General features: G+C 42.5%; 3 protein-coding genes across 3 annotated transcripts in view; 2 read left to right on the top strand and 1 right to left on the bottom strand.

Annotated features, from left to right (window-relative positions):
* LOC116510355 (putative N-acetylated-alpha-linked acidic dipeptidase) overlaps positions 1-23,368 on the top strand; it is a 42,015-nt gene extending 18,647 nt beyond the window's left edge. Inside the window, exons 10-19 of the mRNA XM_032219873.1 lie at positions 1,043-1,162; positions 3,341-3,423; positions 4,502-4,565; positions 6,272-6,339; positions 12,021-12,112; positions 12,188-12,278; positions 16,392-16,656; positions 19,018-19,099; positions 19,312-19,404; positions 22,920-23,368. Of these exons, the coding sequence (XP_032075764.1) occupies positions 1,043-1,162; positions 3,341-3,423; positions 4,502-4,565; positions 6,272-6,339; positions 12,021-12,112; positions 12,188-12,278; positions 16,392-16,656; positions 19,018-19,099; positions 19,312-19,404; positions 22,920-23,109 (1,148 nt within the window). The 3' untranslated portion in view covers positions 23,110-23,368. The remainder of the gene's footprint in view (positions 1-1,042; positions 1,163-3,340; positions 3,424-4,501; positions 4,566-6,271; positions 6,340-12,020; positions 12,113-12,187; positions 12,279-16,391; positions 16,657-19,017; positions 19,100-19,311; positions 19,405-22,919) is intronic.
* A 17,755-nt stretch (positions 23,369-41,123) lies between these two features.
* LOC116509889 (N-acetylated-alpha-linked acidic dipeptidase 2-like) lies at positions 41,124-80,377 on the top strand. Its single transcript, XM_032219179.1, is given in 20 exon segments — positions 41,124-41,176; positions 43,012-43,198; positions 43,853-43,954; positions 46,246-46,295; positions 46,297-46,349; positions 46,352-46,368; positions 48,939-49,125; positions 51,670-51,763; positions 54,845-54,943; positions 60,579-60,664; positions 61,687-61,806; positions 62,763-62,845; positions 64,036-64,099; positions 68,509-68,576; positions 71,048-71,139; positions 73,927-74,017; positions 75,928-76,192; positions 77,632-77,713; positions 78,416-78,508; positions 79,663-80,377. Coding segments are annotated over 20 exon segments (2,055 nt in total). The 5' UTR covers positions 41,124-41,144; the 3' UTR covers positions 79,853-80,377.
* A 2,118-nt stretch (positions 80,378-82,495) lies between these two features.
* On the bottom strand, positions 82,496-97,936 carry CHORDC1 (cysteine and histidine rich domain containing 1). Its single transcript, XM_032219473.1, has 11 exons — positions 97,740-97,936; positions 93,356-93,405; positions 92,562-92,618; positions 91,981-92,141; positions 91,561-91,661; positions 91,250-91,308; positions 90,414-90,484; positions 90,182-90,287; positions 89,923-90,042; positions 87,743-87,805; positions 82,496-86,180 (listed from the first exon to the last, which is right to left on the bottom strand). Exons 1-11 carry the CDS (start codon positions 97,801-97,803, stop codon positions 86,028-86,030), a joined length of 1,005 nt encoding a protein of 334 aa, XP_032075364.1. The 5' UTR covers positions 97,804-97,936; the 3' UTR covers positions 82,496-86,027.
* Positions 97,937-132,500: the final 34,564 nt, after the last annotated feature.

A 132,500-nucleotide genomic window follows, 5' to 3' on the forward strand; every position in this document is an offset into this window, starting at 1 on the left:
ATCTGGTTTTGCGTTATAACACATTTTCAAAGAATGAAATTCCAGGAATTGGTGTGTCTAATCCAGGGGTGGGTTCCGGATCCCGTTGCAACCAGTATGGTGCAATGGGGTTGGGTGTCCATCACATGAATGTACTCATAGCATGCGCGTGTGTACTTACTACCCATGACACTCCGCAACACCTCCGCGACGCTCCAGCTGCTCAGCGGAGCATCACACGGGCGCCGTATGCTTCATGTGCACATGCAGAAGCCCAGAAAACTTCAAATATTTGGTTTTCTATTTGTATTGGTATTTTATTATTTGTATGCCGCCCTTCTCCGGGAGGACTCAGGGCGGCGAACAATTCAAAGGAGAAGAAAAGGGGGAACATAAAAGACAAAATACAAATAATAAAAGTGGACAACAGTCGCACAACCATACATGTCGAGAGGGGAGGGAACTCATCAACCCCAGGCCTGCTGGCAAAGCCAGGTTTTGATGGCTTTTCGGAAGGCCTGGAGAGAGGTGAGGGTCCGAATCCTTGCGGGGAGTTCATTCCAGAGGGCCGGAGCTGCCACAGAGAAGGCCCTCCCCCAGGTAATAGCCAGGTGGCATTGGCTGGTAGATGGCACCCGGAGGAGGCCAACCCTGTGAGATCTAATGGGTCTTTGGGAGGTAATTGGCAGCAGGCGGTCTCTCAAGTACCCAGATCCAATACCATGAAGGGCTTTATAAGTTACGACTAGCACCTTGAAGCGTATCCGGAGACTGATCGGTAACCAGTGCAGCTCGCGGAGGATAGGTGTAACGTGGGTTGCAACCGGTAAATACCGGTAAGGAACGCGGGGGGGCCTTCCGGAGCTGTCTGCCAGGAATATAAATCCTTCCATTCCCCACTATCCTGCCAGAGCTGAAGAAGCTTCTTGGATGAGAAGCAAAACGTCTTCACATGAAAAAAAAACAAACTCCAAGGCAAACCAGTTGCCTCCTGAAAAAGCATCTTTGGGATTTACCAACTTCATTATCACAATGTGAAGCTTTTTCATCCCTTTTGATCCAGATAGATACGTCATTCTGGGTGGTCACCGTGATTCATGGGTGTTTGGTGGGATTGATCCCCAGAGTGGAGCTGCGGTTGTTCATGAGATCGTCCGAAGTTTTGGGAAGTTGAAGCAGGAAGGTAAGGCCAAACATCTTAAAGCTACTGAAGTTGAGAAAGGCCGAGAGGAAAGTGGGAAGGTGTTGCGTGGTTGTCTGTAAGCACAGGCCTTGCCTTCTGTCAAATGTTTTAAGTTATTTCAAACAATGCATCTAAAGAGCCATAGTGCTGATGAAAGAAATGTCCTTCTGGGTTCAGCTCCAAGTGGGGAAAAAGACACTGGAGACACGGAGGCTGCTTGGAAAGATGGTTTATTGTTGGACAGGGCCACATGGCTTGAGCCCTGAACAGAAAAGGTGATCACATGCTTCAATGTTGGTGGAGAAGAAGAGAAGGGCCGAGGGAGGGGCTTGCTAGGCTTTTTATACCCTGTTTAGTCCCACCTCTCTGTTTCCTGTTCCTGTGTAGGAAATGTATTTTGATTGGTTGTCAGACTCCCCTAGGGCCATGCAGGGGCAACTCTCTGGGCTGTGTTTTGAATCCAGGTTTAGTTGAGTTCTCAGATGCCATGTGGTCAGTTGAGTAAAGGGGCAATATTATCATGCTTTTAATCCCATCCCCCCCTGCAGCTGCAGTGGAGAAGTCTTTATTATGTAAGTGGACTAGCTTGGCCTTCTTAATGGCCCATTAACAGTGGGGATGGGCAGGAAGCTACAGGCAACTATTCTGTCTTTTAAAACATGTTTCTTTCTTTTCATATCCAGAGGAATATTCTGCCTTTTCAATATTTCCTTGGATATTTCATTTTTCTGGGAGAGGGCTGGATGATAACTTCCCACAGTGGGCACAGTAATTAGGATGCAGTACTGCTGATTCTCACCAGGCTCAAGGTGGACTCAAACTAATCCTGGGAACAATTGAGGGCAAAAGAAGAAAGGGACGACGGAGAATGAGGTGGCTGGATGGAGTCCCCGAAATAGCTTAAATGGACTCCAGAGGATGGTAGGGGACAGGAAGGCCCGGAGGAACATTGCCCATGAGGTTGCGATGGGTCTGATATGACTTTGCAACTAACAACAACAAAAATGGGACTATCCCACTGCACCCATTTTTAAGTGCCTGCTTGTTATTCATAAACTGCTGAAAAACAAATGAGAATTCAAACCAGAGGAAGCGGGGAACAGAATATTGTCATTTGGGCTGGCTTGACTCTCAGATTAATAATTTTTTACTATTAAACTAACGGTGCTCTAAATATTATAAATATTACAAAATACATAGACATAAACAAGGGCAAAAACGAGAAGAATTGGAAGAGGAAATTAAAAGAAAAATTTGAAATGTATCCAAATTGTGTTATAGAGGGACGGAGGTGTTTCAACAGGAGGAGATTTAAAAGGCATTCCGGGAATTTTTTTTACAGAATTGTACAAAGGGACAAAATTAAGGGTTTAGATAGAGACAAATACTTAGATAAAGAGAAAATACCCCTAGTTAGAGAAGAATACAGGCAAAAGTTGAACCAACCAATAACCTCTGGGGAAATCCTGCAGATAATCAAACAACTAAGATTAGGAATAATGTAAACTGCTTAAAGTTTGTGTAAGGGCAAGAAGCTGAGTTCAACGCAGAGATCTTATTGACTTTTTTCTTTTTTTTTTAAATTTCCTTGGTTTTAATATATTTTAGACTGTGTTTGATAAAAAGCTATACCGTGTACGGGCTCTGGGAAGTCGGGGGGGGGGGAAAGGGAGGTGGGGTCCTAGGGGGGAGGGGGGAGGGGGGAAATATAGTATGTGCTAGATTTTAAAGTAACATGATTGCACTTGTATACTGTTGCTTTTTTAATTCTAGTGTAAAAATAGGAAGCTGAATATACTAATAGATAGCAGAAATACACCGAAGGGAGGAGCAGAGGGAAAGAAGAAAGAGGGGTAGAGAGGGTGGGAGAGAGGATTGGAGGGAGGGTGAGATGGAAGGGAGGGAGTGTATTGGGAGAGAGGAGTGATAGAGGGGGAGGGGAAGTAGGGTAGAGGGGAATGTTGGAGGGAAGAAGGAAAGTTGGAGGGGGGTGAAAGAAAGGGTGTACGGAGGGTCGAAGTGGTATATTGGGTTTGTATTTTGGGGGGTATTGTTGACAAGAGGGATGGCTGTGTTTATTGTTCAATGTTATATGGCCCCGGTTATGCACAGTATATATGTGACTGTATGAAATAAAAATGAAAATAAAACATATTTACATGAATATTATAAATATAGGTTGGCGACCCAGGAGGACAATAATTTTTGCTAGTTGGGATGCTGAGGAGTTTGGCTTAATGGGATCAACAGAGTGGGCAGAGGTAAGTCAACAGGGTTGACTACGGTATGTGTATTAATGTAAATTATTTTTCAGGGAAAAAATCTGTACTTTCTGAAACAAGTGTCATTGCTTTTAATTATTGCACAAATATCTTCAATATCTTGCAAATAATTTTGATTTTGAGGACCCTCGAGAGTGTTATAACTAACAAAAATGATAAACATGAATTATAACTAATAAAAATGTGAACAACTACAAACTGTAAAATTCAGGATACCGTATTTTTCGGAGTATAAGACACACCTTTTTCCCTCAAAAAAGAGGCTGAAAATCTGGATGCGTCTTATACACTGAATACAGCATTTTTTGCCTCCCGAAACCCCATCCCTTCACCAAAATGGCCGTGCATAGCCTTTAGGAGGCTTTTAGAGAGCTCCTGGGGGCTAGGGAGGGCAGAAATGAGTGAAAAACGGGCCGTTTTTGGGAGGTTTACAGAGTGCAAAAAGTTTTTTTAAAAAATGTGCCTCTTCAAAACCTTGGTGCGTCTTAAACTCCCAAAAATACGTTAATAATGGAGACTTGTAGAGATTGAGTGTCACCTGAGGGTGTTAGATTTGTGATGGATCATTTAAAATAAAAAAGCTATTCAGATAGTCCTTCAACTTACAATCACAATTGAGCCCAAAATTTCGGTTGCTAAGTGAGACAGCTGTTAAGTGAGCTTTGCCCCGCCTTTTGACTTTTCTTGCCACAGTTGTTAAGTGAATCTGGAGTTGTTAATTTAGTAACACTGTTGTTAAGTGAATCGGGCTTTCTCATTGACTTTGCTTGTCAGAAGATGGTGAAAAGTGATCCCAATAACCCCAGAATGCTATAACCGTCATAAATATGAGACAGTTGCAAGCATATGAATTTTGATCACATGTCCCTTGGAATGATGCAATGTTTGTAGGTGTGAAAAATGGTTACAACTTACTTTCTCCATGCCATCATAATTATAAATGATCACTAAATGAACTGTTATAAATTGAGGACAACCTTTATGTTAAAAATAGTCCATACAGAAATATTTGTGTCTGTAATCTGAATTAGTTTTCAATTCCTCTTTTCCGTTGTAGGAAAATGTCAAAATACTGCAAGAGAGGGCTGTGGCCTACATCAATGCTGACTCCTCTATAGAAGGTAAAACAAACTTGTGTGATTGGTCATTTCTGAGCTGCATTGATAATTGACAATTGACAAAGTGATTTAAAAGTTCTGAACTTGCCAAACCTTCCTTCCCAGGGAGTTAAGATCAGATTTCAGTTGGTATTGTCTTACAAAGTTTAGATAAGAAATATGAGATTAGTGAAGTTTGCTCAAACCTGAGCTTTCGCCCAGCTCTGTAAACGTAACTCGAAATAACTAAATAACAAAGATAGAAGGGACTTTAGAGGTTTTGTAGTCTAGTCCCCTGCTCAAGCAGGAAACTCTGTCCAATTTCAGACAAATCCAAGAAGAAATTTCCTGACAGAACAGTTATAACTATACAAGGAATGGTTGTTGGAACTGGATATGCCTATTCTAATGAAGAGAAGGATTAAGAGTGGCATGATAGCAGCCTTCCAATATTTGAGGGGCTGCCACAAAGAAGGGGGGGGAGGTCCGTGACCGGTCAAATGTGCGCTCGACAAAAGCGCGCCGAGAAAACCGCTGCGAGAAAACCGTGACGTCAAAAGCGCTCCCACAAAAGAGTGCCGACAAAACCGCGCCCACAAAAGCGGGATTAGGGTTAAGGTAAGGGTTAGGGTTAGGGTTAGGGTTAGGTTTAGGCTTAGGTTTAGGCTTAGGCTTAGGCTTAGGCTTAGGCTTAGGCTTAGGCTTAGGTTTAGGCTTAGGCTTAGGCTTAGGCTTAGGCTTATTACGTTTTTTTCGCGTTGTTTGTTGATGGCGCGCTTTTGTTGGCACGCATTTGTCGGCGCCCTTCTGTGGGCGCAATTTCGACCTCGCGGTTTTCTCGCCACGCTTTTGTCGAGCGCGCATTTGTCGGTGAACTGGGGAGGTCAACCTACTGTAATCTCCAAAGCACCTGAGAGCAGGACAAGAAGTGATGTATGGAAACTAATCAAGGAGAGAAGCAACCTAGAAAGCAGAAATTTCTTGACAGTTAGAATAATTAATCAGTAGAACGACTTGCCTCCAGAAGTTGTGGGTGCCCCAACAACGGGAAGTTTTTAAGAAGACGTTGGATAACCATTTGTCTGAAATGGTATAGGGTTTCCTGCTTGAGCAAGGAATTGGATTAGAAGATCTCCAATCTTACCAGCTTTGCTGTTGTGGGTCACTCATCTGAAATCCAGCTGCCCCACTGTAATTTTTACCAAAAATGTTCCAAACATTCATTTGTTTGTTTGCTTGTTCATTCATTCATTAATTTGTCAGATTTTTATCTTGTCTTTATTACTTTATAAGTAATTCAACATGGTGAACATGCCTACAATATTCTCCCTTCTATTTTCTCCACAACAACCCTGTAAATGTAAATTGGGCTGAGAAAGAGTGGCCAGCCCAAAATCACCCAGAAAGACTAGAATTCACTGTCTCCTGGTTTCTAGGCCAAGTTGTGGACTCTCCAACTCTTGAATGTTTAAAGAAGAAATTAGACAGTCATTTCTCTGAAATGCTATAGGGTCTCCTGATTGGACAGGAGGTTGGGCGAGAAGACCTCCACAGTCTCTTCCAACTCTATTATCCCCAAAAATCCAAAAGCATTAAAAAAAAACCAGAAACATGAAAACAATAAAAATCCACATTCAAACTAGGTTGGTTGGGTTTCCCCCAAATAAAATTTATTTATTTAAAAAAGATTCCTCCTAAAATAGAGTAAAGATACCGTCCTTTTCTTTCAGGTAACTACACTCTTCGAGTTGACTGTACTCCATCGATGCATAGCCTGGTATATAATCTAACTAAAAAGGTAAAATATGGTCAGATCAGGGGTGGGTTCCTGCCAGTTCTAACCTCTTCTATAGAAGAGGTTCCACAAATCTACAGTGCCGTTTAGAACCGGTTCCAGCTCCCTCCCTCCCCCTGCCCGTCTGCACATCATCAAGATGAAGAACGAGAGGAGGAATTCTGGGAATTGAAGTCCACAAGTCTTAAAGCTGTCAAGTTTGAACACCCCTGGAGCTTTTTTCCTAAAGGGTTAGGGGGTGCAAGGGTCTTGTAACTTGACAGCTTTAAGACTTGCATGCTTCAAATGCCAGAGTTTCTGAGCTAACATTTTGGTTGCTAAGCAAGAGTGTTGTTAAGTGAGTTTCACCACATTTTACAAAGTCACATGGCTGGCAAGCTACACCCACCCAGACACATGACCACCAAGCCATTCCCACAAAGCAGGCCACACCTACAGAAGAGGTTCTAAGAAATTTTGAAACCCACCACTGGGTCAGATGTACGGTGAAGTCACATATCTTATAGTTTCGGAGAAGAATTCAGAACAATTCTTCGTAAGGTTCTAGCAAGCTTCCGATCTTCCAGATCTAACTGGGTTCATCCTGGTTTCTTTCTCTACCCCAAAGATGGGTATCTCTGCTATATCAGGTGTTTTGGATCCCACTTGCCCATTCTTTTATTGGTACACTGCTGAAAATGTCAACCTCCCTTTTAAAAAAAAGAGATCTCAAAGAGCTCTTTAGAAATAAATGCATTACCTTGCAACCAGCATTTCTTTACTGATAAGACTCTATTTCTCTAGCTTGTTAAACTACAAGTTGCCGCGTGCAATAGCATGTGAAAATAATCTTGGGCGGGGATGGGCTTCAAAAATTTCAGCAATGGGTTCTCTTCCCATTCTCTTCTGGGTGGATGTGGCCATAGTGGGCGTGGCCTAGTCAACCTCCTGCACGGTGGGTGGGGGGGTTCGCCTTCCTCAGGCTCCGGAGACTTTCCTTGAGCCTTTGGGAGGGCGAAAACTGCCTCCCCTGCGCTCCAGAGGCTGGAAACAGGCCCGATCTTCTGGAAGTTCCAGGAGGCCTGTTTTCCCCCCTCCCTGAGCCTCCGCATCAGTGGGGGGGGGGTTACGATCGGTACGCCCCGGTACGGGCATACCGGTGACTGCCGGGAGCATCAGGTACCATTCCGGTATGGTTTCCAGAGGGGCCACCCGGGGTAGGTGGGGCCAGCCACGGGTGGGATTTGGAAGTTCTCCAAATCGGTCATAACATTAGCTACGGGTTCTCCCGAACCTGCCCAAACCCGTAGCAGCCCACCCCTTACCTTGGGAGATGGAGGAGGAAGTTCTGCAATAAAGTAGGATTATTGGTAATTCACCAAGGTATGTCTCTTTTCTGAACTACCTTGCAAATCTGACATCAATCTTGTAAGACTGAGAGTATTCCTCCTCTCCTCTCTATTCAGTCTTTTCCAGAGGGAGGGTCTTTTCCCAAACTCTTCCCATGCTGTGGAGTCCTAGGATTTGGTTGTTTTCTTGCAGACATCTCATGACCCAGCTAGATAACATCATCAGTGCGGGAGGGAGTAGGTTTTGCTCTCTTTTTATATACTAGTAGTTTTCCCTGTCAGTGGGAGTGTTTTTGGTATACCTATCATGAATGCCTGATAGGTACACAAAAAACTGAGTTTTTAAGTCCCATCCTCTGGATATCTCTAGTTGTAGTGATTATGGCATTATCTAGAGCCAGAAATCTAGTCACTCTCTCTTTCAGCTCAATGCAGCTCACAGATTGCTACTGTAGAGATAAAAAAAAAAGGGGGGACATCCCCTTGGAAGTCACCTTAGAGAATTCAGAACTGAAGTGGTGCAGTGGTTAGGGTGCAGTACTGCAGGCCACTTCAGCTGACTGTTATCTGCAGTTCAGCGGTTCAAATCTCACCAGTTCAAGGTTGACTCAGCCTTCCATCCTTCCGAGGTGGGTGAAATGAGGACCCAGACTGTGGGGGCAATATGCTGACTCTGTAAACCGCTTAGAGAGGGCTGAAAGCCCTATGAAGCGGTATATAAGTCTAACTGCTATTGCTATTCAGATAAGAAATCTAGCAAATTAAACAGCCATAAATTCTATGAATGCAAGACGTCCACTCACTGTTTGAGGGTGATCAGGTTCGCAGGCTATGCCTGGTCCAGCGTCCACATGAGAAACTGCCCTACCTTTGCAGTCCTGGAACTCACCGTGTTGAAGACAACATTTGAATTGTGAGGATCTTAATTGCTTTCCTTCTGCCAACCCAGCAGTTCGAAAGCAACGTACAAAATGCAAGTAGAAAAATAGGAACCACCTTTGGTGGAGAAAGTAAAAGCGTTCCGTGCACCTTTGGCGTTGAGTCATGCCGGCCACATGACCATGGAGACGTCTTCAGACAGCGCTGGCTCTTCGGCTTAGAAGCGGAGATGAGCACCGCTCCCTAGAGTCGGGAACAACTAGCACATATGTGCGAGGGGAACTGTTATTGTTAGTTGCCTTCTCTGTACAATTTTAATCTCAAGATCTCAATGTGGGAAATCTACGGAGATTCTCAGTCCTTCAGGTCATGGTTGTCCCAAAGGGTCTGCTTTTTTAAAATTTTTCAAGAGGCCACTGGGCGTTCTTTGTTTTTCCTTGAAAACGTTTTGTTTCTCATCCAAGAAGCTTCTTCAGTTCTTGGATGAGAAGCGAACTGTTTTCCAGGAAAAACAAAGAAAGTCCAGTTAAAAAAAGGAGGAAAAACACTTTTGGATATCAACATGAGAAGATTAAAAACTCAAAGGGGAGAATTGATATCTGCAGCTTGATTGATCCAGAACAGAGTTTTTCAACCTCAATGACTTTTATGGATTTTAACCTGCTGACTGAGAAATTTTGACAGCAGAAATCCACACATCTTAAACTTGCTGACGTTGAGAAACACTGGACTGGACGGAATGTCCTTGTAGACCGGACAATATTAGTTGAGTTGAGTTGAGTTTATTGTCATTGCAAATGGCACAACGAAATTAAATGCCGTCTTCAGTGTACATTACAATCATAAAAAATAAAAACACAAACATGCATCCTTTATATTCTATATAATTGAAATTGAAAACCCTAATATTGCACTATATGGTAGAATTCAATATAGTTACTGCCCTGGGATAGAAGTTGTTTTTTAGTCTGTTTGTCCTTGTTTTTATTATCCTGTACCGTCTGCCAGATGGTAATAGTTAAAAAAAATGCCCAGGATGAGAGGGATCTTTGAGAATGTTTTGAACTTTCTTAAAGCAGCGGGAACTATAAAGCTCTTCCAAAGAGGGGAAAGGGCAACCAATGATCCTCTGGGCAATGATGTTGACCCTCTGGAGTGCTGTCCTATTTGCCACTGTGCAACTAGCAAACCATACACAGATGCAGTAAGTTAGAATATTCTCCATGGTGCAGTGATAGAAGATCAACAGCAGTTTTTCATTCAGTTGTTGTTTCCTGAGATGTCCCAGGTAATATATTGTGGGGTTGTGTGTGATTTTCCATTGAGCTCATACTTGTCTGAGAAACGAAGGCCTCCCAGAATAACAATAATTAAAAACAGGCACTTTTCTGTTAGGTATGGAAATAGTACGTACGTTGAAAAATAAGGGTTATGTGGTTTGAATAATGAGAGTGCACCGAAGCGTAGCTTAGGAATGCCAGTATCAGCACGTCGAATTTCGTAGAGGGTTGCCCTCATGATTAAGTAGGCAAGGTAGCTTGTAACCCACAATCTATGATTTTACAAAAGCATGTTATGTCAGATACCAGCCTCTTTCAGTGTGGTGTTGTCCAGATATGCCGGATTCCAAAATAACCCCCCTGGACATTAAGGGCGTTGTATAATATAACTGGAGCAAACCAGTTGAGAAAGTCTATATTACATATTTCCCATTTAGACCATTGCAACATTGAATTCATACAACACTTCAGATTCAATCTCCAAAGGTTGCTTTGGAGCACACAGAAATGCAAATAGAATCCTAAAAAACTGGCCTCTATGTATCCGAATTTACAACCTAAATGCTGGAGATGTGATTGTCTCGATGCTACATACTATCATATATAGTGGACTTGTAAAAAGGTAAAAGCATTTTGGATAAAAATATAGTGGATTATGCAAAATGTTCTTTAAAAAAGGATAAAGTTTACCCCTCAGTTATTCTTGTTAGGTATAATTACTGATTGTACAGTTATAGAGACTAACTTGATTTTGCATTTAATAACCGCAGCAAGACTGTTGGTGGCACAATACTGGAAGAAGGAAGATTTGCCTACTATTCGAGAATGGACATTAAAAGTAACAAACCTTACACAGATGGCTAAAATATCAGCATATCTCAAGGATCACTCAAATGAGAGATATAAACTGTAGTGGAGAAGATGGATTGACTATACTCAAAATAAATATGGGACTAAGAAATTCCAGATAGTTTATGACTGAAGAAACAAGGAATGATATAATCTGTTTAGAGCTAGCCTAGCAAGGAGGAGTTAAAGCTCAAATCAAAGATGATATTAACTTTTTTAAAGTTTTTTTTAGAATATCTTTGTTAAAGATTTATACCCTGTATTGGTTCTGGGAAGTCGGAGGTGGGGGTGAAGGTTGGGGGGGGGGGTGTTGGGGGGGAGGGTAGGGGGAGGGAGGTAAATATTTGTAAAAGTTTTTTTTTAATTAAAAAAAAAAGAAATGCAAATAGAACAGCTATTTGTAACATCTTAAAGCAACAGCACCTTTTCCTGGAATCATGGCTCCAGACCAGTGGTGGGTTTCTAATTTTTTTACTACCTGTTCGTTCGTTCATGTGTTCATGCTCGTGCAGGCACGCGACGCTTCTGTGCATGCACAGGTGGGCAGGTGGGTGAAGCCTCCTGCCACCACTACTACCGGTTCATCCAATCCAGGCCGAACCAGGAGCAACTCATCTCTGCTCCAGACAGGTGCTATATTGTATTCATTTCCCAATTTTCCCCTTGAAAAAGGTTAGCAATCGCAATACCTCTTCACAGTGCTTTACAGCCCCTCTCTAAGTGGTTTACAGAATCAGCATATTTCCCCTAACAATCTGGGTCCTAATTTGACCAAGCTTGAAGTCTTGGAAGGCTGAATCAACCATGAGCCAGTCAGGATTGAACTGCTGTCAGTCAGCAGAGTTAGCCTGCAATATTGCATTCTAACCACTGCGCCACCATGACTCTTGGTAACAATAGTATTTTGCTTTTGTTCTATAGTTTATTTTTTAAAATTTTAATTTGTTGAACAATTTTCTTCATTTTGTAATGCAATTTCAATCAATTTCAAATGTTCTGGTATATCTAATATGTACATACAAGTTATTTACATTATTTTTCCTTTTCTTTTATGCGCGTATCTATTTTATACGGTATACAATTATTATAATTACATCACTATATATATATATTACATTTTTGTCATCTCTTAATTTACTTTAACCTTCTTGATCTTTACTTCTATTCTCCAACCAATTATACCATGTGTCCCGAATTAAATAGCATTCCGTTTCTCCTCTTCCTTTTGTTTCTATCGTTAGCCTATCCATCTCCACACATTCTAACAGTATTTTTTTTATCACTATTCCATCAGAGGGGATGCTGTGGTTTTTCTATAGTTTCATTAACACAACTCATGTCTTCGTAGATACCAAGCCCTGATGAAAGATTTGAAGGCAGATCTCTTTTTGAAAGTTGGTATGAGAAAAACCCGTCAAGGGAACAGAAAGGCTTCCCAAGGTATCTCACGTTAAAATAATTTATAATTTCTTACATCACTTGTTCCCCTACCCTTACCTATTTTCTTTCCAACAGGGTAAACAAGCTGGGTTCCGGCAATGATTTTGAAGTCTTTTTCCAGAGGTTAGGAATTGCTTCTGGTAGAGCCCGTTACACTAAAAACTTTGTAAGTGTGTTCAAATAATTTTTTTTGGGGGGGGGGAGGGTGGTGCTTTCAAGTCAGTGTTGACACTTGGTGCCTGCCTGGATCAATCCCTGCAGGTTTCTTGGGAAGATTTTGAAAGTGGTTTGCCATTGCCTCCTTCTTAGGGATGACAAAGAGCAACTGGCTCAAGGCTTCCCATCTGGCTTTGTACGCAAAGCAGGACTAGAACGAAGGACCTTCTGATTTCTAGTCTGGTTCCTTAACCACCAAACCTGCTCTCTCTTGAAAAAATAGTCTGAAGAAATCTAATTGAAACTGCCTTCCGTACAGGGGTGGGATCAGGGGTGAAATCCAGCAGGTTCTGGCAGGTTCTGGGGAACCGACACTGGAAATTTTGAGCAGCTTGGAGAACTGGCAAATGCCACCTCTGGCTGGCCCAAGAGTGGTGTGGGAATGGAGATTTTGCAGTATCCTTCCCTTGGAGCAGGGTGGGAATGGAGATTTTGCAGTATCCTTCCCCTGGAGTGGGGTGGGAATGGAAATTTTGCAGTATCCTTCCCTTGGAGCAGGGTGGGAATGGGGATTTTGCAGTATCCTTCCCCTGGAGTGGGGAGGGAATGGAGATTTTGCAGTATCCTTCCCCTGGAGTGGGGTGAGAATGAAGATTTTGCAGTATCCTTACTCTGGAGTGGGGAGGGAATGGGGATTTTGCAGTATCCTTCCCTTGGAGTGGGGTGAGAATGGAGATTTTGCAGTATCCTTCCCTTGGAGTGGGGTGAGAATGGAGATTTTGCAGTATCCTTCCCTTGGAGTGGGGTGGGAATGGAGATTTTGCATTATCCTTCCCTTGGAGTGTGGAAGGAATGGGGATTTTGCAGTATCCTTCCCCTGGAGTGGGGAGGGAATGGGGATTTTGCAATATCCTTCCCCTGGAGTGGGGTGAGAATGAAGTTTTTGCAGTATCCTTCCCCTGGAGTGGGGAGGGAATGGAGATTTTCCAGTATCCTTCCCCTGGAGTGGTGTGGGAATGGAGATTTTGCAATATCCTTCCCTTGGAGTTGGGAGGGAATGGAGATTTTGCAGTATCCTTCCCCTGGAGTGGGGTGGGAATGGAGATTTTGCAATATCCTTCCCTTGGAGTGGGGAGGGAATGGGGATTTTGCAGTATCCTTCCCCTTCCACGCCCACCAAGCCACTGCCACAGAACCAGTAATAAAAAAAATTGAATTTCACCACGGGGTGGGATCCTATCGGTTTACCAACTGGTTCACTGTGGGCTTGCTTCGCTTGTGCATGTTTGCTTCGCTCACTTGCGTGCCTGATGTGCGCTGCATGCACATGCACAGTTCAAAGGAAAACAGCGGAGGCGTGCCAATCCACTCTGCTGGGCTAAAAAACAAGGAAATATAAGCAGGTATAGCCCAGAGGTGGGCAGGCAAGGCTGCCTGAAGGTCAGAGTGAACCGGTTCACTCTCAGCTGATCTCCAGAACTGCCAGTTTGTCCGAACTGGATTAAAGCAGAAGAATCCCATCCCGTCTTCTTCAACCTAAAACTCTCCAGATGTTGGCTGTGGATTGTGGGAACTGCAATTCAGGACTTCTGAAAAATGTCCAAAGAAAGAAAGCCGCAAGCATTCCATCTGGAGAATCTGAAATCTTTCCACTTCAAAGATAAGAATTACCTGGGAAAGTCCATTTTTCTTATCTCAAGCATTTCCCAATAGTTCAGAAGAGGTAAATTATCCAAAAATTTAATTCCAGTGGAAACAGATGGCATTTCCCTTGTCAAGCTGTACAATCCACAATTGCACAGATCTGATTGAAAGCCCAAGGCAATACTATACTAAGTACAATATAATTTGGGCCTCACCTTATGCCGTCTAGATATAAAAGGAGATATTAAAGATCTTCAAAGCTTTATTAAATCACTTTTCTTATTTAGTTTATCGGTTTACAGTCAAAGGCCCAAGGGAATAACAAACAAAATAAATAAATTAAATAGTTGAACATGACAATATAATGCAGAGTAAAAAAAGCAACATAACAAAGGAAGTTTGGAGAAAATGACCTAGTTTATATAACCCTAAAGGCCCCGACTCTAGGGGGCGATGCTTATCTCCGTTTCAAAGCCGAAGAGCCAGCGCTGTCCAGAGACGTCTCCATGGTCGTGTGGCCGGCATGATAAAATGCCAATGGCGCATAGAACGCTGTTACCTTCCCACCAAAGGTCCCTCTTTTTCTACGTGCACTTTTTACATGCTTTCGAACTGCTAGGTTGACAGAAGCTGGGACAAGTAATGGGAGCTCACTCCGTTAAGCGACGCTAGGGATTCGAACCTCCAAACTGCCGATCTTTCTGTTTGACAAGCTCAGCATCTTAGCAGCTGAGCCACCTATGTATATATAACCCTAGAGTTTCTCAAATTTGGCAACTTTAAGATGTGTGGACTTCAGCTCCCAGAATTCCCCAGGTGGCAAGATTTGTAAGTCCGAGTCCTGCTTTAGCCATGAAAGCCAGTTGTGTGACTTTAGGCCAGTCATCCCCTATCAGTCCAAAGTATCTCAGAAGGATCTTGTGAGGGCAAGAAGGAGCATTAGGTTTGTTCACTGCCTTGAACTATTTATAAAATTAAAAAGGACGGGGTTTAAAAAAATGTTTTAAAAAGGACTCGTATTCAAATGAGCAACCATTTATCATTTGCAAGGAGCAAATTATCAAATCCTGGGAAAGTCTGTACAGATTCTCAGTCATCCCGGGTGCTTTTTTAAGGAAGGAACTGGACTTCCTTGTTTTTTTTTTTTCTTTTGAAGTTGTTTCACTTCTCATCCAAGAAGCTTCTTCGGCTCTGTAGGACCTTTAGCTATCCAAATTGGGATGAACGCCCTTTGAATGGTGTGGATTTTCAGAGGAAAAAAATTGAAGGCCACAGGAATTAGGAGCACCACTCAGATGTGCCTGAGGACACAGATAAACCTCCAAATGCTTCGACAACCCTATAAAAGGATACAAATGACCATCTGTCTGCAAGGAATAGAAATCCTTCCATTCCCCTCTATCCTGTCAGAGCTGAAGAAGCTTCTTGGGTGAGAAGCAAAACATCTTTAAAAGAAAAAAAACAAGAAAGTCCAGTTGCCTCCTGAAAAAAACACCTCTGGGAAAACCCTGGGAAATAATTAATGCAATGCAAGTGAAATCTAAATTGAAATCATAGCGCATCTGATTACGCATCTGATAATCCATTTTAGCACATTTGCAATCCAGACCATCAAGTTCAGCCACAATGTATTTATTAGCTCTTAGGACAGATCTGTGAACATTTGTTAGTTGCGAAGTCGTGTCCGACCCATCGCAACCCCATGGACAACGTTCTTCCAGGCCTTCCTGTCATCTACCATACTCTGGAGTCCATTTAAGCTCACTCCAACTGCTTCGGTGACTCCATCCAGCCACCTCCTTCTCTGTCGTCCCCTTCTTCTTTTGCCCTCCATCTTTCCCAGCATGAGGCTCTTCTCCAGGGAGTCCTTCCTTCTCATTAGGTGGCCAAAGTATTTGAGTTTCCTCTTCAGGATCTGGCCTTCTAAAGAGCAGTCAGGATTGATCTCCTCTAGGACTGACCGGTGGGATCACCTTGCAGTCCAAGGGACTCGCAGGAGTCTTCTCCAGCACCAGAGTTCAAAGGCCTCCATTCTTTGGCGCTCAGCCTTTCTTATGGTCCAACCTTCACAGCCATCCATTGCAACTGGGAAAACCATAGCCTTGACTATGCACACTTTTGTTGGCAGGGTGATGTCTCTGCTTTTTAGTATGCTGTCTAGATTTGCCATAACTTTCCTCCCCAGGAGCAAGCCTCTTTTAATTTCTTGGCTGCAGTCCCCATCAGCGGTGATCTTGGAGCCCAGGAAATTAAAATCTGTCACTACCTCCCTTTCTTCCCCATCTATTTGCCAGGAATCGAGAGGGCCGGATGCCATGATCTTAGTTTTCTTAATGTTGAGTTTCAAGCTAACGTTTGCACTCTTCTTCTTTACCGGCATCGGTGTTGGATATGTTGTGCAAGCCCCACTTTTTTTGTGTAAGAGTGTTGTTCAATCACCAAAATGAAGCCCACTTAGGCTGACGTCTTTTTTTTCCAGAAAGTGGACAGGTTCAGCAGCTACCCGGTTTATCACAGCGTCTATGACACTTATGAGATGGTGGAAAAGTTTTACGACCCAACTTTCAAGAATCACTTGGCTGTAGCCCAAGTGCGAGGCGGGCTGGTTTTCGAGCTGGCGGATGCGGTCCTCCTCCCCTTTGACTGTCGAGATTATGCCAAGGCACTTAATGGCTATGTTGATATCATTTACAACATAACCATGAAACATCAGGCAGCAATGGAAACACACAATGTATCATTAGGTAAGTGGAAAATCTCCAACATCAAGGCAGGATCTTCAATAACGCACAGCATCCCTTCCCGATTCCTTTGATCTACTTGTTGTGAAAGTGATTTCTCGGGCAGCCAGTGAAAAACAAATCCTAACTATTGCAAAACGACAGAGTTGGAAGGGGCCTTGGAGGTCCCTTCAGGCAAATGGCTGTCCACTCTCTTCTTAAAAGCCTCCAGTGATGGAGCACCTACCACTTTTGGACACAAACTTTCTCACTGTCAGCAGCCGCAGCCAAAACAAGCCAACACAATCTGAAGTTGCATTAACAGAGGGATACAATCAAGATCAAGACAGGTACTAATACCACTGTATCAGTGGTGGATTTCAATTTTTTTCAGAACCTCTTCTGTAGGTGTGGCCTGCTTTGTGGGAGTGGCTTGCTGACCATGTGACCGGGTGGGAGTGGCTTGCTGGCCATGTGGCCGAGTGGTAGGAGCTTGGCAGCCATGTGACTGGGTGGGCGTGGCCAACTTGAAAAATGTGGTGGAACTCACTTAACAACACTCTTGCTTAGCAACCAATATGTTGGCTCAGGAACTCTGGCATTTGAAGCATGCAAGTCTTAAAGCTGTCAAGTTACAAGACCCTTGCACCCCTTACCCTTTAGGGGGAAAAAAGCCTAGGGGGTGTTCAAACTTGACAGCTTTAAGACTTGTGGACTTCAACTCCCAGAATTCCTCCTTTTGCTCTTCATCTTGATGATGGGCTGGGGGAGGGAGATGGAACTGGTTCTAAATGGCACTGTAGATTTGTGGAACCTCTTCTATAGAAGAGGTTAGAACTGGCAGGAACCCATCCCTGCACTGTATAAAGCCTTAGTAATACCACACCTAGAATACTGAATCCAGTTTTGGTGACCACACTATTAAAAAGATATTGAGAAGAACAAGCAGGATGATTAGGGGACAAGAAGCTAAAACATAAAATGAACTGTTGCAGGAACTGGGCATGGCTAGTCTAGTGAAGAGAAGGAGCAGTCTTCCAATATTTGAGGGGCTGCCACGGAGAGGAGGAGTCGGAGTATTATAAAGTATGGAGTAGATGGTATAAATGGTTGGATGATAGATGCAAAAATACTGCATAAGAATTAAGTATTATCTACAACAAATATGACAACATTGTATATATATTTGTAAATATTATATTCTAAGTCAGTGTTTCCCAACCTTGGCAACTTGAAGATGTCTGGACTTCAACTCCCAGAATTCCCCAGCCAGCATTTGCTGGCTGGGGAATTCTGGGAGTTGAAGTCCAGACATCTTCAAGTTGCCAAGGTTGAGAAACACTGTTCTAAGTGACTATATAATATACCAGTAGATTACATTAGAGAATATAGAAATAGAGCTTATGTAAATATGAATGATATTAATGATACTGATACGGAAACGCTGTATTGAGTAGAAATTATTGTTTTGTTTTTGATGTTTAAATAAGTTCAATAATTTTTTAAAAAGACATTTTGGGCTCAGTTACAGTCATAAGTCGAGAATTACCTGTATTATCTTTACAAACATAGACAGCCATATATGTCCTGCTTCTAATAAAAGGGTACCACCATCTCCCTTCCCAATTCCATGTATATAAAACATGAGCAAAACTGCAGATGACTCATATTTCAAGTGCAGCCACTGCACACAAAGGCAAGAGATTTAACAATTAACAGAGTTGGAAGGACCTTGTGGGTCATCTAGTCCAACCCTCTTCCCAAGCAGGAGACCCTACACTATTTCTGACAGATGGCAGTCCAGTCTCCTCTTGAAAGCCTCCAGTGATGAAGCTCCCACAACTTCTGAAGGCAACTTCTATCGTTGATTGCTCTCACTGTCAGAAAATGTCTCCTTATTTCCAGGTTGAATTTTTCCTTGATCAGTTTCCATCCATTGTTCCCTGTCTGGCCTTCGGGAGATTAACTAACAGGTCCTGAAAAAACCATGTCATGCAGTTTTCATCTTTTTCCATCTCATCAGCATCTGCTGACCTAGTCACCTTGGTTTGCCAAAGTAGATAATCCTTTGTTTTTTCAGTTAACTGCTGTGAAACAAAGACTACCTTAGAGTGAATAATTGTTGACCTCTTCCTACTGTTTGTTTACATGGACTTCCTGCCATAATACAATTACTTGCTCAGTTCAGACACTGCTGAAAATTTCATTTCAGAAAATTCTGAACTACAATTCTCGTACCTCTAAACTGCATGGGGAATAAGGGATGTCAGAGCTGCCATTTTAACCTCTGAAGAGCCACAGGTTCTCCACATGTGAGCTAATTTTATGGAAACAATAAAAGTTAGAGTCACAGAATTTAGCATTTTCTCTTTTGCTTTATTCCAGCTTTGCTTCGGGATTCTGTAACAGCATTTTCAGAAGTTGCAGATGACTTTCACCGCAGACTTGAATTAGTAGACATCCATAAGTAAGTCTCCTAATTTTCTGACCTTTCAGATAATACCCTCCAATCTCCTGATGTTAATTGAAGTTTAAGGGATTCTTGCAAGCTCCAGTCTAAAAAATATTCCAGTTAAAATATTCCTGTCTCTAAACTTGGCTTGGTTTTCAAACGTTTGTGCATCCTGATCAGAGGTCATGTTCCCTCTAACACTGTTATTTCAATTCTTTAATTTCCAGCCCAATTGAAGTAAGATCTTGGAATGATCAATTGATGTTCTTGGAAAGAGCGTTTATTGATCCTCTTGGATTACCTGGAAGACCATTTTATAGGTAAGGAGAAAAAATATGTATTTATTTCTTCAATTTCTATAGCCACCCAACTCAGCCCAGTGATTCAAGATGGCTTGTCAACCATCTTTCCATTCTCCCAGTATTAAAAGTCCATTTATGTATGTATGTATGTATGTATGTCTGTATGTCTGTATGTCTGTATGTCTGTATCTATATCTATATCTATATCTATATCTATATCTATATCTATATCTATATCTATATCTATATCTATATCTATATCTATACCTATATACCTATATACCTATATACCTATATACCTATATACCTATATACCTATATACCTATATACCTATATACCTATATACCTATATACCTATATACCTATATACCTATATACCTATACCTACCTACCTACCTACCTCCCTACATACATACATACATATATAATTTATATTTATATTTATATTATTTATATTATTTATATTTATATTTATATTTATATTTATATTTATATTTATATTTATATTTATATTTATATTTATATTTATATTTATATTTATATTTATATTTATATTTATATTTATATTTATATTTATATTTATATTTATATTTATATTTATATTTATATTTATATTATTTATATTTATATTTATATTTATATTTATATTATTTATATTTATATTCATATTCATACTCATACTCATACTCATACTATTTATATTTATATTATATTTATATTTATATTTATATTTATATTTATATTTATATTTATATTTATATTTATATTTATATTTATATTTATATTTATATTTATATTTATATTTATATTTATATTTATATTTATATTTATATTTATATTTATATTTATATTTATATTTATATTATATTATTATATTTATATTTATATTTATATTTATATTTATATTTATATTTATTTATATTTATATTTATATTTATATATATTTATATTTATATTTATATTTATATTTATATTTATATTTATATTTATATTTATATTTATATTTATATTTATATTTATATTTATATTTATATTTATATTTATATTTATATTTATATTTATATTTATATTTATATTTATATTTATATTTATATTTATATTTATATTTATATTATTTATATTTATATTTATATTTATATTTATATATATTTAAAGTCACAACCCCTGGTATGTCCAAATATGGGAGGACGGTCACTACTTCCATTCTTTGTCCATTGGCTCGTCATAAGAGACAAACACACCACACACCACACACACACACACACACACACACACACACACACATATATAGTGTCACAACCCCTGGTATGCCCCAATTATGGGAGGAAGCTAACTGCTTCCATTCTCTGTCCATCGGCTCGTCACAAGAGACCATCCAGACAGAAAGCCCAATATTTTACTGTTGCCAAATACAACACACACACACACACACACACACATATCTTAAGAACATAAGCAGTGACCTTTTGGACTAGACTTCTGGCCCATCTAGTCCATAATGTTGGAATAGAATAGAATAACAGAGTTGGAAGGGACCTTGGAGGTCTTCTAGTTCAACCCCCTGCTTAGGCAGGAAACCCTACACCACTACAGACAAATGGCTATCCAACACCTTATTAAAAACCTCCAGTGTTGGAGCATTCACAACTTCCACTGGCAAGTTGTTCCACTGATTAATTGTTCTCAATGTCAGGAAATTCCTCCTTAGTTCTAGGTTGCTTCTCTCTTTGATTAGTTTCCACCCATTGCTTCTTTTTCTGCCCTCAGGTGCTTTGAAGAATAGCTTGACTCCCTCTTCTTTGTGGCAGCCCCTGAGATATTGGATCACTGCTATCGTGTCTCCCCTAGTCCTTCTTTTCATTAAAGTAGACATACCCAGTTCCTACAACCGTTCTTCTTATGTTTTAGTCTCCAGTTCCCTAATCATCTTTGTTGCTCTTCTCTGCACTCTTTCTAGAGTCTCCACGCCTTTTCTACATCGTGGTTACCAAAACTGAATGCCGTATTCCAAGTGTGGCCTTACCAAGGCCTTATAAAGTGGTATTAACATGAGTTCTCATAGTGACTGTTCTGACCCAGCCTTAGCAGAACCAAGAAACAGACTCCTAGTCCTGAAAAAAAAAACCTCTTTATTTAGCTACTGTTAATTCATGGCATTCACACACAGAAAAATCCAGGCAATAATCCTGCGAAGGGTTAATTGCAGTAACAGACCTTGTCAGTTCCTTGGATAATTGCCAGGCTGAGAGCTTCCAGTCGCAAAACTGTAAATTAATTCCTGGCAAGCAATCTCTGCTACCATAAGCAAATCTTCCGAAAGATTGCTTCTATTTATGCCCCAGCCAGGAAGGGGCCATTCAGCGCCCACATGTGCCTTTCTTCCAAATTGGCTCCTATTCCTCAGTTGTTCTCCTGACAGCTCTGAACAGACCCCAGATGTTCTTCTTCCCCACTTATCCCCTACTTCGAAGGCCCACAGGAAATGTCGGATGGCCCTGGAGCATCCCCAGACTCCAGGACAGGCCCAAGCCCCCCCCCTCATCAGTCTTTAAGCCACAACAATGGCAGACCACAACAGTGACCAACCAATGGCTTAAAGAAGCCCCCGGGTCTCCCAGCTGATGGCCTTCAAAGTTTTTAACAATAAATCTGACTTGTCCATCCTGTCATGATGGATCTGGGTGGAAAAAAACTTCCAGAGATTTGCCCGAAAGATAATGAGGTCCAAATAAACCATGGAGGCCATTCTATCAGGTATAAAGATGGTCCGTTGAGATATGGAAACTAAACAATGGAGAAGAGGACTTAGTGTCTCCTAATCTTTGAATTGCTTCTTAAAACCCAATCTTAAGATCTTCTTCGTAAGAGATTTTCAGCCTACCAATCTAATCCCGTTGGCTTCCAGAATGCCCCTCGTTGTTGATTATGTGGCATTGAATGTAGACTAGGTCAGGGGTCTCCAACCTTGGAAACTTTAAGACTTGTGGACTTCAACTCCCAGAGTTCCTCAGCCAGCAAAGCTAGATTGATTTTCAGCCTACCAATCTAATCCTGTTGGCTTCCAGAATGCATCTGGTTGTTGATTATGTGACATTGAATGTAGACTAGGTCAGGGGTCCCCAACCTTGGCAACTTTAAGACTTGTGGACTTCAACTCCCAGAGTTCCTCAGCCAGCAAAGCTAGATTGATTTTCAGCCTACCAATCTAATCCCGTTGGCTTCCAGAATGCACCTGGTTGTTGATTATGTGACATTGAATGTAGACTAGGTCAGGGGTCTCCAACCTTGGCAACTTTAAGACTTGTGGACTTCAACTCCCAGAGTTCCTCAGCCAGCTGACGTCCATAAGTCTTAAAAGTTGCCAAGGTTGGAGACCCCTGGACTAGGTTTGTTTTGGGCTTGATTCAGTTGAGTTCTTCTTAATGTTTTGAAGGCAGCAGGTTAGAGGATGCTGATTTATTTCAAACCTCAGTAACTTCTGTCCTAAATAATGTGATTCCAATAGCCAATTGACCTCTTTGCCTTTTTCTAGACACATCATCTTTGCTCCGAACAGTCACAACAAATACGCCGGCGTGTCCTTCCCTGGGATCTACGATGCCCTCTTTGACATTGATCACGAAGCAGACCAAGAGAAAGCCTGGGAAGAAGTGAGGAAGCAGATCTTCGTTGCTGCTTTCACCGTGACAGCTGCAGCTGGGACTCTCAAAGGAACACCATGATTTGCTAACCACCATGATTGAATAAGGTCTCAGGTCAATCCTACTTCAATTGGATCGTGGCGACATCATGATTAACTTGGTATATGTTGTGCTTCTAGCGCAGTGATGGCTAACCTTTTTCCCCTCGCGTGCCAAAATCATATATTTCCACACCCAAAATGCAATGTGCCCCATCCCTACGCATGCATGCTTCCAGTGGTGGTTTTCAAAAATTGTTTGAACCTACTCTGTGGGTGTGGCCTCCTTTGTGGGAGTGGCTTGCCACCCATGTGACCGGATGGGAGTGGCTTGCTGCTCATGTGACCGGATATGTAGAAGCCGACGACACTTGTCAGAACCACCTTAAATTACCTCACACACAGCACTGGCATGCATAAGAATATGATGTAAACTTGGTTTTTAAAAGGCATCTTTGGTTTGCGTTAAAACAACTTCAACACATGCAATGTTCTGATTGCACCACAAACGAAGTAGTCATCCTTACCTTTCACAGAGGCACTGAGTTTTATAAATATGAGCATGATTGTGTAGAATAATCATAACCAAGGACCAGTGGTGGGTTTCAAAAAATTTTTGGAACATCTTCTGTAGGTGTGGCCTGCTTTCCGGGTCCACTGGTGGAACCTCTTCTAACCGGTTCAGAATTCGAATTAATCTTCATTTATTGTGATTTTAAATAACCTTCAATTATGAAAAATTGCTCTCATTCATTCATTCAATGTGTATAGATGCCCATCCCACATTTGTGACTCTGAACAGCTCATACAATTAAAATAAAAACCAGTAAACAAAATACAGAATTCAATAACAAACATAACTCCTCTTTAACAGCCAATTAAAACCCTATATTATTTTCTTTTTCATCACTTTATTTTGCACCATGCTGGAGTCTTCCTGGATCTAATTGAGATATAGTGGAACAAGGGCCTCTATGGGGTTGAAACTCCATTATCTTTTTTGTATGCATTGAACATGTAACATCCCATGGTTGCTTAAGTTGCATACACAATGCATGCAAAAAGAGGTGGGGCTTCAATTGGATGATCACAGCTGCCATCTTGACTTTTTTCCCCAGCCCAACCTGAGAGGGGACCTGTTCTATATGTGCCAGTTAAATACGGGATTTTACTGACCCCGGAAGGACGGAAAGCTGAGTCAACTTGGAGCCCCATCAGGATCGAACTCCAGGCTGTGGGCAGAGTATGCTTGCAATAGTGCACTTCAAGCACTGTACCATCAGGGAGTATACATCATAGTGTACATTAAACACAGCATTCTGTTGACTACCTCAACAGTGCTCTGATAAGCATGCATTTAAGGGTCAATGTGTTCTATGAAGAATTGAAATACGAGGCCAGGAACGTATCTAGGAAATGTATGTGGAATCAACACCAATTGATGCCACAAGTCAATCCATCCATCCATCCATCAACAAAAAGTTTTCCATGATCACAGCTTCCTTGGAAATTCAACAGGAAGGTAGAAAGAAAGACCCAGCCTCCACATCATAACTCAAAAATTAAAAGAACTGATGAAGAAGAAGCCAACTTGATTTGACCTTCCCTGCCTCCAAGGATGCCTTTCTTAATGGCATTCATTCTAGTTAAGCTTCATTTATTGTGATTTTAAATAACCTTCAGGTATTACGAAAAAATTGCTCTCATTCATTCATTCATTCATTCATTCGTTGGTTTGTTGATTGATTCATTGATTCATTCATTCAATATTTATAGATACCCATCTGTTCTGACCACCTCCTTCGTCCAGTAATGAATGCCGAGACAATCTTAACTGGAATGTCCTTTAATAGCAAGACACCAAAACCTCGGTGGCTGAAAGCCAAGCAAAATAAACAGATAAGGACCTTGGCAGCAACTCAGACAAACTCAGGCAGCAATAAACACAGATAAGCCTTGGCAGCAATCCAGCCTGCTAAGCTCCCACTACTGTCCTCCGACATTCAATCCTGGGTTGACTTCTGCAAAGAGGGCCGTGTGCACAAGTAGCTTTTTATAGTCTGGAGAGGAGACTAATGACCACCAGCTGAGTACAATCACCTCCTGTAATTGCGTAATTGTTCCTGACGCCTAGTAGCTCTTCGATGGCGTGCATCCAGGAACAACTCACTACTGGCCTCCGGCTCACTCTCCCTTGTCTCCTCCCCACTGGTCCAAGGCTCAGGTGCTTCCTGGTGGCCAACCAGCCTCTCTGCGCCCTGCTCGGAGTCGGAACCCTGTCCAGGGTCCTCCACATCCTCCAGAGCCGACTCAGAGGGCCCCTCGCTGTCAGAGTCTGGTGGCAGCTCCAACGGCACCTGCTGGGCCACAACACCCATCCCACATTTGTATAACCACATCAGTAGGACGACATTGCAGATTTGCCACCTGCTGAACTTAAAAGCTATTCTGATGAAGAAGAGTGGGTGGAGAATGGAGATTAATAATAGAATCATAGTGCTGAAAGAGACCTTGGATGTCTTCTAATCCAACCCCCTGCCCAAGGGAGAAGACCTTACCAGACAAATGACCGTCCAATCTTTTCTTGAATATCTCCAGCAGAGGTGAGTTCCTACCAGTTCGGCCAAGTAAGTAGTAACTCAGCCTGCCACGCCCCCGAACCGGTTCTATCGGCGGCGGCTTCTTCTTGATTTTCTGTTCTGTGCATGCAAGCGCAGTTGCCCAAAATTTTAACTAATGCCGACAGCAACCCACCCCTGATCTCCAGCAATAGAGCACCTCACAATTCTAGCAGAAAATTCCCTTTTGAATGATTATAACCTGTACATATCTGTATTTGACTCCACCCCAAACAGCTGGCTGAGAATGGAGAACAGAAGAATCAGGGAGAAGACAGACTTCCAGCAATTGTCAAAAAGATAAATAAGGTCCAGAAATTTACAGCTGGCATACCTTTTTCAGGCTGTACGAACTAACTGTCCCGCCCTTCAACTCTGCCTTTTATTGCACTTGAAACACCTGATTGCTTCACGCTGAGAAGAGAGCTGGTTCTTCCAGCTGTAATATCAGTTGGGAAGAAAGGAAGACAGGATTCACACATGTCAGATATTGTCTACCTACTCGTGGCTGAAGGAGCTATTTAGATCAGGGGTGTCAAACTCAATTTCATTGAGAGGTTGTGTTTGATAAGAGTGGGCATGGCCAGAGTGGGCATGGCCAGCTCGACGTCACTTGTGTCGGGGGGGCACCTGTGGTGGCTCGAGTGCTCTGCCAGCTAAAATGGGCTCCCGAGTTCTGTTTTCGGCTGCGATGGCCTCCTGCAACCCACTGCCAGCAAAAATGGAGCGTGGGAGGCCGAATGCAGCCCAGTAGTGCATTCCTACCGGTTCAGACTTCAAACTTTGTTTGTTAGAAGGTCACAGAAGGGGATCACGTGACCCAGGGACACTGCAATTGTCATAAATATGAGTCAGGTGTCAAGCTGAACCTTGACCCTGTGACCATGGGAATGTTGCAATGGTCATAAGTGTGAAAAAGAGTCACAAGTCACTTTTTTCAGACCCGTTGTAACTTTGACCAGCCACTAAATGAACTATTGTAAATCGAGGACTCCCTGTATATATTCCACCCATCCCACTCTGCAGAGTGACTTCGGGCAGCTTACCATACAATAAAAATATAACATGTCTACTTTTAATAGTAAAGCAATTTTAAAATTTTACAAAAATGAAAGGATTCTTATTAAAGAATGCAAGAGTTGCTGGATAGCGAGATTTAATTAATAAATAATTAATAAAACATAAACAGAGGGATAGAATCAAGATCGCATGAAGTGTTAATACCCCTTTATAATGCCTTGGTAAGGCCACACTTGGAATCCTGCATCCAGTTTTGGTCACCACGATGTAGAAAAGACGTGGAGACTCTAGAAAGAGTGCAGAGAAGAGCAACAAAGAGGATTAAGTGACTGGAGACTAAAACATATGAATAATGGTTGCAGGAACTGGGTAAGTCTAGTTTAATGAAAAGAAGGACCAGGGGAGACATGATAGCAGTCTTCCAATATCTCAGGGGCTGCCACAAAGAAGAGGGAGTCAACCTATTCTCCAAAGCACCTGAGGGCAGGACAAGAAGCAATGGGTGGAAACTGATCAAGGAGAGAAGCAACTTAGAACTGAGGAGAAATTTCCTGACAGTGAGAACAATTAATCAGTGGAACAGCTTGCCCCCAGAAGTTGTGAATGCCCCAACAGAGGACATTTTTAAGAAGATGTTGGATATCTATTTGTCTGAAGTGGCAGGGGGTTGGACTAGAAGACCTCCAAGGTCCCTTCCAACTCTGCTATTGTATTGTATTAAGATGGACTCCAAGGGTTACTGGATATACACCGTGTTTCCCTGAAAATAAGATAGGATCTTATTTTCTTTTGACCCCCAAAATAAGCATTTGGCCTCATTTTCAGGGAGGTCTTATTATTTTTAAGGTGCAGAGGGCGGCGAGCATGGTCACCTCATGGCTGCTGCTGTGTTGCAATACTTTCGGGGAGGGCTTATTTTGGGGGAAACCGGGTAGATATCAGAGGCCTTCCCATACTTACTCCAACAAAATAGGTCCTGCCTTCATGGTTACATGTCTGGACTACTGCAATGCACTCGACACGGGGCTGCCTTTGAAGACTGTATGTTGGTGAATGTTTGCCAGCACCCTCTCAGTCAGAATGAAGATTAAGTATCCTAGATTCACAGCTTCCTCTTGGGAATGTCTTTGCAGAAAGAAAGAAAGAAAGAGAGAGAGAGAGAGAGAGAGAGAGAGAGAGAGAAAGAAAGAAAGAAATGTATATATACAGACCCCTCCCCAGATGAGTAAATAGATCTAAAAGATGGAGGGGTCCATGGCTAACTAAGTGACCACTCAGATAAGGCTTTCTCACTCTCATCCAAATGCACAGCTCATCAGGAATCAAGAATTGGTTTTTTCCCCTGTAATGAAATATTAACTGGTCCTCATTAGATTGCTAAGCAATAATCTAATCAAGGTGATAGAGCACCAACTGTAATCGTAAACAGCCTTGTAAAACAAATCCTTGAGCTTCTAGGTAAGGATAATGGTTCTGGATGTTTTGGAACAGCAGGGAGAATATTTACAAGGTCCAGAGAGCAAAGGTCATTGTTCCTTCTCTGCCGGGAAAATGAACTCACGAGGTGGGGTAAGCAGTTTCTGTGTGGTTTTTATAAAGAAATTCTTGGAATCCAGAGTTTGGGTTGTATCCATCTTGACTCAAGGATTAAAACTGTTCTGACCTCTCCTTCATTGGAATAACAAAATAGCAGAGTTGGAAGGGACCTTGGGGGGGGGGGGTCTTCGAGTCCAAACTCTATACTATATTGGCAAATGGTTTGTCCAATCTCTTCTTTAAAACTTCCAGTGTTGGGGCATTCCCAACTTCTGGAGCGAAGTTGTTTCACTGATTAATTGTTCTAACTGTTAGGAAATATCTCCTTACTTCTTAGTTCTCAACCAATTTCGCTGTATTTAGTACAATGACAATAAAGATTATACTTAGTTGCTTCTCTCCTTGATTAGTTTCCACCCATTGCTTCTTGTCCTGCCCTCAGGTGCCTTGGAGAATAGCTTGACTCCCTCTTCTTTGTGGCAACCCCTGAGATATTGGGACACTGCTATTATGTCACCATTGTCCCATTCTTATATATCATTTGTTTTATTTAAAAAATCCTGCTTCTGGCTGGGGAATTTTAGAAGAAATCCACACTTCTCCACGCTGCTGAGGTTATAACAAACACTGTTCTAATCTAAACTAGAGGGTCATCTGAGGGCGGTACCCTCAAAAATGGTACAGAGAACTATTTTTGCTGCTTCTACTGGTTGATTAGTGAACTGCAACACAGGTAAGGCAGCTTCTTTCCAAAGTCCATCTTTTCGTGCAGGTAATCCTTGACCTCCGGAAAAGGCCACCGTCTCTGCGTAGGAATCAGTTGCACGTGTTCAGCTGCCATAAAGTAAAATAAAATGAAATAAAATAATAAATGAAACAGTAAAATAAAAGTAAAAATAAAATAAAAAACAGTAAAGTAAAAATAAAATGAAATAAAATGAAATAAAATGAATAAAATAAAATAATAAATAAAATAAAATAATAAATAAATAAATAAAATAAATAAAATGAAATAAATGAATAAAATAAATAAAATAAATAAAATAAATAAAATAAATAAATAAATAAATAAAATAGTAAAGTAAAAGTAAAGTAAAATAAAATAGTAAAGTAAAAATAAAATAAATAAACCAATAAAGTAAAATTAAAGTAAAAAATAAAGTAAACTAAAATAAATAAAATAGTAAAATAAAGTAAAGTAAAAAGTAAACTAAATAAACTAAACTAAATAAACTAAATAAGCTAAATCAAATAACTAAATAAACTAAATAAACTAAATAACTAAATAAACTAAATAAACTAATAAACTAAATAACTAAATAAACTAAATAAACTAAATAAACTAAATAAACTAAATAAACTAAATAAAATAGTAAAGTAGAAGGTAAAACAAAATAAAATAGTAAAGAAAAAGTAAAGTAAAATAAAATAAATAAAACAGTAAAGTAAAAGTTAAAGTAAAGTAAAGTAAAAAGTAAAGTAAAATAAAATAAATAAAATAGTAAAGTTAAAGTAAAGTAAAAAGTTAAGTAAAATAAAGTAAAATAAAATAAATAAAATTTTGATTAGCATTAACCTTAATTCTTGGACCGGTGCTTCCTGGGTGTTGATTTGCCATGGGGCAAAACCAAAACAGGGAACCCTTCAAAGACTTCAGGGTGCAAAATGAACACAATCTTGACAGGATAGCAGTCTTCCAATATCTCAGCAGCTGCCACAAAGAAGAGGGAGTCAAGCTATTCTCCATGGCACCTGAGGGCAGGACAAGAAGCAATGGGTGGAAACTAACCAAGGAAAGAAGCAACCTAGACTTAAAGGAGAAATTGCCTGACAGTCAGAACAATCCACCAATTCAATTTATTGCAGCCCTAGACCAAAGACGCTGACAGTGAGAACAGATTCATCGGTGGAACGGCTTGCCTCCAGAACTTGTGCAAACTCCAACAGTGGGACGCTTTTAAGAAGAGATGGTACAGCCATTGGCCTGGAATGGCATAGCGTTTCCTGCCTGAGCAGGGGGTTGGACTAGAACAGTGTTTCTCAACCTTGGCCACTTGAAGATGTCTGGACTTCAACTCCCAGAATTCCCCAGCCAGCGAATGCTGGCTGGGGAATTCTGGGAGTTGAAGTCCAAACATCTTCAAGTAGCCAAGGTTGAGAAACACTGGACTAGAAGACCTCCAAGGTTACTTTCCAACTCTTCCGTCCTTTTGTCACACCGCGTGGTGTTTCCTCCTTTCCAACTTCCCGACACTATTCCGATAGAGGGCAGTGTGTTGTGTTGTGTTGTGTTGTACTTATGCGTGTTTTAGAGGGAGCTGGAAGTAGGTGTCCTATGTCCCGAGTGGGACTAAACCCCCCCCCCCCCTTCCGCCTCCCGCAATCCCAGTTCACCGTCCCAGCTGGCTTTCGGAGTGTGCGCGGGGGGAGAGATGTCCCAGTGGGCGGGGAGATGGGTGTGGGCTCCCCAGCCGGGACGGGAACCTTCCCCGTCCCTCGTCCCGCGCCAGCCGTCTGGAAAGCCGACATGGGCAGGTGGAAGTGGTGCTTTGCAGCTGGCTGGGCGTCGCGGCGCTCCTGGCGCTGTTCCTGCTGGGTTTCTTAGTGGGTAAGAAACGCGGCGCTTTTACTTCCACCGGGCGCTTATGGGGGGGAGCGGGAGGCGAGGACCGGAGCGCAGGGAGGGTCTGGATCGGAGCGCAGCTGCGCCGATCCAGGACGCGTCGCGCGCCGTACGGGACCTCCGACTTCGGCGTTGGCGCGCCAGCCTGCTTAGGTTTGCCCGAGCTGGATTTCCACCGGCCCTTTCCCCGGCTGCTGCCCCCCAAAGGGGGTGTCCAGCTTGGGGAAAGAATAGGATCGGGGTGTGATGGGTGGTGTGTTTGCGTTGGTGTTTCTTGCAGAGACGCAGGTTTTTACACTTTTTACAGATTAACAGAGTTGGAAGGGACCTTGGAGGTCATCTAGTCCAACCCCCTTCCCAAGCAGTGGGCCATACACCTTTTTTCTGACAAATGACAGTCCGGTCTCTTCTTGAAAGCCTCCAGGGAGGAAGCTCCCACAACTTTTGCGACCTTCTGACAAGCAGAGTCAATGGGGAAGCCAGATGCACAGATAGATTAAAAGTGTTGGAAGGGAATCTTGGAGGTCATCTAGTCCAACCCCCTGCCAAGCAGTGGGCCATTACACCTTTTTCTGACAAATGACAGGTCCGGTCTCTTCTTGAAGCTTCCAGGGATGAAGCTCCCACAACTTTTGCAACCCTTCTGACAAGCAGAGTCAATGGGGGGAAGCCAGATGCACAGATAGATTTAAAAGGGTTGGAAGGGATCTTGTAGGTCATCTAGTCCAACCCCCCCAAACAGGAGGACCTCCACCATTTATGACAGAGGGCAGTCCAGTCTCTTCTTGAAAGCTTCCAGAAATGAAGCTCCCAAAACTTCTGAAAGTAACTTCTGTTCCATTGGTTGGTTGCTCCCACTGTCAGAAAATTCTCCTTATTTCTAAATTGAATCTCTCCTTGGTCAGTTTCCATCTATTATTCCTTGTCTGGCCTTCGGGTGCCTCGGAAAATAGCTTGACCCCTTCTTCTTTGTGGCAGCCCCTCAAATATTGGAAGATTGCTATCATGTCTCCCCTGGTCCTTCTCTTCACTAGACTAGCCATGCCCAGTTCCTGCAACCCGTTCGTATGTTTTAGGTTCAAAGTCCCCACTCAGCCAGAATAACTAGTTGCTTTTCTTCAGCCTAATTTATGCTCCAGTAATCAACCATCACCAGTGTTGGTGCTGAAGGATTTTAAGAAGAAATTGGACAAACAATGGAATTGGACAACTAAATAGTGTAGGAGTCTCCTGCTTGAGCAGGGGGTTGGACTAGAAGACCTCTAAGGTCTCTTCCAACCGCTATTCTGTTATCTCCCACAGCCACTGCTCTTAAATGTCCTTACAGGCAGGGCGACAGCACAATTTAAGCCTCCAAGTTAAAGCAGGAAGTCCATAGGCTCAGAGGCCCTTTGCACATGCTCATTTGCACTCTTTCCTAAGGCTCAGGCCTTGCTTGATTCTGGCCTTGCTTCAACTTCTGGCAGATGCTACATAGTCTTTAAATCAGTGGTGGGATTCAATTTTTTTTTACTACTGGTTCTGTGGGCGTGGCTTAGTGGGTGTGGTATGGCTTGATGGGCGTGGCTTGGTGGGCGTGGCAGGGGAAGGATACTGCAAAATCCTCATTCCCTCCGATCAGCTGGGACTCGGGAGGCAGAGAATAAATGGGTCAGAGATGGTATTTACCGGTTCTCCGAACATCAACTACTCAAAATTTCCACAACTGGTCAGAACCTGCTGAATACACCTCTGCTTTAAAGGCAATTCCATATACCCCAGAATTTTACCAGTCATTCCCCCCACCCCACCCAAATCTCCCCCACCCCCTTCATGGATTCAGCATCGATGAGTTCATATGAAAAATTCTGGGCAAAGTTGTTGAACAGTGTGTAACCAGATTGTTCAATGATTGTTCATTGTTTTATGCTCCCCCAGTTTCCTGTAATGTAATGCTAATGGTTTTTATCCCATGATCAGCTCTTAAACATAGTTCCCGGATAATAATCAAATCCAGATTGCTTCTTGTAATCCACACCCGTGGCTTGGTTCCGAGGTTTTGCGCCTGAATGTTTTTGTTTTTAAGACTTGGTTACCATGAAGAAAATTCAAAGAGCTGTTGTTGGTGGTTTTTGTGTGTGTGTGTGTGTGTATATGTATGTGTGTGTGTGTGTGTATATATATATATATTATATATATGTATAAATAAATAAATAAATAAATAAATAAATAAATAAATAAATAAATAAAAGGATGGCTTTCACTGACGACCAAAAGGTTTAAGTGTAATTTTTTTTTATCTGAATTTCTTCCTAGAACGATAACAATTAATGTTTAAATGCAAGCAGAACATTTATTCTGATTTGTTTTCTTTCCCAGCTGTCATTGCACAAAAGTCAGGTGTGCAAATCCTAACGTCCCCCTAACTTAACCAAATTTAAAATTTCCTAAACTTGCCATTGTTGTGGACAAGAACCCCTGACGAACCAAGTTGTTCCTTTCCTCATCCTTTCCCCCATTCCCCATGGGGAGGGATGTGGAAAGATATAGCACGGGACTTCCAAACTTTGCTTCGGCCGAATGTTATGTAATCCTTCTGGGGCACCCAAAACACAAATGCATTTCAAAGCACAAAGAAAGCTTGCAAAGGGTGCACAGAGGCAATAAAAGATGGCAACTTTGAGTCCTTAGCCAGTGGGACAGAGACATCATGTTATGCCAGTTCTCAGAGTCAATCATCCTTATTTTTTGTTTCTTTTTTTTTTTTTTCCAGGCACAATTTAAATTGCTCTGGCTGTGTTTCAAGGTTTTGTGTAACTCTCCATTCACCGCATAACAGGCTGTCCCAATGGCTGTCCCAAGGAGTTGGGTCAGCTTCGGGGACTGGAGGTGCTGTACAATTGGGGTGGGGAGACCTGAGTAAGCAGGATGAACCGCTGGGGGCACAGTGGTTAGAGTGCAGAACTGCAGCTGCTCTGCTGATCACCAGCTCCCTGCAGTTTGGCAGATCGAATCTCACCAGGCTCTGCGTTGAGTCAGCCTTCCATCCTTCCGAGGTGGGTAAAATGAGGACTCCAAATTGTTGGGGGCAAAAGGCTGACTCTGTAAACCGCTTAGAGAGGGCTGTAAAACACTGTGAAGCGGTATAGAAGTCTTAAGTGCTATTGCTACGTCCTAATACTGCCTGCGTCTGATGAGCTATGTAACTGAACTCATATCCCTTATTTGCAGGACAAATTTATGACCAACACTCTTAGGTAAGAAAGTTAGCACTACCCCTCTCCTAGAATGAAATATTTTGAGAAAATATTAAAAAGGCAGAATATTATACTTCTCTGGATGGGAAATGGAGAAACATGCACTTGGAAAGCAGCCCCCACCTTCCTTAATAGCCCTCAGCAAATTTCAGCACTTGAGAGACAAGCAGGGAGGTGGACTAGAAGACCTCCAAGGCCCCTTCCAACTCTGTTATTCTGTAATAACATCTCCAGTCCAGGTTCTAGGCACTGTCCACCTTGGCTAATGTCACCTGGTCGGCAGTATAGGTTTCCTAGTTTCCTAGTTTTCCTGTCTGGACAAATGATGCCTGACTAGCATTTTTTTAAAACCAGCAATAATCCAATATTGTAATTTGTGCATTAAAATGCCAAATTTATCATATGCAGGTAGTCCTCGCTTAACCATTGTCTTATTTAGTGACCATTACAACTTGAGTTGTAGAATAAATGAAGCTACAATGGTGCTGAAAAGTAACTTTGCAATCATTCCTCGCCTTTATGTCCTCTGCAGTCCCTCCCCCCCCACCCCTGGTGACATGTTTGAGATTTAGACACTTTGCAACCAGTAGAGCATCCCATAATCCTGTGATTTATTTGCATACGTCACAGCCAGGTTCTGACAGGGTCAATGAAGAGCCTGCCAGTGAAATCACAAGTCACAGTCAGAGGATATCTCACTGAACGATTGTGAGGTGATTTGCTTAATGGCTGTGGAGAAGTGAGGTCACAAGTTAATACAATAATACAATAGCAGAGTTGGAAGGGACCTTGGAGGTCTTCTAGTCCAACCCCCTGCCTAGGCAGGAAACCCTATACCGTTCCAGACAAATGGCTATCCAACATCTTCTTAAAGACTTCCAGTGTTGGGGCATTCACAATTTCTGGAGGCAAGCTGTTCCACTGATTAATTGTTCTATCAGGAAATTTCTCCTCAGTTCTAAGTTGCTTCTCTCCTTCCACCCATTGCTTCTTGTTCTACCCTCAGGTGCCTTGGAGAATAGTTTGACTCCCTCTTCTTTGTGGCAATCCCTGAGATATTGGAACACTGCTATCATGTCTCCCCTGGTCCTTCTTTTCATTAAACTAGACATACCCAGTTCCTGCAACCGTTCTTCATATGTTTTAGTCTCCAGTCCCCTAATCATCTTGGTTGCTCTTCTCTGTACTCTTTCTAGAGTTTCCACATCTTTTCTACATCGTGGCAACCATGCCAAGTCCATTGCAATCATTTTTGTGTTGCATAGCAAGAAGTTGCTGGCCCTAACTATAGATATTAAGCAAGGACTACCTACATGGACTGATTTTCATATATATGTGTGTGTGTGTGTGGGTGTGTGTGTGTGTGTTGTGTGTGTTTTTTATTTGTGCTGATAAATAAATAAAGGGAGACTAGTATAGATCTATTTCAAGCTATTTAGCTCTCATCAGCTAGCCATACCCTTACTGGGATTTGAACCTGGGCTATATTACATCCTAGGCAAACTTCTTAGCCATATATATATATATATATATAATATATATATAATATATATATTATATATATATATATATATATAATATATATATATATATATATTCATACACACACACACAGACTTGATGTATGTATGTATGTATGTATTTATGTATGTATGTATGTATGTATGTATGTATGTATGTAATTTTTATTCAACATTTTCCAAACATTAAAATCACAAATAGCATTTTTGAGGGGCTTGTTCTGCGTTATTATCAAAAAAAGCAAAATTGGAGAGGAGAGGAGGAAGGAAGGAAGTAGAGAAGGGAGGGATGGAGAAAAGAAAGGGAAAACAAGGTGATGTTACAAAAGGAGGAAGGGATGGTAAATAAAGCCACCCAAACTCTATGTTATAACCTATTAAATGAAATAATAAATATATAACAATGATAAATGTAAAGAAGAATAACCATTATGTGAATGTAGTATACTTAAAATGGTATGTAAGAGAATAAAAAAATCTTTGAAATCGAAAAAGCCAAATTGTCAGTCATAACAATGGAATCAAAGCAACTTTTTTTTCCCCGTGCACAAATTATCAACATAATCAATTCCATTTTCAATATCGCGTTGGGGGGTGGGGTTCTTATGATATGCTGAATAATAAACTAACCAAATCAGTCAGACTCTGCACAATGCAAGCTAAAAAAGCATGTTGGTCTGATTAGACATGGCACCACCATATATACTTTTTAAACCAATGCTTTTCAAACTTGGCAACTTTAAGACATGTGGATTTTGGCTCCCAGGATTCCCCAGCCGGCATTCTGGGAGTTGAAGTCCAGACATTTTAAAGTTGCTAAGTTTGAAAACACTGGTCTGGACAGTGGAACTCACTGCCTCAGGAACATCTGATCCCACTCTTTCCTCTTTTAGTAAGGGTTTACGTCTCCTCATAATGTGACCACTGGAATTATTTTTTTATAGGCCAATTATTATTGACCAAAGTATTTTAAATGTTTTCTTCTTAAAGAATAAAAAAAGAAAAAAAATTGATCTTATTTCTGAGGCCATGTTAAACATTATTTTCTAATGGAAAACATAGGCAAAACGAATACTTAATACAAGGATCAACTTATATGACTGTATTTTCACATTTGTGAATCAGGATGGTCGTAACACGGGTCACCCACGAGATTGCCCCAATGTTATGACCTTTCTTATGGTGGTTATTAAGCAAATGCTGTGGTTGTTAAGCAAACACCACGGTCGTTAAGTGAACCAATCACATGACTGTGGATAACTTCAAACGGCCATAAATGTGGTCACATGACCACGGGGTGGGGGTTGGGGGGCGGCCTACAACCATCAGAACTGCAGACACAGGTTGTAATATCCCGGAAGAGGTCCACATGATTTTGAATAGTCACTGAGCAAACCGTAAATGGAGGATTAGCTGTATTCAAGTTTTGATCCTTTTTTCTCGAAAAGATTCAGGCAGGGACTTTCCCAGCCCCATCTAAAGGGGTCAGGAATCTCCTTTACGTAAAGTGGGGCCTTTTTTTATTTTTTGGCAGGCCTGTATCGCTTCCTTGAGGCATAAACAAGGAAAGGAGAGAAAGAGCTGTCAACAAATTAATCTGCTTGAGTTTCATTTGTTAAATTAAATTTAAAGTTAGAGCTGAGATGAGCAAATGTGTGCAGTTTCTCCAGAGAGTTTGCAAAGGGTTTCTTTCCTGCCAGTGTAAACTTTTTTTTCAAAGAATTTTTTATGTTTTTATTCTCTTACTTATCATTTTAAGTATACTACATTCACATAATTGTTATTCTTCTTTACATTTATCATTCTTATAAATTTATTATTTCATTTAATAGGTTATAATATACAGTTTGAATTGCTTTGTTTACCATCCCTTCCTCGTAACACCACCTTTTCCCTTTTTTTCTCTCTCTCCCTCCCTTCTCTACTTTCTTCCTTCCTCCTCTCCTTCCCCTTCCTTCTTCCCTTCCCTTTCTCCTCCTCCTACTCTTCCCCTTCCTACCCTTTCTCCTTCTCTTCCTCTCCCTTCCATCCTCCTCTCCTCCTCCTCCTTCTCCCCCCCATTCCTTTCATTCTTGCCTCTTCTCTGCTAGTATAAACTTTTGTTGCCGTTTTTTAATCCCCACTAAGCTCTCTGACCGAAATAAAACCAGCAGATTAAGTCTTCCCTCCTGCAATAATTCTTGGAGGTGCCACTTCCTTGTCCTTCCGTCCAAAATAAATTCTCCAGATGTTGCAATCTAATCAAGAGAAACCTGACTCCTTCATTAAGAAACCTGCCCTACAATGCTGCTATTCCTTCGCCCCGGCCAGACTCCAGTAGCAAACAAAGGAGCAGGCTAGGCAATGATTTCTTTGATGCAATTTTATCCAGGCAGGCACGTGGATGGGATAACATCTTGGGCAATCCTGATGGCAGAAATGGAAAAGATCTGTTGCCTCCTGTTGTGACTCGGCAGAAGTTTGCTGTGAGTTGAGTCGGGATGCAGGAATAACAATGCAGCTGGGGCTCTTAGTGTCGTCTGCTGGAGATAAAAGGACTGATGGTGACACGCCCTGGTTGCAGAAGTCAAAGTTCATCGTCGTTCGTGGGTCGTCGTTCGTGTATGGAGAATTCAGTTCCGTTCCTGTTTGAGTTTGTGAGACACTTGGATAAGTGATTTTGCTTCTTGAAACTTGGTGCCTGTAGAGTTTTGTTTCTGCATTCTGCTGCGTAACCCTGTTTGAAAGAGACTTTATCTAGGTTTATTTTGGGCTCGCAGTCAGCGTGAGCCAAGTCTGATAAAGTTATTTCCTTTTAAGTCTGTCTGACTGTCGTCTGTAACGAGCAAAGAAGGGGGGGGGTCAGAACACCATCCCATTGATAGAATTGGCATGCATTTGCATGTTGTTTGTTTGTTTGTATCCTGTCTTTATTGTTGTGGCAAATAACACAAGGCATGGGACATATCTAATGCTCCTTCCTCCTCTCTTTATTTTCCTCACAACAACAACAAACCCTGGGAGGTGGGTTGGGCTGAGAGAGGAGTGACTGGCCCAAAGTCACCCCCAGCCGGCTTTCATGCCTATGGTAGGGCTAGAACTCACCATCTCCTGGTGATAGGTGTAAAGTCATGCACCTGGCTTTCATTGTTAAGGTAGGACTAGAATTCACCCTCTTATTCTAGCCTGAGGCTTCAACCACTAGAACGAAGTGGCTTTCCCCCAAATTCTCTGTTTAATAAGCACCATACTAATCTTATGAGGACCGTCACTGATGACAGTTTGCATCATATGGTTTATACTGATTGTATTTTGGGAGTATGATCATCACATCAACTTGTTGCTTGCATGGATGCTGAGAGCTTATGCACCGGAAATAAATTCCTTGTGTGTCCAGTCACACTTGGCCAATAAAGAATTCTACTCTGCTCTGCTATGCTATGCTATGCTCTACTCTGCCCTACCCTCTTCCAAGGAAGAGACTGCATTCACACTCCTGGGCTGCATCACCAGGGAATAGTATAAGATGTTCAGTGGTGTTTATTATTACTACTATTCTGTACTGGAGACAAATCCTTGTGTGTCCAATCACACTTGGCTAATAAAGAATTCTATTATCTATTCTATTCTATTCTATTCTATTCTATTCTATTCTATTCTATTCTATTCTATTCTATTCTATTCTATTCTATTCCACCCCACCCCACCCCCACCCCACCCCACCCCACTCCACTCTACATTGAAGCTCCAGTCATCAAATATCCCTCTTACCGTTTCTAGACAGCAATATTTTCTGATTTTAGTCTAAAGTAGCAGCTTTTTGCAGGATTGCCAAGAATTGCACCATGTCTCTCTAAATTCGGAGCGCGCTAACTCTAGCATGTTATAAGAGTCTCCCCACAGCAGTCCGTGGCGCTGATATAAAAAAAGTCCCAGGTGAGCTGAGATTGTGCCCCTGTAGGCCATGGACCATTGAAACGACAGCCCATGTCCTGTTAATTATATCCTCCGTAATTATTCACAGACTCATTTTATAACTCACTACCTGCTAAATATCTGAGAATGTTCTGATTTCTTTTATGTATAGCTGTTACTATGGGTTCAATATGATACAGTTTCTCTGAATGGAGGTAAATTCCTCTGTACTGTCTCAAAATTCAGCTGCTCATCTATGATCTCATCACTAGCAGTATAGACTACTACTACATCCTGTTCTGATTTATTCTATCTATCTATCTATCTATCATCTATCTATCTATCTATCTATCTATCTATCTATCTATCTATCTATCATCTATCTACAATCTATCTATCTATGTACATTGTATCTACCTACCTACCTACCTACCTACCCTACCTACCTACTACCTACCTACCTACCTACCTACATACCTATATCTAATCTAATCTATTCTAATCTAATCTAATCTAATCTATTCTATCTATCTATCTATCTATCTATCTATCTATCTATCTATCTATCATTTATTCTCCTATCTATCTATCTATCTATCTATCTATCTATAATCTATGTATCTATCTATCATCTTATTTATCACATCTATCTACCTACAATCTATCTAGCTATGTACATTATATCTACCTACCTACCTACCTACCTATATCAAATCTATCTATCTATCTATCATTTATCATCTTATTTATCACATCTCTCTCTCTCTCTCTCTCTCTCTCTCTCTCTCTCTCTCTCTCTCTCTCTCTATCATCTATCTATCTATCTATCTATCTATCTATCTATCTATCTATCTCTATCTTTTAAAGTTTTAATTTTTAATTCTGGTCTGTGACCGTAACAAAAGCTTGATTGATTGATTGCGTCACCTCCTGTCCACAGGTCACTTTTAGTTGACATGATTGATTTTCGGTTATAAGAGGGATATTTTTGCTTATTTCATTATTCAATTTTCTCCTGCTGATTTCTGCATCTTAGTTTGTTACTGAATGGTCAAGGCAAGCCCTTGCTTTTGGACAGCTGTATTCGTACTTGACTTCCATCAGGCATTTATTTATTTATTAGACTTATATACCGCTTCATAGGGCTTTCAGCCCTCTCTAAGCGGTTTACAGATTTTTTAGCAAATTGAGTCAGCAACTTGCCCCCACAGTCTGGGTCCTCATTTCACCCACCTCGGAAGGATGGAAGGCTGAGTCGACCCTGAGCCGGTGAGATTTGAACCGCTGAACTGCAGATCACAGTCAGCTGAAGTGGCCTGCAGTACTGCACCCTAACCACTGCGCCACCTCGGCTCAAAGTTGAGACTACAATCCATCTCATGAGGAGCCTCCAAATGTCAGTCATTAGGTCTCTGAAATGGCATGGGGGTCTCTTGCTTGACTAGGGGGTTGGACTAGGAGACCTCCAAGGTCCCTTCTGAGTCAGTTATTGTGTTAATTATTGGGGAGGAATAAATGAACTATCATATTGTTGTTCTTTTGACCCTGCAGGTTGGTTGGTGAAATCCTTCAACGAGCCGCATGGCACCAGCGAGGCTTTTCCAAATGTAAGAAAACAACTTTATTCGGAAATGAAGGCAAAAAATATCCAGGACTTCCTACGGTAAGTCTGCTGTTATGACCACCTACTGCTGGGTTTCTTTATTCTGTAGGTTTTGGAAAACAATCTGGGGTGGGCTGATCATACACACACACACACACACACACACACTTTGCCTGATATATGTGTGTGTGTGCATGTGTGTGTGTGTGTGTGTGTGTGTGTGTAAGTATGTGTATGCACACAGCAGTGGTGGGTTGCCAATGTTTTTACTACCGGTTCGGGCGCATTCCTGCGTGCTGCTTTGCGTCTGGGCTGGTGGGCCGCCGGTGGCCGGTGGGCAGAGCCTCCTGCCACTGCTACTACCGGTTTGCCCGATCCGGCCTGAACCAGGAGCAACCCACCTCTGGTACACACACACACACACACACACACACACACACACACACACACACACATTATATTAACATCTATGTGAAGGACTGTCGTAAAATGGGGCAAATCTCACTTAACTACTTCGCTTAACAACAGAAATTTTGAACTCAGTTGTAATCATAAGTCGAGGACTGTGTGTGTGGTTTAGAGGTTTTAGAGGTTTTATTAACATTTATAGGCCGCCCTTTTCCCTGAGGGGACTCAGGGCGGCTTACATAAAATCAAGGGGGGGGATAGACAAACAGTAACGCAGACAAACATAGAATAAAATAATGAGCAACATTCATTCATCATTCGGGAGGGGCAATTATCTTTGTCCCCAGGCCTGACGGGCTAGCCAGGTCTTAAGGGCTGTGCGGAAGGCCTGGACGGTGGTGAGGGTACGAATCTCCACGGGGAGATCGTTCCAAAGGGTCGGAGCTACTACTGAGAAGGCTCTTCTCCTTGTAATTGCCAGCCGGCACTGGCTGGCAGATGGAACTCGGAGGAGGCCCAATCTATGAGATCTAATTGGTCGCAGGGAGGTAATTGGCAGAAGGCGGTCTCTCAAGTGTATGTATACACATACATATATGCACACATACACACGTAGTCCTCGACTTATTTTCAGGGAAATAGTGTGTGTGTGTGTTGGTAGATTTTCACAGATGTAGGTATGCTGGTGTTGTTGTATTCGGGTCTTTTCCCATATATGTAAGTGTTATGTCAAAGCACCCAGTGTGCCCCAATATGGGAGGGAGCATACTGCTTCCCTTTGGCCTTTCAACTCCACCCTAGGAGCCTTCCAGGCAGAAAACCATTTTTGTGTTGCATTTGTGCTGATAAATAAATAAAGGGACACTAGTATAGATCTTTTCAAGCTATTTAGCTCTCATCAGCTAGCCATAACCTTACTGCGATTCAAACCTGGGCTGTTTTTGAATCATTTCCTTGACTCAGCTGATAAAAAAAGAGGAGAACTTGTGGCTTTGAGGCTAATACAACTGCCTAACATGTAACTTAATCATTTCCTTGGCTCAGCTGATAAAGGAGGAGAGCTTGTGGCTTAGAGGCTAATACAACTGCCTAACATGTAAAAACAGCCCAGGTTCGAATCCCAGTAAGGGTATGGCTAGCTGATGAGAGCTAAATAGCTTGAAATAGATCTATACTAGTCTCCCTTTATTTATTTATCAGCACAAATGCAGTGTGTGTGTGTGTGTGTTTGTGTGTATATATGTATATACATACATACATACATACATACATACACACACTCACACACACACATATAATTTTCTGATGCCTTATTTAAACCAGGATTTGTGTTTGTATGTATAACATCTTTTTATCAGTGCTGTATACCAGTGATTGCATGACCTCTTTAGATGCTAAGTATACTAAATAAATGAAAGAAAAAACAGAAACCACCCCATTTCTGGGCTCAGCTCGGCTTCCGTCCTGAGGTGCTCTGCTTTATCTAGCTCCTTCACCAGCTTCCCACACGTGGCCGGAACAGAGCAGAACCTTCGCTTGGCCAAGCAGATCCAGAGCCAGTGGAAGGATTTTGGCTTGGATACGGCAGAACTAGTCCATTATGATGTCCTCCTTTCTTACCCAAATCAAAGCTCTCCCAACTATATCTCCATTACCGACGAGGGCGGAAAAGAGGTATGGAAAGCAGGATGTTCCTTCTTCTGTGGGGGAGACCCCTCGGGGGGGGGGGGAACGGGGGAAGATTGTCTGGGGAAAACCCACAGCAAAACCAAGGATTCCTCTAGACCAGGGGTGTCAAACTTCATTTCATTGAGGACTGCATCAGGGTTGTGTTTGATCTCCAAGGGGGTGGGGGTTGGAATGGGCATGGCCGGGGTGGCCGTGGCCAGCTTGACATCACTGAAGTGGTGGGTTGCAGGCGATTTTGCAGTAACCTTCCCCAGGAGTGGGGAGGGAATGGAGATTTTACAGTATCCTTCCCCTGCCATGCCCACCAAGCCACACCCACCAAGCCACACCCATGGAACAGGTAGTAAAATGTTTTGAATCCCACCACTGATACTTCAGCAAAAAGGATTCCAAATTTGTATATGGCAGTTATATAACCACTTGGAAATCTGATTGAATTGCAGAAGCACCTTCTGACTTCATCACTTCAGATCAGATCTCCATAATCTACATCCACAAGTTGTACATTTCTAAGTGAAATTTGAGAATCAAAATGGGAATCTTAAAAAGAATCGTAATTTTAGGAGCCTTCCAAGTCTTAACCTAATCAGGCTGTCATTTCAGCTTTCTAATGAAACTTCTGTCTTTTCTTCTGAGTAGATTTTCAACTCATCGTTGTTTGAACCCGCTCCTGAAGGTTATGCAAATACTTCTGGAGTGCTACCTCCTTATAATGCTTTCTCAGCGCAGGGTGAGCCACAGGTAAGGACTTGAACAATTTGGCTTGTGTGAAATCTATTACAGTGGTACCTTTGCCACTCCACTCCTTTGAAATGCATTAAATTTTGTCCTCAACGTAGTTTGATGTGAAAGTTTTGTCCTGGTACTTATTGTTTGTTTAGTATTTGATGCACAAGCTGCTTTGTAATTCACTACACCAGGGGTGTCAAACTCAATTTCGTTGAGAGCCGCATCAGGGCTGTGATTGACTTTGGGGGAGTGGGGTTGGGCGGGCATGGTCAACTGGGCAGGTATAGCCAGCTTGATGCCACTCACTGGGTGTGACTGATTGGGTGGGCATGGCCAGCTTGATGCTACTCCTCAAACTGCTTGCATGTTTCCTCTTTGCATTGGTTAGACTGGGGCGAAGCCACGCTGACCCGATGTTTCCCCTTTACATTGGGTAGACTGGGCTGAAGTGATGCAGGCCAGCCCCTTACATTTTCCAGGACAGCCCCATGGGCCGGATCCGACCACATCACAGGCCAGATCCAGCCCGCGGGCCTTGTATTTGACACCCCTGTACAGAGGTGGGTTCCTACCAGTTCGCACCTATTCGGTAGAATCGTCAAATCTACCGAACCGGTTAGAAGAGGTTCCACCAGTGGACCCGGAAAGCAGGCCACATCTACAGAAGGGGTTCCACATTTTTTTGAAACCCACCACTGGTCCTTGGATATGATTGTTCTACACTATCATGCTCATATTTATAAAACTCAGTGCCTCTGTGAAAGGTAAGGATGACTACTGCGTTTGTGGTGCAATCAGAACATTGCGTGTGTTGAAGTTGTTTTAACGCAAACCAAAGATGCCTTTTAAAAAACAAGTTTACATCATATTCTTATGCATGCCAGTGCTGTGTGTGAGGTAATTTAAGGTGGTTCTGACAAGTGTCGTCGGCATCTTCATATCCAGTCACATGGGCGGTAAACCACTCCCATCCAGTCACATGGGCGGCAAGCCACTCCCACAAAGGAGGCCACACCCACAGAGTAGGTTCGAATAATTTTTGAAACCCACCACTGCCCCTGTACTACATTATTCCTTATGGGAAAAATTGTTTGGTACTCGCTGTTTTTGGTACTAATCGTACCTCCCGGAACCAATTAATGGTGAGTACTGAAGTATCACTGTACCTTGAGATGTGATGCCAGTTTTCAAAATGGCAACTGGTCTTTCTTTACTTTTCTTGAAGATCTTTTAGTTCTCATCTAAGAAGCTTCTTCAGTTCTAGCTCACTGCTGGGGAATAGAAAGGACTTACAGTATTTGTAGCCAGACAGTCATTAGCATTCTGAAGGTCATTGAAACCATCTGGGGTTAATAAAGATAAGTCATCATCTTTCTCTGAAGATGAGGCATCTCAGGAAACCGCAATACTCAACACTCCATTGTTACTTTCTAAGTATCCTGTTTTCCTAACCGGAAAATAGGATGATTTTTCAGGATGCTCATAATATAAGCCTTACCATCAAAATAAGCTCCAGTTAAGATTGTCAGCCAGATAGATACATTTAGTACCGTATTTTCCCGAAAATAAGACGTAACCAGAAAATAAGCCCTAATGCATCTTTTGGGGCAAAAAAATAATATAAGACCCAGTCTTATTTTCAGGGAAACACGGTATGTCTATGGCAGGGGTCAGCAACCTTAAATACTCAAAGAGCCACAAAAGTCCTAACCGGAAGCCCCCTGTTCAATTCTGGAGCCAACCAGAAGTCTGGTTTCCCCACCATAGAGTCTCCTCATAGTGTGGTATCCTTTTTCCTCTCCCTGTCCCATCTGAAAGCTCTATCAATTGTGGAGCTGACCAGAAAACCCGCCCCTTGCTATAGAGTTTCCTTTTGGCGCTCTCTGCTTCCCCCTCCACCAAACCGGAAGCTCCTCTCAAAATTGTGGTGCTGACTGGCAACAGGGAGCCACAGCAGAGGGTTGAAAGAGCCACATGCGGCTCCAGAGCCGCAGTTTGCTGAGCCCTGGTCTATGGGGCCAGCGCTTAAATTTTCTGCAAATAAAGCCCTTTGCTTTGTAATATTGCCAACTTTTAACAAACCATTTCAACTAAAAAAAACAAGCTGGGAGGCCTGAAGGAGGAAGCAAATGTGGGTTTATGGGGATGTTTGCAGTTGTGGGCATCGTGCTGGAGATCCTGAGCATAGATGTTCAGGAAACAGTTCTCGGCATAAGTGAAACAGATTCCATGTGTAGTAGTAAATTGAATAAAATTAACAGTACCAGACCAAAAAAATCTGTTTTTGTTTCCATCCTGAAAAGGCCAATCTGGTGTATGTCAATTATGGCCGCACGGAAGATTTTTTCAAGTTAGAGAGAAATGGGAATAAACTGTACAGGAAAGATTCTTATTGCCCGATATGGAAAATATTCAGAGGAAACAAAGTAAGTTATCAACAGCTTTATTTTCATTCTTTCAGACCTGCTGTCTTATGGTTTCTCGGTGGCAATCAATCCTACCAAAAGAAATATTTTAATGTCTGTGTTAGGGCTTTCTTTAAATACTGCACATATGTTTCTTTAAAAGTAACAATTAATTAATTGGATGTGGAATTTTTCAAAACTTGGGCGGTAGAAACCTCAAATACAATTCAGTCATTTGTGGTGGAATGTTTGGTGAGAGTCCAGTTGGTGTTTTGCAAACTGTGGGAGCCAAGCCTTTATGTTAAGGTTGCGAGGAGCAAATTGTTCTCGGAACCTTGGTTTAGCACAGTGTTTCTCAATCTTGGTGACTTTAAGTCCTGTGGACTTCAACTCCCAGAATTGCCCAGCTGGCTAGAGGATTCTGGGAGTTGAAGTCCACAGGACTTAAAGTCACCAAGGTTGAGAAACACTGGTTTAGCATGTCGCCCAGAATAATGTTGTTTTGATTACCAGCTGATAATTGGGCTCCCTTTATGAATCCACCCAACCTAACCTTAATTTCTTATTTGTGGACTTCTAGTCAGCATTCCTGTCTACCAGATTTTCTTGCTACACATGCACACAAACATACCGAGGGAGAGAGAGATAGGAAAAGAGAGGAAAGGGGAGAAGGAGAGGTGTAGAGGGAGGGAGAAGGACAGGGACAGGGAGGGAGATGCCGAGGGAGAGACAGGGAAGGGGGGAGGGAGAAAGGAAGAGTTGAAGGTTATTGGATTTTCTATTTAATCTTTTTAAAATTTTGTCATATGTGTTTTTATGTTGTACGCCGCCCTGAGTCTTTTGGGAGAAGGGCGGCATATAAGTTCAATAAAACCAAACAAAACCAAGAGGGAGGGTGAGCTGGAGAGGGATAGGGATAGGGAGAGAGGGGTGGGAGTGAGTGAGAGAGAGAGAGAGAGAGAAACAGAGAGAGAGACAGGTAGAAAGAGAGAGAGAGACAGAGAAAGAGAGAACGAGAGAGAAAGAGAGACAGAGTGAGAGAGAGAAAGAAACAGAGAGAGGTAGAAGAGAGAGAGAGAGAGAAGTAGAGAGAGAGAGAGAGACAGAAAGAGACAGAAAGAGAAACAGAGACACAGAGAAAGAGAGACAGAGACAGAGATTCACAGAGAGAGAGAGGTAGAAAGAGAGAGACAGAGAAAGAGAGAACAAGAGAGAGACAGAGAGAGAGAGAGAAACACAGAGAGAGAGGTAGAAAGAGAGAGACAAACAGAGAATGAGAGAGAAAGAGAGAGAGAGGAACAGACACACAGAGAGAGAGAGAGAGGGAGACAGAGAAAGAGAGACAGAGAGAAAGAGAACAGAAAGAGAAACAGACAGAGAGAGAGACAGAGACAGAGAGACAGGTAGAAAGAGAGACAGACAGAGAAAGAGAACAAGAGAGAGGAGAGAGTGAGAGAAAGAGAGAGACAGAGAGAGAGAGGAGAGAAAGAGAGAGAGAGGTAGAAAGAGAGAGACAGAGAAAGAGAGACAGAGAGAAAGAGAGACAGAAAGAGAGACAGAGAGACACACAGAAAGAGATTGCTCTGGCCTAAGAGACCAACTATATTTAATCTCTTCTTAATTTTCTCTTACACCACAAGTTGGCCATTTGTGGTCCTGTTGAGCGCATTGCACTAATCCAGATTAGAAGAATGGGTACAATTAGGAAACAAAATGGATCTGCGCAAAGACCTTCCCAAGAGGAAGCTGTGAATCTAGGATACTTAATCCTCATTCTGACTGAGAGGGTGCTGGCAAACATTCACCAACATACAGTCTTCAAAGGGAGCCCCGTGTCGAGTGCATTGTAGTAGTCCAGACACGTGACCATGAAGGCAGGACCTATTTTGTTGGAGTAAATATGGGAAGGCCTCTGATATCTACCCTGTTTTCCCCCAAATAAGCCCTCCCCGAAAATATTGCAACACAGCAGCAGCCATGAGGTGACCATGCTCGCCGCCCCCTGCACCTTAAAAAAAAATAAGACTTCCCTGAAAATGAGGCCAAATGCTTATTTTGGGGGTCAAAAGAAAATAAGACCCTATCTTATTTTCGGGGAAACACGGTGTATATCCAGTAACCCTTGGAATCCATCTTAATACAATACAATAGCAAAGTTGGAAGGGACCTTGGAAGTCTTCTAGTCCAACCCCCTGCCTAGGCAGGAAACCCTATACTGTTTCAGACAAATGGCTATCCAACATCTTCTTAAAGACTTCCAGTGTTGGGGCATTCACAACTTCTGGAGGCAAGCGGTTCCACTGATTGTTCTAACTGTTAGGCAATTTCTAAGTTGCTCTCTCTTTGATACGTTTCCACCCATTGCTTCTTGTCCTGCCCTCAGATGCCTTGGAGAATAGCTTGACTCCCTCTTCTTTGTGGCAGCCCCTGAGATATTGGAACACTGCTATCATGTCTCCCCTAGTCCTTCTTTCCATTAAAGTAGACATACCCAGTTCCTGCAACCGTCTTCATATGCTTTAGTCTCCAGTCCCCAGAAACTCAAGAGGACGCACAACTGTTTTGCTCCTTAACAGTTGATTTTTCTGCAGGTTAAAAATGCCATGTTGGCAGGAGCGAAAGGAATTATCCTTTACTCTGATCCTGCAGATTATTGTGCACCTGGGATCAAACCCTACCCAGATGGCTGGAATCTTCCTGGACAGGGGGTTCAGCGTGGAAATGTGTTAAATCTCAACGGGGCAGGAGATCCTCTCACTCCAGGCTATCCAGCCACAGGTCAGTGTCCACAAGCCCAAGACTGACCTAGGAGAAAACATCACTTTTTGATATAATGTTTGCTTTTCATATATACCGTCTTTTTCAGAGTATAAAAAAAGAGGGTGAAAATCTGGGTGCGTCTTATACACTGAAACCCCGCACCCTTTGAAAAAAAACGCTCCTGGGGGCTGGGGAGGACAAAAAAAGAGCAAAAAACAGCCTGTTTTTGCTCATTTTTGCTCCCTGCAGCCCCCAGAAGCACTCTACAAGCCTCCCAAAGCCTCTGCATGCCTCCCCTTTTATTTTTGCAAAAATGGCCCGTTTTTGTGAAAACTTGGCTGTTTTTCCTTATTTTTGCCCCCCCCCCCCAGCTCCTAGGAGCATTTTGCAGGCCTCTCAAACTCTCTGCATGCCCTGTTTTTCACAAAAAAATGAGGCAGGCAGAGGGTTTGGGAGGCCTGCAGAGTGCAAAAACTTTTTTAAAAAATTTACCTCTTCAAAATCATGGTGCATCTTATACTCCAGTGTGTCTTATAGTCCGAAAAATATGGTAGATAGTCCTCAATTTATGATGCAATTGAGCCTAACATTTCTGTTGTTAAGTGAGACAGCAGCAGTTAAGTGAGTTTTACCATAATTTTATAATTCTCACCACAGTTGTTGAGTGAATCATTGCCGTTGTTAAGTAACTCAGTTGTTAAGTGAATCTGGGTTCCCCATTGACTCTGCTTGTCAGAAGGTCGCAAAAGGAGATGACATGACCCCGGGACACTGTAACCGTCATAAATATGAACCAGTTGCCATGCATCTGAATTTGACCATGTGACCATGAAGAGACTACAATGGTTGTAAGTGTGAAAATGGCCATAAGTCACTTTTTCCAGTGGTGGTGTAACTTCAAATAGTCACTAAATGAACTGTTGTAAGTTAAGGACTACCTGTAATAGCTGTCATTTACAAGTTTTGGACATTTCAGATGAAACTGGAAAATATTACTCTAAGCTCCTCAAAAAAATATGGATACATCTTTTTGTACAGATAAGTATATTGAGGGATGCTACCAAGGGTTGAAAAAAATTGCAACACCAGTATGCAAACATTAATAGGCATTTTTCAGTGGCAAATTAATGTGAAGCCACAGAGCTGCAAATCAATGTTTTTACTGTTGGAAGTTTAGCAACACAATCTAAACATCTCTGCAGATCACAAAATAGACCAGAGCAGAGCAGAGCAGCAGAGCATGGAATGGAATATAGAATGTAGAATATAAAATGGAATAGAATGTACACTATATTGCCAAATGTATTCGCTCACCTGCCTTTACTCGCATATGAACTTACTGTAAGCAACATCCCATTCCTAATCCATAGGATTCAATATGACGTCGGTCCACCCTTTGCAGCTATAACAGCTTCAACTCTTCTGGGAAGGCTGTCCACAAGGTTCAGGAGTGTTGATGGGGATTTTTGACCATTCTTCCAGAAGCGCATTTGTGAGGTCACACACTGATGTTGGACAAGTTTACGCGACCTACCACTTCATGGCTGAGTTGCTGTCGTTCCCAAACACTTCCACGTCCTTATAATACATCTGACAGTTGACTGTGGAATATTTAGGAGCGAGGAACTTTCACGACTGGATTTGTTGCATAGGTGGATGCCTCTCACTGTTCCATGCTGGAATTCACTGAGCTCCTGAGAGCGACCCATTCTTTCCCAAATGTTTGTAAAAACAGTCTGCATGCCTTGGTACTTGATTTTATACACCTGTGGCCATGGAAGTGATTGGAACACCTGATTCTGATTATTTGGATGGGTGAGCGAATACTTTTGGCAATATAGTGTAGAATATAGAATACAGAATACAGAATAAATACAGAATACAGAATAAATACAGAATATAGAATGCAGAATACAGAATGAATACAGAATACAGAATGAATGCAGAATACAGAATGAATGTAGAATACAGAATAAATACAGAATACAGAATAAATACAGAATACAGAATAAATACAGAATACAGAATAAATACAGAATACAGAATACAGTACGGAACGGAACAGAACACAATAGAATTCTTTACTGGCCATGTGTAAATGAAAACTGTACAGATAGTCCTTGACTTAAGAACCACAACTGAGACCAGAATTTCTGTTGCTAAGCAAGGCAGTTGTTATGTGAGTTACACCTGATTTTGTGACCTTTTCTACCACCGTTGTTCAACTGAATCACTGCAGTTAAGTGAATCACATAGTGGACAAGAGAATCCAGCTTCCCCCCCACCAACTTTGCTGGTCAGAATCCAGCTGGGAAGGTGATCACCTGACCCTGAATGTTGCAACCAGCTGCCAAAGCCCTGAATTTTGATCACGCGACCACGGAGATGCTGCAGCAAATTGTACATACAAGGACAGGTCATAAGTCACTTTTTTTCCCCCAGTGCCTTTGAAACTTTGCATGGTTATCAACGAACAGTTGCAAATTGTGGAGTACGTAGTGCTAACCCTGATTCCATGTGTTCATATCCTCCTCGTCTCAGAGTTTCTTTCGTTCTTTTCAGACTACATGTTCAGACTTGAAATTAGTGATGGAGTGGGAATCCCCACCATTCCAGTGCACCCTATTAGTTACCACGATGCTGAAGTTTTATTAAGGTATGCAGATTAAATTACGTTCGGTACTTACGTGAACTGAAAAAGGGTTGCTGGTTTTTTAAAAAAATCCATGCCTATTTCTTGACTGGGATCAACTTAAAGGACTGACACCCGTCTTGAAAGCTTACGCAACCAAGAAGTGGGTTTGGTGTAATGGTAAATGGTGCTGGACAAAGAAACCAGGAGACTGTGAGTTCTAGTCTTCCCTAAAGCGCGGAAGTGACTTTGGAAGAGTCACTCATTCTCAACAGGTTATCCTTGATTTACAACAATAATTGAGCCCCAAATTTCTATTGCTAAGTGAGACAGTTCACAGGGTTGCTTTTATGAAATAAACGATTGATTGATTGATTGATGGTATTGGACCTGGGTACTTGAGAGACCGCCCTCCTGCCAATTACCTCCCAAAGACCGATATAGATCCCACAGACTAGGCCTCCTCCAAATTCCATCTGCCCGGCCAATGTCGGCTGGCGATTCCTCGGGGGAGGGCCTTCTCTGTGGCTGCATCCGGCCCTCTGGAACGATCTCCCCATGGAGATCCGGACCCTTACTACCCTTCCGGCCTTCCGCAAAGCAGTTAAGACCTGGTTGTTCCGGCAGGCCTGGGGCTGTTGAAACTATCCAGCCCCATTCGAGGTTATGGCTGTTGTAGAATTTTAAATTGTTGTTTTTATTTTATTTTATTTGTATCCCCTCCCTTTTTTATTATGAGCCGCCTTGTCTCTCGGGAATAGGGCGGCATACAAACTCAATAAAACTGAAACTGACAACTGAAACTGATTGATTGATTAGCTTTAGGAGTCACCAGACTCCAGAAAAACTCTGGGCAGCATATTTAAACAGAGCCAGTTTGGTCCAGGGGTTAAGGTACTAAACTAGAAAGTGGGAGAGACTGTGAGTTCTAGTCCAGGGCTTGTTCAAAACTGGGGCAAGGGAGAGATGGGCAGCATGCATGCATGAAGCTCCACTCATGTGAGAGGTGGAGAAGCGAGTAGAGAGCGCTTGAGTGGGGGGGGGGGAGTGCAAACCTCCACGCAGGCAAGTGGAGGGTGCTCTCCCTCACACAAAGGGAGCAGTGTGTGTATGCATGTGTCCCTGCTAAGTCGCAAGCCCCCTCCCACACTGGCCCGGACCACCAAGCTGGGAAAGACTGGGGGATCCCTGTTGTAGTTCCACCTTAGCTATGAAAGCCAGTAAGGTAACTACTTGGTCTCAACCTAACTCACCTCAGTTCATAAGGTGGTGGTTGTGGAGAAAATAGGAGGAGAAGTAGTGTGGGATATGTTAATTGCCTTGTGTTGTTTGTAAAAATAATAAAGGCCATGCAGAGGTGGATTCGCATACTTTTACCACAGGTTTCTCCACATGCCTTGCATACATGCATGTGACTTAGAAAACGTGGCTAAATAGGATGGCAGAGAGCCGGGGCGGGTGGGCAGGGGGTTTGCAGAAGGTCGCCACTTCCAGTTCGCCCAAATCGGTCCAAACCGGCTGAATGCCACCACAGAAGGTGGATGTCGAGAGTAAATCTTTCCCTTGTCCAGTTGTGCGTGACCCCAACATAGTCCAAAGATGCTTCCCCGTGATCATGTGGCCAGCATAACTATATCCCCAGAATGGTGTTACTTTCCCATGGAAGTGGTACCTATTTATCTACTCCAGTGGTGAAATTCAAATTATTACTACCAGTTCTGTGGGTGTGGTTTGGTAGGCGTGGTGTGGCTTGGTGGGTGTGGCAGGGGAAGGATACTGCAAAATCTCCATTCCCACCCCATTCTGGAGCCAGCCAGAAGTGGCATTTGCCGGTTCTCTGAACCACTCAAAATTTCCACTACCGGTTCTATGAACTACTCAAAATTTCCACTATCGGTTCTATGAACTACTCAAAATTTCCGCTACCGGTTCTATGAACTACTCAAAATTTCCACTACCGGTTCTATGAACTACTCAAATTTCCACTACGGTTCTATGAACTACTCAAAAATTTCCACTACCGGTTCTATGAACTACTCTCAAAATTTCCGCTACCGGTTCTATGAACTACTCAAAATTTCCACTGCCGGTTCTATGAACTACTCAAAAATTTCTGCTACCGGTTCTATGAACTACTCAAAATTTCCACTACCGGTTCTATGAACTACTCAAAATTTTCACTACCGGTTCTATGAACTACTCAAAATTTCCGCAGCTGGTTCTATGAACTACTCAAAATTTCCACTACCGGTTCTATGAACTACTCAAAATTTCCGCTACCGGTTCTATGAACTACTCAAAATTTCCGCTGCCGGTTCTATGAACTACTCAAAATTTCCGCTACCGGTTCTATGAACTACTCAAAATTTCCACTGCCGGTTCTATGAACTACTCAAAATTTCTGCTACCGGTTCTATGAACTACTCAAATTTCCACTAACGGTTCTATGAACTACTCAAAATTTTCGCTACCGGTTCTATGAACCACTCAAAATTTCCACTACCGGTTTCTCTGAACCACTCAAAATTTCCAGTACCGGTTCTCTGAACCACTCAAAATGTCCACTACTGGTTCTATGAACTACTCAAAATTTCCGCTACCGGTTCTCTGAACCACTCAAAATTTCCACTACCGGTTCTCTGAACCACTAAAAATTTCCGCTACCGGTTCTATGAACTACTCAAAATTTCCACTACCGGTTCTCCAGAATCTGTCAGAACCTGCTGAATTTCACCCCTGATCTACTCGCATTTGCATGCTTTTGAACTGCTCCATGGGCAGGAGCTGGAGCAAGGAACGGGAGCTCACTCTGTTGCACGACGCTCGGGTCTCAAACTTGAGCTGTCAGCTTTCTGACTGCCAAGCTCAGCATCTCTAACCACTGAGCCACCACACACTCTTGAAGGCGGGTTAAAAATAAATAAATAAAAAGCAGTTGAAAGTGAATTGAATTAAATGTCGGAACAAACTGCCCCCCAATCAGTTCCGCAAATAGCCTTGGGAGGGCAGCTAGTTTTTTTTTTAAAGAACATTATGAGGATGGGAGGTAAAAAGTTCTCCAAAAATGTGACAAAAGAGAAAGAAGGTTTCTTTGTTTTTTTCCAGATTCATGGGTGGTTCTGCAGCTCCAGACAAGACTTGGAAAGGAAACCTCAACGTATCCTATAATGTCGGGCCTGGATTTTTAGATCAATACTCCACAAGGTTAGTTCTAACATTTTTTTAAAAAAATCACTTTGCTTCAATTCCCATCCAAACTGCGTGAATCCACTAAAGCTGTTTTCATTTCCGAAAGACCATTGTCTGTCTTAGGGGCTGGATGAATAAAAGCAGTCCCCGACTTACGACCAGAATGGAGCCCAAACGTTCATAAGAGCAATAGCACTTAGACTGCTTTTACAGCCCTCTCTAAGTGGTTTACAGAGTCAGCCTCTTGCCCCCAACAATCTGGGTCCTCATTTCACCCATCTCGGAAGGATGGAAGGCTGAGTCAACCTTGCACCTGTTGAGATTCGAACTGCCGAACTGCAGCTAGCAGTCAGCTAAAGTAGCCTGCAGTACTGCACTCTAACCACTGCGCCACCACGGCTACATACAGCAAGTACCAGGACCAGTTGCAAGTCACTTCAAAAAGTTACTAAACATGTGGTTGTAAGCAGTGGTGGGATCTAAATAATCCCTATTAAAATAATCTAGCAACCGGTTCTCTGCCCTAATGACCAGCTGGGTAGGCAGGGCTCGGTGGTCATGTGACTGGGTGGCCGTGGCCAACTGCACTCACGTTGATGGGCGCTTCGCCCTAGCTGTTACAATGTAATCAGGCTTAACTGGAGAGGCAGTTTCTGTAAGCAGGGCAATAAAGATTAGGCTAGAAACAACGCCAGAATGTTTCCTTCCTGCCTTCCTTACAGGATTAGCCCTGTAAAGTGGGGAAAAACACAAAAGGAGATTTCTTCCAACAACCGGTTCTCCCAACTGCTTAGAAAGTTTACAACTGGTTCTCCCAAATAGGTGCGAACCGGCTGAATCCCACCACTGGTTGTATGTTAAGAATGACCAGTACTTATTGAACTATGCTACACAAGGTTTACACGTTGCTATCAACTAGGTAGCTAAATTGGTGGCTCTAGAACATTTGCTATGCATGCAGGTCTCAGGAAATCCGCCTACTTTCCAAAACAGATAACAACTGCAGAAATTAGAGCTGGCAGGATTAAATTACCTGCATTGGTGCCAGTAATTGAGGGTTCATAGGTGAAAACGATTTGAGGTTGTTTCGTTGCTTGGATAGTCAGTTTTGATTTGAGAACTAACCACTTGAATTCTGGACAAGCACTACATGGGACTTACGTGAGCTACATTTTAGCTTCTAATGCCAATCGTGAATTCAGAATAAGAAGATATTGTTGTAGTGCTGAAGTGATATCTTTAGCATGCTGGTACATTGGTGCTGCTGCCAGTCACGTGGCTATGTTAATAAAGTAGATTGTGGGAACTTATATATCACCTCCATCTTTTATTGCAAGAAGGTTGATTATGCAATGTCCATCGTTCTAGCTTGTCCAATTAAGAAGGAAGCTCTTTCGTTTACTTTTTTTTAAAGCACTTCTTTTTTGAAAGCTCATTTTTTCTGTTCTTTCCCCTTCCTATAGTTTGCAAACCCAGAACAACTCCTCCTCCTCCTTCTATAGCAGAATTAGAAGAGACCTGGAGGTCTTCTAGTCCAACCCCCTGCTCAGGCAGGAAACCCTATGCCATTTCAGACAAATGGGCTATCCAACATCTTCTTAAAGACTCCCAGTGTTGGGGCATTTACAACTTCTGGATGCAAGCTGTTCCACTGATTAATTGTTCTCACTATCAGGAAATTTCTCCTTATGTTCTAGGTGTTTTTTTCTTCTTCTTCTTCTTCTTCTTCTTCTTCTCTTATTCTTCTTCTTCTTCTTCTTCTTCTTATTCTTCTTCTTCTTCTTCTCCTTCCTCCTCCTCCTCCTCCTCCTCCTCCTCCTCCTCCTCCTCTCCTCCTCCCTACTTCTCATCTCCTCCTCCTCCCATCATTATTGGTCAAACTTTCTTCCTCCTCCTCCTCCTCCTCCTCCTCCTCTTCTTCTCCTCCCTCCTCCTCCTCTTCCCTCCTTCTTCTCATCCTCTTCCTCATCCCCGCTCTTCCTCCTTTGTTACTACATTACATTTGCAACCTTCTGACAAGCAAAGTCAACGGGGAAGCCAGATTCATTTAACAATCATGTTACTAAGCTAACAATTTCAGTGATTCACTTAACAACGCTGGCAGGTTGCATAAAATGGGGCAGAATTCCCTTAATAAATGTTTCCCTTACAAAACAAAACATTGATCTCAATTGTGGTCATAAGTCAAGGAACTGCCTATATTGAAGCTTTTGAACTTTGATGCTGGAGAAGACTCTAGAGAATTGCATGGACAACCAACCAACAAACCGATGGATTAGAGCCGAGGTGGCACATTGTTTAGGGTTCAGTACTGCAGGCCACTTCAGCTGACTGTTATCTGCAGTTCAGCGGTTCTAATCTCACCGGCTCAAGGTTGACTCAGCCTTCCATCCTTCCGAGGTGGGTGAAATGAGGACCCAGACTGTGGGGGCGATCTGCTGACTCTGTAAACCGCTTAGAGAGGGCTGAAAGCCCTATGAAGCAGTATATAAGTCTAACTGCTAACTGCTGCTATTATCCAACAAATCAGAATCAAGGCTTTTGACTTGAGGCACAAATGACCAAACTCAAATTATCCTACTTTGGTTATACTATGGAAAGAACTAACACTCTGGAAAAGGCTCTGCGAACCGGTAGTTTAAAAAAGTTTCCAAAAATCACGCGGCTCACAGCTGATCTACGCAATCATCGGAGGTTTTTCCTCCCCCTTTTTTAAAGCATTTTTTTCCTGCCAGTTTGGGCAAATAGGCAGGAAAAAAAATGCTTTAAAAAGTGAAAAAAAAGTTTCTAATGATCGTATAGATCAGATGTGAGCCATGTGATTTTTGGAAGCTTTTTTCTTTTTTGCTGTTTAAAGCATTTTATTTCTGCCTATTTGCCCGAACCGGCAGGAAAAAAATAATTAAAAAGTGAAGAAAAAATGTTCCATGACAATCAGATGTGCATGTGATCGTGGGAACATTTCCCCCCCAAGCCACTTTTTAAAGAATTTTTTTACTATTTATTCGCCCGAACCGGTAGTAGAAAAATGTTTTAAAAAGTGGGGAAAAAAAGCTTCCCACAATCACACATCACAGCTGAACCTTATTTTTTACTGCTTAAAGCAGGTAGTAAAAATGCTTTAGAAATTAAAAAGTTGGCCATGCCCACCCAGTCACATGACATCCCCCCCACCAAGCCACGTCCAGAGAACTGGTGGCAATTTATTTTTACATTTCACCACTGCACACAGTCAATAACAATCCCTCAGTTACAAGGGAAGCATAGAAATAAATGGCCTTTGCACAAGAGACAAGTACATATATACTGATTATTTTACAACGTAGCCTAGAGTAGAAATCAACCCAATGATGACTTAAATTGAAATAAATGTGGCCATAACTGTGTGGAAGAAACATAGGCTCACATATTTATTACCTATTCACTCAATTTGTCCTTGCTGCAAAAAGCTGGATTCTCGAGTGGGCACAGCAACATATAGTAATACAATAAAACATGCTTAAGGATCAAAGCAGTTCCAACCCCTCTCCCCAAATACAATAAGATACAAATCATTCACGATATTTTACCAGTTTCTCTGTTTCCTTAGGCTCTTGGGAGCAACTCAATCTTTAACAATTGTGAAAAAGCTATAAAATGAGGATGTCAGGGTGTCTAAAATGAAGAATTATTGGAGGTACTCCAAAGCAATTTTCTTTATTGTTCCTCATTTGTAGGGGTTCGTCACCTACAGACAGAAATCTTGCCAAACTAAAACACTTGTATCAATAAAATATATACTCTAAGAACTATTAGGGAAGAGCTGTCTTCACTCTCTTAGATATCACCAACCATCTGTCAGAGTTTGTTGCAGAAAAATCAAACCCAGAAAGCACACGCAGATAACTGGATTCATTCACTTCTTTATTTACATACTAACAGATGAATAAATGTACAATACAGGGACACGGTGGCTCAGTGGCTAAGATGCTGAGCTTGTCAATCAGTTCGGTGGTTCGAATCCCTAGTGCTGCGTAATGGTGTGAGCTCCCGTTACTTGTCCCGGCTTCTGCCAAACTAGCAGTTCGAAAGCATGTAAAAATGCAAGTAGAAAAATAGGAACCATCTTTGGTGGGAAGGTAACAGCATTCCGGGCACCTTCGGTGTTTAGTCATGTTGGCCACATGACCATGGAGACATCTTCGGACAGCACTGACTCTTCGGCTTTGAAACGGAGATGAGCATCTCCCCCTAGAGTCGTGAATGTCTAGCGAGGGGAACCTTTACCTTTACTTTAAATGTACAAAACCAATAGTAGATTCTTTCAACGTGGTAGAGGTTACAAGCAGAACACAAACAGGAGGAGAACAGTTTCATTTCAGAGTTCAGAGCAGGCAGAGTCTCAAGTGTCTGTTTCAATTCTTTGCACAGACTCAGAAGGTTGTAGGCTAAACCACGCCCTGGCCCCTAGCTGTTTCAGCTCCCATTGGCTGACCTTGTTGCTATGCCTATTCATTGGATGACCTGGTTACCATGTCTCTCCCAGTCATGAATATTCTAACACCATCAAATCTCCTTTCCTTCCAAGATGCAGCAGAAATTATCCTTAGATGTTCTGAGAGATAGATCCACTTTCATTCCAGAATTTATGCATAAAACTCCCTCAACCCCCAAAGGACAGGCAGTCCTTGACTTACGACCACAATTGCCTCTTTTAATATCCCCGAAAATATTCCAATCTAGGGGGGCAGGGGGAGGGGAGGGCTTCACACAGAATCTTGGTGATTTCGTATACGTATCCTGGCAGCAAAATTCCAATTCCTCATTGCCTTTGCCGACTTCTAAACTTGCTGTCGCTCTCTCTCCTTTGGAATGCAGAGGAATGTACTCTGGATTCCTAATGGGAATCCAGAGTACATTCCACTACAGTGGGCCACCTTAGTGTCAGGCACTTGTTCAACAGGATAGGCGTAGTCACACATACACACACACAAACACAATAATGTACTGTATTTCAGTTTCCCAAACTTCTCATTGAGATCTTCTGGAATCTCTGTCATTTTTCTGAACAAATGTGTTGATTCCAGCCAGGATTTGGTTATTTGTTTCTAGAAGCGGATCATTGAGTGAAGACAGAAATAACTGAAGATTTGATCCAGGGATCCGTTTGAACATACAGATACAGAGTTGGAAGGGACCTTGTAGGCCATCTAGTCCAACCCCCTCCCCCCTCCCAAGCAGGAGACCCTACACCATTTCTGACAAATGGCAGTCCAGTCTCTTCTTGAAAGCCTCCAGTGATGAAGCTCCCACAACTTCTGAAGGCAGCTTCTGTTCCAGGGGATGATTGTTCTCACTGTCAGAAATTTTCTCCTTATTTCCAGGTTGAATCTCTCCTTGTTCAGTTTCCATCCATTATTACTTGTCTGGCCTTCAGGTGCTTTGGAAAATAGCTTGAACCTCTCCTCTCTGTGGCAGCCCCTCAAATATTGGAAGATGCCATCATGTCTCCCCTGGTCCTTCTCTTCACTAGACTAGCCATGCCCAGTCCCTGCAACCGTTCATCGTATGTTTTAGTCTCCAGTCCCCTAATCATCCTGGTTGCTCTTCTCTACATGCTCCTGCCTAGCCACAAGCAAATGATTTCTTCTTCTTCTTTCTTCTCTGGCAGAAAAGTTAAGATGCACGTTTATAGCACCAGTCAGATTACCCGGATATATAATGTGATCGGAAGCATCAAAGGAGCAGTGGAGCCTGGTGAGTTTTGAATGCCGATTGCTTTATTTAAAACAGGGAATGGGCAGGTTTTGGGTAGCTGGAAACCAAGTTAAGCATGTTTTTAAGGAAGGGAAGAATTACAATGGATGGCATAAGAAGGACGTACCCTTGTTTGTTTGTTTTGCGGGGAGGTATTGGAATTAATAGGGACGCAGTAGCTCAGTGGCTAAGATGCTGAACTTGTCGGTCAGAAAGGTCAGCAGTTTGGCAGTTCGAATCCCTAGGGCCACGTAACGGAGTGAACTCCTGTTACTTGTCCCAGCTTCTGCCAAGCTAGCAGTTCGAAAGCACGTAAAAATGCTCCGGAAGCTGGAAACGGGGCCATGCGCGCAGAACAATTCATATTGAACTGTGCATGCATATGCAATGTGTGTCTGGCACGAAGCACAGACATGGGTACATTGTGCGTGGGTTGCGAACTGACAGTAACGCCAGCAGCAACCCACCCCTACGTATAGGGTTTCCTGCTTAAGCAGGAGGTTGGACTAGAAGACCTCCAAGGCCCCTTCCAACTCTGTTATTCTATATTCCATACTAGCTGATAACCTGGTGTTGCCCAGGTATTTATTTATAGGGGGAAAATGTCCGGACCAAATGTAATTTCTAATGTTGGATTTTCCCCCTTACCAGAAGAAACCCCCTTGTGGGGAATATGAAGCTGTTACCATGGCAACTCCACTGCACTGTACAGTAGAATCCTTTTTACAGCAGTACAGTAAAAGCCATTTTAAGGCACAACAGGCTGTATCTTAACAGAACACCCCCCCAAGGGGTATTAGGGGTGTCTTATCCCCACAGTATTTGTTTCTAAAGTCATCTGTGTACCAAGTTTGGTTGAAATTGCTTGAGGTGTTCCTGATTTATGCTGGAACACACACACACACAGACACACACAGCCATTTTGTTAATATTATATAGATTCTATTTCTGAAATAGAAAAATCTAGCAAGTTTGTTCTGAATGTTAAGAAAGTGCATTGTTCTAATGCTTCCTTTTCTTAGATAGGTATGTAATTTTTGGAGGCCACCGAGATTCCTGGGTCTTTGGGGGAATTGACCCCACCACAGGAGCTGCTGTCCTTCAAGAGGTTGCTCGCAGCTTTGGCAAGGTGATGAAGAAGGGTAAGACTAATAGACGGAAAAATTGGGAACCCAAAGCAGAGGTGGAATGTGCTGGGATTTAAATGTCAGTATGCGTTTGAAGTAGATGCTAAGCCACCTTGATCCTTTGCTCAATAGATGTAGCAGGTAAATAAAAGTAACAAACAAATCAAACTCCTCTTCCAAAGATAAAGGTGTCATGGCCTGCCAGCAGCCAGCAGAGCTGGTAGCGGAGTCGGACAGTGAGGAGGTTGAGGAGGAACCTGGGCCAGTCCTGGGGGTTGAGGAAAGCTCAGATGAGGGCTCTGTGTCGGAGGCAGAGAGGGAGTTAGACAGCAGTGAGGCAGAAGAACAGCTGGAGCCTATTCCCAGTGTGCGCCTGCGCAGACCTGCCAGAAGAACAACTAAAAAGCAGGGTCGTCTTGGGAGTAAAGCCACTCCTTGGAGGTGATTGGCCCCTCCCATAGGAAACAAAAGAGGAGCTAATGGGGAGGGGGCTTTTGCAGGAAACAATTCATTCATTCGGTCGTGTCAAGAGTGGAAAGTTCTGTTTGTAACTGTAAGAGAGACTCTGCCATGTTTTGCCTTGCCCTGCATTTGGAAACTAGTTATCTGGCAGCTCTCCAAACGAGATAAGGTTTGTGTTGATAAATATTCCTCTGAAAGACTGTTTGCTAAGCCTGCTGACTGTGAATGAAAGGAGTTCACAGTCATGCAAATAAAAGGGGTTTTGCCAGGAGTAAGACTCTGCTTCTTGAGTTTTAAGGAAGCCTGGATCGGAACAAAAGGAATGCACAAAAGATATTTTTTCTATTGAGCAGCTTAAACCTCCTTTGTCATGCTAAAATTATTCATTTGCTTGGTTTTTAAACTCACTCAAGCTGATTTATCCATAGACATTGATAGGTTTGCATCTTCAGCCATCGACAGGGTAAAGAAACAAGTTTTTTCTGTGATCTTAATTTCATTTTGTGTAGGTTGGAGACCAAGAAGAACAATCATTTTTGCCAGCTGGGATGCAGAAGAATTTGGATTATTGGGCTCCACAGAGTGGGCAGAGGTGAGTGAAGGACTCTGTAAAATTGTATTATTTATCCACAGGTTGTCCTCGACTTATGACCACTGAAAAAAGTGGGTTGTGGCTGGTACTCACAGAATAGAATAGAGGAGAGTAGAGTGGAGTGGCATGGAATGGAATGGGGTAGGGGAGGGGAGGATAGGGGACGGGAGAAGGGAAGAGAAAGGAAGAGAAGACAGAGTAGAGTAGAGTAGAGTAGAGTTGAGTTTATTTGGCCAAGAGAGATTAGAAACCCAAGCAATTTATCTCTGATGCATAAGGTCTCTATGTACGTATATGCAAAGCAACAGAATAATGGCAATCCTAATAATATTAATATTAATAAGAGAGGGGAGTAAGAAGGATAATAAGAAGGATAAATAGTAAGGCTACAGCCATACTGTAGTGCAGTGGTTAGAATGCAGTACTGCAGGATACTTCTGCTGATTGCTGGCTGCCAGCAATTGGGCAGTTCGATTCTCACTGGCAGAAGGCAGCCTTCCATCCTTCCGAGCTCAATAAAATGAGGACCCAGATTGCTGGCAGCAATATCTAAACCACTTAGAGAAGACTGTAAAGCACTATGAAGCAGTATATAACTCTAAGTGCTATTGCTACTGTATATGCTGCTTCACAGTGCTTTACAGCATTCTTTTAAGCAGTTTACAGAGTCAGCATATTGCCCCCAACTCTCTGGGTCCTCATTTTACTGACCTTGGAAGGATGGAAGGCTAAGTCAACCTTGAGCACCTCGGGATCGAACTCTGGACTGTGGGCAGAGTTAGCCTGCAATACTGCATTCTAACCAGTGCGCCACCAAGGGCACAGCACGATTGGTACATCAGGGCTGAAGAGTGTTTGACCACACAGAAAATGCTGAATTTTAAGTCCCGGCTTCCATTGGCGGTGGCAACGGGAGCTTCTGGGAATTATAGTTCAGCCACTTTTGGAAAGTTGCCAGTTTCCTACTTTTCATTTAGATCAGTGTTTTTCAACCTTGGCAACTTGAAGATGTCCGGACTTCAACTCCCAGAATTCCCCAGCCAGCATTTGCTGGCTGGGGAATTCTGGGAGTTGAAGTCCAGACATCTTCAAGTTGCCAAGGTTGAGAAACACTGATTTAGATGCTATTCATGATCGATCATAATGGGCATAATAGAATTCTTTTTTTTTAAATGTTTTTGCAATTGCAGGAGAACAGCAAACTTCTTCAGACACGGGCTGTGGCTTACATCAACACCGATTCTTCCATTGAAGGTGAATGTCTGGTAGACTAGAACTGATGACGTTATCTAGGGAGGGTAATGAAATGTCTGCAAGAAAACAACCAAACTCAGAGGGCACCAAGGATCCCTCACAGTTGTGAATATACCTTACAGAGGTGGGTTGCTACCGGTTCGCTCCGGTTTAGGCGAACCGGTAGTGGAAATTGCAACTGGGTCGCTGAACCGGTAAGGATGGCAGGCTGGCCACGCCCCGTACAGGTTACCCGGTCTGGTCGCTGCAGCATGCTTTTTTTTGGACATTTTTAATGTTCTTTGCATGCTCAGACCTATTTACAGTCAACTGTGCATGTGCGCGGAGCGTGCACGCAAATTGCGCAAATCCAGAACCGGCAGTAATGCCGGCAAAAACCCACAGACAGATTGATAACACCCAGACCTCAGCCCCCCCCCCCCCCTTTATAAGTAAGGTAAGAATAAGAACCTTGCCCTGATCTGTGAATTTTTTTTTGACTGAAATGCCCCTCTCTTTTGGGAAGAAAGAATACTATTGGAATCATTTCTCTTCCAGCAAAATGAGGGTTAGCAAATGTAAAACAGATTTTAAAAAATGGGCAATTCATTTTTAGCACTGTCTTGGAACATCATCCTAGCAACAGATGCTCGTTTTAAAAATAGGTTATTATTAGCCATTCGAGTACAGTCTCCTTCAAGTTGAGCCCAATGTTTGGTGATTTGGTAGACTCTATCCATGCAGTTTTCTTGGCATTAATGGGGAAAGCTATGCCTTCTTTCTCGATTTTCTAAAAAAACTTTCCATCTATCCTCAAGTCGTTGGATTTCCTGGTAGTTTTCCATCCAGATCCCAACCAAGTGAGGCAGTGGTGGGATTCAAAATTTTTTACTACCGGGTCCATGGGTGTGGCTTGGTGGGTGTGGCATGGTTTGGTGAGCGTGGCTTGGTTGGCATGGCAGGGGAAGGATACTGCAAAATCCCCATTCCCTCCCGATCAGCTGGGACTCGGGAGGCAGAGAATTGATGGGGGTGGGGCCAGTCAGAGGTGGTATTTACCGGTTCTCCGGATTACTCAAAATTTCTGCTACTGGTTCTCCAGAACTGGTCAGAACCTGTTGAATACCACCTCTGAAGTGAGGTCTGACTTAACTTCTGAACTCCAGCAAGATTGATTAAGTGCTGCAAGTTTCTTAAGACACTGATGTTAACAGAATAACAGAGTTGGAAGGGACCTTGGAGGTCTTCTAGTCCAACCCCTCGCCCAAGCAAGAGACCCTGTATCATTTCAGACAAGTGGCTGTCCAGTTTCCTTGTTAAAAACCTCCAGTGTTGGAGCATCCACAATTTCTGGAGGCAAACCCTCCACTGGTTAATTGTTCTAACTGTCAGGAAATTTGTCCTTAGTTCTAGGTTGCTTCTCTCCTTGATTAGTGTTATAATTACTATTGTTTAATGATGGTGGTATTACAAACTTAAATAGGATCATGTTTACTGTATACATCGGGGGTGTCAAACTCGATTTCATTGAGGGCCACATCAAGGTTGTGTTTGTCCTCGGTGGGGGCGGAGGGTGGCCAGGATGGGTGTGGCCAGCTCAACATCACTCATGGGGGGGGCACTTCTGGTGGTCAAGTCCTAAGGCAGGATTTCCCTCAGACTCTCCTTCTCTCTCCTTATAACCTACCTTCTTTTCTTCCTCCCTCCCTCGCTCCCTTCCCTTCCTCCCTCCCTCCATCCCTTGCTCCCTTCCCTTCCTTTCTTCCTTCCCTTTCTCCCTCCTTCCCTTCCCTCCCTCCCTCCCTCCCTCCCTTCCTTCCTTCCTTCCAGTGGTGGGTTTCAAAAATTATTCAAACCTACTCTGTGGGTGTGGCCTCCTTTGTGGGAGTGGCTTGCTGCCCATGTGACCAGATGGGAGTGGCTTGCTGCCCATGTGACCGGATATGAAGATGCCGACACTTGTCAGAACCACCTTAAATTACCTCACACACAGCACTGGCATGCATAAGAATATGATGTAAACTTTGGTTTGCGTTAAAACAACTTCAACACACGCAATGTTCTGATTGCACCACAAACGCAGTAGTCATCCTTACCTTTCACAGAGGCACTGAGTTTTATAAATATGAGCATGATAGTGTAGAATAATCATATCCAAGGACCAGTGGTGGGTTTCAAAAAATTTTGGAACCTCTTCTGTAGGTGTGGCCTGCTTTCCGGGTCCACCGGTGGAACCTCTTCTAACCGGTTCGGTAAATTTGATGAACCGGTTCTACCGAACTGGTGTGAACTAGTAGGAACCCATCTCTGCTACCATCCCTTCCCTTCCCTTCCCTTCCTTCCATCCATCCTTCCCGAGCTCTGTTTTCACTGGCAGAGACATCGCAGGCCAGTCCTTTGCTATTTCCAGGGTGGCCTCATGGGCCAGATCTGAACACCCCTTGGTCCCAATCCAGTCTGAGGGCCTTGAGTTTGACACCCTGGTGTAGGTAGTCCTTAATTTACAACTGCTCACTTAGCAACCTTTCAAACGTTCGAGAGATCCTCTTGGGCGGTGGGTACTAACAACTTGGATTCGAAGTTCTGACAATCAGACTTCCGCACAGTCACATGACCACACTTCAGGTGCTCAGCAACTGAGCTGCATGCATGGCCGTTTGTAGTCTCCCACAGTTACATGCCAGCAATATCTGGCCCAAACTGAACCATTGATTCACTGAATGACTGAGGGATATGCTTAGCCACCACAGCAAAAAAGTCACAAAATTACGAACTTCGTGACTTAGAACTCTAATGGGCAGGCTCCATTATAGTCATAACTCAAGGACTATCTGTACTGAAATCTTTGAAAAGATGCCTAATAATTCAATCCATAGGGTTAAAAAAAGGAAAAAAAAGTTTCCCTGTCAGTCATGCTGAATTCTAGGGCACGAGGCTCATCTCTGAGGGAGCCGGCATTGTTTGAAAGCAATTTCCATGGTCACGTGGCCAGCATGGTTATATGCCAGAGGCATGCAGAATGCTGTTTACCTTCCCACCGAAGTGGTACCTATTTATCTACTTGCATTTGCATGCTTTAAAAAAAAGGTTTTCATTGGGCACAATGAGAATCGATCTGCTGAACAAAGCTCCACCTTGGTGACAAGAAAGGCATCCGGCCATTATAACATTCTGCTAGCTCCATTCAGTTCACCAGACTCCACCCCTCAAGGGATTAAAAGAGCCGAGGTGGCGCAGTAGTTAAATGCAGCACCGCAGGGTACTTTAGCTGACTGCAGTTCTGCAGTTCGGCTGTTCAAATCTCACCGGCTCAAGGTTGACTCAGCCTTCCATCCTTCCGAGGTAGGTAAAATGAGGACCCAGACTGTGGGGGCGATATGCTGACTCTGTAAACCGCTTAGAGAGGGCTAAAAGCCCTTTGAAGCGGTATATAAGTCTGCTATTGCTATTGCTATTCAAAGGAGATGATGATGATGATGATATGATTTGCATACTTTCAAACTACTAGGTGGGCAGGAGCCTGAGCAAGGAACAGGAGCTCACCCGTTTAAGCAGCACTTGGGTCCTGAACCTGGCCTGTCAGCTCTTCAGCTTACAAGCTCAGGGTCTTTAACCACTGAGCCATCATGCCCCCCTCTGTGGGAGCGCCTTCCCTCTGGAATGAGCTGCCCCTGGAGCTTCATATAATCCCCGACCTCTGGTCCTTCCGACACGCCCTAAAAAGTTGGCTTTTCCAGCAAGCCAGCCTGGCCTGAACAAAACAAAACAAATTATTGATCATTGTTAATTTTAATTTGATTTTTTTTAAAAAATGTTATTGTTAATTCTAATTGGGATTGTTTGGGATATTCTATTTAATTTTTTTTTAACTTTTGTATTATGTGTTTCTTTTAATGTTGTACGCCGCCCTGAGTCCTTGGGAGAAGGGCGGCATATAAATCTAATAAACCTAAACCTAAGCCCTCAATCCATAAGGAATCATTTTTATGTAGACATCTCAATGAATTTTAGAGCATATTCCAGAACTACGTCTGTATGAAAACTACATTCCGGTTATCCAAGAGCAGAAATAATGTTATGGGTTGGTTTAGAAGAGAAGAGATACCAGTATTTTCTCTTTGTGTGTGTCCGTGTGTCAAGGGATGTCAATTACACAGTCTCCCAGGAGTTGTTTTATGGTTGTGCATGATATGTACAGTATGTAAGTATCTTTCTATTTACATGTAAGCTGTCAGAAGTTGCATGCCTTGACTCATCTCAAGAGGAGGGAAAATTCCCCAGAGTGCACGAAAGGAGAAAGTTTGCGCCTGTAGATAAATTCAGCTTGAAGTAGAGGAGGCTATGCTTTAATTTTTTTTTTTTAAAAAGGGGTGTTTTTGAGAGGGAGCTGTTAACGTTGATTCAAAACAATTTCTGTGTTTGCGTTGCAGGCAACTACACTTTGAGGGTTGATTGTACTCCTCTTCTGAACCAGTTGGTGTATAATTTGACAAAAGAGGTATAGTTGGACAATGCACAGCATGGGGAAAACATTTGGCTTTGAGCCAGGAAGGAAAGTGCCAGCAATTACAGTTGTTCTTCTATCAAATAGCCATGATTCAGCAGAACCAACATCCATAGAATTAGGTTATTCTGGCATGCAGTGGAAATCAAACTCAGGCAGGGCAAGTACAGGAAGGCCAGTTCACATTTCTGCCCTCCTCCTCCTCCCCTCTTCCTTCTCCTTCTCTTCTTCCTCCTCCTCTTCCTTCTCCTCTCCTCCCTCCTCCCCCTCTTCCTCCTCCTCCAGATGTGGTATTCAGCAGGTTCTGACCAGTTCTGGAGAACTGGTAGTGGAACTTTTGAGTAATTTGGAGAACCGGTAAATACCACCTCTGGCTGGCCCCGCCCCCATCTATTTTCTGCCTCCCGAGTCCCGAGGAAATGGGGATTTTGCAGTAACCTTCCCCTGGAGTAGGGAGGGAATGGAGATTTTACAGGTTCCTTGCCCTGGAGTGGGATGGGAATGGAGATTTTATAGTATCCTTCCCCTGCCACGCCCACCAAGCCACACCCATCAAGCCACCCCCACAGAACCAGTAGTAATTTTTTTTTGAATCTCACCACTGTCCTCCTCCCAATCCTCCTCTGCCTCCTCCCTCAGGCTCAAAAGCAAAAACTGCAAATGTTGGCTCTGTCCATTTTATGGTAGCTCTGATTAGGCACAAAATGATTGCTGGGCGGTATACATGGATTCACATGTGCCTCAGATGCTACAGTTGTGTCCAGAGGTGGGCCTCAAAAATTTCAGCAATGGGTTCTCTGCCCAGTGCTGGGTGGTCGTGGCCTACTCAGCCTCTTGCACCACAGAAGGTGGGGGAGCATTTTTGCCTTCCCCAGGCTCTGGTAGCTTTCCTTGAGCTTCTGGGAGGGTGAAAACTACCTCCCTTGGTGTCTGGAGGCATTCCTGAAGCACGAAACGGGCCCATTTTTGGCCTTTTAGAACTTTTCTCCCTCCCTGAGCCTCCACGCAGGTCCTGCACTTACCTCGTATCCAGTGGTGAGCTTCAAAAATTGTTCGAACCTACTCTGTGGGTGTGGCCTCCTTTGTGGGAGTGGCTTGCTGCCCATGTGACCGGATATGAAGATGCCGACGATACTTGTCAGAACCACCTTGAATTACCTCACACACAGCACTGGCATGCATAAGAATATGATGTAAACTTTGGTTTGTGTTAAAACAACTTCATCACACGCAATGTTCTGATTGCACCACAAACGCAGTAGTCATCCTTACCTTTCACAGAGGCACTGAGATTTATAAATATGAGCATGATAGTGTAGAATAATCATATCCAAGGACCAGTGGTGGGTTTCAAAAAAATTTGGAACCTCTTCTGTAGGTGTGGCCTGCTTTCTGGGTCCGCTGGTGGAACCTCTTCTAACCGGTTCAGTAAATTTGACGAACCGGTTCTACCAAATAGGTGCGAACTGGTAGGAACCCACCTCTGCTCGTATCCAAAACAAGCCACGAGGAGACTCCTCGGAGGGATGGGCGGGGCCAGCCAGGGGTGGGATTTGGAGGTTCTCCAAACCTGCCATAACATTAGCTATGGGTTCTCCCGAATCTGTAGCAGCCTGGTTGCGTCTGCAGAAGCAAGGACATGTCTTGCCTCTGTGCCTCTCTCTGCACGTGGGTCCTTCTATCACCAATATTTCAATTAAGCACTTTATGATCTAGCACTCTTAAAAAAAAAAAAAAAAGAATGCATTGATCTATGAAGGATGGGTTGCAGCTGGTTATCTCATGAACAGAACTGCCCATACTTGGATACAGCCAATTTTGACCTTCCTAACTGACGTTGGTACTCTAAGCATGAATGTTCTCCGTGCAAGTGAAGATGAAATGAATCGAGGTATCTAGGAGGTGGGATCAGGTGGGACATTGAAAAACCCCATTCCAGTGGGAAATTATGAGCATGAGCATCACTCACTGCAATAGCATTTGGGCTTACATACTGCCCCACACTTTGCAGCCCCTCTCTGAGTGGTTTACAGTGTCAGCATATTGCCCCCAACAATCTGGGTCCTCATTTTACTGACCTCGAATGGAAGGCTGAGTCAACCTTGAGGCAGTCGGGCTCGAACTCCAGGCTGTGGGAATGCAGAGTTAGCTTGCAATACTGCACTTTAGCCACTGCGCCACAGGGGCTCAATGCACAGAGGGTGGAAAGCACATACTGTCAAGAGCACACAATAAAAATGGTAGCAAGTATAGTGTAGGCACCTCCTTTATTTTTGCCTGTTGCTTTTGATAACGCTGCTTGTTTTATCAACTTATAGTTCAGTTTGTATCTCAGAAGAATGTCTTGATTTTGCCAGGTCAGCATTCAAACCAAGTAACGAATCAACCAACTTGGATCTAGAGCATTCAAAATGCTTAAAGAAGTAGCAATATGGGTGATAGATCACGTTTCCTTTCCTACACAGGTCTCAAGTCCTGATGAAGGCTACGAAGGAAAATCTCTCTATAAGAGTTGGCTTGAGAAGGATCCTTCCAGTGAAACCAACCAGCGACCCAGGTAAGATATATTCTAATCTACATTTTATTAGCACGCCTGCCCTTTGCACACATGGGAGAACTGCTATAGCATGGGTCCTCAAATTACGGCCTGGGGGCTCGATGCGGTCTGCCGAAGCCATTAATTCGGCCCGCATAGGACCACAAGGCTGCCCTGCCCACATCACTCCGCCAAGCCTTCAGCCGAGCCCTGGACTTACCTTTGCGAGCCCCACAGACTTAAACTGAAAAGTCAGGCTAATTTTGGCCTGCAGAGACATTTTGGAGGCAGGGAGGTGAAAAATGAGCCGATGTGGCGCAGTGCTTAGGGTGCAGTACTGCAGGCCACTTCAGCTGACTGTTATCTGCAGCTCAGCGGTTCTAATCTCACCGGCTCAAGGTTGACTCAGCCTTCCATCCTTCCGAGGTGGGTAAAATGAGGACCCAGACTGTGGGGGCGATATGCTGACTCTGTAAACCACTTAGAGAGGGCTGAAAGCACTTTGAAGCGGTATATAAGTCTAACTGCTATTGCTATTGCTAACTGCTAAATGGGGCACGCAGATGCCCCAGAAGGCACAAAATATGAGCCGTTTTCACCCATTTTTGGCCTGCAGAGACGTGTTGGAGATGGGGGGTGTGAAAAATGGGGTGCATATATGTCCCAGAAGGCCAAAATATGGACGGTTTTTTACCTGTTTTGGGCCAAAAAAACAGGCCATTTTTGCCCATTTTTTTGCCTGTAGAGGGAGGCCAAAAATGGGCCTGTTTTTCACCTCCACCACCTCCAAAGGATAGAGAAAAAGAGGGAGAGTCAGAAAGAGAGAGACAGAGAGCGACTTGTTGATTGTAACCTCCTTGGGGCTGAGAAGAATTGATGCAAAACTGACTTTCCTGAAGTGGAACCACTAGGCTCCTAAACAATTGAAAAAACGATGTGGTAAAAAGAAAAATCAACCAAAAGAGCAACATGCAAACAAAAGCAAATAAAATACTCCCAGGAGCAAAACAAAGTTTACTGTATTTTTTGGAGTATAAGATGCACCTTTTTCCCTTTAAAAAGAGGGTGAAAATCTGGGTGCGTCTTATACACTGAATACAGCATTTTTTTTTTGCCTCCTGAAACCCTGCCTCCTTTGCAAAAATGGCCGTGCAGAGCCTTTAGGAAGCTTCCAGGGTGCTCCTGGGGGCTGGGGAGGGCAAAAATGAGTGAAAAACAGACCGTTTTTTGCTCATTTTTGATCCTCCAGCCCCCAGGAGCACTCTATCAGCCTTCCAAAGGGCTAAGCATGCCCTTTTTTGGCACAAAACAGGCCAATTTTCACGAAAAATGGGCTGTTGTTTGCTCATTTTGGGGGGGCCTAGGAGCACTCTACGAGCCTCCTAAATAGTATGTATGCCCTTTTTTGACAACAAACGGGCCAATTCTCGCGAAAAATGGACCGGTTTTGGGAGGTACAAAACCTTTTTTTAAAAATTTGCCTCTTCAAAATTTTGGTGTGTCATACTCCAAAAAATGGTAATTTGTGTGCATTGTTTAATGGACTATTTTTTTTTCGATAGAAAATTTGTTTATTTTCCATTTTCATAGCATATAATCACATGTATACAATTACATAGTCAATATCATGTTGTATTAATAAATAATTACATCAATTTATCTTACCATCAACTACCAAAGGGGGAAAAAAAACCAATTTTGGTGTGTCTTATACTCCAAAAATATGGTAATTTGTGTGCATTGTTTAATGGACTATTAAATTCGCCATGCCCACCTAGTCACATGACCAAGCCATGCCCATCAAGTCACCTCCAACAGTCTGAGGGACCGTGAATTGGCCCCCTGTTTAAAAAGTTTGAGGACCCCTGTAGTATAGCTTTTATATCTGCTACATAACTAAAAAAGCCGTGTGCTTCTATTCCCCCATTGACTTGCAACACACTAGGCTAGGCTCAAATGGGATTGAGTCAGAGAAATGATGTTCTTGATGATGATAATGATAACATGTGTGCGTAGTCCTCAACTTACAATCATTCATTTAGTGACCATTTGAAGTTACAACAGCACTAAAAAAAAAAGTTACTGCTTGACCAGTCCTCACACTTACAATTGTCACAGCATAGTTACATGACCAAAATTTGAGCGCTTGGAAACTGGCATGTGTTTCAACAATCCGGGTCCTCGTTTTACCCACCTCGGAAGGATGGAAGGCTGAGTCAATCCTGAGCCGGTGAGATTTGAACAGCCGAACTACAGAACTGCAATCAGCTGAAGTAGCCTGCAGTGCTGCATTTAACTACTGTGCCACCTCGGCTCTGTAGCGATCGCAACAGAGGCTAATCCTTAAAATGTGACCACAACTGAACCCCAAATTTCTATTGCTAAGTGCGAAATGTTTGTGGAAATAAAACCTAGAACTGAGGAGAACTTTTGCCGAAAAGTTATGGAGGCGTAATCGCACATTCCCCTCACAATTTTGAATTATTGTGATGCAATTTTGATCTGAAACTGTATCTTGTAAACTGGAGCCAGTTAATACTGAGGACTTAGTTTCCCTTTATCAGTGACCCAATTCTGGTAAAATTAAGCCTCTTTCATTTCCAAGGCTTTCTCCTTGTAGACCACTGGCTTCTGACGTTTCTTCTGACTCTGGTTATTTCTTGATATTGCTTTAAATTCATGCCACTTCCTCGGAATTCAGGAAGTGAATTCCACATTTTGAAGTGGAAACCAACAACATAAAAAAGTACTAAATGTTACAAGAAGATTGAATCTTGAATTCTCCCCTTCCTTCTCCTATCTGGCCAGGATCAACAAGCTTGGATCGGGCAGTGATTTTGAAGCTTTCTTTCAAAGATTAGGGATTGCGTCTGGGAGAGTCCGCTACACTAAGAACCGGGTAAGATGAACTGCTCACCAACCAGCTTTTGGAAAGAGCAATCCATATATTAATTTTATTCTGTGAATCTATTTCTTAACTGCTTGAATCACCGAAGCCACTCTAAGTGAGGGAGTAGAGATTGAAAACAGAAATGTAGTAACATAAAGCAGCAAGTGTGACAAAGCACATTGGGGAAGAAGGATTCCATAAAACCGTAAGAACTGAGGAGAAATTTCCTGACAGAACAACTACCGTATTTTTCGGAGTGTAAGATGCACTTTTTTCCTCCTAAAATTTGGGTGCGGCTTATACTCCGAATGTAGCTTTTTCGAAACTTTTTTTCCAGCCCTAATGAGGCGCTAACAAGTGAAGCGATCTTCCATGCTTTGCCTGCGTTTCTCATTGCTGTTCCCTCCGATGATCAGCTGTGCTTTAGAAGCTGTTTTTCAGTCCTAAGGAGGCGCTAACTAGTGAAGCGATCTTCCATGCTTTGCCTGCGTTTCTCATTGCTGCTCCCTCTGATGATCAGCTGTGCTTTAGAAGCTGTTTTTCAGTCCTAATGAGGCGCTAACCAGTGAAGCGATCTTTCATGCTTTACCTGCTTTTCTCATTCCTTCTCCTCCAATGATCAGCTGTGCTTTAGAAGGTGTTTTTCAGTCCTAAGGAGGCGCTCGCAAGTGAAGCAATCATCCATGCTTTGCCTGCTTTTCTCATTGCTGCTCCCTCAGATGATCAGCTGTGCTTTAGAAGCTGTTTTTCAGTCCTAAGGAGGCGCTAGCAAGTGAAGCGATCTTCCATGCTTTGCCTGCTTTTCTCATTGCTGCTCCCTCCGATGATCAGCTGTGCTTTAGAAGCTGTTTTTCAGTCCTAATGCGGCGCTAACGAGTGAAGCGATCTTCCATGCTTTGCCTGCTTTTCTCATTGCTTCTCTCTCTGACGATCAGTTGTGCTTTAGAAGCTGTTTTTTATCTCCAACCAGGGGATAAAAAGCGTGCACACGCTCAAAACCAGCAAACTTATGTGCTGAAGCTGACCAGACTAAGGACGCTAGCCAGATGAATACCTGGTAGGCAGAATCCCCCCCCCCCTATTTTCCTCCCCAAATACTAATGTGCATCTTATACTCTGGTGCATCTTATACTCTGAAAAATACAGTAATCAGCGGAACAGCTTGCCTTCAGAAGATACTCTATCCCTGGAGTTTTTCAAGAGGAGATTGGACAGCCATTTAACAGGAATGGTACAGGGCAGGGGTGTCAAACTCAATGCCTGTGGGCCAGATCTCGCTCACAGTGTACCTAGATCTAGCCTGCAGGGCCACCCTGGAAACGGTGAAGGACCAGTCTGCAGTGCTTCTGCCAGCAAAAACGGAGCTCACGAGGGCCACACATGGCCCTACCAGGCTCCATTTTCACTGGCAGAGTGCTGCAGGATGTCAAGCTGGCCATGCCCACCCTAGCCACGCCTATTCAGCCCACCCTCCCCTCCGAGGTTGAACACAATCCTGACGTGGCCCTCAATGAAATCGAGTTTGATACCCTTGGTATAGGGTTTCCTGCTTGAAGAGGGGGTTGGACTAGAAGATCTCTAAGGTCCCTTCCAACTCTGTTGTACGACAGTCACCAAAAAGGGGTTTATCAATCACCCTGACTCAGAGCTTGGCAGAACAGCCAGGCTACTTTGGTAGGAAGGTAACAGCGTTCCGTGCACCTTCGGCATTTAATCACATGACCACGGAGACATCTTCGGACAGCGCTGGCTCTTCGGCTTTGAAATGGAGCTGAGCACCACCCCCTAGGGCCGGAAATGACTAGCACACATGTGCTGGGGAACCTTTATCTTTTCTTACCTGGATGGAAATTTGAAACTTTGCTGCTGAATGTGGGCTCCATTCTTGCTGACTCATTTATTTATTTTCTTTTTGACAGAAAGTGGACAAATACAGTAATTATCCTGTTTACCACACCACCTACGAGACGTTTGAACTGGTCAAGCGGTTTTACGATCCCTCTTTCCAGAAACAGCTCACTGTGGCTCAGATACGTGCAGGCTTGGTCTATGAGCTTTCAGATTCCCCAGTTCTGCCTCTCCGCTGTCAGGATTATGCAGAAGCTTTGAGACTCTACGCCAATGAAATCTATGACCAGGCCAAGAAACACCAAGGAGAACTTGATATGTACAAAGTTTCATTTGGTAAGGTTTCTCTTGAAGGTGACTCGGAATCCATACATTTATGATTGAGCTTTCTACTCACCATCATGTGGTCCCCCAAAGACAGAATCATAGATTTATTTTCACATATTTACCTTATCAACAAAGATGGAATACAGAACAAAAAAACAGACAGAAAGACGAACATCCAACACGAACAGCCAAAAGAAAAAAAAGTTGTGTACAATATAAGGAAAAAGATTTTTTTTAAAAAACAATCCCAAAATGTCAAATAAGTCTAACGTTAAAACATAAAAAATCCACCCCAGCCGGATGTTGAAAAATAAATTAAAAATGGATAGGATGGGATGGGATGGGATAGGATAACAGAGTTGGAAGGGACCTTGGAGGTCTTCTAGTCCAACCTCCTGCTTAGGCAGGAAACCCTATTATCATAGATTTTCTTTTCTTTATGTGAAGGGTCTACAAATAGTTATACACTTTCCCATCCATAATGATTAAAAAATACTATATAAAATAAACAAATATTCCAGATGTGGAAATCTAATAAGCAAATTGACCCAACATCTAATTATATTATATACAGTATATAAAAAATAAACAAAACAATAGGTTAACCCAAACATTACTCTAATCTTAAAAGCCCTCTGTTAACCATCTGTTTGTCAGGCCTGCAATTATATTCCTTTTAGAATTTTGGCCTGCCACACTTTCTCTTATTTCATTATGCTGTTTTTTTATAGTCTATGGGAGGGGGGAATAGAAGGAGTAGGATTGTGGAATGTATTATTTTCATTCTTTACTAGAAGCCAAGTTCATCCTTTGTCTCCACACTTTCACACCTGACCGGAAGCAGCTGGGTGGAGACGCCAGCGTGGAAGAAGAAGATTGGACCATGTGATGGACTGTGGGTGTGGGGACAAGATCATGAACTTTTAACTGGGTGGGATTCTGATGTAACTTCCAGAGTTGGAATCCCACAGCACGATGCCAACATTCCTGCCTTGTTAAATTGGAACTTTAAGCATAGTTTTGCCTTCGACTCTGATTTAATTCTGCATGGTATTTGGAACGCTGACACTGTTATTGTACTTAACACACATAAAAAGTCCACAGAATCGTAGAATCTGAAGGATTTTAAAATCCCATTTAATTCATTCCTATGTTTGGCAAAGGAAATGTGATGCAAAGGTTGCTGAGTGGGGTGAAACTCTAGAAAAATATCCCCCCTCTCATGCATGCCTATAAGAGAGTATGTAGGGCAGGGACTCAATCCATTGGCAACTCCTCCATCCTAAGCCCCCTCCCTCTTCCTTCTGGGTCATGTGACCCAGAACAGAGGTAGTTTGATGGTGTTAAAATGAGAATTCCAGAAGTAGTGCAGGGCCATTTTCTCTCTCTTGTTTAAACTAAAAAAATCACAAAGCTTGAACCTCATTGTGAAATTTTTCTGTTCGCAGATGCCCTCTTTTCTGCCGTGAATCATTTTGCATCTGTAGCAACAGTTTTTCACCACAGGCTTTCACAACTTGACATGAATAAGTAAGTTTAATATTTCTGCAAAAGTTAATGTAACTTTATTGGCGTTATTGATCATCATTCATCTGTTCATCTTTAGGAGAAAGTTTTGCTTAGAATAGAATAGAATAACAGAGTTGGAAGGGACCTTGGAGGTGGTCTAGTCCAACCCCCTGCTTAGGCAGGAAACCCTACACCACTTGAGACAAATGGTTATCCAACATCTTCTTAAAGACTTCCAGTGTTGGGGCATTCACAACTTCTGGAGGCAAGTTGTTCCACTGATTAATTGTTCTCACTGTCAGGAACTTTCTCCTCAGTTCTAAGTTGCTTCTTTCTTGATTAGTTTCCACCCATTGCTTCTTGTTCTACACTCAGGTGCCTTGGAGAAGAGTTTGACTCCCTCTTCTTTGTGGCAACTCCTGAGATATTAGAACTCTTCTATCATGTCTCCCCTAGTCCTTCTTTTAATTAAACTAGATATACCCAGTTCCTGCAACCATTCTTCATGTTTTAGCCTCCAGGCCCCTAATCATCTTTGTTGCTCTTACTTACAACACAGTTCTTCTGCACTGCCTAACAGACTTCGACTCTCAGAATTCATGCATGACTGGGGAATTCTGGGAGTTGAAGTCCACCCATCTTAAAAGTTGTCAAGGTTGAGAAACACTATCCTGAATAGTACAAGGGTGTTTGATACATTCCTCGGTCTCCTCTCTTTTACAGTCCCATTGCTGTACGGAGCATGAATGATCAGCTGATGTTTCTCGAGAGAGCTTTCATTGATCCTCTTGGCTTGCCAGGCCGACCATTCTACAGGTAAAGCATCTCAATCTGGGGGTCCTCATTTTACTGATCTTCGAAAGCTGATTCAACCTTGAACCGGTCAGGATCGAACTCCAGGCTGTGCGCAGAGTTAGCTTGCAATACTGCATTCTTACCACTGCACCACAGAAGCTCAAACAGTGATCACACCACTAATTAAATGCCCAAATTTTAATCGGATGATTGCAGGGAAACTGCAATGGTCATAATGTGAGAACGGGTCACAAGTCACCCTTTTTTCAGGTGGGTTTGTAATTTCAAACAGTTGTTCATTGAATAGTTGTAAGTTGAGGACTACCTATAGTAGACTGGAGAGGTTGGGAGATGAATGAAAAAAATGCGGTTAGAGTGTTCAGCTGCTCAGGTCATCAGTATTCAAAAGTCAACCTGCCCACAACATTTCTGCTTCAAAGAAAATGGATTTTATTGGCAGAAGAATCAGTAGTAAAACAAAAATGATTTTCCACATTCAGTTGGCAAAACATTAGTAATAGCAATAGCATTTAGACTCATATATAAAGCTTCACAGCCCTTTCTAAGTGGTTTACAGAGTCTGCATATTGCCCTCAATGATTTAGGTCCTCATTTGACTGACCTCGGAAGGATGGGAGGCTGAGTCAACCTTGAGCTGGTCACAATTGAACTCCTGGCAGTGGGCAGTTAGCCTGCAATATGCATTCTAACCACTGGGCCACCACAGCTTCAGTAAAATATAGTCCTGTGATGGCAAACTTATGGCGCATGTGCCACAGGTGGCACGCGGAGCCATCTCTGAGGGCACGTGAGGCATTGCCCTATGTCAGCTCCCAGTACACCAACTGATTTTTGGCGTTCCAGAGGGCGCGGGGAGGCCGTTTTTGCCCTCTCCAAACTTCAGGAAAGCCTCCGGAGCCTGGGGAAGGTGGAAAATGGCCCAACGGGCCTACTGGAAGTCCGGAGGCTTCATTGAGGTCTGCATGTATATGCAGGGGAAGAGCATGGGAGGGGGGGTGCATGCATGCGCGAGGCGAGGCCACTGCATTGTGTGGGCATGTACACACACACACTATCATGCACGCATGCACTTCACATAAAGCTTCTTCAGTTCTGCTAAGTTTGCACGACTTTGCTAATTATTATTTTTTGCCTCTTGTCTCCTTGCTCTGCAGACACGTCGTTTTTGCTCCAAGCAGCCGCAACAAATATGCAGGCATGTCATTCCCAGGGATCTACGATGCTCTGTTTGACATAGGCAGCAGGACAGATCCACACAAAGCATGGAAGGAAGTCAAGAGACAGATCTCTATCGCAGCCTTCACTGTGCAGGCTGCTGCAGGGATTCTGGAAGAGGTTTTTTAAGACGACGGCTGTAGACCAGAAGCAGCCTATTTGATGTGCGTGGCCGGAACATTTATATTTTGCGTGCAATTTTGCAATCCCAGCACGTCCTGGTTATACTGCTTCCAATTCTGGCGATTTGAACACTGATAAAGCGGGTTTGGCAGCGGTTTCCTCTCCAAGCTAGTTTCAATTTAGTTTCTGAATGTCTTGTTACCAGACTAGGTAACATCATCAGGGTTTTCTTGTCCTATTCCTCTGATTCAAGTGGGAATAAAAATTTTAAATCCTCTTTTACTCCAATACGGGTAGTTCTTAGAACGACAAGGTAGCCCTTGACTGATGACTGCTATTGGGACCAGAATTTTTGCTGCAAAACGGTTCTTGAGTATGTCATGTCCAATTTTATATTTTGGGCCAGGGTTGTTAAGCAAATCATTGCAATTTCTAAGTGAATCAAAGGATAGTTAAACAAATATGACTCCCTGCACTGCCTTGTTTGTCAGAAACTGGCTGGGAAGGCCACAAATGATTGATTGATTTAGTTTATTTGTATGCCACCCTTCTCCAGGAGGGACTCAGGGCGGCGAACAACTCAAGGGGGGGGGGGAAGGGGACATAAAACACAATACACGTAATTAATATACACGAGAATCACACAGCTATACAAGTCGAGAGGGGAGGGGAACTCATCGACCCCAGGCCTGCCGGCACAGCCAGGTTTTGACGGCTTTCTGGAAGGCCTGGAGAGAGGTGAGGGTCCGAATCTCCGCGGGGAGTTCATTTCAAAGGGCCGGAGCTGCTACAGAGAAGGCCCTCCCCCGGGTGGTAGCCAGGTGGCATTGGCTGGTGGACGGAACCCGGAGGAGGCCGATCCTGTGTGATCTAATGGGTCTGTGGGAGGTAATTGGCAGCAAGTGGTCTCAAGTACCCAGGTCCAATACCATGAAGGGCTTTATAAGTTACGACTAGCACTTTGAAGCGTATCCGGAGACTGATCGGTAGCCAGTGCAGCTCGCGGAGGATAGGTGTAACGTGGGTATACCGAGGTGCACCCACAATCGCTCGCGCGGCTGCATTCTGGACGAGTTGAAGTCTCTGAATACTCTTCAAAGGCTGCCCCATGTAGAGCGCATTGCAGTAGTGATGGAGATCAGAGGAACACTGCACACTGTTAATTGTTGTCAATGCCTGCCAACTGCCAAGTGCTCAAATTTGGATCACGTGATTGTGGGGATGCTGCAAAATTCACAAGTGCCAGGACTGACTGCAAATCACTTTTTTGCAGTGTTGCCGACTTTAAAAATTGCTAAATGACGGGTTGTAAGTCAAGGATTATCTGCGTTTAATTGCCTAAGGTGGTCCCAAATATCTAGCTTCAACTGATCCAGCCTAGGGATGTCAACATTGCTCCATGAATGAAGTAATTGATTTCAGATAGCCCATGGCTCAGTGGCGGGATTCAATTTTTTTTTTTGCTACTGATACTGTGGATGTGGGGAAGGTTACTGCAAAATCCCCATTTCCTCCTGATCAGCTGAGACTCGGGAGGCAGACAATAGATGCGGGCGGGGCCAGTCAGAGGTGGTATTTAGGGGTTCTCTGAACTACTCAAAACATTCGCTACTGGTTCTCCAGAACTGGTCAGAACCTGCTGAATACCACCTCTGCCGTGGCTATTTTGGTGTTTTGGATTATGTACAAAATACAACCAAGCTATTTTGCTCATTACATGAAACAAAATATGGCTGTTTTTCTTCTGAACACAAATAGTGACTATAGGAGCGGGTGGATTGGGGGGGCACACAAAACAATTGGCTGAGTGGAGGATATGGTAACATTAGAAGCAGTAGCACACCTATGGAGGTGGGAAACACTTGGAAGGGAGTGGGACATGCTATGGTGGATCATCAGTGCTGGCAGCTAAAGGGTGAGGTCTTTGGGAAATTTGGAATGATGGATTATGCACGTCAGGAAGCTCATGGAGGCGAGGGAAGGTGGCAGTGGCCCAAAGGTGCTTTTTCAAAAGGCAACATCCTTCAGAGTTAGCAATAGCAATAGCAGTTAGACATATACCGCTTCATAGGGCTTTCAGCCCTCTCTAAGCGGTTTAGTCAGCATATTGCCCCCAACAACAATCTGGGTCCTCATTTTACCCACCTCGAAAGGATGGAAGGCTGAGTCAACCCTGAGCTGGTGAGATTTGAACAGCCGAACTGCAGTCAGCTGAAGTAGCCTGCAGTGCTGCATTTAACCACTGCGCCACCTCGGCTTTGGAGTTCCTCCAAATGATATTCCTCAGATGTGTTGAGGCTACATTGCTTGTGTATAACCAGCCTCAAATCAGGTTGAGAAAGATTAGGGTGGATCGATCCTCTGTGGATTATCTTGTTTTGAGAAATATATACCTAGACTTCGCTTAAAGCAATCGCTCAGCTCTTCTAGGGTAAGTATGATAAAAGCATTCTCCGTGGGCCCTTCTGTGGTGTTCAGTTGCCAAGGGCTTTGATGGAAATAGTCAATAAAATACATCCTCTGCACAAACTTACACAATATAAGCCACAACATTCAACTGATCTTTTATGGATCTGAGCAAACAGGTCTTTTCACAGGCAACAAACAAACAAACGAAATATTCCCACAATTCTTCCAAAAGGGTAGAAATTAGGCACTAAACTGTTTTATTTCAAAATTTATAAAAAAAAATATATCTGAAGGCATGAAATCACAAGCATCCTCCAACACAATTTAAAATGAGCATCCATGCATAGGGGAAAAACACAAACAAACAAAGCATTTGAGAAACCTAGTGTTCCAGACACTCTTCTTCACTTTTCATACGCAACTGAAGTTATTACGTATGAAAAAAGTTAACAGCCACTGATTTAAAAAATTGTCGTGCTATAATTTAAAGCAAATATTTTTATTACTACACAGAATAGGTCTCTCCCCCCCCCCCCCCGAGACAAAAAACCCAGAAAACTAAACTGACTGTGGAAATGGTGACTTGGCTGTATAATAACTAATACAGTGATGGCGAACCTTTTCGGCTTCAAGTGACAAAACCGGAATGTGCGTGTGCCAGAGCATTGGAAACCCGAAGACCAGCTGGCCAGCATGCACATGCCTGTTTTTTGGCCGTTTTCCAATTGTCTTTTGGCCCCAAACAGCCTGAAAATGGTCCAAAAATGGTTTGAAAAAGGCTTGAAAATAGCCCAAACCAGGGTGTTTTTAGACCATTTTCCAGGCCATTTCCAGGCTGTTTTTTGGGTCATTTTCAGGCCATTTTCAGCCATTTTTTCAGGCCCCAAATGGCCTGTTTCTGATTTCCGGAAGAACAGCTGGCAACAGCGTGCATGCCCACAGAGAAGGCTCTGCGTGCCCCCTCTGGCACACGTGCCATAGGTTCGCCATCACGGCACTAATATCCTAATTAAAACCTGGGTCCCAATTTAAACATGCTTTGCATTTAAGAGTGCCCATGCGTTTCATTGGAAAAGAAGTGATTCAACTATAAACATGAACACTGTGCTTGAAATGGCACAGAGTCCATTGAGCGGCTGCCCAAATTAAGACCTACAGGAGGGAGGCCTTGCAATTTAACACTCCAAACTAAATGACTGACCAGCTTTTTCTCTTGTCCAATAGCCGGGGGGGGGGGGGGGGGGTCCCCAATTGTAGACTTCCAAGTTTCAGAATTTGTAAGATTTGCAGACTTCAAGTTCTAGAATTTCCCAGGCAGCATAGCTGGCTGGCTGAGGTATTCTGAGAGTCGAAGTCCCAACATGCCTTAAAAGTTGCTAAAATTGAGGATCCCTGCAATAGAAGACTACAAAAATGGCAGACAAAGAACGTCAGGAATACAGTGCTGGGAAGGATTCTGTACAGTGAATCGATCCCTAAACAGGCCTCAACCACAGAAGCCTGGCAAAGCTGTTCACTGCCCCTCAAGTGCCAACAGCTTATTTCAAGGGCAGCAAAAAGAAAAAAAAAAGCCAGGAAAGTTACACTTTTGTTAACTTCTGTGGTTAAAAATCAGACTTCCTCAAGGCAAGTGAATGAACACGCAACTTGACAACCCGGGGAGTGAAAAACTGTTCTCCAAAGACGCCTGCAGCTATTGGTTTCAAGTCTTCCTGGCCGCTGTTGGCTTTGAACAAACTGACATGCAATATGAACTGCATCCAAGTGTCAGGCTAATGAAACATGATGATGCTGGGAAGTAAAATTACAATTGTTGACAAAGAGCAACCGTTTGATATTCTGAGACCAAATTGACCTCTCGTTGGAAGATAACTCCCCAGAAACGTGTAAGTAGACAATTAAGAACGACTTGGATTTGTTGCATGTTCTCCAATTTTTACATGTTATATTAAACCATGGCTTTGTTCTTGAAGAACATTTTTTTTTCTGCTTTCAAATATCAGAAGTGTTTGTATTCACCATGCTCTACTTTGCTTGCAATTAAAATTCTGCTTGACTTGCCTTTATGCAATTTGCCGCCTTGCTCAGAGGTCAAGCCACAGGAGGCATCTATAATCACCAAAAGAATCTGCTGCGCATAACAACAGAAGTTGCCAGCGGGGTCTGTCACTCACCGAACGGCTTCTCCAGACCCCTGAATGCAGGATACTTGCATTCAAGGGTGATTGGGGTACAGTGTGGTGGCTTTTAGGCAGAAATTCAAAGAAACAGACCACCCAGATCTGAAAAGCAGATGCTACAGAGCTAATTGGAGCCCGAAGGACAGAAGAAACAGATTCTGAAGATGTATGGTTTTATTAAGGTCTGTCTTTTAGAATAGCATCCCCGTTTCCTGCTGTGCGGACTGGCGGTGGCGAGGGGATGGTTTTGTGTGTGCGCATGCCAGTTGCACTAACGCAGCTTCGCCTGCTGCTTGTGGGACCAGTTTCCAACAAGCCATGGCCCAGCACTGGGCTGCAGACTGGGGGATTTGGCCGTTTTCTAGTTATCTTTTCTTAGAAAATTCCGTTTAAACTGTCTGAAATGCTTATTAAGAATTACAACCATGAAAGGCTGCTTCATTTTCCTCCTACACCTGCCAGATTAAAATCTTTTTTAAAAAATATATAGAAATATTATAAATACAAGGGCTTTTTTTTTTAAAAAGGCCCCTCTTTCTGCGTGCAATCCCTTATGACTTGAGTGACGCCAACGAGTCATTTTGCACCTATAGTAGTTTTGCCATCTTCAAGTATATAAAAAGTTCTGTAATTTGTTATGCGACACAATTCGCCATTTACACAAAGATCCTAGTTTTGCATAAAGCTGAACTATTTTGTACTTCTTGTGTATATTTCAGCCTTCCCAACTTTTAACTCCCATTAAAAGTCACACTTCTGGCAAAAAGGTGGCAAACTGAATATCTCGGTATAAACCTGAGTTGCCTTACTTGCTTTACCACAAAGGAGATGGAAAAACTGATCAGAAAAGCAGAGTCACTAAAATCAGGAGTGCAAATATGGACATTTTGTCTATTTCCTCTTTGGATGAGGGCAAGGCTTAAGAAAAGCAAATGAAACGGACCCAAAATTTCCAGTGCCTGGTCTTTGGAAAACCTTGGCTTTCTGAATAAGTACCCAGAGGTAGCTTAGCAGCTCACTGACAATATATTTCCTGAATTCCAGGGAATTTAAAAAAGAGAAGAATTACCAGCTTCTTTGAGCAGGCAAGTCTAAAACCCCCAGATTTTTCTCTACCTTTCTGCATTTAAAAACATTAAACGATGATATAGAAATACGGCAATCACCATTTGTGCTCCTTGCTACAGAAACAAATCTTGCAAGCATCCAACTATCTAATGAAAATTTAACTTGGAGTTTCAATTTATAAATTGATATAAATTATACATTCCTGGAAGATGCTAGAGACGACTAGTTTCTTAGGCGATATTTCGTTTGGGCTAATGAGAACATGCGCTCACCCTTTATAATACGATGGCAGAGAGAATTCGGAGGTTTGCAAGGTTTCCAGAAGCATCAGTCGAAATTGGGGAAATTGAGGAGTCGGTACAACAAAACCAGTGGTTTGCCCTGCTGCTTAAAAGCCATGCACTACACTCGAGCCGGAATGAATTCTTTTTTCTTTTAAAGTGGGTTGCCTATAAAATCAATTTGTGTTAAAATACCAAGTCACCATTTTGCCAGGCACAAGGAACCGGAAAGCTTCCCAGATTTCAAGCTTGTTCTACAATGTTTTGAGGCTCTTTTTGTTGCAATTTGGATGCTGGGAGTTCCAAGCCTGCCCATAACATGGGCTCCGCTTTCCTCATGGTGAGCTCGATCTTTGTGGCCGTCATATTGACGAAGCTCCTTTGCACATCAATCACCTGGAAGAGGGAAAATAGTGGTTTCAGTCCAAGCCATGGAACCAGAGGGGGCTTATAAGCGTCTTTAAAGTCAAAGCGTTCAGTTGGCTGTTATACAGGTAATCCAACAGTTCATTTACTGACTGTCTGAAGTTACAATGGCACTGAAAAAAGTGACTTAGCATTTTTCACACTTGCAACCGCTGCGGCCGGCCCATGGTCACATGACTTACATTAGGATGTTTGACAACTGGCTCATGTTTATGACGGTTGCAATGCCCCAGGGTCATGTGACCATCTTTTGCAACCTTCTGATAATCAAAGTCAATGGGGAAGCCAGATTCATTGAACAACCGTGTTACTAACTGAACAACTGCAGTGTCACAAGTGTGGCGAGAAAACTTGTAAAATGGGGCCAAACCCACTAAACAAATTCCTCATTTAGCAACATAAATTTTGATCTCAATTGTGGTCATAGGTTGAGGACTACCTGCAGTATCGGCTCACAACAGTCTATTGATTACAGAGAAATCAGTAAGCATTGTTATAACTTTGGAAAGAGGCTAAAAGTGCAAGTCCCTGAACTCTGGGGGGAAAAAATCCACCTTGTACATGTGACCTTGTATAGATTACCTATGAGAGAATTGTGCATAAAATGAATACAGGTAGTCCTCAACTTACAACAATTCATTTGTCAAATGGATAACCATTTGTCTGAAATGGTATAGGGTTTCCTGCCTAGGCAGGGGGTTGGACTAGAAGACCTCCAAGGTCCCTTCCAACTCTGCTATTGTATTATTGTATTTAGTGACAGCTCTGAGTTACAATGTTACTGAAAAAAGTGACATGATCGTTTTTCACACTTAGTGGCATGATCTTAGTGGCATCCCCATGGTCACATGATCAAAATCCAGACTCTTGTCAATTGACTCATATTTATGACCGTTAACAGTGTCCTAGGGTCCCACACCTTTTGAGACCTTCTGACAAGGAAAAGTCAACGGGGAAGCCAGATTCATTTAACAACTGTAGCAAGAAAGGTTGTAAGTTGGGGCGAAATTGACTTAACTGTCTCACTTAGCAACATAAATGTTGGGCTCAGCTGTGGTCATATATCGAGGACTATCTGCAGTTGGCAAATGAATAAAGGAAATTGGAAATTTTGCTCCCAAAGTATGAAAATAGAAGGAGACTAGTAACAATAGTTTTGAAGGCTTATCTAGATTTCTGAGATCAATAAGCAATTATACAATCCTCCCTAAACATCCCACTTTTATATCAGGAGAAACAAAGGACACAACAGTTAAGTTTTTAACTTGTTTCCTAACAGCCTGTGATTGTGATGAATGAAAAACTGATTTACTGATGCCATATGGAATTTTGCAAAACACACATTTAGTAGTGACTTAAGTGCACAGAATCCATTCAACAACCACTTCCACAACTGTCAACTAGACTTTGGCATTTGCATATTTCTTAAAACACAATCACACCACATTAGAAAAGTCTGACAACAGAATCCATAAAAAAACTTTTTAGAGAAAATTTGTAGCATAAGATTTGAAGCAGAATTATGTACTTACACCCCATAAATTCAGATTCTGATTGAACACCTTATCACCTTCAAACACAATATGGATATTTAGCTGCAAAAAAAGAAAGAAAGAAAGGCATATCCAATGAAAGAGAAATGCAAGTTTACTCACATTTATTCAAACAGGTCTATTATTATTTGGAAGTAACTCTTCTCTTTAAATGTATGTTTCAGCAATGTTTCTCAAACTTGGCCAGTTGAAGATGGGTGGACTTCAACTCACAGATTTCCCCAGCCGGTTGGGGAATTCTGTGAGTTGAAGTCCACCCATCTTCAACTGGTCAAAGTTGAGGAACACTGTACGAAAGAAAAACAGATTTTCCAATTCTTTCAACCACTCTTTACAAAATTCCATTTCTAGATTATCTTACTGCCATTTTCTGAACTTCTTCCGATTTCTCTGATTCCTTTTTAAAGCATGGTGACCCAAACTTGATACCACCCGAGATACCCAAACAAAACATAGGAAAGCAGAACGATTAATCCCACAACTGGGAAATTGTGTGCCTACACTGACGCTGTGTAAAATTGTATCTGCCTTTTTTTTGCCAACACATCATACCGCTAGCTCAGATCCAATTTGCAAACCGGCCCTTACCCCAAGCTCTTTTTCACAACTGCTGTTATTAATCCAGTATTTGCCACCTCGTTTCCATGTGCTAAATTTCTAAGGGAAGAACCCTGTATTTGCTTCTATTAAATTGCATTGCTATTTTCAGCCCATCTTTTTAATCTGATTTTTTTTAAAAAATGTCCTCTAAAGTAATAACTACACCACCCAATGTTGTGGCCTCTACAAAGTTGGTAAGTGATCTCTTTATGTTCTCATCCAATAAAAATGTTGAAAATTACAAGCTCCATTTCTGAACTGTGCCTCACTTCACTTAAAACCTCTCTACAATTTGATGAAGAGCTGCTGGTGATTACTCTTTGGATGCGATTATTGAACCAATTATATATTCATGACATTGTCATGCCCTCCCTCCAACAGATAATTAGTTTTTTAATCAGCCTCACATAAAAAGAAGTTACAAAGAACTAAGAACACCTCTATATGTTTATCTCTGTATGCATATACTTTATTGCAACTAATTTAATATAGTTTATTGTCGTGTTGCTCTGTGGAAGATGTCTCACATACTTCGCATTCTAATGCAGTACAATCTCCTCTGGTGGTACAGACCAGTAGTGGGTTCCAGGCGGTACGCCCCAGTACAGGCATACCGGAGCCTGCCTGGAGCACCGGATACCGTTCCGGTACGGTGCTCTGGAGGACCCACCTGAGCTCCTTACCGGTCTTTTAAGTCTTCGGCGCTTCCGCGCACGGTGCGTACAGCACCTGCACGATGCTCTGCTGAGCAGCTGTAGTGTCGTGGAGGCTAGTGGAGGCACTAAGATGCATGCACGTGCGCTGTGCGCGCCCATGGGAATTCCGCCAGGCCCGTTCCAACTGTACCGGTTGGAACAGGATCCGGAACCCACCACTGGTACAGACTTAACTCCGTGTGAAAAGTTTAAATGCTAGGAAAGGTTGAAGGAAGGAGAAGATGAGGATGATCAGCAGCGAGATGGATGCACTCTGTTACAGTGGCCACTAAGCACATCATTGGAAGATCTGAAGTACCAGCTATGGGTAAGACCACCATAGGGAAATTCTCTGTAGGCTGAGTCTTCTGTAGGGATTCTCAGTCATCCAGGTCATGGTTGTCCCAAAGGTGCTTTTTCAGGAGGCAATTTGTTTTTTTGTTTTTTTAAAGATGTTTCGCTTCTCATCCAAGAAGCTTCTTCAGCTCTGGCAGGATAGTGGGGAATGGAAGGATTTATATTCCTTGCATAGAGCTTGGTAATATGCATCCTTTTAGAGGGTTGGTGAAGCACTGGGAGGTTTATTTGTGTCCTCAAGGTCACCTGAGTAGTGTTCCTGGTTCCTTTAGTCTGCAATTTTTTCTTCTGGAAATAAATCCTTCCATTCCCCACTATCCTGTCAGAGCTGAAGAAGCTTCTTGGATGAGAATCAAAATGTCTTCAAAAGAAAAAAACAAGAAAGTTCAGTTGCGTCCTGAAAAAGCACCTCTGGGACACAGTCAACACTGAGTTGATGGCATGCAATCAATCAATCAATCATTTGTGCATGTATATCAGCCCCATCAAAGGAAAAAAGTAACTTACTAATGTACTGTTTGCCTCTACCCGGCTAAGTTCAGGAATGGAATTTTTCGCATAGATTGATATTGTCACTTCACGCCCAGTTTGATGCCAGTCGTGCCTGCATGGCACCACCTTCTTCCCCTTAAAGTTGAGCAGACAAACATGATTAATTTTTCATTTAAAAAAAACTTGCTATCTATTTTTTTATTGGAGTGAAGATTGCTCAATGTAATCTCCAATGTAATCAATGTAGCTAAACAGTGTAGCTGCAACTACTTACGGCATCCTTCTTAATCCACAGGTGTGTTCCCGTTGTGCAGCCCTCTTGAGCCAAAAAAGTATTAAAGTCTGATGTTTTCCTCTTACAGCAACTCCAGTACTTCATCCTATATATTGCAAAGGGTGGGGGGTTTAAATCTTACATAGAATCACGTAGCACTATTGCTAGTCATCCAAATATGCTGCTCGTCTATAAAGAATTTTAAGAATGAATTTAGCCACATGATACCCACCCTTCGTGGAATATAGGCACACCAGCATGATAGATACACGCGTCCTCTGTGTTGCCTGGTCCTTCAAATGTCTAGGGACACATTAACAGAAAATAGTTCATTAGCCACTGAATTACAGAGGTTACATCCCAGTGCTTGCCAAGCAGGAAAAGTCACGCATGGCCACAGCCATTTTTATTATTTTGCAATTCCCATTGGTCTTCAGCTGAAAGTATTACACAATGAACCAAGTTTCTTCCAGCTGTCTGGATGAGAAAGAAGGGGGGGGGGAGGGAAGGCTTTTCTGTTGCTCTTTTAAGGGACATTGGAAAAATATTTATCTATGCAGATTTGGATCAACATTTGAACTTTAGACTTTGTTTAAAATAATTACTTGTTGTTATGATTCATGTGTACTTAAAAATAAGAAAATGGGTGAAAACTCCCTTGGTTGCGAATGCAAAAAATAATGGACATTGATATATACGTACTATGTTTTCCCGAAAATAAGACAGGGTCTTATTTTCTTTTGACTCCCGTAATGGCCTTATTTTCAGGGAGGTCTTATTATTTTTGAGGTGCAGGAGGTGGCGAGCGTGGTCACCTCATGGCTGATGCTCTGTTGCAATATTTTAGAGAGGGCTTCTTTTCAGGGGAGGGCTTATTTTGGCACATGCGCTCAAAAGCCCAATTGGGCTTGTTCTCCAGGTAGGTCTTATTTTCAAGGAAACAGGTTATAACTATTCATGGGATATGTTGATGTAACATTGGTTGGCGGGTCTACACCAAAACAACAACAGTATGAAATAAAATAGACGGTCTACTGTGTTGTTTAAATAAGATTTAAAGAGATCTACCTTTGAACAGCCTGCATTTTTGCACGGAGTCCCAATCTTTATCTCATCGCTATCATCTTCTGTAAAATAAAATATTCTCCTTTAGAACATTTCTAAGCTTTCAGGCTTAAAAGAAATTTTTTGGGGGGGAGAGGGAGGATTGGGATGTACTGTATAAGAGATCAGAGAAGCACTCACACTGAGTATTTTGCACACAAGATGTTTGCTTTTCAAACGATAGCACCATGCACACTGCAAAAATGAAGTATAATAATAATGGACACAACACATTCTTTGGTAAAATCACCTTGGAATATTACTAAGCTACGTACCTTTTTTTATTTCATTTTCCGTTGATAGCTTTAGCTTTTCTAACGCCTGTTTCAAGGACGCCGATACTTTTAACTGCAAGCAGCTCATTGGTTCATCAGAACTAAGGAACCACAGGGGAAAAAAATGTTTATTCAGTCTCAACAACTAACCATTTTGCATATTTTAAGGAGGTTAAAAAGAGTTCTTAATATTAATATTCTTGGTAGTTACTCTTATGATTAAGAAGGATTATATCGTATAGATTTACAATTTTATCCAAGATTGGTTTACAAAGGTATTTGGGGTTTCTCTGGGAATAAAGTAAAATAAAACATAAGACATTACACTTAGACAGCAAGTAATAAAAAAAAGTTATAACCTATTTAGTTGATTTGGCATTAATGCCAGCCTTAATTGCAGTATTATCGTAGTATTGTTACCTTGGTCTTTGAATGGCTTCTACTGGCCTTGGTGCTTGAATTATGTGCTCTTGAAATTTAGGTTTCAGATCAGCTAATTCTTTTCGTTCAGAGGTAATTTTCACTTCAGGTTTGACCGGCTCAGGGGGTTTCTCACTATTATGGAAGCCCTTGGTGCAACCCTGTTGTAAAAAAACACTATTTAATACAAATTGTTACTCAGTACTATCAATGTACTTGAAAATGTCTCTTTTCTTATTAGCCCCCAGATTCTTTATCATTCTAACGTGTATGCTTGGTTAAGCAGATATAAGCCCCCCCCCTTTTTTTTTACTAGACTAATCATACGTTTACACCTATACCAACTTCTGTTCTTCACGGTATTGTAAGATGGTAGGCTAGCAGAGTTCATGTTTAAAAAAGCTTAGATAATAAGAGTCCCATTTAAACACAATATACCAGGTAGTATACTAGCCGGAAATTAAATAAAGCCAGCTAGCTTTTACATATGTCTGCCAATGGAAAAATTGACTGAATTTGGCACTCAAGCATTAATATAATGCAATAGTTAAATAAAAACCTATGTAGCTACTAATACATACCTTAATGCTTAAGAAATCAGAAAAGTCTGTTGTTCTTCTTTTACAGCATGACCAGCCCTGTAAAAATATGGTGGCATTGAAATCTTAGATCTAATGTCAGGTGCAAACAACAGGAGCTATACATGTAGAGCTACCTTATTTTTATCTGCCTATAGTACAGGAGTCTACCCAGACTGGCAAATTTCATCTGGGAAAGACCAGATAAGGCCTAAGTCATTCAAGGGGGAGGAGTTTAGTTCTGTTGTATTTAGCTGTTGGGGAGTCCAAGCTGATTCCTTGCTTGAGCCTTCCTCCCATCTAGGTTGGTTGCTCTCCAACTTCTAGAGAATATTATTAAAGAACACGTGAACTAAAGAGAAGAAAATTTAACGCTAATCTGATAATGCCACATTCCTCTTAAATTATTTGATGAATCCTATTTTTCTGTCTTTCAGTTGCATCATTTCTGTTTTGTACTGCCCAACTAAGGCTTGATTAAGCAATGAAACAAGTTAATTAAATGTACAATCAAAATGCGAATCATCCCTAGCAAATACCTTTTTTCCCAACTGAGCCAAAAAATCTGAATAAACTGAAAAGCATTCAACCCAATTCAGTTGGCTGAGTCTAGCAACCTTTCCTCATGATTTAGCATGTATTTATACTGAAAGTCAGTATTGTTTGAAGAACCCATGAGTTTTTACTACATTCGGATAAACTGGTAAGGCCATGAAAACACTTGAAATAACTGCAATTAGTATGATTTAGTTTCAATTTTTAAAAAGCCATTGAAATAATTATATTTGCCCACTTACTTTAAGAGCATCATGAAAGACAGGTACACCTGGGTGATATGTGCATGATTCTAAAAATGAAAAGACAGATAGCTTAGCTAAACTCAAGTGAATAACTTTATATGAGCAGTATTCAGCAGAACAAATTACCCTTTATGCAACAGTAATATTTTCAAGCTATGAAGTAAAGCCTGCAATTTCTTATAAATTCTTTTTCTCTACTGATTGATTGTCCTTGTTCCTCTCTCATCTCTGCTGGGTTCTGGTAGTCTAAATTTAGAATTTAGGCTGTTCGGGTAAAGAGTGTCCCTTAGTTATTATTGTCGCAATGTATTATGTAATAATATTTGTTATATGAAGAAATATATCTGAAATGTTTCTTGGCAAATCATAATTCTATTATATTAAGGTTTCATTTGTACAACACATATCCCTCAAGGCACTATAAATGTACATTCCACATGGGCATCATGCATATTGCTTAAACTTATCTTCTGAAATAGGGTTGAACTATTAATTGTGCAAGAGAAATAAAGTTCTTGCTTAATGATCACCATGTAAACTCCGCAGAAATATTATTACCTCACAAATATTTAGATCATGCTTTTTTTTTAAAAAAAGGGAGCAAAACAATAACTGAACTTCATATTCAAGATGAATGTAACATCTAAACATCAGATAAAGGGATGGGGATAAATACAATAGATTCTCATTATTCACAGATACTGTATTTGTGAATTTGTCTACTTGCTAAATTTGTAACTGCAATCAATATCTGCAGTGATTTCATGGTCATTCACAGGCATGCAGAAGAGCAAAAGAATGAATTGCCTGACAGACACACTCACAACTGAGGTTTCAGTATTGACCAATTCAATGTGTGCATCTTTATAGAAAGTAACTACTACAAATATTGAGAGTTGACTGTACATTACATTCACTAGCCCTCTGCTATATCGTTGCTAACTCTTTACTGATGGAGGAAAGAACCTTTCCAAGAATGGGAAAAATCCTGAAAAATAATAATTAAAGCCAGAGTTCTCAGTTGAGTGCCTTCCCAAAGGTAGATGACATGGAAGAAGATGGGAACACAGCAATCGGAGTTTGCTGGTGTTTCAACCATTCAATCCATGCAGTTTCTTTCTGACAAAGGATTCTTCTTTAACATTATCACAAGGTATCATCAGGTAAAAAGATGTTGGAAAAATTGCTGCTGGAGAGAGACATGAAAGAAAGAGATAGCCATGTGCACATTGGCAATGCCTGATCTCTTTCTTCTATATATTATTTATATATGAACATCAAGGAAAAGTATTTTAACAAGACAATGATTTCAGTTTATGTATTAGAAGTTATAATTAAACATAACTTGCACATATGCAAAAGGGGGCTAAGAATGCTCACACTAAAATTGCTAATATGCCAAATGCTACATTATGTAACGAGGGATGTGCAGTGATCCAGATCTGAAGAGGGAAAAGCTGTTAATGAAGCAATGAAGGAACCCACATGTTTTCACTTGCTGGAACTTGTCATACATCAGTTACAGGGATTGGGCTAGCTATAGTGAGAAATATACAGCAATTTTAAGGAGTTGCCAATAGGTGAGAAGTACATATGTACTTATTATTTCAGCTTATCACAACATTCAAGGCAGCTTATGGCAATAAAATAAATAAATACAAAATACCAAAGAATGTAAAGCAACCATAAAATTCATATCCCAAAGGTGCTTTTTCAAGAGGCAACTGGACTTTATTTTATCTTTGAATCTTTTATCTTTCCTTCTCATCCAAGAAGCTTCTTCAGCTCTGACTAGATGGTGGGGAATGGAAGGGTTTATTTGTGTCATCAAGGTCACCTGAGTAGTGCAAATGGATCTGGAGCTTTCTTGGAACTGCTGAAAGGACTGTGTTGTAGACTGGCGATAGATGATGAAGACATTCCTTCCATTCCTCACCATCCAATCAGAACTGAAGAAGCTTCTTGGATGAGAAGCGAAACGCCTTCAAAGAAAAAAACAAGAACATTGCCTCTTGAAAAAGCACCTTTGGGACAACCATGACCTGGATGACTGAGAATCTCTACGGACCATAAGCTTCATATAATTAAAAACAAAAATAAAATTAAAACCCATCAGATAATGAACAATTATGAGCTTGACAATAACCAAGCTTTTGGCTACAAGGGACATCTTAAGAGAGCATCTCCAAGCTGATTAAAGCACCAGCCAACTTGAGTTACTGTATACACCTTGCAATCAAAATTCTGTCACATAATCTATGATAAACAATTGTATATATATATTCTCTCCTCTTTCCTTTCCTTCTTTCCTATCCCTAGCAAGCTTTTACAGATCTCAAAAGTTAGTGGACTACCAGGGCTGCAGGCCAGACAGGCGTTGAGGTGTGAGAAAGACAAAGAGCATCCCCCCTCCCCAAAAAAACAGGCAGTGATGGACCACTCCTGTGTTGTTGAACACTGTTAACTCTGTGCTCTAGCATTTTACCAATGACTAGCACCAATGACCTTAGGGGGACCTTGACAGTCCAAATGGAGTCAGACCAGGTTTAAAAATAGTTTCTATCCTTGGGTTGTCAGACTCTTAAACAATCACTACAACTTCCTTCCTTCCTTCCTTCCTTCCTTCCTTCCTTCCTTCCTTCCTTCCTTCCTTCCTTCCTTCCTTCCTTCCTTCCTAATTACTTGCATAGGGATTATTCTTCATACTATTTATATTATTTGTTTTTGTTGCCATGGGTTGCACCAGTGAGGCTAAAACCAGATATATATATATGTTGTACAATGACAACAAAGGCTATACTATACCAAATTCCACAGCTGTCCACTTGGAAGGAAGGGCAATAGCAATAGCAGTAGACTTATATACCGCTTCATAGGGCTTTCAGCCCTCTCTAAGCGGTTTACAGAGAGTCAGCATATTGCCCCCAACAATCTGGATCCTCATTTTACCCACCTCGGAAGGATGGAAGGCTGAGTCAACCCTGAGCCAGTGGGATTTGAACCGCTGAACTGCTGATCTAGCAGTAGCTTGCAGTGCTGCATTTAACCACTGCGCCACCTTGGCTTCTATCCCATCCAGGAAAGAGGCAACCCTGCTTTCCCTCCTTTTATGTATTAAATGTATTGGCAGCCCATCTCAAACCCAGGGTAACTCAGGGGAGGGGGGGGGAATTGTCAAGAGAAAAATCATTGGTCAAGCTGGACTCCAAAGGAGGCTTTAAATCCATGTGTTGGCCGCTTGTATGTTGAGTAGACTTCAACTCCCAGAATCCTCTCGCTAGAATGACTATCATTAAGTGTTGTACTTTATGATTCTTGACGAATGTATCTTTTCTTATATGTACACTGAGAGTATATGCATAGAATTCTATTCTATTCCATTCTTTTAAATTCTATTCTATCCTATCTTCTATTCCTATTCTATTCTGTCTAATTCTATTTTATTTTATTCTAATTCTATTGTCTAATTCTATTCTATTTTATTCTATTCTCTCTAATTCTATTCTATTCTCTCTAATTTTATTTTATTCTTTCTATTCTAGTTTTATTTTATTCTATTCTAATTCTATTCTATTTTCCCAATTCTATTTTATTTTATTCTATTCTAATTCTATTCTCTCTAATTCTATTTTATTTTATTCTAATTCTATTCTATTTTATTCTATTCTCTCTAATTCTATTCTAATTTTATTTTATTCTATTCTCTCTAATTCTATTCTATTCTCTCTAATTCTATTTTATGTTATTATATTCTCTCTAATTCTATTCTATTCTATTTTATTTTATTCTATTCTCTCTAATACTATTCTAATTTTATTCTAATTTTATTTTATTCTATTCTCTCTAATTCCATTCTATTCTTATTCTAATAATTCTATTATAGTCCTATTCTATTCTCTCTAATTCTATTCTAAACTCTACTCTAAACTCTGTCCTGTCCTACATGGGAAATTCTGGGAGTTGAAGTCCAGCCACCTTTAAAGGGGCCCAGATTGAGGGCCATTGGAATTAAGAGAGGTTCGTTTTGAGTCCAGCTCGACCCCTGACTTTTCTCTTGACAACTACGCCCAGACTTACCCTGGAAGTTAAGATGGGATGGCAATAAATTCAATAAATTTATCATTTATTAGGGTTTTTCCCGCCTCCCAAACCATCCGTCACAGGCATCGAGGGAACCCCCCACCCCCTCATAAGCACCCGCAAGGCGACCTTCCTTCTTGACAGGATCTGGGCTTCAAATCCCATCGCCCCAAGCAGCCGTCTTCGACCCCCGGCCATGCTTGGCTGCGCACCATGGAGACTGTAGTACTCCCCGCTCTCCGGAGGGCGGCGAAGCCGACGATGCAGGGGAAGTTGAGGGGGTAAAAAGGGCCGCGCTCACCTTCCGTGTTGGTAGCGGGGTCGAAGCGCTGGCCGCATCCCCGGTTGTAGCAGAGCAGAGCCATGGCCGATGAGTGGAAGGAGGAATTGCCGGTCGTGTCTGATTGAGAGAAGCCGAATGACTGACAGGAAGGAAGGAAGTCGCCGCCTCTTCCGGGTTCCCGACAGTTTTTCCGAGCGGCAGTTTCGGGAAGCTTCGCGAAACTTCGCAGAGCTTGAGGCGGCGGGCGCAGGCGCAGAAGCGTAACCCCCCCCCCGGCGCTTGGAACTGGAGGCGAAGGGCGAGCGGCGCATGCGCGTCAGGGAGCCGGTGGGCGGGAGTTTGTTTTTTCCCGTCACCTGGGTATTTATTTGTTTGTTTGTTTATGTATTTATTATTTATTTTTATACAAATATATGCATGTGTGTGTATAATATTTTTATTATGTTATGTTATTTTATTATTTGTTTTATTATTATTTTATTATTTATTTATCTATTATTTATATGTGTGTATATGTATGTGTGTGTATAATATTTTATTATGTTATTATATTATGTTATTTTATTATGATATCATTTTATTATTTTATTACATTGTTTTATTTATTTTATTTATTTTATTTATTTTATTTATTATTTATTTTATTTATTTTATTTATTTTATTTATTTTATTTATTTTATTTATTTATAAGTCTATCCGAGAGAGGTAAATGAAACAACTGAGAGTCTTTTTTTTTTGTTTTTTGTTTGTTTGCAAAAGCTAACCTTGGTTATTGTTCAATGTGTCAAGAAATGGTTCTTTGTAAGCGGACTGTTTTGGGTCTTGCAGGAACCTGGGTTTGTCCAAGAAGTGGGTTGAAGAAGGTTACCTGTGAACAGATCCCAAAGGTGCTTCCCCCCCCCCCCCCAGAGGCAACTGGACTTTCTGTTTTTTCCTGGCAGACCTTTCGCTTCTCATCCAAGAATCTTCTTCAGCTGTGAATGAGGCTTCTTGGAGAGAAGAAGAAGAAAAAGAGAGTGGAAGAAGCTTCTTGGATGAGAAGCGAAAGTTCTTCAAAGAAAAAAAAAACAAAGTCCAGTTGAATATAAACAGAATATTACCAGACATGGGATAAATGGTATAGGTGGATGGAGGAAAGAAACAAGGATCAGTGAAAGAAGTCAATAAAACCCAAAGATAGTAGTTACGGAGAATTCAAACAAACAAACAAACACACAAACACACACACACACACACACACACACACACACACACACACACACACACACACACATATATATATATATATATATATATATATATATATATATATATATATGTTATATTTGTGCTGATAAATAAATAAAGGGAGACTAGTATAGATCTATTTCAAGCTATTTAGCTCTCATCAGCTAGCCATACCCTTGCTGGGAATCGAACCTGTGGCTAGCTGATGAGAGCTAAATAGCTTGAAATAGATCTATACTAGTCTCCCTTTATTTATTTATCAGCACAAATATAACAAATGTAACAAAAAGGCAACAGTAAAAAATATTGGGTTTCTGTCTGGATGGTCTCTTGTGACGAGTCGAAGGACAGAGAATGGAAGGACAGAGAATGGAAGTGTGATCTTCCTCCCATATTTGGGCATACCAGGGGTTGTGACTTTAAATATATATATATGTTGTATTTGTGCAGATAAATAAATAAAGGGAGACTAGTATAGATCTATTTCAAGCTATTTAGCTCTCATCAGCTAGCCATACCCTTACTGGGATTTGAACCCGAATATATATATTTGTAGATTTTCACAGGTACAGGTATGCAGGTTTTGGTGTATTCGGGTCTTTTCCCATGTAAGATTGAGAGTATCTTGGCGACGTTTCGACGAGGTCCCACTCGTCATCCTCAGGCTGCTGTCTTTGGCCTCGTGCCTGTGCGAGCAAAGCGTAATCGGAACTGCTGTCCCTCTATTAATACTGGTGAGGGTGTGTGGAGTGCTGGCTCTGTTGCTGCAAGCAGATTGGTTGGCTGTGTTGTAACATCTTGATTAGTTGATGGAGTTGATGTTTGCAGATTAGTAAGCTGTTTCGTAACATCGTGTGTGGCTGAGGTACTGGCTGTGTGCCTATTGTTCTTTTGTGCTGTAATGACTTGGGTAATGGGCTGTGGGATGACCTCCTGAGCTCCATCAACTAATCAAGATGTTACAACACAGCCAACCAATCTGCTTGCAGCTACAGAGCTAGAACTAGACAGACAGACAGACAGACACACACACACACACACACACACACCAGTATTTATAGAGGGACGGCAGCTCCGATCATGCTGTGCTCACACAGGCAGGAGGCCGAAGACACCAGCCTGAGGATGATGAGTGGGACCTTGTCGAAACGTTGCCAAGATACTCTCAATATTACATAGGAAAAGACCTGAATACACCAAAACCTGCATACCTATACCCGTGAAAATCTACGATTTATATGTATGTATGTATGTATGTATGTATGTATATGTATATGTATATGTATATGTATTTTAAACACTCAAGAGAGTTTAAATGTACTAGAGATAATCACCCAATATAGATGAGTAAAATAAGAGGGTTAAAAATGGTGAAATGCAAATGAAATATACTAGAAGGGAAAATAACATAAGGAGAATTGTATTGATTGGTAATTGCTATTATAAAGAACAGGAAGTTCCTGTTCATACTGTATTGTGTAAATCTAGTGTATGTTTAAGTTTTGTGTGTGTGTATTTTGTATGTTTGTAAATAAATAAAAAAATATTTGTTTTTTGTTTTTTTTAAAGAAAGTCCAGTTGCCTCTTGGGGAAAAAAAGCACCATGACTTGCAGGACTGAGAATCTCCATAGACATGTGTGAATGGATCCTTTGCAAGACAGGAGCAATGGGTGTGTGGGAACCTCCCCCCTCCCTGCAAGAATGAATTTTTGGGGGGAAATATTTAAAAAGGCAGAATATTATATTTCCCCAAAGGGGGAAATGAAGAAACATGCTGAGAAAGCTGCCCTCAATCTTCCTCAATAGCCAGCAGATGCCAGCACTTAAGGAGATAAAGAGCTTATTGAATGATGAACACAACTATCTAGGTAGCTCTATTCATAAGAAAAGCAAACACTGCAGGCAGAAATCCATTCAAGGCAGGATATTTTGAAACTCCTTGCAGCCAAATTTGACAAAAGGCAGAATTGTAGGGTTAGAAAGCAACTCCTCACTCAAGATCCAACGCAGAACAAAAGCCATTAGCCACAATAGGAATTGCCCAACACCCTTGCACACACACCCAGAACAGTCCAAACTTCAAAGTCACAGAAACCTATAAAGATCCACCCACTCGTTCAACCATTTGCTCAGCTGACCTAGGACATTAAACCTTTTCTTTCCAATCAGACTCCATGTTGTTTTCAGTGTCTTTCTCCCAGCTTGGATCTGAACTAGATGGTTTTTCCTTCCAACAGGTGCAAAGCACAGATGGGAGAGGAGAAGCATGGAGCATCCCAGGAAGAGCTGCTTCTAGGAGCAGTGCTTTTGTCCGCTTGGCAGCGAGGTAACTGTAGGAAGTTAGCACCCACCTCTCTGCTAGAAAAATGAAATATCCTGGGAAGTATTGGAAAGGCAGAATATTATATTTTCCTGGATAAGAAGTGGAGAAATATGTTTTTAGGCAGGACTTGCTCTTAATAGCCCCCACTTTCCTTAATAGCCCATTAAAATGCCAGAGGCAGTCTATTCTACATAACCAAGGTCCCTCTTCAGCTTCAGGGTGATGGGATTAAGGCATGATAGCATTACCCCTTTACCCCAACTCACCACATGGCATCTGAGAACCTGGATTCAAAACACAACCTAGAGAGTTGCCCCTGCATGGCCCTATGGGAGTCTGACAACTAATCAGAATACATTTCTTGCACAGGAACAGGAAACAGAGAGGTGGGGCTGAACAGATTATAAAAACCCCAGCAAGCCCTTTCTTCACTCTCTCCTCTTCTTCTTCACCCAACACTGATGCATGCGATCACCTTTTCTGTTCAGGGCTCAAGCAATGTGGTCTTGTCCACCATTAAACCATCTTTCCAAGCAGCCTCCATGTTTCCAGTGTCTTTTTTCCCCCCTTGGAGCTGAACCCAGAAGGACATTTCTTCCAAAATAACAATGCAACAATTGTTTTCTGAAGATGCACCCCCAAATTTAGTCTTAACAGGGACAACATAAAAACACAGCATCATACTTCTGAATGCAACACAAGTGGATTTGGGTTCCAAAGAAGCCATTTTGATCTATGCTGGTTTGAGCCTCCATCTACTTGCCACCTATAAAGCCCTTCATGGTAGTGGATCTGGGTACTTGAGAGACCGCCTACTGCCGATCACCTCCATACGACCCATTAGATCTCATCGTTTAGGCCTCCTCCGAGTTCCATCCGCTGGCCAATGCCGACTGGCCACCACGCGGAGGAGAGCCTTCTCGGTGGTAGCCCCGACCCAATGGAACGATCTCCCCGTGGAGCTTCGTACCCTCACCACCCTCCAGTCCTTCCGCACAGCCCTTAGAATCTGGCTATCCCGTCAGGCCTGGGGCTAAAGATTGCTACCCGCCCGAATGGTATGAATGTTGCGTTTTTTAATCATGTACTGTCTTATATGTAAAAGTCTGTCCTCCCCTTCCCTTTTGATTGTGAGCCGCCCTGAGTCCCCCCAGGGAAAAGGGCGGCATATAAATAAACAATCTAATCTAATCTAATCTAATCATTATTTCCCAATGATGAGAATTCTGGAAAGGGAGTTAAATGATTGTTGTTGTTAATTGAGAAATCGTGTCCAACCTATCGCGACCCCATGAACAATGTTCCTCCAAGCATTCCTGTCCTTTACCATCCCCTGGAGTCCATTTAAGATCATGCCAACTGCTTTGGTGACTCCATCCAGCCACCTCATTCTCTGTCGCTTCCTTCTTCTTTTGCCCCCAATCGTTCCCAGCATTAGGCTCTTCTCCAGTGAGTCCTTCCTTCTCTTTAGGTGGACAAATTAAACGATACCGTTTTTAATTGAGCGGAGTGGAGTTAGGAGCACCAATTGAACATTATTAGCATTGAGAAAATCGCCATGATCAATTGCAGCAGGCAGCTTTAATTGGAACAGCTTACATCTTGTGACAATACTGTTTAATACCAGGAATAATAATAAAAGATGGCAACAATATCTTCTTATCCCAGATCATTGGGAAGGAGTTGATAGCTGGACAAAAATGCCAAACCCGGTCTACATATTTGGCTGAGTACATTACCAACCATAATATTTGAAGGAGGTTAGCACCCACCCCTCTCTTAGAAGAATGAAATATTTTAGGGAATATTAAAAAGGCAAAATATTATGTTTCCCTGGGTGAGAAAAGGATAAACCTGTTTTAAAGAGAAAGCAGCTCCCTGAAGCTCCCTGCACCCCCTTCAGCTTCAGGGGTGATGGGATTAAGACATGGCCCTCAGGACATAATAGGAGTAGCCCTCTACCCATCTCACCCCATGGCACCTGGGAAGATTACATCACCCAGCACCCCCTTCAGCTTCAGGGGTGATGGGATTAAGACATGGCCCTCAGGACATAATAGGAGTAGCCCTCTACCCATCTCACCCCATGGCACCTGGGAAGATTACATCACCCAGCAAGGCTCAACCAAGCCTGGGACTCGGGATAGCCTACAGAGTTGTCCCTGCATGGCTCCATGGCAGAATACAAGCTCAAATTCAAACACCCAGAGAGGGTATAAAACTCAGGCACTCTCAGCATCTCCCCCCACCTTTTTTCCCCTTCACCCAACATTTTCAAGACATGTGATCCTGTCCACCATCAAAACCATCTTTCCAGTGTCTCCCCCCCGCCCTTGGAACTGAAGCTAGAAGGATATTTCTTCCAACATATTAATACTCCAGTCTCATTGCTTAGAGGAAACAACAAACATAGCTGACTTCAAAAGAAGATGCTTCTCTTTTGCTGGCTAATCACAATTTTCAGAAATCAAAGCTTTTTTATTGATCTTTAGGGCAACTCTCACTGTTCTCTTGTAAAGCAGCTACCGGGCTAAAAATTTCCAGTGGGGAAAAAAAAAAGAATTGTTGCAGGTTTTTTTCTGCCTGGTTCAAACTGCTTCCACCTTTTTATACGCTAAGCCTTCTCTATACAGTTTCAAGGCTTATTTTTTGAAGACGTACCCAAATTGGGCTCTTCCGTATCTAAATGTTCAGAACTTGAAAAGCAAATTAATGATGGGAAAGAAAGTTTTCCCTAAAGAGCACAGTGTATGCTTTGAAATACTGAAACAACAACAAATGTTTATTGCTAATAAATTCTCATTTCAAAATATTTGCAGTAAAGCCTGCTGCAAAAACTCCACATCTGTGACAACCTTTTAAGTGTTATATACAAATGTTAATGAAATACATTGCAAGTAATTCCCATGAATAATGCCCCCCCCCCCCATTTTTGTTCCCGCCCCAGCCCTGTTATTTGTTGGGTTTGTTTAAGTCTTGCAATGGGGACCAGAATTTCTGTTACAGAGTTGTGCCTGCTTTTGTGTCCTTTTTGCCATGGTGCAGTTGTTAAGTGAGTCATGTGGTCATTAAGCGAATATTATGTGTTGTTTGTTGTGAAGTCGTGTCCGACCCATCGCGACCCCATGAACAATGTTCCTCCAGGCTTTCCTGTCCTCTGCCATCCTCTAGAGTCCACTTAAGCTCACACCGACTACTTTGGTGACTCCATCCAGCCACCTCATTCTCTGCGGTCCCCTTCTTTTGCCCTCAATCATTCCCAGCATTAGGCCCTTCTCCAAGGAGTCCTTCCTTCTCCTTAGGTGGCCAAAGTATTTGAGTTTCATCTTCAGGATCTGGCCTTCCAAAGAGCAGTCACCAAACTTCAAAACATTTTTTTTTTCAGATGCCAAATATGGTCCCAATAGAAAGGGCACCAAAATTACAGAAACGATTGAATTTCTACCCCTAATTCAGAGATTGTTTTTGAATTGGATATCAAGAGCAGGTAACAGTAAGCAAATCCTAGATTATTTGACCACAGCTTTAATGGAGATATGTCCCAGATTGATAATAAACAGTTGTTTCTTGTACTTCTAGAAATTAATTGGACAGTTTTCTACTTAAGCATCTTTTGCATTATGAATGATTGGTCTCCATCAAGAATTGTACCCATCATTCAGAGATCATTAAAAGTTTCTGTCCTCACAAGCTGTGTTAAAGGCAGCTATTTAAAAGTAATGATTGCTCATTAAGTCCCACTTTTACTGCTCTCTTAGATGCTGTTGTTGACATTCTTATTAACTCTGACAAGTATAATAATGGAATGATTTCCACATATGATGTCAGTGTGACTTTGAAAAGGGGCACACTTGATTGCAAAGGCTACAATATTGGTGGTTATTTACAGCTGCTTTTGGGTTGGATGTGTCCTCTTGATTGCAAAAACACAGGATGTCTACAACTTATGGTTGCTTAGTGACTTTAACAGAACAGAATAACAGAATTGGAAGGGACCTTGGAGGTCTTCTAGTCCAACCCCTTGGTCAAGCAGGAAACCCTACATTATCATTTCAGATAAATGGTTGTCCAGTCTCTTCTTAAAAACCTCTAATGTTGGAGCACCCACAACTTCTGGAGGCAAGTTTTTCCACTGATTAATTGTTTTAACTGTCAGAAAATTTCTCCTTAGTTCTAAGTTGCTTCTCTGCTTTATTAATTTCCATCCTTTGCTTCTGGTCCTGCTTTCAGCTTGACTTCCTCTTCTTTGTGGCAACCCCTGAGATATCGGAACACTGCTATCATGTCACCTCTAGTCCTTCTTTTCATTAAACTAGACATATCCAATTCCCGCAACCATTCTTCATAAGTTTTAGCCTAATCATTTTGTTGCTCTTCTTTGCACTCTTTCTAGAGTCTCAAAATCTTTTTTATATGGTGGCAACCAAAACTGGATACAGTGTGGTCTTCCAAGTGTGGTCTTACACATTGGCATTGACACTTCACGTGATCTTGATTCTATCCCTCTGTTAATGAAAACTATTTGATGTTATCACCTATTTGAAAAAAAGGAATTATCCACATCTCCTTTGAGTCAAATTTGACTCCTGATGCCAATGTGAACATGCCTATATAGTTTCCTTGGCAATAGTATTTAATGTTTGGCCATTGATTTCCAGTTATTTCCTGTGAATTCTGGGATTTTTGACAATACTCCACTCAAAAGGTAGCCTGGTGTTGGAAGAAATGTCCATCCGGGTTCAGTTCTAAGTGGGGAGAAAGACACTGGAAACATGGTGGCTGCTTGGAAAGATGGTTTTAATGGTGGACAGGATCACATGGTTTGAGGTCCAGGGGAAAAGGGAAGAGATGCTGAGAGTGCCATGGTTTTATGCCCTCTTTGGGCTTTTGAATTTGAGATTGTATTATGATTGGTTGTCAGGCTCCCATGGGGCCATGCAGGGACAACTCTTGTTGGCTGTCCTGAGTCCCAAGCTTGGTTGACTCTTGCTGGGTGATGATGTAATGAAACAGCTTTGGGATTCCTATTATGGCTCTGCGGGAACCATTAAAAAGTACACCATTAAAACCAACATTTTCTAGGAGAGCGGTGGGTTTTAACTTCCTACAGCTTGAGGTCCTGCTGACCACATGGAGTTGAGAGTGAGGGGCTTTTATACCTTCTCTTGAGCTTTGAACTTGAGCTTCCTGTTCCTGTGCAAGAACATGTATTCTATTGACCGTTTTCAGACTCCAGTAGAGCTATGTACAAATCCTAGGAGTTTGTCTGAGTTAAGTTTGGTTGAAGTCTGGAGATTGCTACAACGTCCCCAGGAGATTGTGCAATGTGGTGAGCTCTACTGCTGGATGGTAGAGGGTTAATCCTGTTATGTCTTAATCCCATCATCCTAGAGCTGGAGGTCTTTTGTTTTGTAGATAGGATGGCCCAATCTTTCTCAATGGACCCAAAATATCTGCTGGGGGCTATTAAGAAAGACTTGGGGGCTGCTTTCTGTCTCCAAGACCATGTTTCTCTATTTCCCCTTTAGGGAAATATAATATTCTGCTTTTATAATATTTCCTAAAATATTAAAGAGCCTCTTAATGCGGATGAAGAAGGAGAGTGCAAAAGTTGGCTTGAAACTCATTAGGAAAACTAAGATCATGCCATCCAGCCCTCTCAATTCCTGGCAAATAAATGGGGAAGAAATGGAGATAGTGACAGATTTTATTTTCTTGGGCTCAAAGATGGCCCCAGATGGGGACTGCAGCCAAGAAATTAAAAGAGACTTGCTCCTGGGGAGGAAAGCTATAGCAAATCTAGACAGCATTCTAAAAAGCAGAGACATCACCCTGCCAACAAAAGTGCGTCTAGTGAAGGCTATGGTTTTCCCAGTTGCAATGGATGGCTGTGAAGGTTGGACCATAAGGAAGGCTGAGCGCCAAAGAATGGAGGCCTTTGAACTATGGTGCTGGAGAAGACTCCTGCGAATCCCTTGCACTGCAAGGCAATCAAACTGGTCAGTCCTAGAGGAGATCAATCTTGACTGCTCTTTAGAAGGCCAAATCCTGAAGAGGAAACTCAAATACTTTGGCCACCTAATGAGAAGGAAGGACTCCCAGGAGAAGAGCCTCGTGCTGGGAAAGATTGACGGCAAAAGAAGAAGGGGACGACAGAGAAGGAGGCTGGATGGAGTCACCGAAGCAGTTGGAGTGAGCTTAAATGGACTCCAGAGGATGGTAGAGGATAGGAAGGCCTGGAGGAACGTTGTCCATGGGGTTGTAATGGATCAGATATGACTTCGCAACTAATAACAACAACAAAAATCATTCTTCTAGGAGAGGGGTGGGTGTTAACTTTCTACACTGGCAATCCTGTTTAGCATCTTTCAAGTTCAACCAAGATTGGCTTTGTGCTGCCATCTTCTTAGGCAAGTACACAATGGCAGAATTTTAAGCTGGTCTCCTTTCCAGCCAAATGTATATTTTCCCATTTGCCTCATTTGGGATTCCTTGTTGATAGCTAAGAATACTGATCTATTTATTGTATTTATAACCATGCTTTCTCTTCTGTTTAAAATATTGTAGGAAGTTAAAACCCACCCCTCTCCTAGAAAATGAAATATTTTAGGAAAATATAAGGGGGCAGAATGTTTCCCCTAAAAATAGAAATAGAAACTCAGAGAGGCAGAAACTCTGCCCCCACCTTTGTCAATGGGCCATTAAGGCCTGAGCCAGAGAAACATGTTTTTAAGCAGGAAACAGACTCACTCTTAATAGCTCCCCCCAACCTGTGTCAATGGACCATTAAAGCCTGAGCCAGCCTATTCTATATAACCAAAATCTACCCCATCTCTTTGCACTTCATTGCACCACCCACCAAGTTTCAACCAAACTTAGCACACAACCTACAAAGCTAGCTGTGACCTCTGACAGCAACCAATCAGAATACATTTCTTACACAGGAACAGGAAACAGAGGTGGGGCCCCAGAGAGGGCATAAGGCCAGGGACTCTCAGCATCTCTACCTTTTTCTGCTCAGGAACTCAAGCCTGTTCATTGTTAAACCATCTTTCCAAGCAGCCTCCATGTTTCCAGTGTCTTTTTCCCCACTTGGAACTGAACCCAGAAGAGCATTTCTTCCAACAATATAAAATACAAAATGTTAAGCTCCTTTCACTGTAACTGAATTTTTAATACTTGATTTTAGTTGATATAGAAAGGAAGTTCATAAAGGTAGCAGTAGATGGCACTGAAGTGCCTAATTCAGAAAACACCAACTGGTTTAAAGTCTAAACTAAATCGTATACTCCTGGATGAAGTTATTACTTAGAATTTCCAATACTCAGAAATAAAATTGAGTGTCCTTGCCCATTTTCTCTTCCTACTTAGCAAGTCTGAATTCTTGGCATCTCTAGGTTGAATCTACCTAAGAAAATTTCTGTGGTGGAACTTCTTAATCCTGGATTTTGAGTTGGCTGCTCAGAAACAAACCGAGCCATCTGTATCTTAAGATGCAATGCAACAGCTCAGCAACCGAAGGATGAATGTTGAGTTTCAACAGTAACATCTTTGGGATGTGTGCCCGTATGTTTGTGTGAGAAAATCCAAGATGATCGTGCTATATATAGGTTCCCATCCCACAGATGCCAATCAGATGCCAGTCAGAAACAAAAGCTACATTTGATTCAGAGGTGGTATTCAGCAGGTTCTGACCAGTTCTGGAGAACCAGGAGCGGAAGTTTTGAGTAGTTTGGAGAACCGGTAAATACCGCCTCTGACTGGCCCCACCCCCCCATCTGTTCTCTGCCTCCTGAGTCCCAGCTGACCAGGAGGAAATCGGGATTTTGCAGTATCCTTCCCCTGGAGTGGGGAGGGAATGGAGATTTTACAGTATCCTTCCCCTGACACGCCCCCCAAGCCATGCCCATCAAGCCATACCACACCCACTAAGCCACGCTCACAGAACCGGTAGTAAAAAATTTGAATCCCACCACTGATTTGATGCAATTACAGAGAAGTCCAATTTTATCTGACCTCTAGTTAAAATTGATATTAAATGTATGGAGGTGTATATTTACGGCCTACTTTCTCAATCTTGGCAACTTGAAGATGTGTCAACTTTATTTCCTAGAATTCCCCAGCCAGGCTGACTAGGGAATTTTGGGAGTTGAAATCCATACATCTTAAACTTGCCACAGGTAATAAACACTGATCTAGAAGCAACTACCAAGACCAAATGAAGAATCAGAGGCAGACTTCATATGGAAATCCAATTTAACAAAGCATAATCTCTGTGTTCACATAACCTCTCGTGCTTGGTCCCAAAGGTGCTTTTTCAAGAGGCAACTGGACTTCCTTGTTTTTTTCTTTGAAGACATTTCAATAACAATAGCAATAGCAATAGCAGTTAGACTTATATACCGCTTCATAGGGCTTTCAGCCCTCTCTAAGCGGTTTACAGAGTCAGCATATCGCCCCCACAGTCTGGGTCCTCATTTCACCCACCTCAGAAGGATGGAAGGCTGAGTCAACCTTGAGCCCGTGAGATTAGAACCGCTGAACTGCAGATAACAGTCAGCTGAAGTGGCCTGCAGTACTGCACCCTAACCACTGCGCCACCTCGGCTCCCTTCACTTCTCATCCAAGAAGCTTCTTCAGCTCTGACGGGATAGTGGGGAATGGAAGGATTTGTATTCCTTGCAGACAGTGACCCCGAGGGCACAGATAAACCTCCAAATGCTTCAACAACCCTCTAAAAAGGACGCAAATGACCAGCTGTCTGCAAGGAATATAAATCCGTCCATTCCTCACCATTTTGTCAGAGCTGAAGAAGCTTCTTGGATGAGAAGCGAAATGTCTTCAAAGAAAAAAAAACAAGGAGACTAGAACTAAGGAGACCTTTTCTGACAGTTAGAACAATCAATCAGTGAAACAACTTGCCTCCAGAAGTTGTGGGTGCTCCAACACTGGAGGTTTTAAAGAAGAGACTGGAGATCTGTTTGTCTGAAACGGTATAAGCTTTTCCTGAAGTTGGACAAGAAGACTTCCAAGGTCCTTCCCAATTGTAATCTGTTATTCTGTTGAGCTGTTTGTAAAAACAATAAAGCTGGGAAATAAATGAACAAATCTATCTTCTATATATGTATAAATGGCTCGTTGGTGTGTGTGTGTGTGTGTGTGTGTTCCAGCATAACTCTGGAATGCCTTGAGCAATTTCAACCAAACTTGGTACACAGATGACTTACTTTATGGAGAAAAATACTGTGGTGGTAAGACACCCTAACACCCCTCAGGGTGTGTGTTCTGTTAAGATACAGCCTGTTGTGCTTTAAAATGGCTTCTACTGTACAGCACAGTGGAGTTGCCATGGTAACAGCTTCACAGTACTCCACAAGGGGGCTCCCTCTGGTAAGGGGGAAAATCCAACATTAGAAATTACGTTTGTTCCGGACATTTCCCCCCTATAAATCAGACAACGCTGGGATATAAGCTGGTAAATGAATACAATTCCATTTAATTGGACAAAATGAAAAGTAAGGAAGGTATAGCCCAGAGAGTAAGGCTTCTGGGATTCTTTCCAATTCTTTCCCCAACAATGCTCCTAGAAGGCCATATGGGAAATAATTTATTCACCTTAAAAGGGATTCATCCATACGGTAGTTCAGTGTGTATTCTGATCTAATGGGAAATTCTGGACGTTTATAGCGGTGCCTATTACAAAGGTCACGCTAGAAGCCATTTAAAAGCCTTTAAAATTGAATTAACTTTGTTATGACAGCGGTTGACTTCGTTTGTGAATTAAGTCACAATGGTTTCCTCAGGTTTCTTCAGGGCAAACATTGTCCCCGTGGGTTTGTAAACCACTGGTTTATGGTTTGCCAGAGCTGAACTCAGCCACCTGTGATTTATTCAATAATTCATGGGATAACAAGCCAAGATTTAATGCTGTGTGCGGACTCAGACAGGAGGTTGTTTGCAAGTTCTGTAATTCTCATTCTTTGCGTACTCAAGAGACCCTTCTCTTGACAATGTAGAATTGTTCATTTACCTGCCGTGCCTTGCTTGGATCTTAATCTTTATTTAAGCAGCTTCTCAGGACAAAGCTGAGATTTTAGAGTTTTTTGATGATGCCAGAAACATCAGTTGGCAAATACAGCCAGAGAGTTTTATATGTAGCAAGTGTTGTGGCCCACCAGCCGCCAGTGGAGCTGGCAGCAGAGTCGGACAGTGAGGAGGTTGGGGAGGAACATGGGCCAGTCCTGGAGCCTGGGGAAGGCTCAGAAGAGGGGTCTGCATCAGAGGCCAAGGCTATGATCAGCTGCCTTCAGAGTCAGACAGCAGTGAGGCAGAGGAACAGCTGGAGCCTGTTCCCAGCGTGCGCATGAGCAAAGCTGTGCAAGGAAAGACTTGGCACAATGTCTCTGAGATTCACGGACAGATCTCCACACTCCTGAAACGAACAAACGAATGAACAAACAAACAAATTCTTTCCTGCAAAAGCCCACTCCTCTTTTGCTCCTCTTTTTATTTGCTATGGGAGGGGCCATTCACCGTCCACCTGTGGCTTTACTCCCAAATGAACCCTGATTTCTGAGCTGTTCTTTTCTTCTGGTAGCTCTGCACATGCGCACCCTGGGAACAGGCTCCAGCTGTTCCTCTGCCTCACTGCTGTCTGACTCTGAAGGCAGCTGAGAACTGCGAGACGGCCTTGGCCCCCTCTCTGCCTCTGATGCAGCCCCCTCTTCTGAGCCTTCCCCAGCCTCCAGGACTAGCCCATGTTCCTTCCCAACTTCCTCACTGTCCGAATCTGCTGCCAGCTCCATTGGCTGCTGGCAGGCCACAACAGCAATATATGTGAATCACTCTGGTTTTGTCCAGATATTGCTGAGATAAGATGGATGCTCAGGTATACACACACACATACAGACAGGCACACACACCATACAGGTAGTCCTCAATTTATAATAATTTGCTTAATGACCGTTCAAAGTTACAACAGCACTGAAAAATGTAACTTATATGACCATTTTTCACACATATTACCATTGCAGCATCCGTTTACATTCGGACGCTTGGCAACTGACTCCCATTTATGGCGGCTGGTGTGTCCCAGGGTCATATGATCCCCTTTTGTGACCTTCAGACAAGTAAAGTCAATGCAGAAGCCAGATTCGCTTAACAATCGACTTACTAATGTAACCGCTGCAGCGATTCATTTAACAAACGTGGCAAGAAAAGTCGTAAAAGGAGGCAAAATTCACTTAACAAATTTCTCACTTAGCTGCAGAGGTGGTATTCAGCCAGTTTTGACAGGTTCTGGAGAACCGTTAGTGGAAATTTTGAGTAGTTTGGACAACCCGCAAATAGGCTGGTCCCATCCCCCGCTGCCTCCCAGTTTCCCAGCTGATCTTCTTTTGTTGCCCTGCACAGGAGAACGGAGCTGGAAAGCAGGTTAGTGGGTTGGGGAGGGGAGGGGGATTTTGCAGTATCCTTCCCCCAGGAGTGGGGATTTTGCAGTAACCTTTCCCTGCCACGCCCACAAAGCCACGCCCACAGAGCCAGTGGTAAAAAAATGTTTGAATCCCTCTGCTGCTTAGCAACATACATGTGTATCTTAAGTTGAGGACTGCCTGTACTAAGAGAAATCCTGCAACAACTTTGCAAATTAGAAAAAGCGCTGCAGAATGCAAATAGGTGCAATTGATTGGTGCGTCAGCTCTTCAAACTTTGCAAAGCTGGTGGTGTGCCCTATTTTTATCTGCACCGTACACTGTAGTCCTCTGAATGTTTCATGAATAAAAGGCCTTTTGAGGAATTTTGAGAAGGGGAGGCGAAACATTAGTGGCCTCCAGCTGTGCCGTTTTCCAGATTGTGCAGAAATTTGTTTTGATAACTGTCAAAACTCTGTTTCCATTTCCACTGAAATGCATGACAATTTGGTCTCGGGTTTTCCCATCATTGGATTGGATCAGATCTTGGGTGTGTTTGTGTTTGATATGGTAATAGAAGAACCTTGAAATTGGCATGTATTTTGTTCTTTTTGCACTTCATGAAAATCTGGGACACTACATAGAGATTAATTTCAGGCCAAAATATTCTTTGTTGTTCTTTTCTACAGAAAAAGAAAAATTAAGCCAAGAACTAAAGAGAGATTAAGGATGGAGGGGGGAGGGAAAAAAACCCCTAGCAATTATTTCTCCAAAGGATAACTTCCAGAGTCAAAACAAACTTTTATTTCAAAAGAAGAGGGAATTAGGATATGTAAATAAAACCAGAGAAGGTGGGATGGCAAATATTCCGAGTGGTAGATAAACTATCCGTCTGTACCTCTGAACAGGGAATGTAAATCCTTTTGCTGGAATTAAGATGCTGACATTTTATAAAATAATTGGAGCAGTGAAATTAGACTGTTACATGTGTCAGAGGTAATGTTATCCAGGCTTATTGCATTGATGTTTGCTTCTCATTCTCCCCAAACATCTGGGAGGGAAAAAAAAACACAGTGATAACTACCCCCAAAATTATTTTAAATTGGTTGAACTACTGTCTGAGTTTCCACTTTTTTTAAAAAAATCTTTAGGGACTTCTTTCCATACCATTTGGTCTGCCAAAGATGTGCCTTGCACATCTGTTATGAAAATGCTGACATAGAGTAAAAACATCTGGTGTATGGTGGGTTGTACAGTTAAGGGCACACAGGGAACCCTAACCTGCCAGATGTAAGTACCTTGAACAAGGATGACCTCACCTCTTGGAATTTTCCGGCCATGGCTGAAAATTCTGGAATATTCTGGAATCTACATTCCTCAGATTGGCCAGTGATGTTCCAGTTTGGTCTAGTGGCAACAGACTAGAAAGCGGGAGATCGTGAATTCTAATTGTTGGAACAAAAATCCACCTGGTTCCGTTCCAAGCCGGGATAAAGGCGCTGGAAATAAAATGGAAGCTGATTGGAAAGAAGGGTTTATTGTTTATCGTTGAGCAGAGCCCAAAGCATGCAGTTCTGGGACAGATGACAAAATGGTTGAATGAGTGGATGGATCTTTATAGGTTTCTGTGACTTTGAACTGTTCTGGGGATTGTGCAATGAAAGGGCTATTGGTGGGTTAATCCTATTATGTAGTAAAAGGCCACTGTCCTATCCTTAGAATTTGGGTGGGGGAGTGCAAATTCTTAATCCCATCACCTGGAGGTGAAGGTGTTTTGTTTGTGAATAGATTGGCCCAGTCTTTCTTCCTGGGCACAAAATATCCATCTCTAAAGATTTCAGGCATCTGCTGGAATCTGTTTCCTACAGCAGGAAGACTGGGGCTGCTTTCTGCCTTGAAAAGCATGTTTCTCCATTCTCCTTTGGGGGAATATAATATTCTGCCTCTTAATATTCCCCAAGATATTTCATTTTCATGGCGGGGGGATGTTATTGTGGGGAAAATAGGATGAGGAAGGTGTATTGGATATAGTCGCCGCCTTCAGTTATTTGTATAAATAATTAAGAGAGGATAAACGTAATAAATAAATGATCACTGTTAGGCTTAGGAGAATGATTCAATCATTTTTAAAACTTTGCTATAATACGTGCTCTAACGTCACTCATAATACTTGTTTTCATTTTTGACATTTGGCTGTTGGCTGTCAAACTGCTACATCAATAGTTAGATATATTTCATGCATGCCACTCCTAATGTCTGAATATTTACACATTGTATTTTTTATGTTATTATTATTATTTTTCATACCATGAATTCCTTTTGGTTAGTAGTTTCTCTTTCAGGAAATGCAGATTTGCCCATCCTTTTTTTCTTACATGGTGTGAAGATGTTTTTCTCTTGATACAGGACATTATTTTTGTCCTAAAGGTGCTTTTGCAGGAGGCAACTGGACTTTCTTGTTGTTGTTTTTTTTAACAAAAATTCACTTCTTATCCAAGAAGCTTCAGCTCTGACAGTGAGGTAGTGAGGAATGGAAGGATTTATATTCCTTGCAGACAGCTGGTCATTTGCATTCTTTTTAGAAAGTTGTTGAGGCCACTTGGAGGTTTATCTGTGTCCTCAGTGTCACCCAAATGGGTGTGGAGCTTTTTTGGATGCAGGATGCTTTCTGACTTGTGTCCCTTCCCTGTTGGAGACAGGTGGAAGCTCTTGGGGATGATATCCTGTGGAATTATATGAATGTTTCCTTTCATTGACATTCATAAGTTTCCCAAGTTAATGATGCATCAAGGGCATTCCTGTGCCATGTTCCCAATTACTGCCCATCATTTCCCCTCTCAGATGTGACATTCCAGGAGCATAACAACACAACAACAGCAACAACAAAAAACCTCTGCTTTTCTCTCTGTTTCTTTTTCTATTTACCAAATTTAAACCTTGCAGGCAATCTAAATATAAGGCAACTCCTCCTCTGCAGTAAAAAATTATGTGCTCACACAAACACACAAATATGCACATTGAACAGCACTCACACATGAGTGTCTTAAGCTTACTTTTGGATGTGTGGCACTGTTTTCCCCAGCCTAAATGGTGCAGAGATGAGGGACAGCAATAATACAAATGACAAATCAGTGATTTTAATGACTGATTAAAATTAATAGGCTGTAAGGGAAAGGTAGTCCATTTATAACATTAATTGACTGCCAATCTGCATATGTTAACTATTCTGTCATGCACAAAAAATGGTGGCACCCAAACATATCACTCATCCGTGTATTTATCTCCCTTCTCCCAGCAGAAACAGTAATACAAGAAGAAGAAAGGAGATAAGGGGAAGGAGTAGATTTCAGATTTCAGATTTAGTTTATTTGTATGCTGCCCTTCTCCGGGAGGGACTCAGGGCGGCGAACAACTCAAAAGGGGGAAAGGGAACATAGAACACAATACACAATACACATGATTAAAATAAACAAGAATCATACAGCCATACAGGTTGAGAGGGGAGGGGAACTCATCAACCCCAGGCCTGCCGGCACAGCCAGGTTTTGACAGCTTTCCGGAAGGCCTGGAGAGAGGTGAGGGTCCGTATCTCTGCGGGGAATTCGTTCCAAAGGGCCGGAGCTGCCACAGAGAAGGCCCTCCCCCGGGTGGTAGCCAGGTGGCATTGGCTGGTGGACGGAACCCGGAGGAGGCCGACCCTGTGTGATCTAACGGGTCTTTGGGAGGTAATTGGCAGCAGGCGGTCTCTCAAGTACCCAGGTCCAATACCATGAAGGGCTTTATAAGTTACGACTAGCACTTTGAAGCGTATCCGGAGACTGATCGGTAACCAGTGCAGCTCGCGGAGGATAGGTGTAACGTGGGTGTACCGAGGTGCACCCACAATCGCTCGCGCGGCTGCATTCTGGACGAGTTGAAGTCTCCGAATACTCTTCAAGGGCTGCCCCATGTAGAGCGAGTAGTTAGAGAAGAATTTAAAAAAAAAACTGAATTGAGATGAGGAAAAAGGAAGAGATGCCTCAATATTAAAAGATTGGGAAGCAGGGGTGAAATCCAGTAGGTTCTGACAGGTTCTGAAGAACCAGTAGTGGAAATTTTGAGTAGTTTGAAGAACTGGCAAATGCCACTTCTAGCTGGCCTTAGAGTAGGCTGGGAATGGAGATTTTGCAGTATCCTTCCCCAGCCATGCACACCAAGCCACAGCCACAGAACCGGTAGTAAAAAATTTAGAATTTCACCACTGTCGGGAAGCATTATAAAATGGCTAACATTTACAAAAGCAGGAAAGAATCTCCTTCCATAGCCACGCAAGGGCTGATTTTGAGGTTAAACTAGACTTTTTTTTGCCAGAACTATCTACCACTGTTTATACCAATATTGACAGCTTGAAGAGGTGTGGACTTCAACTCCCAGAATTCCCCAGTCAGCCTGGCTGACATTGGCTTATCTACCATCGTCCTTCCCCCAAGCATGTTTGGTTGTCTTGGCCTATGTCTGATCGCCTCCATAATTCATGGGCAATTATTTGGCAATTATTTCAGCCGTCATAAATACAGTTGCCAGTTGCCAAGTGCCTGAATTTTGATCACGTGACCTGCAACGGTTGTTAAGCGTGAAAAACTGACCGTAAATAACATCTTTCAGTGCTGTTGTAACTTCGAACGGTTAGGAACGAATAGTTGTAAGCAGCGGCGGGTTTCACTTATTTTTACCACCGGTTTCACCCTGAGTGCGCATCTTCTGCACATGCATTTGGCATTCCGCGTATGCACTTTGCTCGCATGTGTGCCTTTTGTGTATGCGTCCAGACTCAAAAACGTGGCTTAATAGGATGGCATAGCGCCGGGGCAGTGAGCGGGCCCACCCACAATCTCTGCTATCGGTTTGCCCAAACCAGTTTGAACCAGAGGTGGATTCCTACCGGTTCGGCCCGGTTCAGTTGAGTAGGTAGTAACTCAGCCAGCCACGCCCCCGAACTGGTTCTATCAGCAGCGCCATAGGCACTGCCATCAGGTTTTTAGTTCTGCACATGCGCAGAAGCGTTTTTTACCTACAGCATGTGCGAGTGTGGAGCGCGTCCCTGAGTGAACCACAGTGGTGGGATACGACCGGTATGCCCCGGTACGGATGTACCGGTGCCTGCCAGGAGCAATAGGTACCATTCCGGTACAGTGCTCTGGGGGGCCTGCCTGCCCACCCTCCTTACCTGTATTTGAGCCGATCGGGGCTTACGCGCACGGAGCATACAGTGCCTGTACGATGCTCTGCTGAGCAGCTGGGGCGTCACAGGCGATAAGTATGCATGTACGCGCTGTGCACGTGCTGCGCATGTGCATGTGGTAGATGCCCATCCCTGTTGCACTGTACTGGTTGCAAAGGGATCCGGAACCCACCACTAGTAGAAGAAGCTGGAACCGACTCAGGTCTGCACCGGCTGAATATCACCTGTGCTTATAAGTCAAAGAATACCTATAAATGCAGCATAATTGTTCTAACTCTGTCCTTTTCCGTTTCATTTTCTAAATTAATGCCTCTCCGGTACGATGGGGTTTGCTAAGAGCAACTCTGATATTGCAACAAGGCCAGCTTCATAAATTCAATCAATATGATATTCCCTCCTCCCCCCCCACCTCCTGTTTTTTTTTGGGGGGGGAGGAGGGCATTTCCCTTACATACTAATAACAAACTAATTTGTGGAGCTTGTCGTTCTTTGAGTGCAGAAACAGGAGAATTTCACGCCGCAAAGATTTGCTGCCAGGCTATTTTTGTGGATTCCATAACAAGAAATGCAATAAAGTCTGTCCAAGGGAGAAAAATGACAATTTAGTAAAGGGAATTTCCAGGCAATTATCCTTATCTGGACTAAAACCAGGAGGGAGACGAAAGATAAATTGTTTACCATAGTAGAATGGCATTATCTATCCAGAAAGTTAACACCCACCACTCTCCTAGAAAAATGAAATATTTTAGGAAATATTAAAAGGGCAGAATATTTCCCCTCTAACGGAGGCAGAAAGTCATCCCCCCTCCTTTGTCAATGGGCCATTAAGGGCTGAGCCGGTCTATTCTACATAACAAAGATCTGCCTCCTTCAGCCAGAGCTATAATAGGAATTGCCCAAAGCCCTTTCATCATCGCCCAGCGAGGCTCAACCAGGCCTGGGACTCAGGACAGCCTTGCATGGCCCCATGGGAGTCTGACAACCAATCAGAATACAAGCTCACATTCAAAAGCCCAGAGAGGTCATAAAATCCAGGCACACTCAGCATCTCTTCCCTTTTCTTGCTCAGCATCTCCAGCCATGTGATCCTCTTCATCAATAAACCATCTTTCCAAGCAACTTCCATGAATCCAGTGTCTTTTTCCCCACTTGGAACTGAACCCAGAAGGATATTTCTTCCAACATCTCTGGAATGAGCTGCCCCCGGAGTTTCGTATAATCCCCGACCTCCGGTCCTTCCGACGCGCTCTAAAAAGTTGGCTTTTCCAGCAAGCCGGCCTGGCCTGAACAAAATAAAATAAATGATTGATTGTTGTTAATTTTAATCTAATTTTTTAAATGTTATTGTTAATATTAATTGGGTTTGTTTTTGGATACTCTATCTAATTTTCTTTTTAACTTTTGTAATATGTGTTTATTTTTAATGTATGCCGCCCTGAGTCCTTTGGGAGAAGGGCGGCATATAAATCCAATAAACAAACAAAAAAACAACAAACATCTATAAGTTCCATAAAATTGCCACAAAGATCTCCTCTGTGTGTGTGTGTGTGTGTGTGTGTGTGTGTGTGTGTATTTAGAAGTGAAGGATTGTATACCTCCCTTCTGACTCTTTCTGAAACAGCTTAAAATTTGATAGTAATGAAGGACAGTGCAGAAAATCAATATTTATACATGCAGCATATACAGGTAGCCTTCGACTTGCAACCACAATTCAGCTCAACATTCATGTTGCTAAATGAGAAGGGGTTCCTTTTCCTTGGGGAGCTGCCATTGGCTAGAGGCCAATGACACGCATTCTTGCCTTGGACATTCAGTGGTTCATATTCACTGGAGCAGAATGACCATCAGCTTTAGTACAGCATCCTGTATACCAAGCCTCTTTGGGGATGTGGCTGGATTAGGCCAACTAGAGTTTCCTATTCTGAGGCCTGTTACGTTGGGGCAGATAGAAGAGGCAGGACGCTGATTCTTCAGCTAACAACTCTTCATTGAGTAGATCAGTTCAACCCAGCAACTTGCCTGTCTGACAGCTTGCCTTTTTATAGGGAGCTGTCAGATGGCTCAACCAAAGAGATTCAACCATTTTCCTGCCGTAATGACAGACCTGAGTTAAGCCTTCGTACCTTGGCTTCACTCCCTTGTTAGTATTCAACAAATCCTCCTTCTTTCTCTTTCTTACATCCTATCTATAGGCGTCAATTGTATAAGCAACCATATCATACATTCTCCCAAGCCAGTTGTGTGTGTGTGTGTGTGTGCATGTCCTTTCCTCTCCCCTCCCCTCCCCTCTCTTTTACTTCCCTTCCCTTTCCTTATGCATGGAGACAAATTCCTTGTGTGCCCAATCACACTTGATCAATAAAGAATCTTCTCTTCTCTTCTTTTCTCTTCCCTTCTCTTCTTCTTCCCTTCCCCTTCTTTCTTCTCTCCCTGCCTCCATGCCCCCCTCCCTCCCTCCCTTCCCCACTTTTAAATCACTGCACTGTGCTCTTATTAAAATACAAATATTCAAATGCTTACAAAAGCTACGTAGAATTTAACTCCCCGGAAGGCACAGGTTTTCCAAGAGGTGGCAGTATAAGATTTCTTTTGCTTTTGCTCATTATGAAGGTAATTCTGCAAGGAAAGGAAAAGGAAAATCAGTAACAGACATATTCCTTTTTAGGTGTCTGCATTTCAACACCAAATGTTGCAGTTGGATACTAAATGGTAGGAAGGCCCAGGGTGAAAAAATGTATCAAGCAAGCAAGAACAAAGGAAGAATCCCATATATAAAACCTGCGTAAATCGTTCCTTGTTAACCGACTGCATCACATTCCTCTACTCTACAAGAGCCTTATCATAAATGATGAGGGATTTAGCAGATAGGCCCACAGGTCGAAAAAGTCAAGATGGCAACCATGACTTTGCAATCAAGACCCTGTGATTCTTCGATCCCAGCCCGGCATCAAATATGCCTCGATTTAGCTATTTTTTGCTAGCTAGTTTCCCCGTAGAGCGTAGCACGGAGGGAAGCAGATGCTACAGGCTGGAAGATAAAATGGGTCAGTTGCTCTCACAGGAATACAAACAGAACAAATACATCAACAAAAACACTGTGGAACCAGAAATTCCTAGGTTTGATTTAATCCTAACCTAGATATAGCTCTCAAGAGCGGCAATCTGGGGTAAACATATTCAGAAAACCCTCCTGCTAAATTCACAGTGGGATATTTTTCAGATCGGTAAACAACCCAACAGCTTCGTAAACATAGCATGCTAACTAACCCTTGGTTAATTTTAATCACTTGGTAACTTAGTTTGTCGGAAAACCGAAACTCTTTTCATTTTCTGCCTTAGAAAATAACTAATTTGATCAAATTTGTGGGAACTGCTATTAAGGCTCTGGCCTTAGAAACCAGGAGGATGTGAGTTCTAGTCCTGCCTTAGGCATGAAATCCGGGTGGGTGATTTTGGGCCAATCACCAGGAGAGACTGTGAGTTATGGTCTTAATTTAGTCCACGCATTTGATTGGGCCAAATTTTCCCAGATTTAAAGCTTTTTTCCCTGCCTCGGATAATCTGATAACCTCTTATTCTGGATGACTAGCCCAAAGTTGCTAAGCCAGTTTTCATGCCTAAAGTGGGATTAGAACTCACAGTTTCCTGGTGATTGGCTCAAAATCTCCCAGCTGGATTTCATGCCTAAGGCAAGCTAGAATTCAAAAACTCTTGCTTTCTACCTGATCCCTTAATTTCTTAATTACTCCTAGCAGAAAGTCAACCTAATATTTGGCAAATGAGGCCAAATTTTTCAGTCCTGTCATCACTGCAGTGGTGGGATTCAGCTGGTTTGCACCTATTCGGGAGAACCGGTTGTCAACTTTCTAAGCAGTTCGGAGAACCGGTTGTTGGAAGAAAACTCATTTTGTTTTTTTTCCCACTTTACAGGGCTAATCCTGTAAGGAAGGCAGGAAGGAAACATTCTGGTAAATTCTTTATTGCCCTGCTTACAGAAACTGCCTCTCCGGTTAACCCTCATTACATTGTAACAGCTAAGGTGAAGCGCCCATCGATGTGAGTAACTTTGAGTTGGCCACGCCCACCCAGTCACATGACCACCGAGCCCCGCCTACCCAACTGGTTATTAGGGCAGAGAATCAGTTGTTAAATTATTTGAATCCCACCACTGCATCACTGGTGATATAATTACATCCCATTTGAACCTGGTGTTTTATTTTTTCAAAGCTAATAAGGATGAATGCTTAAACCGCCACCACAATATTGCTCACCTCGGTATTCAATATTGTGGGAGATTTTAAAACTCTTCAGATTTTTAGTTGGGGAGTAGACAAGTGATAAAATGATGGACATCTGTCACCAGATGGTCTTTAAAAATTCTTAGTAAAATTTGCGAGCAAAAAAGCCCAAGGTGAGTAAATTCCTATTTCCCTTCCCCACCCTTTTTCAGGAAAGAGAGGAAATGCTGGATTCTGGTGTAGGAAGTTAATACTCACCCCACTCCTAGAAAAATGAAATATGCTAGGTAATGTTAAAAAGACAGAATATTATATTTCCCTGGATGAGAAAAGGAGAAACATGTTTTAAAGACAAAGCAGCTTCCTGCAGCTCCCCGCACCCCCTTCAGCTCCAGGGTGATGGAATTAAGACATGGCCCTCAGGACATGATAGGATTAGCCCTCTACCCATCTCACCATATGTCACCTGGGAAGATTACATCACCCAGCAAGGCTCAACCAAGCCTAGGACTCCGGACAGCCTACAGAGTTGTCCCTGCATGACCCCATGGGAGGTCTGATAACCAATCAGAATACAAGATCAAGATCAAAAGCCCAGAAAGGGCATAAAACCCAGGCACTCTCAGCATCTCTTCCCCCTTTTTTTTCTTCTTCACGCAACATCTTCAAGGCACGTGATCCTGCCCACCATTAAAACCATCTGTCCAAACAGCCTCCATTGTTTCCAGTGTCTTTTTCCCCACTTGGAACTGAACCTGGATGGACATTTCTTTCAACAGTTCGAAGTTACAATGGCAATGAAAAAAAAAGTGAGTTAAGACCAATTTTCACACTCAGGGGCCATGGCAACATTCCCCAGTCACATGATCAAAATTCGGGCACTTGGCAACTGGCTTGTGTTTGTGACAGTTGTGCTGTCCTGGGGTCATTTGATCACTATTTGTGACCTTCTCCGCCGGCTTCCAATAAGGAATAAATCAATCAGAAAAGCCGGATTGAGTTAATGACCACAAGATTCACTTAACAACACCAGTGATTCGTTTAACAATGATTCCCAAAAGATCGTAAAATGGGGCGAAACTCACTTAACAACTGCCTTGCTTAGCAGCAGAAACTCTGGGTTCAATCATGGTCAAAAGCCGAGGACTACCTGTACTGCCATTAGGCTAAATAAGAGAAAGATTCCTGCAAGATGTTCTTGCTGATCTCATGAATGAATTTTCTTGGGAATAATATGGTCCTGATTTTTCATTGCCTTTTCATTCCCAGGATCTCCTCCCCCAAAGTTTTCTATTTAGTCTGCTACCCTAATAATTCCACCAAAGGTGTCTGTAGCAGAGATGGTATTCAGCTGGTTTAGACCGGTTCGCCTGAAACAGTAATGGAAATCATGTGTGGGCCCATCCACTCGCCCCAGCTCTATGCCATCCTATTTAGGCATGTTTTCAAGCCAAAGCGCATGCGTGGAAGGCTAAGCGCATGCGTGCATGCACACATTTTGGAACCGGTAGGGAAAGTAAGTGAACACTTACTGTAGGGTACATTAAACTAATCTCAAGAAGATGTTCACTACAATGCTATTATCAAAGCTGGGCCTCTGATTTTATATATAATGGTCTTCCATTGAAATACTACCAAGTCCACAGCTGCTTAGTTTAAGGGTTTTCTTTACAATTTACATTTCTCTGAACCTTTTCCAGATATACCAATAGAGGTTTTTTGTCTCAAAATGGCCAGAAATTGATTGCCATCTTTTTCTTTTTAAAAAGAAAATAGTAGAAGTATCTAGCGAAACATGTGGAATCTCAACAGTGCAATACAGAAGAACAACAAAACCCTTATGCAAGAATGGATTTGCTTGGGACTTGGATGAGACACTTCTAAGAAATGATAAAAGGCCTCCTGCTTGAGCAAGAGATTGGACTAGAAGACCTCCAAGGTCATTTCTAACATTATTATTCTGTATTCTGCATTCTGAATAGCTGGGCTGGGCTGAATTTACCCAAGCTGAGCTGTTTTCAAATTTTTGGAGCTTTTGTCTACCCAAATGATGTCTGGGCATGTATATCACTTTAGCCCTCAGTTTCTTCATCCTTGTCTTAGATATAAGACCCAGTAGTTGGTGGTGGCCCAGTAGTTAGAATGCGGCATTGCAGGCTAATTCAGCTCACTGCCAGGAGTTCGATGCTCATCGAATTAAGGTTGACTCAGCCTTCCATCCTTCCAAGGTGGGTAAAATGAAGACCCAGATTGTTGGGGGCAATATGCTGACTCTGTAAACCACTTAGAGAAGGCTGTAAAAACACTGCAAAGCGGTTAATAATTCTACCTGCTATTGATATAAAAATGTCTCACAAACAGTCAGTAGGGAAAGCCTTTCCAACTTTTCCTGGCCTACAATACTTCTCTAGATTCTAGGGGGCAGTGGTCATCACCGTTTCAAAGCCAAAGAGCCAGCGCTGTCTGAAGACATCTCTGTGGTCATGTGGCCAGCATGACTAAACACTAAAGACGCGCAGAATGCTGTTGCCTTCCCACCAAAGTTGGTTCCTATTTTTCTACTTGCATTTTTTAATGTGCTTTTGGACTGCTAGATTGGCAGAAGCTGGGACAAGTAACGGGAGCTCACTCCGTTATGCAGCGCTAGGGATTCAAACTGCCAAACTGCTGACCTTTCTGATCTACAAGCTCAGCGTCTTAGCCTCTGGCCACCCTTCACTTTTCTAGCTATATTTGTTTAAAGGCATGGGAGCTCTGCCATGGAAACAGGAGGAGAAATGGCCATTTTTTTCTGTTGCCCTTGTAAATCTCTCAGAATTCCTCTGACGCTTAGTCCTTTGCTGCTTCATTCCCCAGAGCGATTCAGAAAAAATGATGATCTTAAACATGAGAGAGAGTCTGCTTCCCAGTTATTTGCCAAGGGCTATAATTTATTCTGTCCTCCTTTCTCCCAAACTCACAATACATACTGAGCCTGTAAATAGGCTTTAATCTACAGCCGTTGCTAACCAAAGAATGTAAGTACGCAGAAAATAAATTGCTTCTGACTTCCTTCGAGTGATCTTGTGTGATCTTCCCCCTGCCTTCTAAAAATAATGAATAATATTTGTGGCTCAGTTATCTGTATTTAGGCAGAATCGGTTCTGTATTTTTTTTTTATTTTTATTCCCACTCTGCTGCTGCCTCTCCTGACGGCTGCCCTCTGATTCTTCTAACTCTTCTGATGAAGGAAAGAGGAAATACAGAGGATGGAATGAATGCCAGCCTAGTTAAAAGTCCCACCTTAGAGACACCTCAATTGTGGAATTTGGTGCCTTGCTACCTTTTCAGTTCAAGATTAAGGTGCATCCTCAGACAGAAAAGTTTGAATTTAGCCATGGAGAAAGAGAGAGAGAGAGAGAGAGAGAGAAATAGCAATACAAAAGGGTTCTTTGTTCCTCAACTTTGTGAAATGTTTCCTTCTTGGTAAGAAGACCCCAAGCTGTGCATCACAAGGTGTAAAGTGTTAAGAGGAAACAAGGAGGCCCTGAAGAACATCTGAATGAAGTAATGGGCACCAAGGAACATGGTGCCTAATATACTAGGATGACCTTCGATATCAGATCTTAGTGTTCAGGGAAAGTAAAGCATTTTTTTTTTGAAGTCAGAAGTGCTTTTTAATTTTTTCTTTTGTAGGAAGTTAGCACCAACCCTCCCCCTCCTAGAAGAATGAAATATTCTGGGAAATATTGAAAAGGCAGAATGTTATATTTCCCTGGATGAGAAATGGAGAAACATATATTTAAAGACAAAGCAACTTCCTGCAGCTCCCTGCCCCTGTTAAGCTCCAGGGTAATGGGATTAAGACATGACCCTCAGGACATGATAGGATTAGCCCTCTACTCATCTCACCACATGGCACCTGGGAAGATTACATCACTCAGCAAGGCTCAACCAAGCCTGGGACTCAGGACAGCCTACAGAGTTGCTCCTGCATGGCCACATGGGAGTCTGGCAACCAATCAGAATACAAGCTCAAATTCAAAAACCCAGAGAGGGCATAAAACCAGGGTATTCTCAACATCTCTGCTCTTTCCCCCCCAGGACCTCAAACCATGTAGTCCTCTCCACCATCAATAAACCTTCTTTCCAAGCATCTTCCATGAACCCAGAAGGACATTTCCTCCAACAATTTCTTCAAACAACTTCGCATTGGGAAACTTTTTGTTTTTAAGAAAAAAAATTGCACGTTTCTTCCTGACGAAAGTGGGGAATTCAGCTCAGACATTAAGGAAACGTTACACAGCACCTACAAGTAGAATCATGGAAGCAATGGTAGTTTCTGTGAACACTCTACGGAAGTGAAGTAGGATTTTGAAGAAGCAGGTGGGAAAGACCATCAACGCTTTGTACTTGGAAGATGTCAAAGTTTGTTGCAGCAATCACATCCAGAAAGCACACACAGGTTCAGCAGGATTCATTAACTTCTCTTTATATATAATATAATACACGAGACATATATACAATATCAAGAGTGGTTCTTCCAACGTGGTAGAGAGGAGAGATCAGTTTCCAGTTTCAGTTCAAAGCTCAGACCAGTTCTTAGCTTTTGCACACTCAGAGCTACAGAGCTAAGCCACGCCCAGGCTCCAAAGTGTTCCAACTCCCATTGGCTGACCTTGTTGCTATACTCTATTCCAGTTCATGAATATATTCTGACAGAAGATTAGATAGATAGATAGATAGATAGATAGATAGATAGATAGATAGATGGATGGATGGATGGATGGATGGATGGATGGATGGATGGATGGATGGACGGACGGACGGACAGACAGACAGATAGATATAAATGATGCTGCACTTCAAAGCTTAGATGACCTAGCCATTGGTATTTGAACATGGATCTTGGTAAGGTTTATATTTTATTGTATTTTACTAATCTAGGTGAAGTTAAATATATATTGCTAGTCCATATGTCACATGCTAAATAATTAATAATAACTAAGGCTATCGAAGTATCCATTATTGAATTCTAACCTTTCAAGTTAATACCCAGTTTTTAAAGTTTCTCCTTGCTAAAACTGAAACTTTTCACAATTTTGTGATGAAGTTTTTCAACTCCCAAGTACAGGTATGTGGCCATTCATTTAAGCGATCACAAAACACTTAACACCAGGGGCGATGGCTTGGAAACCAGTGCACATTGGAAAAAGAGGGCATACATCATGACCGACACCCGGGTAACAGAAGAAAATCTAATGTGACCTTTTGTATTTGTAAAAAAGAAACTATTAACTATTAATGCGCGAGAGATGCTGATTTCTGGTGGCAGCCCAGAAGAATAAATATAGCATGTCATTAAAAAAAAAAAACCTTTGCTAGAAAGTAAGACACAGGCCCATATCTGTCTGCTTATACATAAAATATATTTTCCCCTTCTCCTTTTCTTTGTAAAGATTGCCTCCATGAAACATTCTTTCTAACTCCCTTCCAACACAGCTGGTCCTCTAATTATCATTGTAGCGTAGACATTGTCTTCTTCAGATGTGCATAATTTTTGCCACCAGTTCTAGCATTTGTTAAATTGTCAGCTTGCCCTTCATCTTTGTTTGAATTTTAAGAGTCTTTCTAGAACCGTGCCAAAGTGCCCCACACATAACCATTGTCATCACCTGAAGCAACATATTTTAGCTGGCTCTTCTGTCTAGGCAAAGTTTCGTATCAACCGCTCCAGGTGTTCTCATATAATTGGATTCTGCATTCAAAAGAAACTGTCCGCGGTCTAAATCACCGTGCTAGTATATTGTAGGTAGTTTGCTGCTGTCAAGACTATTACAGGAAAGAAAGGGAATGCAGATGTTCACGCCATAAATTGCCTTTTGCCTCAATCCTTAGGCGACGTTCCTCTTCAGATTCTTACGCAGAAGCATTCGTCCAGTGCATTCATCCCTTCATTTCAAAAGCTTGTTTTGAAGTATCTATTCCTTATTCAGGCTTAAATGATCCTATTTCACTCACCAATCTGTAAAGACCTAATTTTCTGGAGAAGATGTTAATGCCGGAAAAAGTGGAAGGAAGAAGACCAGCTGTAATGTGGATGGACTGAGTTACAGTGGGGATAAGTCCACTGTTGGATGATCAGATTCAGGACAAATCATCATGGAGAAATTGTATCTACACGGTCACCAATAGTCAACAATGATATAATAGCACCATGATTTACCCACCCACCCATCTCTTAGTTTGTAGCCAATAATCCTTATGAAATTTTGAGTTCTGGTTGGCAATTTGGATGCGTAATCCTTTGAAGCTTTCAATAGAGACATCCAATAAATGTTAGATGAATATGTTGGACCAATCTAGCCTATTTTGCTACTTGAGTCCCACAAACAACATGAAAATCTATCAAGATGATTCAGCTGCAAAACATTGACTGATGTGGATCATGAATATGTGCTAAGAATTAAGAATGAATGAATGAAGAATGAATAAATGAATGTATGCTAAGAATGGCATGGGCACATATTCCATCCTTGTAAATATTTTACACAGGGTGAGTCCAGCACTGCTATGCGCCATGTTGTTGAATGCAACCTCAGCAAATGGCGGCTATTCTGCCCAGTTTGATTGCTGATAGTTGACATTCAGGGGCATGCGCAGAAGCAAAAAACAAGATGGTGGCGCCTATGGCGCGGCCAATACAACCGGTTTGGATGCGTGGGTGGCCAAGTTACTACCTACTTGGCCGAATCGGTCCAAACCGGTAGGAACCCACCTCTGTTGATACAGCACCATTTTATTAACTCATTAATTAGCTCCATTCGTGCTGAGATGAAATGTAGAACTGAGCCCCTGGAAGGACCCTATTAGCTTTATGAATTCCCACCAGAATCGAGCCATAAATTACACTCCTCTGTCTGAGATGATGGGTTTTGACACCCCGTGCAGTCTATATAGATCTGCTACAGAAACTTCCCGGCTAGGTTCTGGGCTGACAGGAGGCTCGGATAAGCTACAAAGTGGGCTTGCTTGGAGAACAGGTCAACTACTGTCCAGATTACAGTACTCCCCCCACTCTCCAGGGGCTCTACTCTAAAGCCCATGGCTATTTCCTCCCATGGCTGGGTCGGCTCAACCGCTTGTTGTAGCAGTCCCGGGGTCTTCCCTGGTCTCCGTTTCATGGCAGCGCATACAGTACAACTTTTTATGTAGCTCTCCCAATGAGAGTTTACTAAGATTATACAGGTAAGTCCTCAACCTACAACCATAATTGAGCCCCAAAATTCTTTTGTTAAGAGAGGCAGTTGTTAAGTGAGTCTTGACCCATTTTATGATCTTTCTTGCCACAGCTGTTCAGTGGATCACTGCAATTAAGTTAGTAACGTGATTATTAAGTGAATCTGACTTCCGCATTGACCTTGCTTGTCAGAAGTCCGCAAAAAGGTGATCACGCGACCCTAGGACAGGGCAATAATCATAAATACAACTGCCAATTGCCAAGAGTCTAAATTTTGATCACATGACCATGGAAATGCTGCAACAGTTGTAAGTGGGGGGGAAATGGTCATAGGTCACTTTTTTCAGTGCCGTTGTAACTTTGGACCATTTAAACAAACGGATGAAAACCAAGGAGAACCTATATTCCGGCAAGCAAATATGTGGGTTCCTTAACTATAGGAGTTAAGGCAGAGACCAGTTTAATTTTTTCCTAATGTTCCCTTGGGTTAAATCATGTTTGGCTAAAAGCCACCATGTTCTTCTCCAAAATCATCCCCACGGTTCTCTATAATCTCAATCTAGATTCATTTAGGTGCCAGTTTGAAACCCTAAATTGTCATTCTTTTGAAGGACCAGGTAGGTCAGGGATCGGCAACCTTAAACACTCGAAGAGCCATTTGGATCAGTTTCCCACAGAAAAGAAAACACCAGGAGCCACAAAATCTACCAGGGGTCGAAAAGCTCAATAAATTGCGTGCTGGTGGGTGTCGCACATTGGCAGTGGTGACACATATTTTGAGTGACAGGGAGCCGCAGCAGAGGGATGAAAGAACCACATGCGGCTCCGGAGCCACATGTTGCTGTCCCCTAATGTAGGTCTTGAATACACTCTGTTATTTCTGCTCTCCCAGGTCTCTAGTTATCTTCTCCTGATTTTATCAAGGTCACCCTATATTTGGTGATGAAGCATAAAGCAAATTTGCTTTTTTTTTTCCTGAGCTAAGTTCATGGAATGAAAGGAGAAAAGCTTGGTACCTATTTGAATCACTGGTCCAAACCTAAAGGAATTTATCCTACAACAAGTAGCATCTTAGGGATCTTTCTAGTTCCCTACTGCACAGATATGGAGTCCGTTTTCTTCCTGTCAAGAGGCCAAATTGCTACCTATACCCCAATAAATTATCCCGCTAGTCATTTCTAGAAGCATGAAATGGTGCGTTTGTTAAAGTGAAAGAAACACTTCATGTAACATTTCATTAGCCAAGGAATTCATGACCTCGTCTTGAATGAGCCAAGTATTCTCTGTCTTGTAAATTATGAATTCACTTCAGGGACTCTGCTCGCTTCTGAGTGGATCTAATTTGCAAAAGGATTTTTGACGGCAGTGCTCCAATAATTGAAATCATGAACTTTTGTCTTACAGCATTCTGCCAGCAATTTTTTTTTTAAAAAAAAAAATCTGATAGCTTGGATATCTTCTGCTTTTATCAAACAAGTTGCTGGGACCTTCTGCATCTGTTGGATTGGATTTGGATTTATTACATTTATATGCCGCCCTTTTCCCCGAAGGGGACTCAGGGCGGCTCACAATTCAATCAGGGAAGCGGGTACAGACAGGGGAATAAAAAGACGAGACATAACAATACAAAATTTAAAAACACACAACAACCACACCATTCGAGAAGGGGGGCAAAAACTCTTTAGCCCCAGGCCTGTCAGAACAGCCAGGTTTTAAGGGCTTTGCGGAAGGCCTGGAGGGTGGTGAGGGTTCAAATCCCCACGGGGAGCTCGTTCCAGAGAGTCGGAGCAGCCACAGAGAAGGCTCTCCTCCGGGTAGTCGCCAGTCGGCATTGGCTGGCAGATGGAATTCGGAGGAGGCCTAATCTGTGGGATCTGATCGGTCTGTTGGAGATAATTGGCAGCAGGCGGTCTCTCAAGTGTTGATGATGATCAGTTTAATCAGGACAAATAGTGAGATGGAGTCACAAATGGGGGTGGCAGGGCAATTCACATTGATTCCCGGAGACTGTGTTGTGACAGGAATATAATCTGACTTTAGTGACAGGAGCAGCCCTTGTCTTCTTCCAAGTGGTTTGCTAGATGCATTTGTCCTCCAAAGCACAAGCACAAAATTTGAGGGGGTCCGAAGCTCTCAAATTATTGTATTACCTGCTTTAATTTATACTTTCCCCTGCATTTCATGAAATTGAGCTTTATGTTCTTGTCCCATCTTCTTCTAGTAATGTGTGGCCCCCAGTATAAAGCAGAGAAGCATTAAATGAAAACAAAAATAAATTTACCTTCGCCTCACCTAGTTCAAAAGCTATAATAGATATAATAGCAATAGCAATAGCAGTTAGACTTATATATTGCTTCATAGAGCTTTCAGCCCTCTCTAAGCAGTTTACAGAGTCAGCATATTGCCCCCACAGTCTGGGTCCTCATTTCACCCACCTCGGAAGGATGGAAGGCTGAGTCAACCTTGAGCCGGTGAGATTTGAACCGCTGAACTGCAGATAGCAGTCAGCTGAAGTGGCCTGCAGTACTGCATCCTAACCACTGCGCCACCTCGGCTCTAATAAACAGAAGGTAGACAAGTTGATGGATATTTGGAGGATTTACAGTTGATTAACAAGGTGTTGTTGCCTGTCGGCCATCCGCCCCTCCAGCAGCCAAATCAGAGGAGGCGTGGGAGTCAGGATGAGCATTAGGGCAATCTGGGAGCTCCGAGGGGGGAGAGGGAATGGATCTGGCAGAGAGAGAGAAAGAGGCAGAGCCCTCAGATGGAGAGTCAACAGGAGAAGAACCCTGTGGCTTAATGGTTAACACATCTGCCTAAGATGCAATACAGCACAGGTTCTAATCCCAGTAAGGGTATGGCTAGCTGATGAGAGCTAAATAGCTTGAAATAGATCTATACTAGTCTCCCTTTATTTATTTATCAGCACAAATACAATACCACACACACACACACACACACACACACACACACACACCAGTGGTGGGTTCCTACCGGTTCGGACCGGTAGTTGTATGGTGCCTAGGTCTTTGGAACCGGCAGCGACTCAGGCCTGCCACACCCTTGAACCGGTTCCCCGGTCTTTTCTATCATCGCCGGCATGTTTCTCATGTCAACAGCCTCCAGGTCTGGAGGTGG

This window comes from Thamnophis elegans, chromosome 6 (genome assembly GCF_009769535.1).
Source record: "Thamnophis elegans isolate rThaEle1 chromosome 6, rThaEle1.pri, whole genome shotgun sequence".
In the NCBI taxonomy this organism is placed as follows: domain Eukaryota; kingdom Metazoa; phylum Chordata; class Lepidosauria; order Squamata; family Colubridae; genus Thamnophis; species Thamnophis elegans.

Bases quoted from the DNA above. Each gene is read 5' to 3' on its own strand.
- CHORDC1 (XM_032219473.1), bottom strand. From the start codon at position 97,803: ATGGCTCTGCTCTGCTACAACCGGGGATGCGGCCAGCGCTTCGACCCC. The intron at 93,406-97,739 runs GTGAGCGCGGCC...TTTCATTTTTAG, and splicing joins CCCCGCTACCAACACGGAAG to AATCATGCACATATCACCCA. The intron at 87,806-89,922 runs GTAAGTTACTTT...CTTTTTTTGCAG, and splicing joins TAGAGGCAAACAGTACATTA to CTAAATATCCATATTGTGTT.